The sequence below is a fragment of the Scardinius erythrophthalmus genome (genome assembly GCF_964197995.2).
Source record: "Scardinius erythrophthalmus genome assembly, chromosome: 2".
In the NCBI taxonomy this organism is placed as follows: domain Eukaryota; kingdom Metazoa; phylum Chordata; class Actinopteri; order Cypriniformes; family Leuciscidae; genus Scardinius; species Scardinius erythrophthalmus.
This window is the reverse complement of record NC_138222.1, coordinates 65,027,219-65,171,397: the sequence shown is the minus strand read 5'-3', so window position 1 is coordinate 65,171,397 and position 144,179 is coordinate 65,027,219. Positions and strand designations below refer to the sequence as shown.

General features: G+C 40.1%; 2 protein-coding genes across 2 annotated transcripts; one reads left to right on the top strand and one right to left on the bottom strand.

The window, feature by feature from the left end:
* The first annotated feature begins 51,159 nt into the window (after positions 1–51,159).
* LOC308686992 (uncharacterized protein) lies at positions 51,160–108,945 on the top strand. The gene is made up of 3 exons (XM_081359150.1): positions 51,160–51,444; positions 81,464–81,557; positions 104,995–108,945. The coding sequence occupies exons 2-3, from the start codon at positions 81,487–81,489 to the stop codon at positions 106,616–106,618; spliced, it is 1,695 nt and encodes a 564-aa protein (XP_081215276.1). The 5' UTR covers positions 51,160–51,444; positions 81,464–81,486; the 3' UTR covers positions 106,619–108,945.
* Positions 108,946–126,812: 17,867 nt separating this feature from the next.
* Positions 126,813–132,349, bottom strand: LOC308681580 (uncharacterized protein). The gene is made up of 3 exons (XM_081350607.1): positions 131,733–132,349; positions 128,319–128,741; positions 126,813–128,005 (listed from the first exon to the last, which is right to left on the bottom strand). The coding sequence occupies exons 2-3, from the start codon at positions 128,402–128,404 to the stop codon at positions 126,961–126,963; spliced, it is 1,131 nt and encodes a 376-aa protein (XP_081206733.1). The 5' UTR covers positions 128,405–128,741; positions 131,733–132,349; the 3' UTR covers positions 126,813–126,960.
* Between the last annotated feature and the right edge of the window lie 11,830 nt (positions 132,350–144,179).

The following is a 144,179-nucleotide window of genomic DNA, read 5'->3' as shown; positions in this document are numbered from 1 at the left end:
GGGTGTTCTGGGTGGTTGCTAGGCAGTTGCTAGGGTATTCTGAGTAGTTGCTATGATGTTGCTAGGGGGTTGCTAGGGTATTCTGGGTGGTTGCTAGGGCGTTGCTAGGCAGTTACAAGGGTATTCTAGGTGATTGCTATGGTGTTGCTAGGCGGTTGCTAGGGTATTCTTGGTGGTTGCTAGGGTGTTGCTAGGCAGTTGCTAGGGTATTCTGGGTGGTTGCTATGGTGTTGCTAGGCGGTTGCTAGGGTATTATTGGTGGTTGCTAGGGTGTTGCTAGGCAGTTGCTAGGGTATTCTGGGTGGTTGCTATGGTGTTGCTAGGCAGTTGCTAGGGTATTCTGGGTGATTGATATGGTGTTGCTAGGCGGTTGCTAGGGTATTCTGGGGGGTTGCTAGGCAGTTGCTAGGGTGTTCTGGGTGGTTGCTAGGGCGTTGCTAGGCAGTTGCTAGGGTATTCTGGGTGGTTGCTATGGTGTTGCTTGGTGGTTGCTAGGGTATTCTTGGTGGTTGCTATGGTGTTGCTAGGCGGTTGCTAGGGTATTCTGGGGGTTGCTAGGGTGTTGCTAGGCAGTTGCTAGGGTATTCTGGGTGGATGCTATGGTGTTCCTAGGCGGTTGTTAGGGTATTCTTGGTGGTTGCTAGGGCGTTGCTAGGCAGTTGCTAGGGTGTTCTGGGTGGATGCTATGGTGTTCCTAGGCGGTTGCTAGGGTATTCTGGGTGGTTGCTAGGGCGTTGCTAGGCGGTTGCTAGGGTATTCTGAGTGGTTGCTATGGTGTTGCTATTGTGTTCTAGGTGGTTGCTAGGGCGTTGCTAGGCAGTTGCTAGGGTGTTCTGGGTGGTTGCTAGGGTATTCTGGGTGGTTGCTATGGCGTTGCTAGGGTATTCTGGGTGGTTGCTAGGCGGTTGCTAGGGTATTCTTGGTGGTTGCTAGTGCGTTGCTAGGCAGTTACTAGGGTGTTCTGGGTGGTTGCTAGGGCGTTGCTAGGTGGTTACTAGGGTGTTCTGGGTGGTTGCTATGGTGTTGCTAGGCAGTTGCTATGGTATATTGGGTGGATGCTAGGGCGTTGCTAGGCAGTTGCTAGGGTGTTCTGGGTGGTTGCTAGGCAGTTGCTAGGTGTTCTGGGGGTTGCTAGACAGTTGCTAGGGTGTTCTGGGTAGTTGCTACGGTATTTTTGGTGGTTACTAGAGCGTTTCTAGACGTTGCTAGGGTTTTCAGGATGGTTGCTAAGGTATTTTTTTTAGTTGCTATGGTGTTACTAGGTGGTTGGTAGTTGTCAAAGATGGTTACTATGGAGTTTTTATAGAGTTATTAAAATCTTTAATAAAGAGTGCCTTCAGTACGGCACTCGGCCTGCGGCCTCGTGCCTATGGCCGAATAGGCACAAGCATGGAGCAATATCGCAAGGCCACGAGTGTAATATTGCGTTAAAAAATACAAAAAAATGTAAAAAAATTTTTTTTTTGGTTTAGGGTGGTTGCTAGGGAGCTCTTAGTGGTTGCTAGGGTGCTAAAACTGGTTGCTAGGGTGTGGCTATGAAGATTTTAGGCCATTACTTATTGGCTGCTTGATAATATAAATCCTCTGAGGGAGAGAGAGAGGGAGAGATGCAGGGGTGTCAGGCCCTTTGGAGTCTGTGTGTGTGAAAACGGCAGTTGGGATTCAAATATTTTTAGAACTCCCAATGTAAAGTCAATGGGGACTTTTTTGGCCGCTTTTTCGTCCGCTCTGCAAACATCGTACACCCGATCGCTTAGAAAAGTCATAGCACACCTCTCCTCAATGAGCCGGTCGATTTGACACTTTACTCAGGGGTCTGTGACAAACGGTGCGGGGCGCATTACGCGCCAAACTTTGTCCAGAATAATAATAATAATAATAATAATAATAAGAATAATAAGTATGAGCAATAACAATAGTGATGCTTTCAAAAAAGCACCACTAATAATAACTAGAATGTACATTTCCTGAAGAAAATGTGAAATGGTGCTTGCAGTGGCAAAATTCGGCACGGTTGCTAGGGTCTTGTACATGATTGCATACGAGCCAACAACCATGTCTGTACGATGTTGTGGAGCTGAAATATGGCTTCTATATGTTGCAATATGGTTGTTTGGTGGCTCTAAACGGTTGCTAGGGTGTGAATACACAGTTACCATGGTGATATTTACAGACTGTTTTCCAATCGAAACTAATGAGCCAACCCCCATCTCTATACAATATTGTGATGCAGAGATGTAGGCCTTTTAAAATGGTTGCTAGGGTACTCTGTTTGGTTGCTATGTAGTTGCTAGGCAGCTGCCAATGATGAAACTCCAAAGGCTTCTTGTCACTATGAATGATATAAACCAACTCCCATGCCTCTGTGACATACAGAATGGAAGATATCCCTATTTGGATATTGGTTGCTAGGGTACTGTATTTGGTTGCTAGGGAGTGGCTTGGCAGCTGCCAATCATGAAACGCCAAAGGCTGCTTGTCAGTATGAATGATATAATCCAACTCCCCTGCCTCTGTGACAAACAGAATGGAAGATATCCATCTTTGAATTTTGGTTGCTAGGATAATCTGTTCGGTTGCTAGGGAGTGGACTGGCAGATACCAATAACGAAACTACAAAGGCTGCTTGTCAGTATAAATGATATAAACCAACTCCCATGCCTGTATGACATTCAGAATGGAAGATATCCCTTTTTGGATTTTGGTTGCTAGGATACTCTGTTTGGTTGCTATGGAGTTGCTTGGCAGCTGTTAATGATGAAACTGCATCAGCTTCTTGTCAGTATGAATGATATAAACCAACCTCCATCTCTATATGATGTTCTGATGCAGAGATATAGGTCTTGCTAAACGGTTGCTAGGGTACTCTGTTTGGTTGCTAGGGAGTGGCTTGGCAGCTGCCAATGATGAAACTAAAAAGGCTTCTTGTCACTATGAATGATAGAAAACCAACTCCCATGCATCTGTGACATATAGAATGGAAGATATCCCTCTTTTTGTTGCTAGGGTACTCTGTTTGGTTGCTAGGGAGTAGCTTGGCAGCTGCCAACCATGAAACTCCAAAGGCTGCTTGTCAGTGTGAATGATATAAACCAACTCCCAGCTCTATATGATGTTCTGATACAGAGATATTCTTTTTGCTAAACGGTTGCTAGGGTACTCTGTTTGGTTGCTAGGGAGTGGCTTGGCAGCTGCCAGTGATGAAACTGCAAAGGCTTCTTGTCACTATGAATGATATAAACCAACTCCCATTTCTTTGTGACATTCAAAATGGAAGATAACCCTCTTTGGATTTTGGTTGCTAGGGTACTCTGTTTGGTTGCTATGGAGTGGCTTGGCAGATGCCAATAATGAAACTCCAAAGGCTGGTTGTCAGTATGAATGAAACAAACCAACTCCCATGCCTCTATGACATTCAGAATGGAAGATATCCCTCTTTGCATTTTGGTTGCTAGGGTACTCTGTTTGGTTGCTATGGAGTTGCTTGGCAGCTGCTAATGATGAAACTGTAAAGGCTTATTGTCAGTATGAATGATATAAACCAACTCCCATCTCTATACGATGTTCTGATGCGGAGATATAGGTGTTGCTAAACGGTTGCTAGGGTACTATGTTTGGTTGCTAGGGAGTGCCTTGGCAGCTGCCAATGATGAAACTGCAAAGGCTTTGTGTCACTATGAATGATATAAACCAACTCCCATTTCTCTGTGACATTCAGAATGACAGATATCCCTCTTTGGATTTTGGTTGCTAGGGTACTCTGTTTGGTTGCTATGGAGTGGCTTGGCAGCTGCCAATGACGAAACTGCAAAGGCTTCTTGTCACTATGAATGATATAAACCAACTCCCATTTCTCTGTGACATTCAGAATGGAAGATATCCCTCTTTGAATTTTGGTTGCTAGGGTACTCTGTTTGGTTGCTAGGGAGTGGCTTGGCAGCTGCCAATGATTAAACTCCAAAGGCTTCTTGTCACTATGAATGATACAAACCAAGTCCCATGCATCTGTGACATTCAGAATGGAAGATATCCCTTTTTGGATTTTGGTTGCTAAGCTGCTCGACAATGGTTGCTAGGGAGGGGCTAGGAAGTGTTGAGGTGATTCATGATTGGCTGTTTGCTGCCCCGAGTCAAATGAGACAACCCCCATGTTTCTATGACAATTCAGTCCGGAGATATCCCTTTGATCTCTTTCAATGGAAGTCTATGGGACTTGTTGCTAAGGTGCTCTAAATGGTTGCTAGGGCGTGGCTTGATAGCTTCACAATGATCCTGAGAGACTGATTGGTCGTCTGAGTAAAATGAGCCCGCCCCCTTGTCTCTCTGACACTGTGATCCAGAGCTACGTTCAATAAAAAATCCCTATGCAATTTACCATAGTAGGAAAAGCATGTGTGTTTCACGGGACATTCCTTCCCCATAGTAAGTCAATGGGGCAACTTTGGGACGCTCCTGCCCCCCAGGGGTGCAACTTTTACCCCATTGAGAGGTATGTTCTTACAGAGCCTGTCAGCCTCTTCAAATGTGGCAAATCACACGTTTCTGCGAAATCCTCGCTCAGAGCTACGTGTGGTCAAAGTTCGTCGCAATGTTAAGTCAATGGGACTTTTTTGGCCGCTTTTTCGCCCCTGGGGCGAACACCGCACCCCCGATCGCTTATAAAAGTCATAGCACACCTCTCCTTAATGAGCCGGTCGATTTGACACCTCACTCAGGGGTCTGAGACAAATGGTGCGGGGCGAGTTTCGCGCCAAACTTTGTCCAGAATAATAATAAGAAGAATAATAAGTATGCAAGAGAACACTAATGATGCCTTGCTTTCAGCAAGCACCATTAATAAGTATGAGCAATAACAATAGTGATGCCTTGCTTTCAGCAAGCACCACTAATAATAATAATAAGTTTAAATAGGATTTCAATATGTTGGCTCTCTCAAGCCAACTTAATAATAATAAGTTTAAATAGGATTTCAATATGTTGGCTCTCTCAAGCCAACTTAATAATAAGTTTAAATAGGATTTCAGTAAGTTGGCTTTCCCAAGCCAACTTAATAATAAGTTTAAATAGGATTTCAGTAAGTTGGCTTTCCCAAGCCAACTTAATTAATGTCCAGTAACTAGTAGAGGAGTAAAGAAACCAGAGTCAAAGATCAAATTCACTCACTGTATTGATTGATACATTTTCTCACAATGTCAACAAAAAGGTAAATGTCACAATAAAACAGCGTAGGCCTACGTAAAATAAACAAACAATAAAAACAATGTGGTTATATTCAAAATATACAATTATATTAAGAGAGAGCAACTATGTGGTGGAAATAAGTAAGTGTACTCAGTTTCAAGAAGTCCCAAGTATTCCAGAGGAAGTCCACTTAAAGGAAGAAGGGTGCAGAAATGTCGGTCCTCAGACGCGATGCCGTCTGGTCCTGATAGAGTTAATATGATGATGCTCAAAAGGGCCTGTAGTTTCGTGTGCTGTGATGTTCAGTGTGTGGTTTTGTGATGGGTTTGTGTGATTTGGTCAGCTGGACAAATGTAGATAAACATGTGTGGTTCTATAATAAAACAAACAAACTCAATTAGTTTCTGTTACAACTCTTACAATAAAAATGCTGCGTCATTATCACTTCACGTGATTGAACGTGAGAGACATCACAAACTTGTTAAACAGAATATCAAACAATGATTATTAGACAAAATAAATATAAGATAATCACTTACAGTCTGCAATGACGCACGTGCGAGTATTTACCACAGAAATCCAACAACCTCAGGAGCGATCACACAACATCAGCCGCCCATCACATATGAAATACCAAACTGCTCACCAGCTATATTATCGATCTATAACTTTTTGGCTTTCTGATGCACCTTAAAGGGATAGTTCACTTTGAAATTAATTTTTGATATGTTTTAGCTTACCTCAAAGGCATCCAAGATGTAGGTGTCTTTTTTTCCGCAGTAGTTTCAATTTTGATATTTTTAGGTCAAACTGTTCTTGTCTGTCAGTCATATAATGCAAGTCTATGGTCACTGTCTCAGAACACAAGCACAAAGTCCAAATTAAACAATTCCCCATCGGCCAAGTTAAACAATTCCCCATCGTAAGTACACATTGATGGCCTAAGACACGAAACGAGCGGTTTGTGTGAGAAAACGAACAGTGTTTATATAGTTTTTGTCCTCTTGTAAACACACACACCCAAATAATCAGAGGACGCGGGTGCTTCGGTCTGCGCAAGCGCCGGAAAGCGACGGAAAAGGTCAGAGGGCGCGGGCGCTTCGATCTGCGCAAGCGCCGGAAATTATCTCTCGCGCGTGTACGTCACTCATTGTTTACACAGAACAGAGATTGTAGGTAAGACGGCTAATCGAAATGGTTCTAATTTGCGCTTATCCAGGATGTTTAAACCGACGTAAAAGAAAACAATTACGTATGCTCGCGCGAACTCATCCGGGAGTGGTGACTTTTCACGAATTCCCAATTTATAAGCCTTCCCTCTTGAAGTTATGGTTGATCGCTCTTCGGCTGGATATCAACACACCCATAAACGTACTAAAGTTGAGGAGGGTCTGCAGCGATCATTTTTCCCCTGATGATTTTATAAACCATGGAGAGGATCGCATAGTACTGACATCATCAGCTGTGCCTATGGTGTTTTCTCATCCAACGGAGGTATGTGAACAACGTCTTAGTATGTGTCCTTTGTATTTGTAAAGCTGGCATTACATGAAATGAGCAATAAAATGTATTTCTGCACCATATATTTGGTAAGAATGGTTTTACATGAGAGAGTTATAAGATATGTTATAAGAAGAGAAGATATGTGTAGCCTATACTAAGCAGCTGCTAGTCAAACCAATGTGAAACTATGTGTACTACTCGGGGTGCAGTCAATGATACTACTACTACTACTACTAGCCTAATAATAATAATAGTAGTAGTAATAGACAGTGTGGATTCATGTTCGTGTAGCTATAGTGTAGAGATAATTTCCGGCGCTTGCGCAGATCGAAGCGCCCGCGCCCTCTGACCTTTTCCGGCGCTTACCGGCGCTTGCGCAGACCGAAGCACCCGCGTCCTCTGATCATTTGGGTGTGTGTGTTTACAAGAGGACAAAAACTATATAAATACTGTTCGTTTTCTCACACAAACCGCTCGTTTCGTGTCTTAGGCCATCAACGTGTACTTTACGATGGGGAATTGTTTAACTTGGCCGATGGGGAATTGTTTAATTTGGGCTTTGTGCTTGTGTTCTGAGACAGTGACCATAGACTTGCATTATATGACTGACAGACAAGAACGGTTTGACCTAAAAATATCAAAATTGAAACTACTGCGGAAAAAAAGACACCTACATCTTGGATGCCTTTGAGGTAAGCTAAAACATATCAAAAATGAATTTCAAAGTGAACTATCCCTTTAACTCGTCTCGTTTGCTCACAATAACAACTCGTCGCGCACCACATCTCTTCTTTCTTTCCTCTATTGCCGCGTGTGTGAGATCTCGCGTCATTCTCACAGAACTCGCGAGACTTCCGATTCAAACCCCGCCCACTCGTCAAACTCAACACTTGAATGGAACAATGTAAAACTATAATAACAACATAAATATAAAATGACCATGCCCTTTTGCACAGTTACCTATAAAGTTCCGTATTAATTACAAGGTATTGCTACTGACTTATAAAGCCCTAAACGGCTTAGCTCCAGTCTATTTAACGGATCTTCTATCACCCTATAATCTATCGCGCTCTTTAAGATCAATAAATTCGAGGCTTTTGGTCATACCTAGGATATCTAGATCCACCAAAGGAGGGAGAGCATTTTCACATTTGGCTCCGAAACACTGGAATAGCCTTCCTGATACTGTTCGTTGCTCAGACTCGCTCTCCCAGTTTAAAACTAGATTAAAGACGCATCTTTTCGGCCAGGCATTCATATAACATTTTAAATCTTACTGTTTAAACTACAATCTGGCCTCTAGTTCATAAATGCCAGAGGAGAACTGGCCCCCGACTGAGCCTGGGTTCTCCCAAGGTTTTTTTTTTTCTCCATTAGGTCACCTGATGGAGTTTTAGGACACCATTAGGTCACTTGATGGAGTTTTCGGTTCCTTGCCACTGTTGCCTTTGGCTTGCTCAGTTGGGGATATTTTAACTTTATCAATCAATAAATTTACACTAGAAACAAACCTTGTTGTGTTATATTGGTTTAATGCTGTGAAGCTGCTTTGATGCAATCTGTATTGTGAAAAGCGCTATATAAATATACTTGACTTGACGTGACTTGACAAAGTTTGGGAACCCCCAGCCGAACATGGATAGGCCTACCTCATGGAAGTCGACCACTCTGATCACAAAGAGAAATGCAAAGAATCTTCCTCCTTACAGAACACCCCAACTAAAGCCTCAGCCAAGAAACAAAAAGGTGAAGTGAATCCTGAAATTTCAAACTCTGCGCTTTTGGAAACTTTAGTTGCCAGATTTGACCTACAAGACGGGAAGCTGAACAGCATTGAGCAGAAGATTACTGAGAACAGTCTAATGATCGTAAACCTGACAAAAGCTATGGAATTCAACACGCCGGAAATAAAGGACTGTAAAACTAGAATCAACTTGTTCGACAAGCAACTCACCTCTTATCACTTCACAAGCAGATCTGATAAGCCGCACGCCGGAGCTTGAACGCTAAAAAAGAAGATGGAACCTCAGAGTTATCGGAATGAAAGAAAGAGCGGGTGAAGATATCCGAAAAGAAGTTGTCTCATTGTTAGCTGAAATTGCTCCACACCTGCAGCACAAACTTGAAGACATCGCGGATAAAGTCCACCGCGTTGGTCCCAAGACGAAGGACTGGCAAGTGATCATTCAATTCTGCATTCGAAAATACAGAGACGAGTTCTGGCACTCCACCAAAGTCCCGGATGTCTGTAAGTTCAGTGGAATAAAGTTCACCGAAGATTTATCCAAGGGAGATCGAGAAGCCCGCGCTGCACTATGGCCGAGGATCAGTGAGGCAAGAGCTGCTGGGAAGAAAGCATACTACCGTGGTCCCCATGGTTATGTCACAGGTCGGGGTGGAGCGCCAGCAGGCCGCCCACCCCTCCGCTTGCGTGCCGCCCCTGAGGAGCTGACCGTGGACATGAAGGAGACAGACACAGAATTCAAAAATAAAATGTTCTTTATTAAATAAATAAAAAGGTTTGTAAAAGTCTCTTCTTCGTGGATCTCAGACAGAGAGTGGGGGATACGTATATCTCACAGCACCAGCAGGTCCTTCTCATAGCATCAACAGGTTCTTCTCACTGGACTCAGAGAGATATATGAGCATAGAGATATTCTCAGCACTTCCAGACAGAGGGCCCTATCTTGCACCCAGCGCAATTGACTTTGTACACCGACGCATGTATCATTCCTATTTTGCACCCGCGCAAAGCGCGTTTTTCCCTCCACAGAAGCACGTCGCTAAACTAGGGAATGAACTTGCGCTTGTTTCAGATCGTTAAAATAGGGCCCAGAGAGAGGAATGAACATAATTCACAGCTTCCGCGTTCTCTTCTTCAGCGTTCTCTTCGCGCATCTCAGCACCTTCAGACAGGGAGAGGAATGAACATAACTCACAGCTTCCGCGTTCTCCTCTTCAGCGTTCTCTTCGTATATCTCAGCACCTTCAGACAGAGAGAGGAATGAACATAATTCACAGCTTCCGCGTTCTCTTCTTCAGCGTTCTCTTCGTGTATCTCAGCACCTTCAGACAGAGAGAGGAATAAACATAATTCACAGCTTCCGCGTTCTCTTCTTCAGCGTTCTCTTCGTGTATCTCAGCACCTTCAGACAGAGAGAGGAATGAACATAATTCACAGTTTCCGCATTCTCTTCTTCAGCGTTCTCTTCGCGTATCTCAGCAACTTCAGACAGAGAGAGGAATGAACATAATTCACAGCTTCCGCGTTCTCTTTTTCGGCGTTCTCTTCGCGTATCTCAGCACCAGGCTCAGGCAGAGAAGAGGTTAATGGTATTTCACCAATGCAGCTTCATGTACACTCACAGGGCTCAGGCAGAGAAGAGGTTACGTATCTCACCAGTGTAGCTGTACACTCACAGGGCTCAGGCAGAGAGGATGACAGGTATTGCACCAATGCAGCTGTACACTCACAGGGCTCAGGCAGAGAAGAGGTTAATGGACAGCTGTGACTGCGAGTGAACAGCAGAAACAATTCCCACACTCGCATATCCACCACACACTGAAAGGATTCACTCGTGCTCATTTTCACAATAAAACTGCAATTCAACAGACTCACGGTGCAACCAAGGCTTACACCCGCAATCCAGCCGAAGTCTTCTCTGTCTCTCTCTTCCTCTCTCTCTCTCGCTGCCTCCCTCCGCATCCGTGGCCGCAGCCGCTCACGTGCTGCGTGCCTCACATGTCCTCTCTCCTCCTGCCTCCGCACATCAGCAACACCACCAGAGAACGATTTCTCACGGGGGGAGACCCCCGCCAACTGTCTCTTCGCTTTTCTTTTATGCACTCCATTTGCTTACACGGCCTCAGCGTAAATCCCCCACACCTGATGCGTATCTGTCATTATCCGCCGTTGTTATGGTGACAGATACACAACCGGAACCGTCCTGGTGTTGCAATGGCGCCGTCCCGGGGGGAACACAACTTCAACGGGACTTAGTTCCGCCTCGACTTTGTCATCTTGTAACAGTTACATAGAGGGTAGCCGAATCGTTAAGGACGGTTGATTTCAATAACTTTACAATTCATCTTCCCTTGCGCGTGCAAGAAGTGTTAAATGGGATGGTTTGAATTTTGTTTCGCTGTTGAGCGAGATCTCGTTGCAGTGCTCTGTTTGAGAGAGACGTTCTGTGTTCTATAGAGCATGTTACATTACACATTTGACTGTTTATCTTTTCATATCTTTTTTTTTTTTTTCTTATATTTTATTCACTTATTGTCTTAATTCGTTAAATGTTTTCAGTGAAATCACATTTCTCTTGTATTTCTCTAAACGCAAGGGGTCTCCGTAACTATATCAAAAGAAAAGCTTTCTTTCTTTTTTGCAAAAACAAAAACTCACACTGTATATTTTTGCAAGAAACGCACTCCAACCCTGATGATGTGAAGTTCTGGACAAGTCAATGGGGGGACAAAATCATCTTCAGCCATGCCTCTACTCACTCTGCAGGAGTGGCAATACTATTCAACAACCTACCAGGCAAAATTGTGTAGGGAAAGACAGATTCAAATGGCCATTGGGCTTCAGTTGTTTTAAACATTAATGATGTTTTGTTTATTTTATTCAATGTATATGGTTACAATAGTGTCCCCTTAAACAACAAATTACTATCTGAAATTTCTGACTCTTTGTTTGAATTTAAACGCGTGTATCTTACTGATAATATTATTATAGGAGGAGATTTTAACATGGTTATGGATGAAGCGTTAGATCGCTTTCCGCCTAAATTTAACACCTCTCACCCAAATCCTCACATTCTTAATTTTTGTCTAAATAATAATGTAGTGGATGCTTGGAGGGATGGAAATCCAAATCTTAAGCAATTTTCCTGGTTCAAAGCTAATGGGACTTCCAAATCAAGAATTGATTATTGGTTAACCTCATCTAACCTATCTAACTTTATTAAAGATATCTCAATATCCACGGCACCTTTAACAGATCACTGTTGCATCTTTATATCCTTCTACTCGGGCAAAAGAGAATCACGTAACAAGGGTTACTGGAAATTCAACACTGATTTATTAAAACACAAAAACTTTTGCTCGCAAATTAAATATATAATTAATGATGTAGCATCGCTTAAAGACCTTACCTCATTTATAAGTAAATGGGAATATTTAAAACACAAGATTCGGAAATTTTCTATACAATTCAGTAAAAATTTAAGTAAGGCCAGAACACAATTTGAGTTAGAATTGACAATATAATTAAACAATTTATGTAATAAAAGTGAAATAGACAATGAAACCAAATTACAAATTCTATCCTTGCAATCCATCCATCCATCCATCCATCCATCCATCTTCTTCCGCTTATCCAGGGGGCCAGGTCGCGGGGGCAGCAGTCTAAGCAGAGATCCCCAGACTTCCCTCTCCCTAGACACTTCCTCCAGCTCTTCTGGGGGGACACCGAGGCGTTCCCAGGCCAGCCGGGAGACATAGTCTCTACAGCGTGTCCTAGGTCTTCCCCGGGGTCTCCTCCCAGTGGGACGCGCTCGGAACACCTTCCTGGGAAGGCGTCCAGGAGGCATCCGGATTAGATGCCCGGGCCACCTCAGCTGACCCCTCTCGATGTGGAGGAGCAGCGGCTCTACTCTGAGCTCCTCCCGAGTGACCGAGCTTCTCACCCTATCTCTAAGGGATCGCCCAGCCACCCTGCGGAGAAAGCTCATTTCGGCCGCTTGTATCCGGGATCTTGTCCTTTCAGTCATGACCCAAAGCTCATGACCATAGGTAAGAGTAGGAACGTAGATTGACCAGTAAATCGAGAGCTTCGCCTTGCAGCTCAGCTCTTTCTTTACCACGACAGACTGGTACATCGACCGCATTACTGCAGAAGCTGCACCGATCCGTCTGTCAATCTCCCGTTCCATCCTTCCCTCACTCGTGAACAAAACCCCAAGATACTTAAATTCCTCCACTTGAGGCAGGAACTCTCCACCAACCTGAAGTGGGCAAGCCACCCTTTTCCGACTGAGGACCATGGCCTCGGATTTGGAGGTGCTGATTCTCATCCCAGCCGCTTCACACTCGGCTGCAAACCGTCCCAGTGCATGCTGAAGGTCCTGGCTTGATGAGGCCAACACGACAACATCATCCGCAAAAAGCAGAGACGAAATCGTGTTGTCACCAAACCTGACACCCTCCGGCCCCTGGCTGCGCCTAGAAATTCTGTCCATAAAAATCATGAACAGAACCGGCGACAAAGGGCAGTCCTGCCAGAGTCCAACATGCACCGGGAACAAGTCTGACTTACTGCTGGCAATACGAACCAAGCTCCTGCTTTGGTCGTACAGGGATCGGACAGCCCTTAGTAAAGGACCCTGAACCCCATACTCCCGGAGCACCCTCCACAGGCCGCCGCGAGGGACACAGTCGAATGCCTTCTCCAAATCCACAAAGCACATGTGGACTGGTTGGGCAAACTCCCATGAACCCTCCAGCACCCTGTAGAGGTTATAGAGCTGGTCCAGTGTTCCACGGCCTGAAAAAAAAAAAAAAACACACTGTTCCTCCTGAATCCGAGGTTCTACTATCGGCCGTATTCTCCTCTCCAGTACCCTGGCATAGACTTTCCCAGGGAGGCTGAGAAGTGTGATCCCCCTGTAGTTGGAACACACCCTCCGGTCCCCCTTCTTAAAAAGAGGGACCACCACCCCGGTCTGCCATCCCAGAGGCACTGTCCCCGACCGCCACGCGATACTGCAGAGGCATGTCAGCCAAGACAGCCCCACAACATCCAGAGACTTGAGGTACTCAGGGCGGATCTCATCCACCCCTGCAGCCAGTTGCACCAACAGGGCTTTACTAAGCCTGGTCCTAACTGCTAAGTAGGTCTTAGTTAAGACCAGTCTTTAGAGTTGACCTAACGTCTGTTGCACCAACCAAACTTAAGCCTAGGCTTAACTACGCCTGGTCTTAGCGTTGCGCGTTCATGTGTTGTTGACCAGCAGCGCGCGTTGCTAGGTTACGCTGTAAACTAAGGGCGGTGAGCAGATCGCGGAAGGCGACAGCTCAGTGCCAGTGACACTCTGCGGATGGCCCGACATGCGGTGGATTTGTGGACATTAATCATATCTCCAACAGTGTTTTGAAACGCACCATTTGCATAAAAACGTAGCGCTATTAATAGCTGTAATGCTGGTGTCAATGCTGCGTTGTGGTCCGATACATACTGTAAGTCGGATGACAGCTCTTCAACAAGTTCATATATCCCTCCGACAGAATCAAAACCTCTCTATCAGCTCCTCATCATTGTAAAGGTCCAATGGATTGCTTCTGTCCCGAATAACTCTCTCCCGTCTAAAAGCCCGCTCATTGTAAAGTCTGTAACGTTATATAAGGCGCGCCATGTCTTTACTACTGTATTTACTTATGTGGTTACGAAGTGGTTACTATAGAAACATTATCGGATAACGGCTATTAACGCTATTATATGCCTAGATTTTGCATTTACGCCTGCTACTGACTAGGCGTAAGATTTACGCCCGGTCTTAGCGAGAAGAGGACTTAAGCCTGGATGGTGCAACGGTCGTAACTTTTAGGTCGGACTTAGAATGCTGAGTTAAGACCTACTTACCTTAAGACCAGGCGTACGCCCTGTTGGTGCAACTGGCCCCTGGTGCCTTGCCACCGAGGAGTTTCTTGACTACCTCGGTGACTTCAGCTTGGGTGATGGACGAGTCCACCTCTGAGCCCTCAGCCTCTGCTTCCTCAATGGAAGACGTGACAGCAGGATTGAGGAGATCCTCGAAGTATTCCTTCCACCGTCCAATGACATCCCCAGTTGAGGTCAAAAGCTTCCCACCTCTACTGTAAACAGCGTTGGTAGGGCACTGCTTCCCTCTCCTGAGGCGCCAGACAGTTTGCCAGAATCTCTTTGAGGCCAGCCGATAGTCCCTCTCCATGGCCTCACCGAACTCCTCCCAGGCCCAAGTTTTTGCCTCCACAACCACCCGGGCTGCAGTCCGCTTGGTCTGCCGGTACCTGTCAGCTGCCTCAGGAGTCCCACAAGCCAACCAGGCCCAATAGGACTCCTTCTTCAGCTTGACGGCATCCCTTACTTCCGGTGTCCACCACCGGGTTCGGGGATTGCCGCCTCGACAGGCACCGGAGACCTTACGGTCACAGCTCCGAGCGGCCGCTTCGACAATGGAGGTGGAGAACATGGTCCAGAACTCGGACTCAATATCTCCAGCCTCCCTCGGGATCCGGTCGAAGCTCTGCCGGAGGTGGGAGTTGAAGATCTCTCTGACAGGAGACTCGGCCAAACGTTCCCAGCAGACACTTACAGTACGCTTGGGTCTGCCGAGTCTGTCCAGCTTCCTCCCCCGCCATCGGATCCAACTCACCACCAGGTGGTGATCAGTTGACAGCTCCGCCCCTCTCTTCACCCGAGTGTCCAAGACATATGGCCGGAGGTCAGATGAAACGACCACAAAGTCGATCATCGACCTATGGCCTAGGGTGTCCTGGTGCCACGTGCACTGATGGACACCCTTATGCTTGAACATGGTGTTCGTTATGGACAAGCTGTAACTAGCACAGAAGTCCAATAACAGAACACCACTCGGGTTCAGATCTGGGGGGCCGTTCCTCCCAATCACGCCGCCCCAGGTGTCACTGTCGTTGCCCACGTGGGTGTTTAACCCTTTAAGACCGACGGGAGCGCCGGCGCTCCCGTTTGCGTGTGTCTGTTTAAGAGCCTATAGAAACTGAAACCAAATCGCTAGCTCAATAATTCTTTTTGCATACAAAACCAGAGATGTAACATGTTCAGATCAAGCCTCCAACATGCTCCTATTGCGTTGTTTTCATCCTCTAATGAGTCTGTACAAATTGCGTAATATGCGTTTACAAAAAAAAACACACAAAAATGCATTGCACGTCTTTGCACACATGTTCTGTAGATCTGCGATTGATAGTTACGTCTTCCGATGCTCATTGACGTATCACGTTCTGTGCACTATGACCCCAAAGGTTGTCACATGTTGTGACGTCACACGCTGCGTCATTTGACCATGCATTTGACTCCCATTTGCTGTACCGGTATGTTTCTTTCTTTTCGTTATTGTCTTTTTATCATTGCTTCATTTTATCATTTATTTCTCCTTTACACACTCACAAATACACTTTTACAAATGCAAGCACATTCACACACACACACACACGCGCGCGCGCACGTAACAGTCTAAACGAAAGTACACGGACGCGGATGTTTTGGCAATACTAATTGCGTCCGATGAAGATGAACTCTCCGTCTGCTCATCGGCTCCAGATTCCGTTTCAAGGACCAAGCCGACTTTCTTGAAGGAATAGATCCGTCCCAGGAAGAAAGCCAGGTGTGCAGCCAAAGAAAGAAATGACGTGCAGTGCATTTTTGTGTGTTTTTTTGTTTGTTTGTTTGTTTTTCTTTTGTTTTTGTAAACGCATATTACGCAATTTGTACAGACTCAAATGAGTGTATCTTAGAAACTAATTTATGTAAACAGTTCAAATAAATTCTGTATAGTTTTAAATTGTTTTATCAAGAAGAAAGCCAGGTAAGCAGCCAAAGAAAGAAATGATGTGCAATGCAGTTTTGTGTTTTTTGTTTGTTTGTTAGTTTTTCTTTTGTATTTGTAAACGCTTATTACGCAATTTGTACAGACCTATAAATGAGTGTATCTTAGAAACTAATTTATGTAAACAGTTCAAATCAATTCTGTATAGTTTAAAATCATTTTATGCACGTTTTTCACATTGACAAGTTTGAGGTTGGGATTTATCAAATTTCTGTATTGAATAAAATATGTAGAAAAAATATATATATATTTTTTTTCCTTTTGTTTATTGCACTTTTGAGATATTTATCTAGTCACTATTGATTTATTACAAATATAGCCTTCAAATTGGGAGAGTAAGGATTATTTTGATGTATGGCATATGAAAATGCTCAAAAGAATGACAGCACAGCATGTAAAAATACAAAGATATACTCTGGCAGAACTGTTCTATGGTAGGTCATAAAGGGTTAAGTCCCCCAGTAAATAGACGGAGTCCCCAGTCGGAGCACTTTCCAGCACCACTCCCAGAGACTCCAAGAAGGCCGGGTACGCTGCACTGCCGTTTGACCCGTAGGCACAAACGACAGTGAGAGACCTATCCCCGACCCGAAGGCGCAGGGAAGCGACCCTCTCGTTCACCGGGGTAAACTCCAACACATGGCAGCTGAGCTGGAGGGCTATAAGCAAACCCACATCAGCCCGCCGCCTCTCACCATAGGCAACTCCAGAGTGGTGAAGAGTCCATCCTCTCTCGAGGAGTGTGGTTTCAGAGTCCAAGCTGTGCGTAGAGGTGATCCCGGCTATCACTAGTCGGAACCTCTCAACCTCACGCACAATCTCAGGCTCCTTCCCCGCCAGTGAGGTGACGTTTCACGTTCCTAGAGCTAGTTTCCGCGTCCAGGGATCGGGCTGTCGAGGCCCCCGCCTTCGACTGCCGCCCGATTCTCTAAGCACCGGCCCCTTACGGTCCCTCCTGTTGGTGGTGAGCCCACGGGAAGGCGGCCCCAAGTCGCTCCTTCGGGCTGAGCCCGGCCGGACCCTGTGGGGGAGGCCCGGCCACCAGGCGCTCGCATACGAGCCCCAACCCCAGGCCTGGCTCCAGGGTGGGGCCCCAGCTGCGCCATACCGGGCGACGTGACGGTCCTTGGGTTTAATTTCTGAACCGCTCTTAGTCTGACCCATCGCCTAGGACCTGTTTGCCTTGGGAGACCTTACCAGGGGCATATAGCCCTGGACAACATAGCTCCTAGGGTCATTCGGGTACTCAAACCCCTCCACCACGTTAAGGTGGCAGTTCAAGGAGGGGTCCTTGCAATCCAAAATTGATAATTTGATTCAAAAAGCTAAAGGAACATATAAGATCTAGAGCAAGATGGATAGAGGAAGGGGAAAAAAGTAATAACTATTTTTGTAGACTTGAAAAAAGGCGACAAGAGAAAAACACCATAAATTCTTTTTATGTGAATGGAGTTGAAAATGCCTGTCCTAAAATGATTTCCTCTGAAATTTTTCAATTCTATAGTTCCTTATATAGCTCATCGTACTCGGATCAGACTGTAATACTCTCTTTGACAAAATACATACTAGCATACCGCAGCTAGACCAGGAATTTACAGACTTATGTGAGGCTGACATTACAATAGAGAAATTAGATAAAGCAATAGATAAATTATCTGCAGGGAAATCTCCAGGCCCTGACGGCCTCTCTTCAGATTTTTATAAATTCTTTAGGGAAGATTTGAGAGAACTATTGTTTCAAGCCTTTCTCGAGTGTATCCAAAATAATTCCCTATCTTCGACTATGAAACAGGGTTTAATTACTCTAATCCCCAAACCAGGTAAAGACCCACAACATATAGATAACCTTCGTCTTATCACTCTATTGAACTGTGATTATAAAATTCTAGCTCATATTTTTTTCCAATAGACTCAAGAAAAACATTAGTCAAATAATTAGTGAATCACAATCTGGTTTTATAAAAGGCAGATCAATACATAACAACATCAGATTAATTTTAGATATTTTGGATTATAGCGAATTGATTGAGGATGATGGATATATACTTTTTTAGATTTCAAAAAAGCATTTGATACGATTGAACATAATTTCATATTTAACTCCCTTGAAAAGTTTAGTTTTGGCAATAAATGTATTTATTTTATAAAAATGTTATATAAAGACATCAACAGTTCTATCTCACTATCATTTGGAACATCCCAAAGATTTAATATTTCACGGGGAATAAGTCCCATTTCCCCTTTCCTATTTATCTTGGCGGTAGAAATGCTTGCTATTTTGATAGATAAAAACAACGACTTTGACAAATTGAGTGTGTTTGGAAAACAAATTGGTATTAGTCAATTAGCCGATGATACAGTGATCTTTTTAAAGGACCAATATCAAATCGATAAAGCCATCCAATTTATTAATCTGTTCTCCAAAGCATCAGGCCTACACTTAAACTTAAATAAATGTGAGTTATTTGCAATTCATGGCAGGTGACGTTTTATGTAACATACCAATAAAAACATCTGTAAAATATTTGGGGATAATTATTACTAGAGATAGCAATCTAAGCGTTCAAGAAAATTTTGTTAAAAATCTTTCAAAAGCTAAAATTATTCTCAATAACTGGATACAAAGAGATATCTCAATCTTTGGAAGAGTTTTGTTAACCAAAATGGAACTGCTCTCTAGGTTTGTTTACCCAGCCTCCTATAGCTATCCCACCTCACTTGCTAAAAGAGTGTAACATTGCAATATTTAACTTTATTTGGAAAAATAAGCATCACTATATTAACAAACATGATTTAGTTCACAGTTATGAAGGAGGATTAAATGTTATTGACTTAGAAATAATGAATAGTGTTTTGAAAACTCAGTGGTTAAAATATTTTCTTTGTAATGCAAACGGCTTATGGTTTAATGTTTCTTCTTCAATATTTCAGAAAGTAGTTGGTTTGAATTTTTGATTAGATGTGATTTTGAGTTGAACAAATTACCTCTTAAATTATCTGCATTCCATCAACAAGTTCTCCTTTATTGGAAGTTAGCTTTTTCCCACAATTTTAGTCCACACAAAACATGTATTTGGAACAATCGCTTTATCTTACACCATAACAAATCTCTATTTTACGAAAATTGGATTCAATATAATATTTTTTCCCTGTTGGACATGATGGACAACTATGGTAATGTTTTAAATTACAATGATTTTTTTTTTAAACATGGATTTGTATGTCATCCTAAAGAGTTTTACACAATTGTAAATGCCATACCCAAAAACATGGTGTTACTAGTAAAGAGTATTCTTTCACACTATTCTGTGACATTCTCTCTCCCTTCTCCTTCTCTGGGTGGATTATTATGACCGCCGCTAGCGTAGCTAGCGAAAGCGGTCATATAGGGATTGTCAAAGTTTTTTTTTTTTTTTTTTTTCGTCACCTTACTGAATTTTTCGTCAACGATACCAGGGACACCGAAGCACCGGGGAACATGAAATTTGGTGGGCATGTAGCCCCACTAGACTTCTACGTAAAAATTTCGTTTGGTCCCCGGGGGCCACCCCCCCCCCCGCGCTGGGCCCCCCCAAACCCAAAAAAATGCAGTTTTTCCTAAATAACTACCTGAACCGTGGCACCGAGGATGAAGAAATTTTTATGGTATGTTCGTCTACTAGACTTTTACGGAAAAATTTCGTTTGGTCCCCGGGGGCCACTCCCCCCCCCGCGCTGGGGCCCCCGTAAATTTTTCGTCAACGATACCAGGGACACCGAAGCACCAGGGAACATGCAATTTGGTGGGCATGTAGCCCCACTAGACTTCTACGGAAAAATTTCGTTTGGTCCCCGGGGGCCACTCCCCCCCCGCGCTGGGCCCCCCCAAAACCAAAAAAATGCAGTTTTTCCTAAATAACTACCTGAACCGTGGCACCGAAGATGAAGAAATTTTTATGGTATGTTGGTCTACTAGACTTTTACGGAAAAATTTCATTTGGTCCCCGGGGGCCACTTCCCCCCCCCGCGCTGGGGCCCCCTTAAATTTTTCGTCAACGATACCAGGGACACCGAAGCACCGGGGAACATGAAATTTGGTGGGCATGTAGCCCCACTACACTTCTACGGAAAATTTCGTTTGGTCCCCGGGGGCCACTCCCCCCCCGCGCTGGGCCCCCCCAAACCCCAAAAAATGCATTTTTTCCTAAATAACTACCTGAACCGTGGCACCGAGGATGAAGAAATGTTTATGGTATGTTGGTCTACTAGACTTTTACGGAAAAATTTAATTTGGTCCCCGGGGGCCACTTCCCCCCCTGCGCTGGGGCCCCAGTAAATTTTTCGTCAACGATACCAGGGACACCGAAGCACCGGGGAACATGAAATTTGGTGGGCATGTAGCCCCACTAGACTTCTACGGAAAAATTTCGTTTGGTCCCCGGGGGCCACTCCCCCCCCCCCCCCCGCGCTGGGCCCCCCAAAACCCAAAAAAATGCAGTTTTTCCTAAATAACTACCTGAACCGTGGCACCGAGGATGAAGAAATTTTTATGGTATGTTGCTCTTAAGGGCCCACATCAACCTAGCCCATAATCACTCATTTGTGATTTGCGCCCCTCCCATAAAAAATTAAAATGCAATATTATTCTGCTTTAATCGCCCCTATCTTCAGTGGAGATGTTCAGAACTGCACCATATTTCATGTGTATGATTAACTTGACATCCTCTGGGGGTATCCTCTGCTAAGTTTTGTAGAATTTCACCCATGGGGGGGTATAAAATAAATTCATTTATGTGCACATTTAGTGACTGTACACTCATCGGCCTGTAGATGGTGCTGTTGAGCGAAGGGTTGCTGGTTTAGGATGATACTGTCACACACACACACACATGCAGGAATACAAACAAACGCAAGCATGCACACACACTGACATCCACACGCACAGACACACACCCATACACACACATACAAATCCACATGCACAGACACACACACACAAACACACACGCACACACATGTACGCACACATACATACACGCACAAACACACACAGACACACACATACACAAACACACACACATACACACACACACACACACACACACACACACACACACACACACACACACACACACACACACACACACACACAGACATGCACATACTATTACTTTTTTTAGGTATATACATAAACACGCATTACAGCCAAATTACTCCACGTCATTTATTTTTGTGGAAAGCCAGTGCAGGCCTGAGCGGCGGTCATATTTTGTACCGCGATGCGGTAAATCTAGTCTATTAGAGATCATAAATGCAACAACAAATTTATCAGAAGTGTTTTTATTGATAGAATTCATCCAAATAGAATTAAACGTTACTATATTTTCAAAGATTTTAGCCCGGAGGAGGTGAAGGAATTGAGAATGAATTATCTTACCTTTCTATGTCTTCCTAAAATGAAAGTACCGGTAGTTCATTTTAAAATTATAAATGACATATACCCATCTAAAGAATTCTTAAAATCTAAAATAATCGAAACAAATCGACTACTATGGACTTCGACCGAAAACAGGATGTAAATACAGGTATGAGCGCTGGCTGAATTAATATCATTTTTATTCATATCTTTCACATCTACTGCAGTCAGATTCACCGTGTTCACTCTGAAGGAATCACTCACATGACCTGTGCACTTGTAATGACACATCAAGGATGTTGTTAAGAGGCTAAAAGCAGGTTTAAAACTGGCCCCATTGAAGTCAATAGGGTGCAAATTTTAAAAAGAGGATAACACGGTGTAGGCAACACCGATTCTTGTCGTTGTTCTCTGTATTGACAGCACTCCAAATGTACAAAAAAATTAGCTCAATGTTAAAATTGACCGGAGATCTCCTCTAAGCAGGCTTCAGTATAACTTTGTTTGCTGAGATGCTCACTTTTTTCTGCTAATAAATCAATGTTTACCTCTGGTTCAGGGAGCAGCCATGGAGGAACACAGATTAAAGCTAATGCTGGACCATACATCAATTCTGTCAATCCATAATGATTCACTAAATTGTCAATATTCCAACCAAACCCACTGGACTTTTTAAAATATTCCCAACAATCACTAAGCACTGAAAGAGCTGGGTTGTTCCTTTTAACCTAATCCAATAAGTTAAATACAATTTCTCATACCTTTATGATAATATTATTAATTTATTAATTAATTTCCTTAGATTCTACTAATAGAGAACTTGTATGAGTTGTTTTAAAAGCACCAAGGCAATCCTCAAAGCCTTAAACTGCATTCTTTCAATTTTCTTGAGTGATGTCTTACATGCTGAGCTATACATTATACAACCAGTCAATCGCTGATCTTATCAATGCTTTATGTTAATCAGAGACTGCCCGTCAGCTCCCCAATTATGCCCAGTGACCGTTATCATGAGGTTTATTTACGGTGGCCGAGAGAGCTCAACGCGCTGCAAATGAAGAAAACACATGCAAACAGGAAGAAAACACATGCAAATAGAAAAAAACACATGCAAATAGAAAAAAACACATGCAAATAGAAAAAAACACCAGCGAATAAGAAAACATCTTCATCAGTTTTACAACTCACGTGCGTCCCAATACTCACAACACAACCAAATACGGAAACGCGCTGCAATTACAGAAACGCGCTGCAAAAGTTCACAACACAACCAAACAGAAACGCGCTGCAAATAGAACAGAACACAACGGAAATGTTTCCGGGGAACCCAATAAGTGACGGACGGACGGCTAGGACGTGCTTACAGCCATAGATATCATATAAAGGCTAGATGTCTCGTCCGCGCTGCTGGCCAATGGAGCTCGACATCCGCACACGGCGGCCATCTTACGACAGGATGCTCGCTCACTCATAACATGGTGCATGTACTTTTAAATAACCACTTGCTCAATTTTCAACCGATTTTCAAACGGTTTGGTTTGTTATAAACGTCAGAGATGTAGCTATTATACTGCATACATATGAATAATTATGTTCAAAATGTTTAAGCATTCAGAATTATAGGCACGTTAATAACGTTTGTAAGAAACCAAACCGTTTGTAAATCCGTCCAGATTTCAGCAAGTTACGAGCATTTTAGTTGGCGTATGTCACTCACCTTCCGTCCACAGCAGCAGGGAGCAGCAGCGCAGTCTCCTGACCTAAGATGGCCGCCAAGTGACGACACAGCTGACTCCGCCTTGAGCCATCTAGCCTTTCTATACATGTCTATGCTTACAGCTGTCTACTTTTATTATTATTATTTATTTTATATTTTTTTTGCAAAACATACAAAGATGACACGTTTATGACATACAACTTTGTATACAATATACAAAATGTATTTGCGATATGTTCAATGTCATAAGAATACTAAAAAGAACAATGAGCTGAAGACTAAAATAAATAAATAAAAAAGATAGAGAAAAAGAACGAGGAAAAGACATTAATCTATACATCAGTTACATTGAACACATTTTGTCATGTTATGTTAAAATAAGTTTCGTAAGAAATGTTAGAATGTAGCTATAGGTCCAAATATGAGACGGCAAGTTTTAAAGTTGAGACACTCACACAAAGATATAACACATATTTTTAAAAATTTGTTGTATAAAATGTATATTTATTTGCAACAGTTATGTTAACAGCATTAATACTATATTTCTGGTAAGAACAGCTATTCAGCTGATGGACACGCGCTGCGTTGTCATGGGAACATCCCAGGTGAAAATAATGAGGAAATTACGTTGTCTTTCGTTGCTCCCTTCATCAACATAATGGCACACAAGTGCCCCGCTCCCTCCAAAGTGCCCAATTCAAGGGCTCTGCCGTCTGCCCTTTTAAGAGAGTAGGGCATAGGTAAAGCCAGAGCCCGCGTCTCTCTGGTAAAGCTCGCGAGCCGTCCGTCCGTCACTTATTGGGTTCCCCGGAAACATTTCCGTTGTGTTCTGTTCGATTTGCAGCGCGTTTCTGTTTGGTTGTGTTGTGAACTTTTGCAGCGCGTTTCTGTAATTGCAGCGCGTTTCCGTATTTGGTTGTGTTGTGAGTATTGGGACACACGTGAGTTGTAAAACTGATGAAGATGTTTTCTTATTCGCTGGTGTTTTTTTCTATTTGCATGTGTTTTTTTCTGTTTGCATGCGTTTTTTTCTGTTTGCATGTGTTTTCTTCATTTGCAGCGCGTTGAGCTCTCTCGGCCACCGTATTTTTTACCTTTTACACTTTGTTTCATTATATTCAATGTGATATTTCCATGCAAGTTTGGCGTCCAACCATATTCCTAGGTACTTCAATTTTTCACTTCTTTCAAGTTGCTGATTTTAAAGCATAATTTTGCAAGTTTCAGGGACTTTCTTCCTAGTAAAATACACAACCTGTGACTTTGGAATAGAACATTTAAAACCCTTATCAACTCCCCACTGTTCAAGTATAATGTCGGCTCACAGCCTCCAGCCCAGTCACATGATTGACCTGACTGTGAATGCATTACCTCTAGTGGCCACCAGTGACCTCTTACACATAATAATAAGCGTTTTAAAATAGACACATGGTGAATATTTAAAGTAATACAGACATGAGATTAATAATTAAATAAAAACAAACTTGCTGTGTCATACATTAGAGTAAACCGTAAACAGTTTTTCTGCCTGTAAATCTGTCTGGGCTTCATGCGCATTAAGTTGTTTACAACTTTAAAATGTACCTCAGCTCATCAATATACATATATATTTATAACATAAATATAAACAACAAAGCATAAAGATGACATATAGGCTACAATACAACATCGTTCTAGACGTAACAATCTCCTATCATTAGCCTTACAATCTAAGGCTACTATATATTAGACAAGTCAAGTATATAATCGCTACAAGGATCAAATATAATGTAGGCCTACTTACTTTGCATTAAAAAACACAACACCAGTGAAATCACATTATGCGTGTGTAATTTACAATACATGGGAAAGTTCAGCTGTAAGACTGTGGGCTGGAGATGTTCGCCTGAACGCTGATTGGCTGCTGAGCGTCGATCAATTTCAGCAAAAGGTTTAATAAGAAGGTTTATAACGAATTACCTTTTTAACAAGGCCTCTTAAACTTGTAACACTCAGCCAAATAGCTAGGGTTACAAATATGTTAAAATGGGGTCAGACTTTACTGTGTGAGATCGTTTAGTGGTTAAAAAAATTATACATAAACAGAGATAAGATTAAATAAGAATGATGTATTTACAATGTTCACATGAGACTTTAAAACAACACAATTAGACCAGAAAAACTCAGTCCGTTAAAAAACATACAGTACAAATAACCATTCCCTAAAACAGTCCAAGAATCTTAGTGTGATGATAAGTCCCAATCTGAGTGTCCACCAGTGTATATACAATCCAAGAATAGTGTAATCCAAAAGTTTGAGTTGTTTACGGAAAGGTAAGTCCACAGGTTGTAAACTCCACAATCCAGGTAAATTGTGACTCTTCTTCTTCTTCTTCTTCTTCTTTCAATTTTATGGCGGTTGGCAACTAACTTTAATGGTGCATTACCGCCACCTGCTGGACTGGGGTATGGTACTAGAGTCTAACCTTTCCAATGATAAAAAAATTAAATATTTTATTAAATAAAATAAAAAAACATCTAAATTATTTTAATTAGTCCTGTATTCCTCAGGAATCTAAATATATATTTAAAACATATTTCACCTGAGCTTCTTTGCAGGATGTCTTCTAAGTTTAATCTGAACTGTTTTCTTTGCAATTGTGAACTTAATCTTTGTCTTTCTCCCTGATATTTAGGACATTGCAGTATAACAACATGCTCTACATACTCTGGACTATCACATACTGTAATTCACAATTGCCATCAGCATGATTCTTTAAAGTCTTATTTAATCTTGTGTGTCCATACCTCATTCTTGACAACACATCCTCCTCCTCCTCCTTGCTTCTGTTCATATTTCTGCCCTTTCCCACTTTATTCTGGATATTATAGAACTGTCTTCCAGTCTGCCCATTGTCCCATAATGTTTGCCAGTTACCCTTAGCTATGTTTTCAACCATACTATTCATTTCTGCTTTGCTATAATTAACCTCAATATCTACATTGGGATTTCCAGCTGCTTGCTTAGCGCATTTACCTGCCAACTCGTTTCCTACGACTCCTATAAGAGCTGGTACCCATATAAGAGTTATCTCGGTTCCTGATCGTAACAGGTTTTATGCGATTTGTTTTATTTAAATTACAATATCCTGTCTTGATTTTGACTGAAAGGTTTTGATGCCGATCAAAGCTGAGCTTGAATCTGAAGCAATTACTGCCTTTATTGGCCTATTGACTTCCACCCATAGCAGAGCCACACAGCGACCAACTCCCCTGTATAAACTGCCAAATCATCACTGATTCTTTTACCTACTTTAACTTTTAATTTTGGGATGACATATGCTACCCCCATTTTTTATCAATCTGTTTAGATGCATATGTATATATAATTAAATCTTCTCTGTACCTCTCCATTAAATATCTCTGCACCCTACACTTGTCCATGCTAATTTCTTACTTTTCTTCTAACAACCCCAAATCAATAGCCATTTCTTTATAATCCCATGGTGGAGCAGCTGGGAAAGGTACAGTAGTACTTACTTTCAGATCATTAAACCCCATTTCATTTACCTTGTCATTGATCACCCAAACAAAACTTCTGACTTGAGCATTTCCACGCTCTTGGCATTGCTTCAAAACTGATTGACTCATATGATTTCCATTATGATCCCTCAAGTTTGCCCAATACACAAGGGCCAGCTGATCTCTTCTAAGATGAAGAGGCATTTCTCCCATCTCCACCTGGATAGCTGTCACTGGTGTAGTTTTGACAGAACCACAGCACAATCTTAAAGCTTAACGCTTGATTTTGTATCACATCCAACTTACTCAACAACGTTTTGGCTGCAGACCCATATATTACGCTTCCATAATCTAATACTGACCTGATCAATCCTGTGTAAATTGTTCTTAGTGCAGATCTAGTTTAACTCCACATAGACACCTCATTACATTTATAGTTTTCTTGCATTTATCAATTATTTTTTGTATATGCACTGCCCATGTTAATCTTTGATCAAACCATATGCCCAGGCATTTAAAGGTGTCAACCCTTTCCAATTCATTAGCAGACAATTTTAATTATAATTCAATTATGACTGAAACATTAAGACATTGTTTTTTAATTAGATGCTGGTTTACAAATGTGAAAAACCAAGAAAAACACCTCTAATAAACACTTAATTTCAACAGTTATTCATTTATACAGAACATTCGATACAGAATAAAACTATGTTATGTAATTACTCAAACAAGCGAACTAGAACATGCAACAGTATCATTGTCATACAACAGTGATACAACATCATTGTGTTGTATTGTCATTGTGATACAACAGTATCAAGCTTTCACTAACAGACTAACAACACAAGGTTATGACAAATATAAAGCTTATATAAAGAAGAGCGAACTACAATATTTTCAAACCATGTTAAAGGGCAAATAAATGCTGACAGAACATTCAAACATGTGGACAGAATTAACTCTTTAACCCCTTGCCCGGCAGGGATCACTGGTGATCCCAAATCATAGTTGTTCAAAATGCATTACTCTTTTAAAACATCACACTCTTACTTGATCTGGACAAAATCAGCATCATAAGGAAGGTTTAAGACTCCAGCTTCGATATTTGACCACTGTTTATGATTAAACTGGTTTTCAGTGACATTAATTTCTTAATTTATGACAGGAGTGCAAAATAATTCATCTGTAACGTTCGTTATTTTGAATAGAATTAATCACTCACACAACATCTATTCTCGTCTTTTCCGGTTTATTTGTGCTCAAATACATATAATAAACAGAATCCGCCAGGGCAATTATTACAATGGTGCGCATATTTGGAGAAATATTGATTAATTATCATATGTTAGTAAAATATTTCGCCAATGCAGAATACAATTCCTATTCATTTCCACTGAATTATGCCATCTGAAGAGCTCACACAGCGCACGGAGCCTGTTCTGTGTCTCCTCTTCCTGGTTTGCGTCAGAGCTGACTTTTGAGAAATATGATTCGGCTGTCCAGCTGTCAATAATCTCACGTGGTTCAACGTGACCTCTTCTGCATGACGCGTCCTGTGTATACTTCCTGATTCTGCACATTCATGATAAACAAAGCGAACGTGACATTTCTTCACCGAAACAAGTTCTAATAAATGCACGATTTAAGTATGTGTGTTTTGTGTGTTATTTTCGTGCGATTTGGGGTATTTTTATATGAATAAAAAATAAAGGTAAGCATAGCCCATAGCTTCATATAAAATGCTAAAAATAACATATTTCAAAATCGTTTTCTGACTTGAAACCATTCTAAACCGCGACCGGAATATGATACAAACACTCGATGGTGTTTTAAAGTGAGCTTTAAATAAAAGTGTAATATTAATAAATTAAATTGTGTCATGTAGCTTGAGGCTAACTGTTGTGCTAATGCACCTGCTGCAGGAGCTGTCTATTCTATACAATCATTTTTAAAAAATAATTTGCAATTAAAAGTTCCAAGAATATTTTTTAGTTGCTTGTTTTCTATGAAGGCTTAAGTTAATAGGTGGATTATTCGTCTATGGGGGTTAGACATTATGTGTCAATGGCTAAGCATTATGCCAGAAGAAAGGCTATAATGGCTCCATTCAAACAAAAGAATATAAGGATAAAAGAATGATGAAGACCATCACAGGTGTGAAAGCTTGGTCGATTTAAATGAAAAGAACATGAGTGTGCCAGTTCTCCTCGCCAGACATTAGTCAGAGACAGTCAATAGGTGTTTAGAGGGCATTAAACTATTTGGTGAGAAACTTGTTTGCCTTCTCTGAGAATTCTCCAAATTCTCCCCTGACATGGTCTCACAATAGGCTTCATAAAATGCACAATTTTAGAGATATCATACTCAGAACTGAAATGAAGCATGACCACAGTTGTGGCTACACTTTAGTTGTGGTTATAAGTTGCTATCCTAAATTCACATAATATTTTTTATACATTTAATAAATATATTCTTAATATTTGTTGTTTTTGTTTTTATGTTTGAGCTTATATATCTCAATATTAATAACAGTCTGGTTAATTTTGAGTCTTGAACTGTAAACTCTCAAGGGTTGGCTTTCTAAATATATGTTGGTTATGTGTCTATTCAGAATGACTTATGAGCAGCAACCATTTTATTTTTGGTATGTCATGTATGCAGCCCTTGCCAAAATTGGGGGTAAGGGGTTAATATCAGATTGAAGTTTCTTCCTCTGTTACGGCGTACTGACTCTAGTCTTCAGCAGATGAAACTGAAATACACATAAATCATTGATTCAGTGAGACAGGGAGGGAGGGAGAGAGAGAGAGAGAGAGAGAGAGAGAGAGAGAGAGAGAGAGAGAGAGAGAGAGAGAGAGAGAGAGAGAGTGTGCGTGTGAGTGTCAGACATAAGTTTTACCTCTCGCTCTGTAACATTTGTAAAGCAGCACGACTGTCGCTAGCAGATACGGAGAAGCGGCCAGAAGAGAACTGAGGATTTTGAGGACAGAAATCTGAGCTGAACGTGACACTGGAAAACAGAAACACAAGAACATTATTGAGCAACATTACAGAGCTCTGAAGGGCTTTCAGAAAGTTTCTCGAGGAACCCAAAGTTTGTGAGTGAATATAAAAGCTTTGAAATATTTTTTCCTCCCATCTCATATTATTCCACCACCATTCCCTCTTACAGCTCTGTGTTGTTTGCAATAATTCAAAATTATAAGGATAATTTTTTGGCTTCAGTATCTCGTGGAAAAGAGGTTTTCCCCTAGCGTAAGATACCTTACGCAGTACTCATTCCCTCTTCTAGAGAGAACCGAGGTTACGTTAGTAACCGAGTACATTTCATGACAGAACTTTGTATTTGTCAATACCTGATTGTCTCCAGCAGAAATAAGAGACAGAGACTCATATATATGAATAGTGTGGCGTATCTCATCAGATGCTCATGAATAAAATAACCTCTGACTGAGATCCAGCTGTGGAGTGACTGTCCTCTCTCTGTTTTACAGTAGTAGAAACCCTCATGGGACTTTGAGACAGTAGTGATGCTCATCTCTCCTGTCGTCTGATCCTGGATCAGTGATCCGTCTTTATAGAAATCAGCGCTGAGGATCGGGGAGTTTGTAGATCGATGTAAACAGTGTAGAGTCAGAGTCTCTCCCTCAATCACAGGATCAACAGAAGCAGATGGGAGTTTTACTTACTCAAACATGTTCTGAGGGCAGAAAGGAAAATGATTGGTTTACAGCTTCAACCAATGAAACTGAAGCAAGGGCGGGGTTTAGACGTTTGAATTTGATGTGCGCTGCCGCTGCGGTCTGCGGAGGGATTCTTGAGGAATAGTCTGAATAAAAGACAGATGTTCGTGGGAGAACGCATTTATTGCAAGGTAAGTGAATTTACTCTTATATTTTGTTACAATTCAACATCCTCTAATGTTTATTAAGATAATAAGCGAACATTTAAAATGCACAGAACTAATATCATCGTCTAAATATCGTATTGTAGGCCTATGCATTTTGATTTGACCGTTTCATCAGTCGACCAAAACAAAGCTGCTTATGGGATAACTGGTGTAAAACATGCTTTTCCAATGGTACCTCACTGTCTGTTAAATTGATATGCGAGAAAAGAACTCGTTCAAATTTTCTGCGATATTTTCAATCTCCCGCCTTAGCGCTTCTCTCAGGGCAGGAGCTCGATTCAAATCGCTGTTATTTTTAGTGTATTATGCGCTGCTCTCAGGGCAGGAGTACTCAAAACAATGTTTATTCAATGTTGGCTTGCTGTCTGGGAACCGAAGACGGATTAACATTTTCATGGATTTGAATTAATAACTTAAATTCTGCTCTGTTACCTCATACAAAACCACTGCCAGAGAGGACTGCGACACATCGTCACGTGAACAACTTTTGGTACCGATTTTGACATTTTCTCATTAAATAAATTATTGTGATTATACTTGTCTGTCTGTTGTTTTTCTTTATAATTGTAGCCTACGTAGTTTTAAGAAATGGTTATGATTAGATTTAGGGGTAGGATTAGCAAACGTCCAGGGATAATGGTACGTGTAAGATTCACGTCTAAGGCTGTTAAACTGTGACATCTACACGTTTTCCAAAGGGGACCAACGTGATTATTTCACGTACATTTTGCTCCGTTTCGCTCTGACATTTAACGGCGTAGACATACACGCGGAAGATGGCGGTTAGTTTCGGCGTGAACATACATGCGGATAGCTCAAAATGCGTATAACACGCCACCTTTGACTTGAAAGTGGCGTGTATGTTTACGCAAAGTCATGATGTCATGTTGGAACTGGGCTAATATGGTCATACTTCCTGGTTCTGGTAAGAACTCGAGCTGCTGCGTTTTGGACCAGCTGTAGTTTGTTTATTAAGCGTGCAGGGCAACCACCCAGTACAGCATTACAATAATCTAGCCTTGAGGTCATGAACGCGTGAACTAATTGTTCTGCATTTTTCATTGAGAGCATATGACATAATTTAGATATATTTTTAAGATGGAAGAATGCGGTTTTACAGATACTAGACACGTGACTTTCAAATGAAAGATTGGTATCAAAGAGCACACCCAGGTTCCTAACCGACGACGAGGACTTGACAGAGCAGCCATCAAGTGTTAGACAGTATTCTAGGTTATTTTGTGAGGAAGTTTTTTGTCCAATTATTAGAATATCTGTTTTTTTCAGAATTAAGTAGTAGGAAATTGCTAGTCATCAATTTTTTTATATCTGCTATGCATTCCGATAATTTAGTGAATTGGTAAGTTTCAAGAAATATAGAGCTGAGTATCATCAGCATAACAGTGAAAACTAATTCCATGCTTCCTAATTATATCTCCTAAGGGTAGCATGTACAGAGTGAACAGCAGCGGTCCTAGTACTGAGCCTTGTGGTACGCCATACTGAACTTGTGATCGATGAGACATCTCTTCATTTACTGCTACAAACTGATAACGGTCAGATAAGTATGATTTAAACCATGCTAGTGCATTTCCACTAATGCCAACATAATGTTCTAATCTATTTAAAAGAACGTTGTGGTCAATGGTGTCAAATGCAGCACTAAGATCGAGTAACACTAATAGAGAGATACAACCACGATCGGATGATAAGAGCAAATCATCTGTGACTCTAATGAGAGCTGTCTCGGTACTATGGTACGGTCTAAATCCTGACTGAAAATCATTGCAGATATCATTTCTTTCTAAAAAGAAACATGGTTGTGAAGATACAGCCTTTTCTAGTATCTTTGACAGAAAAGGTAGATTGGAGATCGGCCTGTAATTGACTAATTCTGTAGGATCAAGTTGTGTTTTTTTAACAAGCGGTTTAATCATAGCAAGCTTAAAAGCGTTTGGTACGTATCCTAATGACAAAGATTAATTAATGATATTAAGAAGAGGATCTATGACCTCTGGAAGCATCTCTTTCATTAGCTTAGTCGGTATAGGGTCTAACATACATGTTGTCGGTTTAGATGATTTAACAAATTTAGAAAATTCTTCCTCTCCTATAGCAATGAATGAATCAAAATTTTAATCAGGGCAACTACAATGCACTGCCTGATGCAAAACTGTAGTAGACAGGGCTTAAAGTATTCCGGCACAGTGCCGGATCTCCGGCGTGCGGCCGTGAGGAAGAAAAAAAAAAAATTGGAACTTGCATGCGGTTTAATATTTTCGAGGCAATTGATTTCACCTACCAATCATATGAAAGGAACGCAGCTCTTACTAACGTTACAAGCCTATCAGAAGCAGAGCAGGGCGGGGCCTGGCAAGTGTGATTGAGATTTATACGTCACGTTAGCGTTGTCGGTGAAAGGAGCGCTAGTTCATGAAGCTTGGGGATGATGTCCTACCCATGGGCGTAATTTCCTATGGGGACACTTTCCAAAATCCCGTTGTCCCCCCCACCCCCACTCAAATTCGTTTGTTATGATGTTTAACCGCACGCCGTCATTGCCACGGAGAAGCAGGACCGAGCCTGTGTAAAATAGCTCACTGAATGTTCTAATGAGCAAGTAGCGGTTGCGGCACAGACAGCGATGAAACGCCAGAAAGTCAAGTCAAGTCAACTTTATTTATATAGCGCTTTTCACAATACAGATTGTATCAAAGCAGCTTCACAGGATTAAATAAAATAGTACATCAGTGTTTGTTTCTAGTTTAAAACATCCATGTTTGATAATGCTGATCAATAGTATTGTTGATTGATTAATTAAATTAAGTATCCCCAACTGAGCAAGCCAAAGGCAACAGTGGCAAGGAACCGAAAAACTCCATCAGGTGACCTAATGGAGAAAAAAAAAACCTTGGGAGAACCCAGGCTCAGTCGGGGGCCAGTTCTCCTCTGGCGTTTATGAGGTAAAGACCGGATTTTACTGTAAGATTAAAAATATTATATAAATGCCTGGCTGAAGAGATGTGTCTTTAATCTAGTTTTAAACTGGGAGAGCGAGTCTGAGCAACGAACAGTATCCGGAAGACTATTCCAGAGTTTTGGTGCTAAATGTGAAAATGCTCTCCCTCCTTTAGTTGATCTAGATATCCTAGGTATGACCAAAAGCCTCGAATTTAGTGATCTTAAAGAGCGTGATGGATTATAGGGCGATAGAAGATCCGTTAAATAGACTGGAGCTAAGCCGTTTAGGGCTTTATAAGTCAGTAGCAATACCTTGTAATTAATACGGAACTTTATAGGTAACCAATGCAGTGATGATAAAATTGGTGTTATATGGTCAAATTTTCTTGATCTAGTAAGAACTCTAGCGGCGGCATTTTGGACTAACTGTAGCTTGTTTATTGAGGATGCAGGACAACCAGCCAATAAAGCATTACAGTAATCTAATCTCGAGGTCATGAACGCATGAACTAACTTTTCTGCATCAGAAACAGAGAGCATATTACGTAGCTTAGCAATGTTTCTGAGGTGGAAAAAGGCTGTTTTTGTAACATATGAAATATGATTTTCAAAAGACAGGTTACAGTCTAATATAACACCCAGGTCTTTTACAGTAGAGGATAAAGTGACGGGACATCCTACTATGTTAAAGTTGTATTGTAAGAGGTTTTGTGGGCGGTTTTTTGAACCGATAAGTAGTACCTCTGTCTTGTCTGGATTTAATAAAAGAAAATTGCGCGTCATCCAATCTTTTATATCTTTAACACACTCTGTCAATTTGGATAATTTAGCGTTTTCATCCGGCCGTGATGAAATATATATTTGAGTGTCATCAGCATAACAATGGAAACTAATTCCATGTTTCCTTATAATATTTCCAAGTGGCAGCATATATATTGAGAATAATAGAGGGCCTAACACAGATCCTTGCGGCACTCCATAGTTTACTGGAGTTATGATCGATTTTTCTCCATTTAAATAGACAAAATGGTATCGGTCAGATAGGTATGATCTGAACCAGCTTAGTGCTTGTCCTTGAACACCGGTATAATTTTGTAGTCGATCTAAGAGTATTGTATGATCTATAGTATCGAACGCAGCACTAAGATCAAGTAAAACTAATATTGAGATACAGCCTTGGTCAGAAGCTAAGAGTAAATCATTTGTGATTTTAACGAGCGCAGTTTCAGTGCTATGGTGCGGCCTGAACCCAGACTGAAACTTTTCATAGATGTCATTTTCTTGTAAGAAAGAGCCTAGTTGGGCGGACACAACTTTTTCTAGTATTTTGGACATAAAAGGAAGATTTGAAATGGGTCTATAATTTGCTAGATTATTTGGGTCTAATTGTGGTTTCTTAATGAGAGGTTTTATAACTGCCTGTTTAAATGTTTTTGGAACATGACCTAAAGTTAAAGATGAGTTAATAATATCGAGGAGAGGCTCTTCCACTACAGGTAACACTTCTTTCAGTAGTTTAGTTGGTATGTGTGAGGGACCAAGAGGCAAGAACAAGGAACACAAGCTTTGCAAAAGAAAATGGGTCTTTATTTGAACCCAAGGAAAAAATAACTTTACAAACTCATAAATTTCTTACAACAAAAATAAACAAACAGAAAATGAGATCAAAACAATTAAACAAAATAAACAAACAAACAAACAAACAAACTAAAACTACTGACCTGCTCAAATGAACAAAGCAACAGTTTATAAAGGAAAGGATGGGCCCATTACAAATTAAGAGGGGAAACAATTAAACTTTACACTCAACATATAACCATAAGTAAATCAAAATCAAATCAAACAAAGGTATATAGTACATAAAGATAAGAAAAGCAAAATATAATCAAATATCATAAATATACAACTAAATAAATCAATTGATAAAGACATTAACGTTTCTTCCTCCCCCGGGCAATTCCAGCAAATGGTATGTCCGGGCGGAACCAATAACGCTTAAATTCTCTGTTCCTGCCCGGACTCCAATCCTTGTTACGCCAGGATGCGGCTGCAGCGGACCATGTCTGAAGTTCATCACGAACGGTAAACTTAAACTCAAAATAGAAACAAATATAAGTAACATACAACGTAACTAATTTGTGTGCACTTCAAATCAGTAACAATGTATATAAAATGTGCTGTAAATGTAAACATGTGAAAACCTAACAATAAAGAAATAATTAATATTGTTTGTTTTGTGTGATTTATTATGATCCATCATTATACTGAAACAAATGAATATAAATGACAAAATAAGTTTAAATAAAGAGTATTCTTAAATGTATATCCTCTGTGTAAATGTATGCATGTTGGCGTGTGTGCGTGTGTGTATCCACATTACCGCTCTTGTGCGGCCACCACTCAGGCCGTCACATTTCCCCCCCCTTCAGGAATCTCGCCAGTAGAGCGGGAGAGATAGTCAGCAGTAGCGTTGACTTTACCGGAAACGTGTTGTATCTTGAATCTGAAGGGCTGCATGGCGAGATACCATCTTGTAATCCTTCCATTAGAATCCTTCATTTTCTGCAACCACTGCAATGCTTTATGATCAGTCTCCAAGGTAAACTCACGGCCTAATAGATAGTATCGTAAGGAATCCAACGCCCACTTTATGGCTAAACACTCCTTTTCCACCGTTGAATAACGTACTTCTCTCGGAAACAATTTACGACTGATGTAAGCCACTGGCTGTCGGCTCTCTGGTGGTCCTTGCAATAGGACGGCTCCCACTCCCCTCTCAGAGGCATCAGTCTGTACAATGAAAGGACGACTAAAATCAGGATTGTGTAGCACAGCACTAGTTGTCAAAGCTCCCTGGATGTCCCGGAAGGCTTTCGATCTCTCCTCAGTCCACTGCAATTGGTTCGGGCAACGTGCCCCCACCATGTCAGTTAATGGAGCAGCCCTGCTGGAAAAGTTAGGGACAAAGCGATGATAAAATCCAGCCATACCCAGAAATGATCGCAGGTCCTTACGTGTTTGGGGTACCTCACACTTCTCCAAGGCTTGAACTTTCTTCACCTGCGGTCGCACAACACCCTGGCCAATAACATAACCCAAGTATTCAGTCTCTTGTTTAGCTATAGCACACTTGGTGGGGTTGACAGTTAGGCCGGCATTCTGAAGACGCTGTAAGACTTCTCTGAGATGCTGCACATGTTCCTCCCAGGTGTTACTGTAAACGACAATATCGTCAAGATATGCAGCAGCAAAAGTCAAACCACGTAATACTTGATCTATTAACCTCTGAAACGTCGCCACGGCCCCATGAAGGCCGAAAGGTAACACCTTAAAATGGAAAAGGCCCCTTGGTGTTCTAAATGCAGTCAAGGGCCGCGAGGAGGGAGTCAGTGGAATTTGCCAATAGCCTTTAGAAAGGTCCATCGTTGTGAGATATTTGGATTGGCCCAACCGATCAATTAGGTCACTTATGCGAGGAGTAGGGTAGGAATCAAACTGGGATACTGAATTCAGATATCGGAAATCAATGCAGAACCTTATACTCCCGTCCTTCTTTGGCACAAGGACTATGGGGTGACACCACTCACTGTTCGAAGGTTCAATAATGCCCAAGCGGAGCATAAGGTCCACCTCCTCCTGCAAGGTCACCTGAAATCTTTCAGGTATCCTATAGCTCTGGCGTTTCACGACAGCATCAGGTTTCAGTACTACACCATGTTCAATCAAGTTGGTAAACCCAGGATATTCAGAAAATACCTTTGAAGTGAAGAGAACTTGTACCTGTGACCGCTGGGAAGCTGTTAGATGATCTAACCCAATGTCTCCAGGAACTGGCTGCGGCAGATACTGCTCATCGGATTCTTCCTCTTTTATACAGCGAATCATCAGTGACTGTGACTTTTCAGGACGAGGAACCCACTCTTTCAACAGGTTAACGTGCAAAACCCGACTAGATCGATCTTGACCCGGCATACTGATTTCATAAGTCGTAGGACCCAGGCGTTTCTTGATCTCATAAGGACCCTGCCATTTCGCTAGCAGTTTACTCTCTCGACTAGGCAACAGGACAAGGACCTTTTTACCGACCTCCAGATCTCTTTCTCGAGCCAGGGGGTCATACCAGGTTTTCTGCTTTCCGCTGGCTTCCGCCAAGTGATTCTGAGCCAAACCGGTCATCTTCTGCAACCGTTCCCTCATCTGCAGAACATAGGAGACAACACTGGTGGGCTCTTTCTTTTCAGGACTCCCTTCCCACATCTCCTGGAGCAGAGCCAATGGGCCCCTGACATCACGACCATACAACAGCTCGAAAGGAGAAAAGCCTGTGGAAGCTTGAGGGACTTCCCGATAAGCGAATAGAAGGTAGGGCAACCATTGATCCCAGTCTTGACCGGTCTCACTGACAAACTTCCTTAACATCTGCTTCAAAGTCTGGTTAAATCGCTCAGTCAACCCATCCGTTTGGGGATGATAGGGAGTAGTACGCAGACTCTTAATTCCTAAGAGCTGGTAGACCTGCTTCAACAAGGTAGACATGAAATTAGTGCCCTGGTCGGTTAGAATTTCTGCTGGAAATCCGACCCTGGAAAATAACTGGACCAAGGAAGTAGCCACAGGTTTCGCCTTCACAGATCTTAACGGAAATACCTCTGGGTATCTGGTGGAGTAATCCGTTATTACCAGCATGAAACGGTTCCCTGAGCGACTCCTCTCCACTGGACCAACGACATCCATTCCAAGCCTCTCAAACGGAGTACCAATGATAGGAAGTGGTTGTAGTGGTGCTCTTGACGGACGTCTGAGGGAAACCTTCTGACACACAGGACAGCTTTTACAAAATTGGGCCACATCTACTTTTAAACCAGGCCAGAAAAAACACTTTTTAATTCTTGCAGTAGTCTTGTTTTTCCCCAGGTGGCCAGCCCAAGGAATCGAGTGACTTAGATGTAACACCATCTCTCGAACACACTGTGGAACCACAAGTTGTTTCTGGACCCCGATCTCTCGATAGAGTATTCCCTTCGTTATCACATATCTGGCTGTACTGTCATCTAGAGGCTTCTCTCTTACCTCTGCAGCTCTAGCAAAGCACTCTGTGAGAGTAGCATCTTCCTGCTGCATCTGAATGATGTTGGTGGGCACCTGGAAGTTCACAGGTAAGTCACAGTCCATATTTTCAGACACTGTATGAGCAGCATATTTTACCCTTTCTTGTCTTTTTTCTCTTCTAGTCTTTCTCCTCTTCGACACCCCGTTCTCAATCTCTGCATTGAAGAAAGGTAAAGTACTTAGTTGATGCTCAATCCCCTCCAGCTGGTTGGCCTTTGCTCTGGTCACCACCACGTTACACTGTCGAGCCGGATGCAACAACTCCAGCAGCACTGGTATATCTCGACCCAGAATCACCGGAAAAGACAAGTTATCAGCCACCCCCACCTTCACCAGGTAAGTCTGTTCTTCTATTTTGACATAAACATTGGCGGTAGGTAACAGTCTCTCGTCTCCATGTACACAGCAAATAGGTAATTTGTTGACTGTGCTGATCAAAGAGGGTGATATGAACTTTCTTCTTACCAGAGTCTGATCACTGCCGGTGTCAATCAAAGCAGCCAATTTCTCACCATTTATCTCCACGTTTGTAGTTCTCAAAGAGCTTGGGGATTTGGTTACATCCCTCCTTGGTACAAAACATAGCTGTGTAAGCTGAGCTGAGATCTTTGGACAATTTGGTTTAGTGTGCCCTTCTTGACCACACAGGTAACATATGGGAGGACGTTTAGGAGAAAAATTTAATTTGGCTGAAGTAGGTTTCCCCATATAGGGCTTACCAGACCCCTCCACCTTCCTTTGCTGAAAGTGAGGCATGTCAAGAGAACGGCGGTCATTGACAGATTTCCAAGCCCACGGCTTACTCTTCCCTCTGGCTGCAACAAACACATCCGCCAAAGACGCTGCTTCTGCTGCGGTTCTGGGATCTCTCTCTCGAATCCACACCTGGAGTTCAGGGGACAGCATTCTAAGATATTGCTCCAGAATGATGATCTCACTCACCTCCTCCACCTGTTTCCTCTTAGGCTGGACCCACTTTCCAAAGAGTTCTTTGAGCCGGTTATAAAGCTCTATGGGACTTTCCAACGGCTCTACTGACAAGGAACGGAACTTTTGCCGGTAAGTTTCAGCATTGACATCATATTTCTTTAGAATAGCATACTTCACTTTGTCATAGTCAGTAGACTCATTCACATCCATATTGACATAAGCTGCTCTTGCTTTACCCGTCAGCAAAGGGATTAAATGCCAAACCCAATCAGTTTTAGTCCACCTACAAGCAACAGCAATCCTTTCAAAAGTCACAAGGAAGTGTTCTACATCATCAGCATCACTCAGCTTCTCCAATCGAGGTATCTGAGATAATGGTGGGCCTATATTGTTCCCAACCTGATTAAAACTTTGCTGATGAACTGACGCCACGGAGTTTCCATCAGAATCTAAAGGATCCGCATTAGGCCTTTCCCGGGACTCCCGGTCAACCTCAGATAAGTGAAGATTCGGAGAGGTGCGTGCTTGGACTTCTATTTGCAAAAGCCCGAACTGGTGCTGGAGAGCCTTAAACCGTCGCTCCTGATCTGCCTGCTCCTGCTGTCTTACAGTCTCCCGGCCTTCCGTCCTGGCCATATGGGCTCGAAGCAGATTTGCCAACTCAGTCACCGAAACTTCTCTATCTCCCATTGCCTCGCCTCCTTCAGCTCCTTCAACCATGTCCATGTCCTCCTCACCCCTTTCTTCCTCTTGCTGCAAGGGAGGAGCCTTAGGACCACCTTTCTTTAAGGTACGACTCATATTAACAGGGGAAAAAAAAACACAGCCTCGAGGGGCAGAAAAAACAAAACACAGCTTTGTGTCCTTGACTGACTGAAATATCCCACCGCTGCCACCATATGTGAGGGACCAAGAGGCAAGAACAAGGAACACAAGCTTTGCAAAAGAAAATGGGTCTTTATTTGAACCCAAGGAAAAAATAACTTTACAAACTCATAAATTTCTTACAACAAAAATAAACAAACAGAAAATGAGATCAAAACAATTAAACAAAATAAACAAACAAACAAACAAACAAACTAAAACTACTGACCTGCTCAAATGAACAAAGCAACAGTTTATAAAGGAAAGGATGGGCCCATTACAAATTAAGAGGGGAAACAATTAAACTTTACACTCAACATATAACCATAAGTAAATCAAAATCAAATCAAACAAAGGTATATAGTACATAAAGATAAGAAAAGCAAAATATAATCAAATATCATAAATATACAACTAAATAAATCAATTGATAAAGACATTAACGTTTCTTCCTCCCCCGGGCAATTCCAGCAAATGGTATGTCCGGGCGGAACCAATAACGCTTAAATTCTCTGTTCCTGCCCGGACTCCAATCCTTGTTACGCCAGGATGCGGCTGCAGCGGACCATGTCTGAAGTTCATCACGAACGGTAAACTTAAACTCAAAATAGAAACAAATATAAGTAACATACAACGTAACTAATTTGTGTGCACTTCAAATCAGTAACAATGTATATAAAATGTGCTGTAAATGTAAACATGTGAAAACCTAACAATAAAGAAATAATTAATATTGTTTGTTTTGTGTGATTTATTATGATCCATCATTATACTGAAACAAATGAATATAAATGACAAAATAAGTTTAAATAAAGAGTATTCTTAAATGTATATCCTCTGTGTAAATGTATGCATGTTGGCGTGTGTGCGTGTGTGTATCCACATTACCGCTCTTGTGCGGCCACCACTCAGGCCGTCACAGTATGGGATCTAATAAACATGTTGTTGTTTTAGAGGAAGTGATAAGTTTATTTAACTCTATTTGTTCTATAGTTGTAAAGCTCTGTATTTGTTTTTGCGGGGTGATAATCGAGGCTGAATTATAAGGCGCGATTGAAGATTGAACGTTTACAATTGTGGTTCTGATGTTTTCTATTTTCTCAGTGAAAAATTTCATGAAATCATTACTACTAAACTGTAACGGAATATTTTGTTCAGGTGACGCTTGTTTATTTGTTAGTCTAGCCACGGTGTTAAATAAAAACCTAGGATTGTTTTGGTTATTTTCTATTAGTTTGCGGAGATGCTCAGCCCTGGCCGCTTTTAGGGCCTTTTTATAACGTGACGTACTGTCTTTCCAAGCGATTCTAAAAACCTCTAAATTAGTTTGTTTCCATTTACGCTCTAAATTACGAGTTTCTCTCTTTAGAACACGCGTAGTATTGTTGTACCATGGTACTTTAATTTTCTCTCTGACCTTTTTTAGTCTCATAGGTGCAACAATATTCAATTTCCCAGAGAGAATGGTGCTCATAGTGCTGGTTAGTTCCTCTAGTTCATCTGTTTGTTTGGGTTCAGGCAGCAGCTGAGACAGATCCGATAAGCAATTTGAAAAATTATCTATGGTGGATGGAAGGATTGTTCTGCCTAATCGATAACGCGGCGCAGCATGATATATTACAGGGGTACGTAATATGCAAGTTACCATGTAATGGTCAGTGACATCATCACTTTGTGGAATGATATCTATATCGGTTGGATCGGTTCCAAGTGATATAATTAAATCGAGTGTATGATTAAAACGATGAGTTGGTCCGGTAACGTTTTGCTTAGCCCCAAAGGAGTTTAATAAATCGATAAACGCAGCCCCTAACGCATCATTTTGATTATCTACGTGGATATTAAAGTCTCCAACAATTAATGCATTATCGACATTGACCAATAGATCTGAGAGAAAATCTGCAAATTCTTTTAGGAAATCAGCGTAAGGCCCTGGCGGTCTATATACGGTAGCCAAGGCTAAAGATAATAGGGATGTTTTTCTAGCGTCTAAGAGCGTAACATTTAGTACAAGTACTTCAAATGAAATAAACTTATAACCCGTTTTCTGAGTAACACTAAGAAAATCTCTATAGATAGTTGCAACACCGCAGACGCGACCAATCAGAAACAACAACAGGTGACTTTAATGTCATCATGGATGAAAAGAAAGAAAGGAGATGTGAGTTGGTTGATTCAGTAAATTAGCTCAGGTCAGGATAATCATATTTTCGGTCTACACCTGTTGATAACTGAGCTAACGTTAACATACACTGCTGCTTGGTAATTCAGACTTGGCTAAATATTTAATTTTAATATTTAATTAAATATTCTGTAGCTTACAAAAAAAAAAAAAACATTCTGTGTAGGCCTACCATGAAAACGAGTCCACTTTAAACCGCAGCATTTTCTGTCAGCAATGTATGACAAGTAGCCTAATGTTAGTGCTGTAAACGGAAACGTATGCGATTAATCTTTGTCCAGCTTTAACGTGTTAAAATATTTATCGCAGCGTCCATTCTTTCTGTCATCCTTTGGGTTATATGATCATGCTCTCCTTCACGCAAATGTTTTAAACTATCAATGCGCGAGAAGACAAAAGAGAACGCGCTGTCAGTGAATGTCCTCCTGAAACACACACACACACTCTTTCTCGCTTAAACGAACCATAACACACACATTTATGCCAAAATGTCAGTTTTGTCGAGTATCTTCACAAGAACAGTCAAGTGAGTTAAATGCAATCTTAAATGGAAGTAAAGAGTAGAGAATGAGATGCGTGAGATCCTGTCAGCAGCGGCGGGTATTAAAGTGACAGCAATTCTCTCTGTTAGTAAAGTTAACCAAAGAACAATGGGAACAGAGAAAATTACTAACTGCTCAACGCTTAAGGATTAATGTATTTTTCATTTATAATTTATGCAGTGCGGACTGTTTTATAAACGTATTCAATTTCTATATAATTCACATCGGTTAGACAGGTAAGGTACAGGTAAATATGACATTTATTATGGGTTTAAGTGAGGATTGTTTTAAGTTCACTTAAAAGTTGTTATATTTTTTTAAGCCTAATAAATGTTTCAAATTTTGGAAAAATAAATTTTCATCGAGACATAAGTAGCTATATCAGTGATACTGGTCTTCATTCATAAAAATATGCCATTAACATGCTTGAAAATAAATGGTGCCAATGAATCCCCCACCCACCCCCACACACACACCCCCACACACACACAAATTTCAGGTTCAGGATTTTTTTCCACTTTAACCCCTGAGTAGACGGTTGCATAGTTCTAATTTTCTCCCTGATATTATCAATCTTATAAGTGAAGAAGTTCATAAAATCATTATTGCTGTGCAGCATGGGAACGTCTGGGCTAGGAGTTTTATTTTTCGTTAGTTTTGCCACTGTTTCAAATAAATACCTAGTGTTGTGTTTGTTTTCTTCTAATAGGGTTGAAAAATAAGCAGATCTAGCAGCTTTTAATGCCTCTCTGTATAAGATCGAGCTCTCTTTCCATGCAATGCGAAATACCTCTAGTTTTGTTTTCTTCCAGTTGCGCTCCATTTTTCTGGCTGCTTTCTTAAGGGCCCGAGTGTGCTCGTTGTACCACGGCGTTGGACGATTTTCTTTAATCTTCTTTAAGCGCAACGGAGCAACTGTGTCTAAAGTGCTGGAAAAGAGAGAGTTAAACATTTCTGTTGTAATATCTAGATCTTCTAAGCTATCTGGGATGCTGAGATGATGAAACTGATCAGGAAGGTTATTAATAAAGCAATCTTTAGTGGCAGAAGTGATAGGTCTAACATATTTGTAACACAGAGTCGGCTTTGCAGTCTTAGCTAAATTAAATTTACACGAGACTAGATAATGATCTGAGATGTCATCGCTCTGCTGCAGAATTTCAACGGCATCCACATCTATTCCGTGTGATAATATTAAATCTAGAGTATGATTACAACAATGAGTAGGTCCTGACACGTGTTGTCTAACTCCAATAGAGTTAAGAATGTCCTTAAATGCCAATCCTAATGCATCTTTCTCATTATCTACATGTATATTAAAATCACCAACAATTAGGGCTTTATCTGCAGCCAATACCAACTCTCATAGAAAATCAGCAAATTCTTTGATAAAGTCTGTATGGTGCCCTGGTGGCCTGTATACAGTAGCCAGCACTAATCTCAAACGCGTTTTGTCTTTTACGCTAGATATTGTTATATTAAGCACCAATACTTCAAAATAATTATATTTGAAACTAGACTTAGTCATTATGAAAATATTACTATAAATTACAGCAACACCTCCTTTGCTTTTTAGACGAGGTTCATGTTTATAACTGTAATCTTGGTGGGTGGACTTATTTAAAGTAATGTAATCGTTTTGTTTTAGCCAGGTTTCTGTCAAACACAGCACATCTAGGTTATGGTCTGTAATCATATCATTAACAATAAGTGCTTTTGAAGTATGAGATCGAATATTCAGCAACCCAAGCTTTATATTTTTTTCATTTGTATTATATCTGTTTTTTAATTGTTGAACATCGATTAAATTTTTCCCCTTAGATGGGTTTGGAAATGTTTTATATTTCCTAATTCGGGGAACAGACACAGTCTCTAGGCTATATGATGATATCTAGGTGAAAGAGTATCTATGTGATGAGATTTATCTGACCTTGGTGACGGGAGGCCGCTAGCAGACGGTCGGTTAAGCCAGTCTGTCTGCCTCCTGACCTGAGCCCCAGATTGTCATGTTTGAGCTCTAAGACAATGTGCCATATTACTAGAGAGAAGAGCAGCACCATCCCAGGAGGGATGAATACCATCTCTTTTCAACAGGTCAGGTCTGCCCCAAAAACTTTTCCAATTGTCTATGAATTCTATATTATTTTGCGGACACCACTTAGACAACCAGCCATTTAGTGATTACAGTCTGCTAACTATCTCATCACTCCTGCGAACAGGAAGGGGGCCAGAGCAGATTACAGTGCCTGACATCGTACTTGCGAGTTCACACACCTCTTTAACATTAATTTTGGTGATCTCCGACTGGCGAAGTCGAACATCATTAGTGCCGACGTGAATAATAATCTTAGAAAATTTACATTTAGCATTAGCCAACACTTTTAAATTTGCTTTGATGTCAGGCGCTCTGGCTCCCGGCAAACACGTGACTGTGGTGGCTGGTGTCTCTATTTTCCATGTAATAGAATCGGCAATAACTAGGGCACATTCAGCACGATTCTCAGTGGGTGTTTCACTGAGTGGGGAGAATTTATTTGTTATGGTAATCGGAACGGAAGAGTGGTGTTTTGTCCCGCGACTATGCCGTCTCACCGTTACCCAAGCCTGCTGCACGGGCTCTACTACAGCCGGGACCGAACAGTGTACAGTGTGTTCTAAACTAGTCGCATCCAAAGCAGTATCTAAAGCCCTTGCACTCTTGCTATGTTTCTAGTTCTGAGATCTTCTCCGTCAGCCTGGCTATCTCCCTACATTTATCACATGTAAAAGCTATGCAGAAGGAGAGAGCTATAGTATGCATGTTACATGAGGTGCAAGTTTTAGTTTCTCCTCCCTTTCATCATGTCTTTTAGGTGATTCTGATAAAGAATTCATCAGTTTTGATCCTTTCATGTCTAAAAGTTATTAGTCTAATATATATGTTTTAATACATTGAATTAGGTCATTTCTGTATCTTCATGGGTATGCATGAACACAAAGAAAAGGTGTTGATCAATTTGATGCATGCATAAATACAAGCACTAAAAGGCACAAATAACATAAGACTGGCAGGTACTGAGGACTGCAAGGTGTTTTAAGCTTGCCACAGTTCCTCAGGCAACATAAAATGGTTTATGCTGACATGTTTATAAAAATAAAAAAGTACAGTGACACAATATACGCATAACCAAATATTCTTAAACACAAAACAAAATTGGGACGCTTAAATCATTGGTAATGATAGTCATGTTAAAGAAAATATCATGTTTGATGTCTTTACATTTACACTCAATCACATGTTTATTTAATTAACAAGTTGAACCAAGTAATTGTATGATAATACAGAACTAAATAAATCTAAACTAAACTTTACTGAACTAAAATTGATAGATATTCTGATTTGGCCTAACTATTAAAATTGGTAAGCTTAAATGCCAGTCCAAGTTGTACTTTTGTTCTTTGTGCCTTTTTAGTACCTGGATTTGTGCACCAATGAGCAGATCACATACACTTTTCAAACTGCATCAAACATTTTATCTGTTTATTTCTTTGTTAATGCTGAAACTGTAGAGACACAGATTTTTTTTTACTAGTCTGGTTTTGACTTGTGCTTCTGCCTTGAGTAAAATAAGCACATTTTCCATACCTTCTGGTTAAATTTGGATATGCCAATCCATTTAGCATTGCAAACAACAAAACAAAAAGAAAAGAAAAATAACTTAACTTAAATTCTACTTTCTGCTAACAAACAAATTATTTTATTCAAGATAAACTGCTACGGGCACGAGCACAGTCTTGTATGATACGCTGCACAGCATGCTCGACACGGCATGGTCAAAAAGTTTGTTTGACCTTCCATTGTGCTACCTGTAACTCATCATCACCACCTTCCATACACCCAAAATATGCATTTCTGTATATAAACAAAAACTCAAAACAATGGCTCCAACAGAAAAAAATTGTATGTTTAAGATTATATTTGTGGATTCTTGCATTCCTATGACGCTGTTCTCTTTTCCCTTCAGGCCCAGAAACATCGTCAGTTGAACTCACAGAGGCAGACATTATCAATAAATATTTCTCAGAGGGCCACACATATGAAGTGATCCTTGATTTTCTTTAAACAAAGCATAATATTTTCCTGAGTCTGAGCACCTTGAAGAGAAGGCTAAGGAATGCTGGCCTAACAAGGAGGACAGAGTATACTCCCATTGACACTGTGAATGCCGCTATTACACATGAACTGAGAGGCTCAGGTCAGCTTCTGGGTTACAGAGCTCTGTGGCAGACATTGCGACAGAAATATTTCCTGACAGTTAAAAGGGATGATGTAATGCATACAATTCGCAGACTGGATGCATCTGGAGTTCAACTTCGCCATAGACACAGGTTTGTCCGAAGAGGATACATTACAGCAGGACCAAACCAAGTGTGGCATGTTGATGGGTATGATAAGCTCAAACCATTTGGTGTTGCCATTAGTGGCTTCATTGATGGGTTTTCTAGGAAAGTGATGTGGCTCAGCAGTGGCAGCTCTAATAACGACCCAGGGATTATTGCTTACTATTACATGCTGTGTGTATCAGACTTTGGACTTCCAGCACGCCTTCGCACAGACTGTGGGACAGAAAATGGCACTATGGTAGCCATTCACTGTGCATTAAGAGCACAGCATACAGATGATTTTGCAGGAGCCCTCAGTCACATGTATGGCACCTCAACTGCAAATCAACGAATTGAATGTTGGTGGTCCTTTTTCAGGAAGCAAAGGAACAGGCCTTTTAAGATTAATCACAAAAACAAAAATGTAATGCTACTTATTAGTCATGTGGGTTTTTTTTTTGTGTGTGTGTGTTGTCATATGACAGAGGCTTTAAGCTGTGTCACAACATATATTATGTAAGAATAACACTAGACTAGCCTGGGTGCCAGCCCGAACCCCGCCCACAACATTTTTTGGTCGGGAAGTTCGGTCTGGACTCGATCCATTGAGGAGTAATTATGCTCGGCTCCTAGAAGGCTGAGGCAATCAAATTGCCAGGGCGGGCTTTAATCAGTGATGGACAGATGATCTGCGGTTACGTAATCATCCACGTCACCAAAGAGCGCTTGATTTGAATTAATTTACAACAAAGACGACTGCAGCAGGAGAATTGAGATTTCACGAGTTCACACTTACAAATAAGTCAGATAGAATAAATGCGTAGGCTATATGAGATGTCACGAGTTCACACAAATAAGTAAGATAGAATAAATGCGTATATGATGTGCTGTCCGAGGAGAGGGCTGTGGGCTCGGTAGCCATACTCCCCCCATACTCGTGTTCCTGGTTGCGAGAGAACAAGACGAGTGAGGATTCGGGTTGGTGGAGGGACCGAGGGATGCTGAAAAACTGTCAAGGAGTGTTAGGTAAGTTGACAGAGTGAATATGCTTCCTCATGCTGATATAGGGTAACGTTAGACATGGTATTGTTTGATGACAAGTTGATATTGGATTGATTATTTAAACATGCTCCTCCCAAACTTTGTTTATGAAACATCATGTGTAGATTCCGCCATCGCGTCTGTTATAGAAGATATCCACAGCGCATTCATTTTAAAAGAGGAACAGAGAGCCACGACATTTTGTTTGTTGAAAATATGAATGAAGAACATGCATCATTTACTCCGTTGCTCTGACTGGTTGTAGGTCTATCCAATTGAGTGCAGAGGTTTTTTTTCCTATTTCGGTTGAGACACGCCCCATAATCAAATCTCTATGGAGCGGTCTCAGACTCACATTCTGACTAGAATATGAGTATGACGAAGTCAGGCTAACACTATACTAAAATGTAATGCAAATCTTTTTCCTGATGCTATAAGGTTTTATTTACATTGATGCTTAAAATTATTTGTAAAAATAGGAATAGAGTTTAAAAGAGTTTGAAACATTTGTTTTAGAAATCATTTCCATATACCATTTATTCAGCACTGAAGTAAAACATTGTGTATACTGTCATTTCATTGTTAGGACCCAGTTCTGGATTGAGCTCTTCAGTGACCTGAGAGAGAGGCACCTTTTCAATGGCAGCCATGAGCATAAGTGCCTTCTACGGTATGTCTTCTTGGGCATCTTGCAGAAGGACTTTGATGAGTACAGAGAACCTTGGAATAACCACACCATCAGACCTGTTCGTCAGTCTCGTTGTCATTCTGGTAAACCGGAAGCAATGTATCACCTGCCTTACAGGTTCGTATTTAATCCATCCAATGTGTGACCATTTTCAGTACAAATCATATTGCATTTTCACGTTATTAAATGTAATCATTAATTATTGCAGAAATGTAATCATTCATTATTGAATCATACTATATGATTGCCTATAGCTGATGCAGAAGTGTATAGTAGAATGTCTAAGAAATTTATACTGGGACCCTTTCCACAATTCCCTCACTTGACGATTATCATATTATTTTAAATCAGAAAACAAGATCGATATTTACAAAAAAAAGATACAGATACTCTTAGACAAAAAAAAAAAAAAAAACACCATTCCACAACAAATACCAAATGTACAATGCACAAAGCAAAAAAGGTGGATTTTTCAGATTCAGTACCGCAAAGTGCATTTGTAGTAAAGGCAAATGTAATGAACATATTTGACAACAGAAGAGGACCTCTCAGTCAACCTTTGGCTGATTTGTCATCAAATAAAAAAACATTAAAAAATTGAGATGTTGGATTATATTTTATTACAGCTGGGGAACTGACTTGCATAATGAGCTTTTTTTTTTACCTTAGCCTGTGTAGTTTTTAATATTAAAATTTGTAATGAGTTGACTTGTAGTGTTTTGATTTCTGACTGGCCTTAGGTTTGATGCAGGGGATTGTGGATTCCCAGTGTCACAGGATGTCATTCAAGAGTTCGAGGACATTCTGCCACCGCAGCGCAGTCTTTGTGGTGATGGTAATCTCCAAATGCGTTTTGCAGACTTAGAGAGACAGAGTGGGCTGTCTCCACCAGTCAACTGGATAACTGCTGTTGAGAATTACATAACACTCAAAAATATGTCTGGACTTTAAGCATTAGTTTTTGATTCTGTGATATGATTATTTGTGTTATACATGCACATGATATCGATGCCATTACAGTTAAAGGAGCTGTATGTAAGAAATGTATTTCAATTAATCATAAAATGGCCCTGATATGTCACTAGACATTAAGAAATCATGTTCATTTCAAATACTTATATCACTGACAACAGTAGTACGGCCAGGATTTTGTCATTTAAATAGTGAAGTTGCAGCCCTCAACTGATGTTGATGTTGTCATTTTGTGTTTTGGCCTGAAACCCCACCCTCCACCTATCTACCAATCACAAAGTCAGTAGTGTTTTGGCATCCGGGTTGCCAGCTCTGCCCTAGTTACCACAGCTATAGCAGCCTACGTTGTAGGCTTGATCCTAGCTTGATCTGCTATTTGCAAAAGAACATTTATGCTTCTGGATTCTGGAGATCCTGTGAACAGCCTTCGCATACTTTAAAGCACAGTATTTGTTATATAATCCCTAGTTTACTCATCTAGACAGTATAGTGTAACTTATTAACTGCTGACTGGGTAGATAGACCCAGTTTTTTGTAACTTTGTTATTTTGTAACTTTGTTATTTCTAAATGAAGTACATCCAACAGTTTTATACATTTTAAACAACTTTATTTGTTCGCTGCATGTTTACACCAGTGTAACCCTAACCCTCCCCCTCTCCCTCCCCCGTTTTGGTTTGACTTGTTCTTCCTCTTTTGAAGCGGGACTCAAGGGTGGAGCATTGAACGTTTCCTGTTGTTCATTTTTATGAATTTTCAACGATTTAGACCTTGTTTGGCTTTTATTTATTTTACTAAAATGGTTTAAAACTAAATAGAATATGTTAGTTCCGTATGTTAACTATAATTTAGTTTCTATCGTCGCGCTTTTCAACTCGTGGACTTCAAGTGGATCGAGATTCGTCAGTTTCATTTTTCATTAGGACGCAAAATACAGAAAAGCTTCGATCAACACTGCAACCAGGTTAGTCTAGTGCATTTGTTACTAGCGTACAGTTTTCAATAACTTGTATTTGAGATTGAATTTTAAGAGAATTAAGTAATGACGCACCGAAAACCTGACCAAAACGAAACCGAAACCGAGGACACTTGATCTATTAGACTTTGCTTGGAATAGAAATAAGCGTGAGCTCGTGATTATGCTGTGACTATAGTCTACAGTAGCATATCTAACTTTTACTCAACATTTTGTAGAGAAACTTGACAATATATATATTTTTTGAGTGTGGCTGTTTTGTGTTTGCCTATGCTATATTTTCTAAAAACAGTCACACACGATGCAATTTCATGAAATTCAAACAATAAATTTGGTTTTGATGTGATTTAACGAGTCGAGTGCTTCAACTCTTTGGAATAGAAACATACTACTTATCATTAGAAAGCAGTTTGGAACTTGTTTGGTAATCTGTGTTAACATTACAATCTGCTAGTGGCCCAGGTAGCCTATTACAAGATGTGTGATTGGTCTGTTGAGACTAAAGTGTGTCTTTATATGGCCATGTGAAACTATGGGATTATTTTTGTGCCTTTAACATTGAATGCAACTTTTCAATAAACTAATGGAAATGGACACTGAATAAAATGTCTTATTGAACCCGGCAAATAGGCAAAATCCACTTCAGTCACAAGCGTTTCTTGTGAGAGTACATGTGACTGTAGTGTATATTTGCCAGAGTTACTTCCTGTGTTTTTACAACTGAAGATTGTGTTCGGATTAAAGGGTAAGTTAACCCAAAAATGAAAATTCTGTCAGTAATTACTCACCCTCATGTTGTTCCAACCGCGTAAGACCTTCGTTCATCTTCGGAACACAAATTAAGATATTTTTGATTAAATCTGAGCCTTGTCTCACTCCTCCATAGGCTGCTAGGTGGCCCAAAACTTGCTGGCCCAGAAAAGTTATTAAAGAGATCGTTAATATAGTCCAAGTGACTACAGTGGCTCAATCTTAAGTTTATCAAGCGACGAGAATACTTTTTGTGCGCAAAAACAAACAAAAATAACGACTTTATTCCACTATTCGTTTCCTTCTCTCTGGGCCTCGTAGTGTTTTTGCGCTGCGCGTCTGTGTTATACGCAGGCTTGGGAGGGTTACTTTAAAAATGTATTCCGTTACAGTTACGAATTACTTCATAAAAAAAGTATTTAGTAACGTAATCCAAGTACTATAATATGAAAGTAATGTAACTGATTACTTTTGGATTACTTCAAGGTCACATATATAAATAAAGTCAAGCAAGAAGAAATTATATAAAAAAAAAAAACCTTTTATTTATTAAGAATTTGGTCCAGTGTACAATATTTGCAAAATATACACACAGGCCTGAATGTAATAATATTAAATATAATATAATAATCTGAATATATATACCTTAATATAATAATAATAATTATAATAATAATAAAAATGTAAGGGCTATACAGACATCTAGTGGCTAATGTATGGTATTACAGATTATTTTGTTTTATTTTTAACTAATTTTTAACTAAAAAATAAAAACACAACATTTAAAATGTTTACACAATCTACATATTAGTTTATTTTAAAATAGCCCTGCATGTTGACTAAACCCGTGATCTTTCTAAATTTGCCTGACTGAACTTGGGGCGTTGCGTTGGCAGTGGGAGTTCCCCCTTACCTAGACAGCGAACATCCCGTTATGAGAGAAAAAGATTAAGAAAGGACATTTTGGGTAAAAAAGCTACTCTCCTAATTTCTGCAAAATAGCAGCGGAATTTCCATGAATTAAAAGCGATTTTACCCGCAGGCAGCATCGTTTCTGCTAGCAGCAGTGATTCAATCTGCGTCTGAGGAGATTGTAGCTGTTATTTGCGCATTCACCAGCGCGTGGCACACGTGAGTCATTACTGGCAACAGAACCAGGAACTACTGTATTCAAGCAGCGCTTAATATAGTGTTATTATGCCAAAATACTTATTTATTTAGTTTTAAATGAAACCATTGTAATCCTGAAAGTATTCCCCCTTTTTTCAAAATGTAACTATAATCTGATTACTATGTTTTCTGACGTAACTGTAACGGATTACAGTTACTGGATTTTTGTATCCTGATTACATAACGCCGTTACATGTATTCCGTTACTCCCCAACCCTGGTTACACGTCATCACGCATCACACACATGACCAGCGTCGGCCAATAGTGAGCCTACGTGGTGACGTGCAACACAGATGCGCTGCGCAAATACACTATGTAAACTAACTCGAGGCCCAGAGAGAAGGAAATAAACCCACAGCATTTTAGGTCGGGGAGTTCGGTATGGACTTGATTTATTTTTTTTTTTTATTAAATCTTTATTAAGATACAAACAGTAAGACACACAAATAAAGTCATTAATACATAACAAAAAATAGTTGACAAGAGCAGAGCCAGGGGGTGTTTCAAATAAATACATTAAGATAGACCATAACTGAATGGTTTTAGCAGCCTTCTTATTTATTAAGTCAAGTCAAGTCATCTTCATTTATAGGGCCCTATTTTAACGATCTGAAACGCAATTGTCAAAGCGCAAAGCGCAAGTAACTTTGTGGGCGGGTCTTGGCTCTGTTGCTATTTTCCAGGCGGGATAAATGACTCTTGCGCCAGGCGCAAATCTAAAATGGGTTGGTCTGAAGTCGCTTCATTATTCATAGGTGTGGTTTGGGCGTAACGTGAAATTAAACCAATTAAACCTGCAAAATAGCAAGAAGGAACGTTTGCGCCTGAACACGCCTCCTTTTTTGCGCTGAACCGCCCTGGGAGCGCAAGTTCATTCCCTAGTTTAGCGACGTGCTTCTGTGGAGGGGAAAACGCGCTTTGCGCGGGTGCAAAATAGGAATGATACATGGAGGCGGTGTACAAAGTCAATTGAGCTGGGTGCAAGATAGGGCCCATATAGCGCTTTTAACAATGTAGATTGTTTCAAAGCAGCTTTACAGAGATACGCGTATAATTTAAGGTAACAGAGATGAGAGTTCTGATTGATTTGCTTCCGTCGCAACGATCATTTGTTATTAAATTAGGGGCCGCTAAGACGACACCATTCTCTATACACAGACTTTAAAGGGGTCGTGACATGAGAAACCAAATTTGCCTTGATCTTTTGGTATATAAGAGGTCTTTTTACCCTTAAAACGTCCTGCAAGTTTCATAGCTTAAGACGTCCTCCCCATTCTAAACGAATCATTTATTTAATCAAGCTCTAAATACAGCTCGTTCTGGATCCATGGTATGAAGTGACGTCACGGTACGAAGTGACGTAGCAGTCGTTTGCATATGACTGCCTCCAGCGTAAGACAACTACGCTTCAAGCGCAAGATAACTACGTCTCATTTCATCATCGCATGTGTCACACGCTTCACATGTGTTCAGTCGACGTGCAGCGAGTGGGTCTGTTTACAAGAGATGTCATGCAGATGTGCTGTTCCTGGCTGTGGACAAACAACATGTTTGAATAATATACGCTGCTGAAAGATCTAGACGTCAGGGGAAGATGGATGCAGTTTATTTTTTGCAGACGTCCCAGTCACGGCACGGCAGTGTTAATTTAAGCGTGTTCTTCACATTTCAAGAAAGAGTGACTGTTGGGAACAATCGCAGTATGATACTGGCTTTGCCAGAAAACTTTTGTATAAGATAAGGTCGTGTGGACTATTCTGGGCTCAACAACGACACGCAAACTGTAAGTAATGTGGGCTATTTAAAACTTATAGCCTACATTTTAAAACTTTTAAAGTGTAAGTTGCAGGTTAAATTTTTTACGAAGTAATGCAATGTGTTTATTAAACATAAAGATAAGAACCGTCCACCATTGTTTTTTATACCAAAAATGCTGATATAATACGAAAAGTTGGCACTTTTAACAGTGGTTTTAACCGCTCCCGCTCTCTTCCACTAGATGGGGCGTGACGTCATAAGAGGAACTCACTAGTAGAGTTACCGTACGCTAGCAGCTATAGATGCCTTACATAACTTCAGAAAAGTTGGTTGTATGTTTTATTTGATAAAAAAAATTATGGATAAAATAACTCCATTGTAAACATACTTGTGTGTGCTGACTTCAAGGGGACCGTGATCCTGCCTGAAATGAGAATAAGCTATTCGCAAAACAAACGGGTTCAGGCACGTCAGATCAGCCGGTCGGGGGTCCAGCTGTTCCACTAAACTCCAAAACGCGTTCACCTCACGGCAGCACACACTCTCCACTGCTGATAGCCCACACAAACACAGTGATGGGGACATCGATCTCTCTTTTTCTTTTCTGACAATAAACATCGCTAATTAAATCGTGAGAAATTGATAACGCGTGGATTGAGGAAGGGTATTAGGCCTACATGACGTTTGAGGCGTCGATGAGACTAGCGATTGATGCCTGTGCAGTGTGTGCATCTCTAACGTTACAGCTCTGATTTGGACTGACTTAATGTAAGTAAATAATGTCTTCAGTTCAGTCGTTGTCCCTCCTTGCTATTCTACATGACGGCAATATTTTGAAAAGACTTGCTTGTTCCCTTATTATCCGGGTTAAGTTTGCATCAGGCTAGACTAGCTCTAACGTAGCTAACGTTACTCGCCGACACCTGGCCAACCCTCCACTAATTCTCCTCACACCAAGCATTAATAACTCTTTGAGTGCCATGGCTCCCCTCTCTCACGCCTGATCGGTTAAAAATTGTAGGGCTGTGGTCCATAAAGAATTTGATGGTTTCCCACATCCTCAGTCGTTCTCCAAATAGCCACAATACAGTAAGAATCTAGCAGAGTATGGGCTGCGAGTTCCTCTTATGACGTCATCACCCAGTAACTGAAAAAACACGCTACCTTTGAAGAAACCCCAATAAATGTTATTTTAAAGGTGCAATGTGTGATATTTCTGAGGATCTATTGACAGAAATGCAATATAAGATCCATAACTATGTTTTCAGTGGTGTATAAAGACCTTACTTAATGAACCGTTATGTTTTTATTACCTTAGAATGAGTCATTTATATGTACATAACCGCGGCCACCCCCTTCTATGAAGGGCGACATATCGTGACGTCATGTTTCTACCGTAGCCGACAGCGAACAGACAGCGCTACAGAGCGCGTTTCATCACTAACTTGAATGAGAAGCAGCAGAAAAAGACGCGGCTTCCTACGTCGGCCACCGTAGCCTCTCATTCGAGTTTGAAATTTCAAGGAAAGGCCGCGAATTATTGACCGGTTGCAATTCGCAAATCTCACCACTAGATGCCGCTAAAAATCACACACTGCACCTTTAAAGCATTTTAAGACAGAAATAATTAAATATATACATATAGAGCACTTTAATTTACACATTAATTGGCTGTTGTGGTTAACCTGCAACTTACACTTTAAAAAACGTTAATTGCAGTTTAATTCATTATGAATAATCACCGTGTTTTTACTTAGTTTAGACTACTTATTGTTTTCATGACCGTCGTGTTCATGCCCTGTAGGCTATTAAAAGATGTTGGCTGTCAAACTGAATAGTTTCACACTTTCTATGTGGACGGGCTGATGCATTCTTAGTTGTGTTGATGGTTCGTTTCCTCTGATTCCGACTCAAACATCATTGCAATCGCCTCGCATGCATCACCCGTTACTATGGTAACGGCAAACACAGCTCTGCAAAATCTGCACGTTTTGAAAAGGGGGCGTTAACAGTTTATCCAATCATAACAGTGGGTGTTAACACTGAACTCTTAAAGGGGAAACACCCCCAAAACAGACTGTTTGAAAAGGTCATAAATCACTCAATTTTAAACGTTTTTTGTCCAAAAAACTATAGTAATACTATAATTGCACCTAAGGGAACATAATAAAAGAAAAGAAAAAAACAATGTCATGACCCCTTTAAACGCGAACCTGTGAGAAACGCTGATGGTGTTCACATGCGCATTTAGAATGGGTTCTCAGGGCTCCAGACTGCGAGTCCATTTTTCCTGCCGGTGCGACCAAATATTTATTTAGGTCGCTCTGGTGCGACCACAACGTTGCCGAGCAGCAAATCCAAACAAAATGAAAGCGGAACGAAAATGCGCTACTCCTTTATGCTCCACGGACCGTTTATTAGTTCGGATCAATAATAGACAGCGCAGCCCATAGATATAATATATAAACGCGTTTATATATGATATCTATGGCGCAGCCTATGAGCGCAGCAGCCCGAACTTGCCAGTTGCGGGCCGATCTCGATCACGCGACACTGTTACTAGGAGATCCAGTGAAGAAATCCATTGAATTCGGATTTAATGTAGTAACTGTGCCGCTGCCCTCAGATGTTAGTCTGGTGCCTGTGAACTTAAAATAAAACTGCACATTGTAATATCTGTACATTAATGCCTCGTTTCCACTGAGCAGTACGGTACGGTACGGGACAGTATGGTACGGTTCGGGTCTGTTAACCATGATCTGGCTAGCGTTTCCACTGCCAACAGTACCCTTACTTGATAGGCGTGGTGTTTCGATCGACGTCATTTTCGCGCGAAGAAGAACATAGTAAACTACAATGGATGACATGCAGCAGATCTTGTTCTTGCTCCTCGACATGTTTGTCACAAGAAGACATTAGGCTTTTCTCAATATCAAGTAGCCTACGCAAAGTTTGTACTTGCCATGTGCGAGTTTCAGTTTTATCAATAATAGCCTATATAAAAGTTTAAGTAAAAGGTACAAGAAGCTATACAATAAGAAATAAAGCAAACAATTCAGTCAAATATCCAAATGCAGCGCTCTAGTCTAACATTACAACAGCTAACAGTTAAGTTAAATACAAATAGCCTATAACGTTAATATGAAACTAAACTTAGCCCTCAGCCAAAACGATTGACAGGGAACTCATTATATATTCACGAGAGCAAAGATCGCCCGTTAGGTCTACACCATAGACTGTAAAAAGGGTCTACACAAGACGAATTATGTTTAACCACTACCGTCGGAGTCAGCGACGAACAGCCGAGGAAAGGCTCATCCAGCCGGGAAACATGAGCGCCGAGCCCCGCTGAACGCATGGATCTCACAACCGGGGGGAATTTTTTTTTTTATAAATAAACCACAGATTTGAGCTTTAAACAACTACATTCTCGCCTGAAAAACTCTTAAAATTACATTTCGTGATACAGTAACAGTAGTATTATATTAAACTTTATATTAAAAAATGGCGCTTCTTATGTTGTCATTCCCCTTGTAGCACGCGCAAGTGACTATTCTCTGTCAACCAATCAACGTCCTGCAGTGAGTCTAGCTCCACCTTTTAGTACCGTTCCACTGTGCTAGGTACCCCAATGGAAGGGTACCTAAAAAGTGGTACGGTACGGTTCGGCATTTTGGTACCATTCACAACTTTTGATAGTGTTAACGCAAAATAAATGCGTACCGTTCTGTACCGTACCGTACTGCTCAGTGGAAACGAGGCATAAGTCTATTTATTATTAAATAATTTGTCAGTAGTTATTTTGGGGGAAATTTGAATAATTGCATTGCAAGTTGATTTAAGGTGTGCCCCTAAATTTTCTGCTTGCGCTCCTAAAATTTTCAGTCAGGGGCTACAGCGCTCCTAGTAAAAAAAGTTAGTCTGGAGCCCTGTTCTATAGTTATGTGCGTTTGAATATATGTGCGCAGGTTTGGAATTCCCTACAAGCCAAGCCTAAACAAAGTACTTGTCTTATACATTTTGATAAATAATTTTATTTTATTTTATTTTGTCACTTCGGGGTAGAAACGCTAAACGAATTTTCCCGACAACACCTTATCTGTAGAGTGGTAACGGGATCCTCCATAAGGAGAGACTAGTTAGCACTTCAGCACTGCGTTGTCATCGAATCATAGATGGATTTGATGTATTGTTCCGTCTCCTTACCAAAAGCAATACAAGAAGGTTTAGAATTACTAAATTTTGCTTTGTGAATATGATATTTCCCTAAAATGATCAAAAGATTAATTAGGTATATTTCTTTCTGTTTCTTACTCTTGATATCATGGAAACGTACTCAGCTACTAACGTAACCACGGTTCTCTCTAGAAGAGGGAACGAGTACTGCGTCAACTGACACTGTAGGAAAGATTCATCATTTTCTCGAGATATTGAAGACAAAAATTATCCTTAATTTTGAAATAATGTAACACGTTGCGGCAGCATGCAGACATAGGCGAGACAGCTCGCGCGCCTATTGGCTGCCCTGCGGCAACTGCAGCAGCCTATCGAGAGAGGCCTCTCGTGACGACAGATCCAATTATCCAACTGCGTCATATCCCGCCGAAACAGGCATGGCTTAAGCCTATAAATATGCTCGAAAGGCTGATATAGACTGGTTTTTCATCGCCAAAGTGAACCAGAGCGTGCTGCAGGCACGGCACAGATACGCAGTACTCGTTCCCTCTTCTAGAGAGAACAGAGGTTACGTTAGTAACTCTCATACTGTGTCGACTGACGCTGTGGGAACACAGTGCAGAACACTGTGCATGCTGAGATCCAACACCAAAGTCCCAAGGGCAGGTGCCCAGGGCTCATATAGTGCATGACCACCAGAGACTCACAGAGAGTCTGGGAAGAGGGGCTAGAACAGCATCATTCCCTTATAAGAAGTAGTGTCCTATAAGGAGCTACTATAACAATAGTTTATCATACAGTCAGGGTGAAAACTCGTCCTGGACTGACGAACATTACGGGTCTTACAAACTGCCCATAGAGACATATAGTCAGTCAGCGAGCGAGCAAAGCTCGAGCAGTTTACAGTATTCTGGGCCGATAGCATCGGGGCAGACAATACTATTTGTGTTTGTTTGAGACCGAGAGCAGCCTAGCCTGCAGGGCGGGAACCTCTAGGTTATAAAACCTTATAAATGTAGACGGGGAGGCCCAGCCTGCCGCCATACAGATATCTTGCAAGGAGATCCCACTAGACCTAGCCCACAACAAGGCCATGCTCTGACACCTAACAGGCACTGCAGGCCCTTAGAAGTGTAAGTCAGCGCAATGGCATTAACTATCCATATAGATAGACTCCGTTTCCATATAGAAGAGACTAGAGTTCTCAACGGGTCGGTTCGGCCCGACAAACCCGACGGGACCCGCGGGTTCGGGCCGGGTTCGGGTCAAAAATATAATCAAATGACTCGGGTCGGGTCGGGCCTCGGGCTTAATCTTTTCGTCTCAGTAAAAAAAAAAAACATTTATTAATCATCGCTGCTGTTCACCGTAAAGAAAGTCTGGCTGCTGCGTCTAACGTGCATCATGGAGAGGGACGGGGGCAGACCTGACACCGCTGCGTGCACGCCTTTAGCCTGGAGAAGAAGATGGAGTTGGTGAGAAGTAAACTTGCCGCAGGTGAATTCACCGTCGCTACTACAGCCTATTTATATATTTAAAGTTTATTGTTTCAGTTGTTTGTATTGTTAAAAGGCGTGAACATTAAAGGTTGATTTGAATTCCCATCTGCTGGTCATGATAATACGTGTATGAGAGAAAAAAAAATCCGACGCGGCATCGGGCCGCGGGCCGGGTTCGGACAGATAATTCATGTTTGTCTGTCAGGTTACATCGGGTCCGGGCTTTGAAAGCCACGGGCCGGGTCGGGTCGGGTTGTAATTTTCAGGCCCGTTGAGAACTCTAGAAGAGACTATATGGACTATACGGGGGGAAAAGCATAGAGCAGGCAACGGGGCCAGACGTGGGCCAGCGAATCCCTGCTCTTGGAGAAAAACTCCGGACAATGAGCGTTTTCTTGAGACGCAAACAGGTCTACCTTCGCTCTGCCGAATGTCTTCCACAGCAGTTGGACTGTCTGCGGGTGTAGAGACCATTCTCCTGCCGGAACATTGTTCCTGGACAGTCTGTCTGGTCCTATATTCAGGTGACCTGGTACATGCGCTGCTTGTAGCGAGCGCAGATTGTGCTGGGCCCAGACCAGAAGGCGTTCCATCAGCCTGTAAAGGTTTCGGGACCTGATACCGCCCTGGTGATTCTTATGAATTCTCTGAAAACTTTCTGAGCGGGACTATAGACCCGCAGCGGAAGGATTTCCTCATGGGCTGAATATTCAGTCTGCGCTGTGGCGATAGTTGTGCTGTCATAGACAGCGAGTCCAGTTCTGTGCCCAGAAAAGATATTTCCTGACTGGGAGGCAGTGAACTCTTCGCCCAATTGACTTTGAGACCCAGATTCTCGAGATGTTCGAGTAATATGGCCATGTGTTCTACGAGCTCTGAGTGTGATTAAGCTAGAATAAGCCAATCGTCCAAATAATTCAGAACTCGCATGCCCCGAAGTTTCAGGGGTGCCAGCGCCGCGTCCATGCACATTGTAAATGTATGAGGTGCTAGGGACAGGCCGAACAGGAGGACTGTATATTGATATGCCTGGCCCTCGAAAGCGAATCTCAAAAATCGCCTGTGACGTGACGCTATTTGTATTTGGAAATACGTATCCTTCAGATCTATTGACATAAACCAGTCCCCTTTTTATATTTTTTATAAGTCCCCTTGATTTTCCTGGTTGTGAGCATTCTGAACCGGCGTTTTGAAAGCACTTTGTTCAGCTGTCTTAGATCTAGAATGGGTCTGAGACCCCCGTCTTTTTTCGGTACCAGAAAATATCTGCTGTATAGACCTCCTTCGCTCAGAGCTTCAGATAAAGGCTCTACGGCCCCTGTGCTCAACAGTTTCGCTATTTCGGCACAAAGTAGATGTGCTACTTCCTTTTCTACCGTAGATTCGATTCGCGCCGCATAACGGCAGGGACGTCGAGCGATCTGTAGCGAATAGCCTCTCTTTATAATGTTCAGCACCCATTCTGAAAACCCGGGAAGCTTTGCACATGCACTTGCATGAATAGCTAGGGGTTGAATGAGATCTGGGCTCTGGCTGCGACATGGTAGCGACCGGAGAGCTTCGGTATGCTGTAACATGGACGCTGTGCTCGCAGCGTTCGAGGCGGGGGGCGCGCTGATCACAGCGGGCAGCCTGCGTGCGCTCAAAACTCTTAGCTGAGAAAGAGTGAGCGGGGCGAGCCCCGTGGGGATTGTCATGTCTGTGAGTGAATGTGGGCGCGGGACAGCGGGCACATTTACTGCACTGAAAACACCGTCGGCTTAAGCTGATCTCAAAATGTTGTTCGGCCAACACTAGGGCAAGAGCTTCTTTCTTAATGGTGGAATATACCTGTTGATGTCAATTAAATTTCTTAGAAAAGTAACTTACAGGATGTTGAACCTGGTTCGAATTCTCCTGCAAGAGAAGAGCGCCCGCACCACAAGCACTCGCATCAATTGCAAGACTAAAAGACTTTTCAAAATTCAGAGTTGTCAAAACAGGGGCACATTCCAGCAAAGCCTTACAATTTTGGAAAGCCTGCTGACAGGACCCAGACCACTGAAAAGATAACTTCGGACTCAATAAATTGGTAAGAGGTGAGACTACACTGGCAAAATTTTTGCAAAAACTCTGATAATATCCCACCATGCCGAGAAATCGTCACAATTCACGACAAGTGGTGGGAGCTGGAAAGTTACAAATGGCTTCTACCTTAGTCGCAATGGGTTTTACACAAACATTTCCCACTAACTTACCCAAATAGGTAACGGTTGCCATCGCAAATTCAGACTTAGCGAGATTAACTGTAAGATTTGACTGAAAAAGTTCCTTAATCTGGTTAAGATGCTCAGACCAGGAGGAACTATACAGCACGACATCATCAAGATATGCCTCACATCCTGAGATTCCATACAGTATACGGTTTACGAGTCGCTGGAAAGTCGCGGGTGCATTACGAACTCCGAAAGGCATTACCGTATACTGCATGAAAGTATCAGGCGTAACGTAGGCAGATAATTCCTTCGCACGACTAGTCAAAGGCACCTGCCAATACCCCTTTAAGAGGTCGAATTTACTGATGTAACGGGCAGAGCCAACATGATCGACGCAGTCATTAACTCGAGGTAAAGGGAAACAGTCCAGACATGTCATACTTCATCCCAGACTAAAAAAAATGTCATGCTTCTATACAAAATCTTCGAGCTAGAGCGCATTGAATCAGTGCGAACAAAAGCGGAGCTAGTGTGCGAGTGAGCCATTTTATCAGAGCAATGTTGTCAACGTCAGTGAGTATTTGCATTAGATTATTATTATTATTATTATTATTATAATTATAATTATTATTATTATTATTATTATTATTATTATTATTATTATTATTATTATTATTATTTAATGGCATCAATAAAGCTGATGAAGTGTTGGGTCTTCTTTTTGCGGACTCTGATGATGACAGTGATTCTAAAAGTGAAAGTAGCCCTACACCAAGCACAAACGGTGAAACCTTTGCCCAATGTCAGTGGTGGGAACAATGTTTCCCAGGGTCTTTAGAGTGTTTATCGTGAAGTTAGCAGGCGTGTTAGTGTTGTGGTGAACGAGGCGGGAGATTTGTACAGATTTTTACCGCGCTAGCCAGCTTTGTCTTCTGACAGTGTGCCTCTCCGCAATCGCGGTGACAGTATTGGGGTGGAGGCTTTGTCTAATGCAACTGGGTATGTTAGATGAGGTCGAAGTATTCATAGGACAGTTAGGGGGTAACGTGGAGACAGGGTGGGGAGTCGCAATGACAATGACAGTAGTCTGAGCTGTGCACACTCGGAGCGCGCGCGCGCGAGGCAGATCTGGCCGCGGCCGCGCTGCTCGTGTGTGACACGGGGAAGAGGGGCTATTATGAATAGTCTATCGCAAGCTGATGGGAATGCCGGCTTTGTGTGTCATATGAATAATATATATGTGCCCCATACATGGAATCAGAGTGCTACTGTATGTAGTAAATGGAAAATCTCTACAGCAAAAGGCCAACCGCTACATGTATTCGGTTTGTTTCTACCATTTATTAGTAATGATTTACACAGTTTGTTTACTACTTACTATTTACCTGAGCATTCAGTATTGTGCAATATAGCATACAGAAGGTGAGGGGCATTTTGGGGGGAAAGAAGTGCTGCATTTTATCATTTAAACGTGACATTGTAATCCCTACATAAACTTTTGGTTATCCTTAATATTTCTCTAATTTACAGAAAGTCTCTATCTTATTTATCACTTTTAAGATATAGCCTTTTGAGACTTCCAGTAATGACAGCGGACTGATCAATCGCGTTTTCAACTCTCCCGTTCCACGTTCCTGCTGTTCTTTATCTACCTTCACCCATCTTTCTCAAAAGTCATTATTTAGTTGCTTTATTGCTTCTTTATCATGCCCAAGCCGTCAAAACAGAACAAGCCGGACCATTCCCGAGGTTTTACGGAAGAATGTACTGATTCGAGCGAGGCTAGTGCTAGCAGTAGCCATGCGGTTAGCAATGAGAGCTCGTTACCTGATTTATCACATGGGGCTTTGTTGAAACACATTGCCGAAGTCGTTGCAGAAGAAGGTCGACACACGCAAAAGATGCTGAATGACTCTTTTGTTAAGCTGGAGTCGGGGCTGGACGTGAAAGTTGATTGCATCATAAAACGCATCGATGGGGTTGCTGCAGCCACCGACTCGCCAGGCTGAAACAGAAACTCGTATCTCCGTCCTGGAAGATGACATTGCTCCACTTAAAGGGAAATTGGCCGCACTCGAGAAGCTTAACTCGGCACTTACGTAGAAGGTTACGGATCTAGAGGGGCGTTCCAGACGGGACAACATCAGAATCCTTAACCTCAAGGAGTCCGTCGAGGGAAGTGACCCCCATACTTTTCTTTGAAACTTTCATTCCAAAACTTCTTGAGTTGTCAGTCCCGAATATCACAATTGACCGCGCACACCGAGGGCTCGGTACTCCTTCGGATGGTCGGCCTCGCCCTGTTATTATCAAGATTCATCGCTCTAGAGACGTCGCTACAATTCTGACCGCTGCTAGATGCATGGGCCAGCTTCAATACGAGGATCAACCTCTCCGTATCGCTCCTGACATTTTGCCAACAGTTCGTGCCGCGAGGAGAGCCTTCAATCCGATCTGAGCTGAGCTTATTAAGAAAGGCATCCGTCGGTCATGACTAAGCTTGTTAACTGTGACCAGACAGGCTTTATTAGGACTAGATTAGCATCTGATAGTGTTATGAGGTTACTCCATATAATACATGGGTCATCTTCGTTGACTCCTACTACCACGGTCCTTTCCTTAGATGCTATGAAAGCCTTTGATCGTCTGGAATGGCCATATTTGTGGTCTGTGTTGAAGCTCATGGCTCTGGGGTTCTCCTACATTCATATGATCAAGGTGCTGTATGCAAACTCCACAGCCATGGTTTTGACAGGTAAGACTTTTTCTTCACTGTTAAACATAGCCAGAGGTTCTCGACAGGGATGCTCTCTAAGCCTGCTTCTTTTTGCACTTTCGCTAGAGCCACTGGCCCAGACAATACGCATAGATAAAGGTATCACCCCAATCACAATGTGTGGGACCAACCATTATATTTCTTTGTATGCAGATGACATCCTTCTTTTTTTAGGCAATCCACTGCAATCCATTCCTAACATTTTAACTATTTTTGGCAGTTTTGGCAAGATTTCCGGATATAGAATAAATTGGACAAAGTCGGCAATTCTTCCACTAAATGACGCAATGAGAAACTTGGCACTACCCTCGGGTATACCAGTGGTCAAACAATTTAAGTGTTTGGGCATTATGATTGGTACTTCTGATTGTTAATTGGTAAGTGCCCAATAAAGATTGGCCAGTGTCGACAGTGGTTCGACAAAGGAATTCACTCCTTGGGTGACTTAATAGGTGATAAAGGCCTTCACTCCTTTGAAGAACTTTCCATTCAATTTAACCTTCAGAGCTCTACCTTTTTTTTTTTACTTACAGTTGAGGGCAGCCATGAAAACTTATGGGGTTCCTTGGTTGGCTCCTCTTAAAGATCACCCTTTACTTAAAGTGTTACGTGAGACTCGGGGAACAAGAGGGTTGGTTTCTAAATTATATAATTTGTTTCTGGAAAAAATGCAGCCTCCTCTGACAATAGACTCTTCATGGCGGGCAGACCTTTCCCCCAGTTTTAATTGGGACAGTGTTTGGGTGATGGTAATGCATGCCTCAAGAAATCCGGATCATCAACAAATCCATTTTAATTTTATTCATAGGACTTATATGACTCCACGAAAACTCTATAGTATGAAGCTTAAACCTGATCCTAATTGCACGCTGTGCCATACAGGGGAAATTGGTACTTTTTTCACATGATTTGGGAATGCCCTGGGGTTGCTTACTTTTGGAATATGGTTGAAGAAAGTTTATCCACTTTATTGAATGTTTCGGCCCCTTTGTCCCCATATGTTTTTATTTTAGATGATCTTTCTGATATCCAACTTAACAAAACTCAGAAACAAGTGTTTTTAGCTGGTTTGACAGCCGCTAAGAAAATAGTAGCAACGAGATGGAAACATCCACATTCTCTTAATAAGCAGTATTGGGTTCTGACATTTATAGATGTGGTGTATCTCGAATTGTCCACTGCACGCATTCATGGCGCAAGAGAGGACACCATTAGACTCTGGGCCCAAACATTGGAAAAACTCAAGGGTTTACTGAGTTGAATTAATACCCCCCCTTCCTCTCTGGTTTTATGGTCATTTTATTTTATTTTTATTGTTCTTGTTCATCTGGTTAATTTACTTTTTCCTTATTATTAATCATATATTTCAACTGTCGTAGATGTCTTTCAGCTCTATTCTCCTGTTTTTTTTTTTGTTTTTGTTTTTTTTTATGGATATTTTCTAACAATTCTAATATTCTGTAGTCCATCCATCCATCTTCTACCGCTTATCCGGGGCCGGGTCGCGGGGGCAGCAGTCTAAGCAGGGATGCCCAGACTTCCCTCTCCCTAGACACTTCCTCCAGCTCTTCCGGGGGGACACCGAGGCGTTCCCAGGCCAGCCGGGAGACATAGTCTCTCCAGCGTGTCCTAGGTCTTCCCCGGGGTCTCCTCCCGGTGGGACATGCCCTGAACACCTTCCCGGGAAGGCGTCCGGGAGGCATCCGGAAAAGATGCCCGAGCCACCTCAACTGACCCCTCTCGATGTGGAGGAGCAGCGGCTCTACTCTGAGCTCCTCCCGAGTGACCGAGCTTCTCACCCTATCTCTAAGGGATCGCCCAGCCACCCTGCGGAGAAAGCTCATTTCGGCCGCTTGTATCCGGGATCTTGTCCTTTCGGTCATGACCCACAGCTCATGACCATAGGTGAGAGTAGGAACGTAGATTGACTGGTAAATCGAGAGCTTCGCCTTGCGGCTCAGCTCCTTCTTCACCACGACAGACCGGTACAGGGACCGCATTACTGCAGAAGCTGCACCGATCCGCCTATCAATCTCCCGTTCCATCCTTCCCTCACTCGTGAACAAGACCCCAAGATACTTGAACTCCTCCACTTGAGGCAGGAGCTCTCCACCAATCTGAAGCGGGCAAACCACCCTTTTCCGACTGAGAACCATGGCCTCGGATTTGGAGGTGCTGATTTTCATCCCAGCCGCTTCACACTCGGCTGCAAACCGTCCCAGTGCATGCTGGAGGTCCTGGTTTGATGAGGCCAACACGACAACATCATCCGCAAAGAGCAGAGATGAAATCGTGTGGTCCCCAAACCTGACCCCCTCCGGCCCCTGGCTGCGCCTAGAAATTCTGTCCATAAAAATTATGAACAGAACCGGCGACAAAGGGCAGCCCTGCCGGAGTCCAACACGTACCGGGAACAAGTCTGACTTATTGCTGGCAATACGAACCAAGCTCCTGCTCCGGTCGTACAAGGACCGGATAACCCTTAGCAAAGGGCCCCGGACCCCATACTCCCGGAGCACCCTCCACAGGCCGCCGCGAGGGACACAGTCGAATGCCTTCTCCAAATCCACAAAGCACATGTGGATTGGTTGGGCAAACTCCCATGAGCCCTCCAGCACCCTGTAGAGGGTATAGAGCTGGTCCAGTGTTCCACGACCGGGACGAAAACCACACTGTTCCTCCTGAATCCGAGGTTCTACTATCGGCCGGATTCTCCTCTCCAGTACCCTGGCATAGACTTTCCCAGGGAGGCTGAGAAGTGTGATCCCCCTATAGTTGGAGCACACCCTCCGATCCCCCTTCTTGAAAAGAGGGACCACCACCCCGGTCTGCCAGTCCAAAGGTACTGTCCCCGACCGCCACGCGATGTTGCAGAGACGTGTCAGCCAAGACAGCCCCACAACATCCAGAGACTTGAGGTACTCAGGGCGGATCTCATCCACCCCCGGTGCCTTGCCACCGAGGAGTTTCTTGACTACCTCGGTGACTTCAGCTTGTGTAATGGACGAGTCCGCCTCCGAGCCCTCAGCCTCTGCTTCCTCAATGGAAGACGTGACGGCGGGATTGAGGAGATCCTCGAAGTATTCCTTCCACCGTCCGGTGATATCCCCAGTCGAGGTCAACAGCTGCCCACCTCCACTGTAAACAGCGTTGGTAGGGCACTGCTTCCCCCTCCTGAGGCGCCGGACGGTTTGCCAGAATCTCTTCGAGGCCGACCGATAGTCCTTCTCCATGGCCTCACCGAACTCCTCCCAGGCCCGAGTTTTTGCCTCCACAACCACCCGTGCTGCAGTCCGCTTGGCCCGTCGGTACCCATCAGCTGCCTCAGGAGTCCCACAAGCCAGCCAGGCCCGATAGGACTCCTTCTTCAGCTTGACGGCATCCCTTACTTCCGGTGTCCACCACCGGGTTCGGGGATTGCCGCCTCGACAGGCACCGGAGACCTTACGGCCACAGCTCCGAGTGGCCGCGTTGACAATGGAGGTGGAGAACATGGTCCACTCGGACTCAATATCTCCAGACTCCCTCGGGATCTGGTCGAAGCTCTGCCGGAGGTGGGAGTTGAAGATCTCTCTGACAGGAGATTCGGCCAAACGTTCCCAACAGACCCTCACAGTACGTTTGGGTCTGCCGAGTCTGTCCAGCTTCCTCCCCCACCATCGGATCCAACTCACCACCAGGTGGTGATCAGTTGACAGCTCCGCCCCTCTCTTCACCCGAGTGTCCAAGACATACGGCCGGAGGTCGGATGAAACGACCACAAAGTCGATCATCGACCTCCGGCCTAGGGTGTCCTGGTGCCATGTACACTGATGGACACCCTTATGCTTGAACATGGTGTTCGTTATGGACAAACTGTAACTAGCACAGAAGTCCAATAACAGAACACCACTCGGGTTCAGATCAGGGGGGCCGTTCCTCCCAATCACGCCCCTCCAGGTGTCACTGTCGCGGCCCACGTGGGCGTTGAAGTCCCCCAGTAGAACGACGGAGTCCCCAGTCGGAGCACTTTCCAGCACCCCTCCCAGAGACTCCAAGAAGGCCGGGTACTCTGCACTGCCGTTCGGCCCGTAAGCACAAACGACAGTGAGAGACCTATCCCCGACCCGAAGGCGTAGGGAAACGACCCTCTCGTTCACCGGGGTGAACTCCAACACATGGCGGCTGAGCTGGGGGGCTATAAGCAAACCCACACCAGCCCGCCGCCTCTCACCATGGGCAACTCCAGAGTGGTGAAGAGTCCATCCTCTCTCGAGGAGTGTGGTTTCAGAGTCCAAGCCGTGCGTAGAGGTGATCCCAACTATCTCTAGTCGGAATCTCTGAACCTCACGCACAACCTCAGGCTCCTTCCCCTCCAGAGAGGTGACATTCCATGTCCCTAGAGCTAGATGTCGCGTCCAGGGATCGGGTTGTCTAGGCCCCCGCCTTCGACTGCCGCCCGATCCACTTAGCACCGGCCCCTTACGGTCCCTCCTGCAGGTGGTGGGTCCACGGGAGGGTGGCCCCATGTCGCTCCTTCGGGCTGAGCCCGGCCGGACCCCATGGGGGGAGGCCCGACCACCAGGCGCTCGCATACGAGCCACAACCCCGGGCCTGGCTCCAGGGTGGGGCCCCGGCTGCGCCATACCGGGCGACGTCACGGTCCTCATTTTTTTTGGCATCATAAGGGTTTTTGAACCGCTCTTAGTCTGACCCGTCGCCTAGGACCTGTTTGCCTTGGGAGACCCTACCAGGGGCATATAGCAGACAACATAGCTCCTAGGTTCATTCGGGTACTCAAACCCCTCCACCACGGTAAGGTGGCAGTTCAAGGAGGGGGTATTCTGTTATATATATATATATATATATATATATATATATATATATATATATATATATATATATATATATATATATATTTGTGTATATTTTGAAGTATATTCTGTATGTTTGTTTATTATTTATTATATAATTTTTTTCTGTATCTTTGTTATCCCACTGATATAGTGCCCTATATATATATATATATATATATATATATATATATATATATATTTTTTTTTTTTTCTTATTAATTTATTCATTTTTATTTATTATTATCTGTATCTTTTTTCATACTGGGGTAATTGCTGATTGTTTGTCTTCGATATGTCATGTTTAATCGATGTTAAAACAATAAAAATTTGATAAAAAAAAAAGATAGCCTTTTGAAATTAAGATGTCAAAATCGAACGGTTTAGGAAAAAACCTCTGGCACCTAAAGGGTTAAGTTTTCGATAATCTGTGCAGAATCGATATGAGCCATCAGGTTTATTTACTAAAACACAAGGAGAACTCCATGAACTGAAACTAGATTCAGCCAGATTATGAGCAAGCAGATAGTTCACCTCTTGTTTCAGCAGATCCCTTTTAAAAGGATTGACTCGATAGGCGTTCTGTTTAACTGGACATGAGGTTCCTAAGTCGATATCATGTTCTATGACAGAAGTGCAACAAGGAAGGTCAAGGAAAAGAGAGGGAAATTACATCAACTCAGTGACATCACTCCTCTCTTTCAGTAGCAAGTATACTACACCACCTGTCAAAATGATTGATGGGTTTGACCTTTGACAGGTTGAACTTCCGGTATAGGGGGCGGGACTTCCGATATAAGGCTATGATATCTTGTGTGTGTGTATATATATATATATATATATATATATATATATATATATATATATATATATATATATAAATCATGATAGTGTTACATGGTTGTTGGGTAGCCGACCTGTAAACGGTAAAAACGTAACATTTAAAAAAGAGACGTGATTAGATAATTAAAAATCTTTACAGTATTCATAAGAACAAATCTTTATAATGGCGATGTGTGAAATATATATATTCTCCTCACTTTCACCGTGCTCTGGAATGCAAAGAAGGGGATAATGTCAGAGGGCGCGCGCACAAACACACGTTTTAACTAACACGTTTAAATAAACAGCGTGCCCCTGTTTTTAAGAGGCATTATGACCGGTGTGAAAAGAGGGCCCTGATTTCTAAACATGTTTGTGAACCCATTTCATGCATTGCGTTGTTTCATAAGCTGTATGTTTTTTTTTCATCAACTCTATAAACATTTAACTGATTGCAATTTTTTGTGACAAGCTACAGATGTGTTATGAGGATGAATTGCATAACATGCTAATATTATTTATTGCAGAACATATTTATATCTTTTTGCAAATATGTGTTAAATTGCATTTCTGTTGTAATCTTCGTTTGATTTTGTTTGTTTTACACTGCAGATCGATCAAACGGATGTTTGTGTGGGCTGTTAATTGTAAGACTTGCTTTGTGAAGTCTTCATGTTATTTATGAGAGGCAGTATTGCCATTTCTTTTACACAACGAACTACAGTTTCACACACTTTCACGTGTTTCTTCCATCTGCCAACGGTGTCGCCATTTCTCATTTCACCCGTTTTTGTGCGTACGCCTGGGTCAGAGCTTGCGTGAAGGACTGCACATTTTCCCGTCAAGTTTGCTTTTTATAAATACCAATTATTGCGTAGAAGTTTATAAATGAGGCCCCCCAGGTCTCTTTGCTCAGGACATTTAGACACATCAGATCCTAGCTCACCTGTATTAACAGTATAAAAGAAAGTGTCAGGCAGTGGAACTTCATCTTGATTTTCAGATAATGGTTTAGCCATTGATCGAGTAACTGCACAAGCTGGAAACAAATCAGGAAATTCTCTATAATTTTCAACATCAGATTTCCTAGGTATACATGCTCTTATGGGCGGAGCTGCCACACCACTCCGTCCCCAAACATTCCCACCAGCTAAATCATTTCCCAGAATAAATGTAATCCCAGGGACTGGAAGTGAAGAACGAACACCAACTACTACATCACCAGATACAATGGCAGAGGAAAGATGGATTCGATGCAAAGGCACTTCAACAAACCCCATCTCAAAACCTCGCACTAACACATGAGTTCCAGTAGCAGTTTCAGAAGTTAAAGGCAAAATTCCTTCTAAAAGAAACGACTGCGCAGCTCCCATATCTCGAAGAAGACGTACTGACACCGTTCCGTTTGAACCAGGCAATGACACATTTCCCTCAGTGATAAAGGGTAAATCAACGGAGGAAGTTATACACTGATCAACAGATTTATCACTAGAACTAGATAAATGACGATCTTTCTCATCACGAGTGTCAATAGTGAATGGTGAGGTAGAAACTAAAGCAACAGGTTTCGACAGTTTTTCTTTCTTCTTAAGAATAAGATCATATAAGTCAGATATTTTATGACCAGGTTTTTTGCAATAAAAGCAAACCATGTCTCGTGAGAGTGCAGGTTTATTAGAATATTCAGCAACTGTCGCCTTAATATTCCTACTCATCACAGGAGACTTTGTCTTGGGTTGAAAGCAAAACTTAGACTTACTCATATCGTTGGTTTTAAGACCGACTGAACTGATCTGAATGACCGACGATGGGTTAACACAAATTCATCAGCCATGATAGCCGCTTCAGAAAGTGTATTCACCTTGTGTTCAGTGAGATGCGTAGCTACAGCATGAGGAACACAATGTTTAAACTCCTCTAAGAGAAGCCTAATAGTAATTTCACTTAAATGACAATTAATAGGTAATTTTCATTCCCATTTAAGTGAAATTATTGAACTTAAATATATGAGCTTGATAAAAATGATAATTTTAGAAGAAAATTTTTAGAAGAAAATTTCAGATGGCACTTAGAGGCTTTTGCATCTGAACTCTTCATATATATATATATATATATATATATATATATATATATATATATATATATATATATATATATATATATATAATGTACTTTATTATTTCTTTCAATTCAAACACATTTAACACAATTAGCCATTTTGACATATTTGATCTTTTTTTCAACATTGATCCAATATTATTTAGCATTGTATTTTCAACCTCAACCAAAATGATGATTCTGATGGAATTTCAACATTTAATCAATGTCACCTTGCTATCTGGGAAACGATCAAATATGTCAAAATGGCTATCTTGGAGATTCACTTAAACATTTTATTCACTTAAATACAGTTTGTCTTAAATGGGCGTTAATAGTTGGGAGAAAATATGATGCGTAATAATGATTAGATCTGCATTTGGTCTTAAAGGGGCAGCAGTCTAATAAACCTGCTGACGATCGCTCCATTAATGTGAATCAAACAACAAAAGGCATAGAGAAAATCAGTCGCAGCTCTTGAATGAATAATTTAGGCTTTTATAACTTTAATCTATGATAAACTATGCAGTGTTATTTTAAATCTGACTTTATTAGATGTCTTTTTAGCCCATATTACTCCTGAACAGTAATGCCGACATTACTGAAATTAAAGCACTGGGTATATAATTTGTATATTTGTTTAATTGTATACTTTTTTTTTGTTTGACCATGTGTTTGTACTTTGTTTTTGGTGTCCTATGTCTTCTGAATATAAAACACAAAAGCCTGCACCCTTCTGCATAACATGCATGTTTTATTTGTTTTGTTAAAGCATTGCTTTTTCTTTTGCTATAAATATTTATTTTACATTTCAAAATATAAAGCAATATTAAATGTGTTCATAATAGTTTTTCCCCTTTTTTTTTATATAACAAAAAGAACCGATGAGAATACCGTTAAAGTACCGGATCGATAAGGAGTAGTAATACCGTTAAAACCTTAACGATACCCATCCCTATTGGCAGCAACGAATTAAAAGTTATGGCCAATTTAACTGTGATTTAGGCCTAGTCCACACGGACACGGGTATTTTTATAACCGGAGTTTTCCCTCCTGCGTTTTAAAAAAAAATCCCGTCCACACATGCTCAGTTTAAAAGAAATCTCCGCCTACATGAAAACGCAAAAAACACGCTATCACGCGCTGTCAAGAGCATGCCACACCAGCAGGCGGCGATCGTAAAGCCACGTTGGCCAATCAGAAGCCTGAATCAGAAGCAAAAACCCCGGTTTTACTGTCTACACGACAACACTGCAACCGGCGTTTCTGAAAATCCTCACCCTGGCAGGGGTTTTCAAAAATGTTCGGTTTCAGTGACCTGATACTGCGTTTCCGCGTGGACGAACGGCCGAACCGCGTAAAAAAAGTCACGGTTATAAAAATACCCGTGTCCGTGTGGACAAGGCCTTAAATTCAGTATATATACTTCTGCCATGTTGCCACCCCTCAAAAAATCCTGCCCCCCTCTCGCCACCCCATAAATATTTTTCTAGATCCGCCACTGAGTAGACACAAACGATTCACTGGGAGTAATTAACTCAGTGCCTACCTCTATAACTCCTCTATCAACAAGTGACTGCTTCAAAGTAGTCACGATAGTTTCCTTCAGCCTCTTTTCTTGAGAAGTAAGATCGACACTGAAGCGTTCGGCAATTTGCACCAACTGCTCCTTTGTAACTCTCAAGCTTCTGATGTACACGCAAAGAAATCTTCGATCACCAAAGACATTTTATTCATATCCTGTAGGCATACGCACAATAACACAAACGAAACTACTAGCTAACACACGTGAGGCGATGTTTACCCGAAATACAACTCCCATAAGCCACTGCTTCAAAAAGGAACTATGTCACCGTATTACGCAACCTATGCTCATTCACAAAAACTTCCCACAAGTCAAAACACAGTGTAAGTGCGAAAATAAACCGCACTATACACACAAACACAACGATTTACCTTTATTTGTTTTTGTAGAATGGATTTTCCATTTACAATATGAGAAAACTCCAGCTCCTAACTCAGAAAACACTAACTAAAAATCCTACCTGGGGGCTGTTCCATAAAACAAGATTAGAGTATAAGCCAGGCTTATTTCTGTTAGTCAGACTTATTGTCGGTGGATTCTGTTTCATAAAGCAAACTTAAAATAGTTCAAACTCAGTTACCCCGGCAACTTATGCTGGGAAACTAGCCTGGTCCAGGGCAGGCTAACTGTCAGGCTAAGCCTCAGCTGTTACACAGATCATCTAACACTGACCAACAAGAACACAATGATATTACCACTGACACTCTCTCATACCATTATTGGACTTTAATCACTATTAGTCCAAAAATAATCACACAGTATACAGAAAAATTTACTTAAATAAGGCTACAATGATAAATTAGACAATATAGACCTATATATATATATAGATAGATAGGCCTATAGGCTATATACTACAGGTTTTCTTTTTTTACTGGCTGAATGTTTTGTGCCCAAGATTTAATTAGATTGTTTTAAAGATTTATGAATACATTTCTCTCTGGTTTTGTTTGGCAGCTGTAGTACATGTTTATGATTAGAAGAACATTAGAACACAATCTGAAAAAAGCTTTGTAAAGCAGAAGTTAAAATCACAAAATTAAAAATAAATAATTACAAAAGCAGAGTATAAATTTTAACTGGTAAGATGAATCTGAGCTTAGTAATTGATAGCCTACATTTGATTTACCCCATTACAATAGTCCCTTTACAGTTATTGCTATCATAAAAATATACACACAGGTTTAAAATAAGGCACATCTAATGTCCTAACAAATATTTTAGTATATATGAAGAGTTCAGATGCAAAAGCCTCTAAGTGCCATCTGAAATTTTCTTCAAGAATGATCATTTTTATCAAGCTCATATATTTAAGTTCAGTAATTTCACTTAAATGACAATTAATAGGTAATTTTCATTCCCATTTAAGTGAAATTATTTAACTTAAATATATGAGCTTGATAAAAATGATAATTTTAGAAGAAAATTTCAGATGGCACTTAGAGGCTTTTGCATCTGAACTCTTCATATATATATATATATATATAAAATGTACTTTATTATGTCTTTCAATTCAAACACATTTAACACAATTATACAAATGGACAGTTCCTTTAAAGACATCATATTTTCCCCCAATAAATATTCCTTATTTTTCCTTCTACTTTTTTTCTTTTGTGATAATACCCACCAACACATAGCCTAAAAACACACATGATTAGAAGAACAATAACCAAAAAGTACATAGACACTTTTACATATGATTTAAGGGGGGAAAGACAAAAAACAATAAATAAATAGTAATAAAAATTTAACATGAACATATTTATATCAAACTCTTATAATGACACATAATTCCTAATAGTTATTCAAGTAATATTATTTGAATATCAAATATTCAATATTAAATAAGTAAATAAATAAAATAACAAATAACTTGAAATAAAAGGGAGGGTTATATAAAAATGTAGTTAATGTAGGCTAATATATATTCCTTTATTTTATGGAATATTCTTTGATTTTAGAGTTGCACATATCTTTTCAAAATGTATACATTTGCTCTTAATTTAATGTTATCCTCTCCATAATGTACTTTAGAAACTAAATCTACTCATTTAAAACTGGGGATTCTTGCTTTCTCCCAAAAAAATATTGCATTAAAAGCTGTAATTCTCAGCATTCTAAATAAGTATAACGTACATCATCTTTATTAAGTAGCATAGGTCCTATAGGCTACCCAAAACTATATTTTGTATCTCTATATATTTAGTTTCTTAAAAAAAAATCTTCCCTGAATTATAGGCTACTTCACTGAAGTACTTCTGTTCGCTAGAAGTTCAGTGCAACTTATCCAACATCCTAAAGATAAATTATTATAATTAGAAGATATTTCTAGTTTTAGAAAATATCGCATATTAATTTTCCAAGCAAAATGTCAATTTTAGTCAGTATTATTGCGCCCCTATTTGGCGCGCATGCGCGCAGCAGCGCTCGTTCAATATGAATATCAGCAGCAAAATGGATATATTTGCATGACTTTCTAACATTTACAGATGGAGAATATAACTGTAAAATGTCAGTTTTGCACTGAAGGGAAAAAACATGTCACAAACGCATAAAACAGCACAAAATATTCGCTGTTTGATGGTGGATCGATTTGATCCACGATCGACCTCTAGGGCTGCTTAAGAAACGCGTGCACACGCAATTATCTAGACTTGATAAACCTGGATCAAATTAGTGAGATTGCGTGAGCTTCAATTACCTTTTATGGAACCACTTTAGCCCCAACTCATTTGTTAGGCTCATTCAAGTCCGGTTTTGGAGTTTAATCCCCGCTTTTCTAAGCGTCTTTTATGGAACAACCCCCTGGTCTTCAGAGATGTACCGGGCTCGGGGCGGAATTAAACGCTAAGATCCGCGACAATCAATCAATCTGAAAGTCCGGAAGCGTACCCCCTACAGAAAGTTAATCTCCACCCAGGATAACCTCCAAAAACAAGAAAGGCAAAATAAAACAAAACAACAAACAGTGCTCCGTCGAAAGGATTGTAGGCTATTCACAATCCAGCTCTCATTTATAAAGGTAACCATTCCCAAAAACATACACACATACAACCCATACTTACCGTTTCCTACCCCCCATAGGATCCTGGACGAGACACACAATTTATGTTACGGGCAGCTCGTCTCGACTGTACATAAAGTATACAAGTACACTGAGATAATGACTTGCAAGATTTTATTAGTCTTCAAAATTAAAGGGGAGAAATAATAATCCATATGGGGAGGAGAAAAGGTTGGTATGGCTATGGGCTGTAAACAAATAAAGGTTCGCAAAACAAGTGACTTCTCCAGAGGCTGTCGATCCCCTGGACGAAGTGAAGAGGAGTGTTTGAATCCAATGTTTTATCCTCTCCGTAATTAAGTAGTGAACAGGTAACAGGGGTGTGCGATCTCCCACGCTCTCCTGGAAGAACACCGCCACCAGCAGGCGAGCAAGTAGAACGCAGGGTCTGTGTATTCTTAAATTATTTTTAAAACACCGGCAAATATCGTGTACACTTCTTTTTCTACTTCTTCTAGCGTGCGTGCAGTTCAGTTCTCTTTTTTTTTATACAAAATCTGAATACAACAAAATGGCACAAAAACAGTTATTATACAAAGAAAACACAGGCGTGGAAGGCTCAACACAAATAAAGAAAAGGAAAAAAAAATAGATTAGAAAAAATTAAATAAAACAGATTATACAATTTTATTGCACTTCGATTTTCCATTTTTGAAAGGGCATCTGAGAAGTATTTTAATTCAATTCTGAATATAATAAACAAAGGAGGGGATTTAAAAATCTACAGTAACTTACTGTCAACTGTGTGCACAATACTCAGATTCTCTATTTCATACTCAGATTCTCTATTTCTCTAACCCATCTGCAAGAAATAGTGGGTCATTTAAAGCCGTCGGGCTCCTCTATGGATGCCATCCCTCCTTTTCTGTTGAAAAAAGTTATTGATGCTGTGGGGCCTTATTTGTTAAACATTATAAATCGATGTCTGGTACCAGACCCATGGTACCTCCAAACCTCCATGGTACCAGAAGCATTGAAACATGCTATAGTTCGGCCGCTGTTAAAGAAACCCAACCTAGACTTAAATGTTATAGACAATTTTAGACCAGTTTCAAATTTGCCTTTTATTTCTAAGATTTTAGAGAAGATAGTTCTGAAACAATTGCAGAGTTTCCTGGATGAAAATAAGGTATTTGAGCTTTTTCAATCAGGTTTTAAAAAATTCCACTCAACAGAGACTGCACTTTTGAAAGTCCTAAACGATGTTTTAATAGCTGCCGACACTGGGGTTTCTACTGTACTATTACTACTAGATCTGAGTGCGGCCTTTGATACGGTGGATCATTCTATTCTTCTTGCTCGTCTGGAGCACTGGGTGGGTATCAAAGGTCCTGCCTTAGAATGGTTTAGGTCTTATTTGTCAAATAGGAAGTTTAGCGTTAACATTGGGGAATATTCGTCAAAGGCTGCTTTTCTATCTTGTGGTGTTCCGCAGGGATCCATTTTAGCTCCAATTCTTTTTTCGCTATACATGCTTCCATTAGGGTCTATTTTCAGGAAACATGGGTTGTCGTTCCACCGCTATGCGGACGACACTCAAGTTTATTTACCCCTAAAATCAAATTGTGATGGACTGGAAAAAATTAGGGCCTGTATATCTGATGTGAAAGCTTGGTTATCTCTAAATTTTCTTAATTTTAATGAAAATAAAACCGAAATTATAGTATTTGGCTCATCAAATACTCTTTCTCAAATAACCCTAGGTAATGTAACACTGTGTCTGCAAAGACTTGGGTAAAGAACTTGGGTGTTGTGTTTGATGATGGTTTGAAATTTGATAAGCAGATAAGCTCAGTGGTCAAATCCTGCTTTTGCCAGCTCCGTCTTTTAGCCAGAGTAAAAACAATTGTATCTTTTAATAATTTTGAAAGACTAATTCATGCATTTCTGACTTTGAGGCTTGACTATTGCAACTCATTGTATTATGGGATCAGCCAATCAGCTTTATCCCGGTTGCAGATGGTACAAAATGCGGCGGCGAGACTTCTAACAGGTACTAGAAAACGGGACCATATTACTCCAGTATTACGTCATTTGCACTGGTTGCCTGTACGATACCGTGTGGATTTTAAAATTCTTCTTTTGGTTTTTAAATCTTTAAATGGTTTGGCCCCTACTTATCTTTCGGATCTACTGATAGAACATTGTCCAGTTATGTCTCTCCGGTCCTCAAACCAGAGATTATTGTGTATACTGAAATCAAAGCTGATAAGTAGGGGTGATCGTGCATTTTCAGTGGCGGCTCCAAGACTGTGGAATGCGTTACCTTTTAGTATTAGATTTGCTCCATCCTTGGCTGTTTTTAAATCTAGGCTAAAAACCTATCTTTTTGATTTAGCATATGGCTAAGGATGAAATGTATTGTTTTTGTATTGTTTTTATATTTGTCTTTTGTATTGATGTAAAGCACACTGGTCAACTGGTGTTGTGTTTAGTAGTGCTATAGAAATAAAATTGACATTGACATTGACAATACACAATACAAAATAATACTGTAAAAAACACAAAAATCTACAGTAACATACTGTACACAGGTTATACAGCAAAAAACTGTTGAGAAACAGTATAATACTGTGAAAACAACAAATCATTTACAGTGAAGTTTTCCCTTTGGAGGGAGATTTACGACCCTTTGTGTTCTAGTAGGGCATTTGAATATTTAATTTTATTGGGTGTTTAAGAAAAGAATCTTCAAGATTCTTATAATACTAATGAGTTACAAAGTTAGCAAAATGTAATGTAAATTAACAAATGTAACAAAATGCTGCATTCTCCTTCTCAGCAAGAATTAAGTGAGAGTCACAACTCTCTGGAGATTCCTTTTGGGGTCGTAAAAAGGTCTTATCACTCTTAATGTGTCCTGTAACAGGACACCGGGTTCTGCCAGTGTGTTAGCTTCATTTGGTATGTTAGTTTTTGGGGGAAGTTTCATAGACCTTTGTTGGGTGAGTGAGTTTGCTGGATTATTCATTAAATATAATTTTAATAATTTGTGTGTGTCTGATTGGTCCAGATGCTACACCCAGCAGTCATCCATCATTTGTGTTCATACTGTTAGGCTGCGATTGTTCTGATTCTTACTAGTACTGTTCTGAGTATTATTCTGATTCTTACTTAATAGATTCTTACAAGTCTTTGCAATATTCTGTTTTCTAGATATGTTTTCTCTGATGTGAATGTCAACAACTGTTTACATATTAGCCACAAGCTGTATCATTTGAAAAAAATGACAGAACTAAAGATGAATGCTTGATAGTTTGTTCAAATCATATTTTACAGATTGTACAGATTCATATTCTACAATGTTGAACAATAACAGAGAGAAGAGCAGCTCAGAGTCTGACCAGACAGAAGAGAAACATGCAGTCAACAGGTTAGTGTCATATTACACATTATTTATGAGAAACCGTAACAATTTTTATTTTTTAACAAATACTTTTTATTTCATTTGGAGAGGAAAAGTAATGCATATTCTGGTGTTTTTCCATCGTTTACATGGAATCATTTGAAATGTTATACTTATATATATATATATTTAATTTCTGGAAGCCGGGCTAAATAAGCAAGCACTGTTGCTAGACCCACAGTCACTACGCAGATAATTCATAAACTTTGAAAGAATACAAGAACGAACATTTTTGATAATCACACTCATATAATATATAAATTAACATAACAGATCATTCATTAATAACTTGATTGTCAACCATATAAGTAAATCACTCATCAAATCACTCAAAAGGATATAGATATACTGAAGAGACAAGGAATTCCAGATTTTCCATTTCAACAACGATATGCTTAAACGCTGAAGTTTTTTCTTTGAGTTTTCCGCGTACAGACGACACTACTGTCTGGCTCGTTTCCACTGAGCGGTACGGTACGGTACGGAACGGTACGCATTTATTTGCGTTTCCACTATCAAAAGTTGTGAATGGTACCAAAATGCCGAACCATACCGTACCACTTTTTAGGTACCCTTCCGTTGTGGTACCTAGCACAGTGGAACGGTACTAAAAGGTGGAGCTAGACTCACTGCAGGACGTTGATTGGTTGACAGAGAATCGTCACTTGCGCGTGCTACACAGGGGGGCAGGGATTTGTATTATTTTGAAGGTACCCCCGGGCGTCACCATTGGCTAGCGGAACCCCACCTGCAGTTAGCATCCCATTGACTCCCATTCATTTTGGCGTCACTTTGACAGCGAATAACTTCACATCTGAGGCGTTTAAAGACTCCATTTGTCCATTATTTATTTCTAAAGAAACACGAAAATGTATAAAAGGCTCCATTACCTTGTAGCTTACGTTATGGCCCTGTAGAAGCAGTTTTTGTAAAAGTAGGCTAACGATTGCGTCACAGCCACGCGACTCTCTGTCGCACAGTAGAGAAATAACCGAATGGACAGGAGGAGAAGCTCGCGGGCAATCGGGTGGACGTCGAGGCAAAATGACAAAGTAATTAATCAGAACACCTACAAAAAGTTTCTCCTGCTCCAAGATCATGGACAGCTCCTACTCACACTCTCCGTCTCTGCGAGTTTCGGAAGGTAATGATTCAGATTGATCTTGGCACAGCTACTAGAAGACTGACGGTTTGCTCACGTCACATCTACGTCATCAAGCTCAGTTTGAGTCTGCGCAGTACGCTGGACCCCCCGGAAGTAAAAGTTTCTAATTGGCTTCACTTTGTCTCCGTTGAATCCAATGGGGGCGCTGTGTCCATTTCTTTTACTGTCTATGGTGCTACAAGGGGAATGACAACATAAGAAGCGCCATTTTTTAATATACAGTTTAATATAATACTACTGTTACTGTATCACGAAATGTAATTTTAAGAGTTTTTCAGACGAGAATGTAGTTGTTTAAAGCTCAAATCTGTGGTTTATTTTTAAAGATGATTTTTTTCCCCGGCTGTGAGATCCATGCGGGCAGCGGGCGCTCGGTGCTCATGTTTCCCGGCTGGATGAGCCTTTCCTCGTCTAAGTTAGTTCTTCTGACGTTCGCCGCTGACGGTAGTGGTTAAACATGAGATATAATTCGTCTTGTGTAGACCTAACGGGCGATCTTTGGTCTTGTGAATATATAATTCGTTCCCTGTCAATCGTTTTGGCTGAGGTCTAAGTTTAGTTTCATATTATAGGCTATTTGTATTTAACTTTACTGTTGTAATGTTAGACTAGAGCGCTGCATTTGGATATTTGACTGAATTGTTTGCTTAATGTCTTATTGTATAGCTTCTTGTACCTTTTACTTAAACTTTTATATTGGCTATTATTGATAAAACTGAAATTTTACACAAAGAAATATGGTTTCTTGTCATTTTTTTATTACAAGATTATCACTGATGTTTATTGCAACATTTGTACAAATGCATATATTGCCTGAAATATGTTTAATTTTATTTTTTTTTTAAACGAAAAGAGGTAACGTTAGGGTTGTGTTTTAAATTTCGTTTTGTTATAACGAATAACGTGCAGTGAATAATCAATATGTGTTGCGCATGAACCACATTTGTGTCCCTATAATGTTTAATTTATTTAAATGAAAACGAAAAGAGGCAGAGTGGTGTTTATAACATATTTCGTTTTATTGTTGCTTAAAATGTACATACAGAGCAACAGAGATAACCGGAGTAGCAGAGCGAGCTGAGTGACGCTTTTAAGAACGAGCTGTACCACTTGCATGTAGGAGTCGCACATGGCAAGTACAAACTTTGCGTAGGCTACTTGATATTGAGAAAAGCCTAATGTCTTCTTGTGACAAACATGTCGAGGAGCAAGAACAAGATCTGCTGCATGTCATCCATTGTAGTTTACTATGTTCTTCTTCGCGCGAAAATGACGTCGATCGAAACACCACGCCTATCAAGTAAGGGTACTGTTGGCAGTGGAAACGCTAGCCAGATCATGGTTAACAGACCCGTATCGTACTGTCCCATACCGTACCGTACTGCTCAGTGGAAATGAGCCAAAAATTATCCCCATTCACACGGATCCGCTAAAACGATTAATTCAATTCAATTCAATTCAATTTCATTTGTATAGCGCTTTTCACAATACACATTGTTTCAAAGCTGCTTTACAGAAAGTGCATTTCATAAATGTACATAGAAAAATAAAGTTAGTTAATCATGTATTAATTTAATTTAGGGAATAACATCGCTGGCGTTGAGTCGTCTCTTCACAGGCGTCAAGTCGTCTCATCACAGGTGTTGGGGCATCTGAAGTCTCCATGAGAGGCCGGATACAAACTGGAGCTGACGAACTAGCGTCCCGAGATAACAACAGAAAAGCAGATGGGAAATAATTAGCATAGCTGCTGTTCATAATATTAATGCTTTTGATCCGATTTAACTGTAGTATAAAAGGTAATCATTATGTGAATGCTTAGCTAAAGAGATGCGTCTTTAATCTAGTTTTAAACTGGGACAGCGAGTCTGAACCTCGAACAATATCAGGAAGACTATTCCAGAGTTGTGGAGCTAAATGTGAAAATGCTCTCCCTCCTTTAGTAGACTTAGATATCCTAGGTATGACCAGAAGCCTCGAATTTAGTGATCTTAAAGAGCGCAATGGATTGTAGGGCGATAGAAGATCCGTTAAATACACTAGAGATAAACCATTTAGGGCTTTATAGGTCAGTAGCAATACCTTGTAATTGATACGGAACTTAATAGGTAACCAATGTAGTGATGATAAAATTGGTGTTATATGATCATATTTTCTTGACCTAGTAAGAACTCTAGCGGCTGCATTTTGGACTAACTGTAGCTTGTTTATTGAGGATGCAGGACAACCAGCTAATAAAGCATTACAGTAATCTAGTCTCGAGGTCATGAATGCATGAACTAACTTTTCTGCATCAGAAACAGATAGCATATTACGTAGCTTAGCAATGTTTCTAAGGTGGAAAAATGCTGTTCTTGTAACAAATGAAATATGATTTTCGAAAGACAAGTTGCGGTCTAATATAACACCCAGATCTTTTACTGTAGTGGATAAAGTAACAGGACATCCTTCTACGTTAAAGTTGTATTGCAAGAGGTTTTGTGGGCATTTTTTTGGACCAATAAGTAATACCTCCATTTTATCTGAATTTAATAGCAGAAAATTACACGTCATCCAGTATTTAATATCTTTAACACACGCTGTCAGTTTAGATAATTTAGCGTTTTCATCTGGTCGTGATGAAATATATAATTGAGTGTCATCAGCATAACAGTGGAAATTAATTCCATGTTTTCTTATAATATTACCAAGTGGCAGCATATATATTGAGAATAGCAGAGGGCCTAACACAGATCCCTGCAGCACTCCATAGTCTACTGACGTTATCTTTGATTTTTCCCCATTTAAACAGACAAAATGGTAGCGGTCTGATAAGTACGATCTAAACCAGTTTAATGCCTGTCCCTGAACACCAGTGTAATTTTGTAGTCGGTCTAAGAGTATTTTATGATCTATAGTGTCGAACGCAGCACTAAGATAGAGTAAAACTAGTATTGAGATACAGTCTTGGTCAGAAGCTAGAAGTAAATCATTTGTGATTTTAATGAGCGCAGTTTCTGTGCTGTGATGCGGCCTAAATCCAGACTGAAATTTTTCATAGATGTTATTTTCTTGCAAGAAAGAGCACAATTGAGCGGACACAACTTTTTCTAGTATTTTAGACATAAATGGAAGATTTGAAATGGGTCTGTAATTTGCTAGGTTATTACCGGTATGATCTAATTGTGGTTTCTTAATGAGAGGTTTTATGACTGCGAACTTGAATATTCTTGGAACATGACCTAAAGATAAAGATGAGTTAATAATATTGAGAAGAGGCTCTTCCACTATAGGTAACACCCCTTTCAGTAATTTAGTGGGTATTGGATCTAATAAACGTTGTTGGTTTAGATGCAATGATAAGTTTATTTAGCTCTTCCTGTCCTATAGTTGCAAAGCGCTGTAATTGTTCTTGAGGGGTGATAATTGAGGTTGAATCATAAGACATCATTAAAGATTGTACATTTACAATTGTGTTTCTGATGTTTTCTATTTTCTCAGTGAAGAAATTCATAAAATCATTACTACTAAACTGTAACGGAATATTTTGCTCAGGCGATGCTTGTTTATTTGGTAGTCTAGCCACGGTGTTAAATAAGAACCTTGGATTATTTTGGTTATTTTCTATTAGTTTGCGGAGATGCTCAGCCCTGGCTGCTTTTAGGGACTTTTTATAACGTGACCTACTGTCTTTCCACGCAATTTTAAAGACCTCTAAATTAGTTTGTTTCCATTTACGCTCTAAATTACGAGTCTCTTGATAACATGTGTAGCACTGTTGTACCATGGTGCTTTAGTTTTCTCTCTAACCTTTTTTAATCTAATTGGTGCAACAATTTCTAATGTACTAGAGAAAATGGTGCTCATAGCTTACTTCCTGCTTTGCTACTGTTCGGATGCTTTTGCCTACTGCTCCGCACTTTGCTCTATCGCTTTCTTTATTATTACATTTTATCACCTAATTTTAACTTCAGTGAATCAGCACAGTGCTCAGAACGCTTGGATTACTATAAAAAAATAAATAAAAAAAAGCAGAATTATTTTCATTCCTTCAGAATTCACTGAAGCTTACATTCCGAGGAAGAGAAAACTGAACTGCTTACATTCCGACGGAAGAGAAAACATTCACAAGGATAAGAGAAAATGCGTCCTTTTGATTCTACTTGCTGTACTAACTGCCAAAAACTTTTACAAAGGATTACAGTTCTTGAAACAAAGCTAATGGTAGGATCAAACCAGACGGAACCCACAACAGAGTTTCATCATGGACAAATACAGCGCACAGCCGGTGAGTGTCATGAATTTAATGCTCCTCAACAGAACAGACCTAGTGCAGAGAAACAAACCTACAAACCGTTGGTACAAAGAGGGGGCAAAACCCAAAAATAGAGACATTAGACTCTCTCGGGCAAAAATAGTTTCATCTACACCATACACAGCTACAAGGATTACAAACACTGGTCGTCTTCCACAACCTATTCATCTTAAGAACAGATTTGAAGTATTATTGAATGAGGAATGCTCAAATTTGTTAAATGTGGATGAACACAGACAGCCAGGGGCTCACTCTGATACTAACAGGCGCTCAAGGTCAAGCAGACAGCGGCACTCAGCTCAGAGCGCAGCCGAGGTCAAAACATTGATAGTTGGGGACTCTACGATCAGAGATATCAGCTCGAAAGATACAACTACATGCTGCCTTCCACAAGCAACAACCTCTGACGTAAACAGAGAAATTCAAAACATTTTGATGAAACATAAGACTGCTAATCGACTCATCATTCATGTGGGGAAGAATGATATCCATAAAGAGCAGTCAGAACAGCTTAAGAAGGATTTCAATGAACTTTTTGAAACACTCAAAAGACTGAAAGTACAAACATTCATCAGTGGACCACTTCCAGCTAGAGGAAGTAACAGGTTCTCACGGTTGCTTGGGCTTAATTCATGGCTGCAAAAAACCTGTAATATAAAAGGAGTGAATTTCATAGACAACTTCAATCTTTTCTGGAATCAGAGGCCACTGTTTCAACAAAATGGCCATCTTCCAAACAAACTGGGTTCAAGAGTGCTAAAGGACAATATCCTTTTCTCCCTTCATCATCCTTCTGCCAATCCAATCAACCAGAATGGCACACACTCACCTGGACACAGTTTGAATGACCACAGGACTTCACTTCAGGACTTGAATGGACATGCAGCTGAGACATCTCACAAAGACAATGATAACACCGTGCAGCCAAAACAACTTCTGCTCACGGACACAACTTCAGCTGAGCCCTGCCTACAGAGCTCACCAGAGTCAGACTGTGACATATTAGAAATGTCACAAGATTCAGCTCCCAAGGACAGCATATTACAGCCTCGAATAACAACAGATTCAGCACCCAAGAATGACCAGGGAAGCCAGGACAGCATATTACAGCCTCCAATAACAACAGATTCAGCACCCAAGAATGACCAGGGAAGCCAGGACAGTACATTACAGCCACCAGTAACAACAGATTCAGCACCCAAACACGACCAGGAAAGCCAAGACAGCATATTACAGCCTCCGTTAACACCACAGCCACTCTCACCGCTATCACTATCTCCTACATCCCCATTGATGTGTTTCTCAGAGAAAATGGAAAAACTAGTGTATGCTGGAACCCAATTCGCTGGAAGCCCCCAGATATCAACCAGAAAAACATCACTACCACCAAAGTCTATGGGCGCAGCTCGCCCTCTCCCCCCTCCCCCTCTTCCTCCTCCTCGAGCATTAAGGCCCCTTCCACAACGCCAGGGCCCACAACTTCCACCGTCTGCTCGAGGTGTTACAAAATCAACCGATACCAGCTCCAAGTGATTTGTGCCGGGTCCCCGCTGTGATAACAGTAACTTTCTCAAATGTTTACAGAACAAGCGGGAACCCAGTGTTCCTGTATCATCTGTTCATTCACATGTTAGAAAGTCTAAGGCCTTTAAAAGCCGTACAGCAAACCCATCTAATCTGGTGCCTATCACACGACAAACTAAGATTGTGGACACAAAAAGCAAGACTGTTAAGTTAGCACTTTTAAACATCCGCTCACTTAAAAATAAATCACTTCTAGTCAATGACTTTATAAGCACATACAACCTGGACTTTATATTTCTAAATGAAACTTGGCTAGAAGACAGCTGCAGTGCAACAATCCTCAATGAAACATCTCCCCCGAACTTTACCTTTATGAGTGTCTCCAGAGCTGGAAGGAGAGGTGGGGGTGTAGCTGCTCTTTTTAAAGATGTCTATCAATGTAAGCAAATATCATTTGGTAATTACCCGTCTTTCGAATATCTGGGTATTGTGTTAAAAGGTGCTCCACGGATTTTACTTATCACTATTTACAGGCCTCCAAAATACTCTTCAGCCTTTGCTGAAGACTTTACAGAACTGTTATCAATAATTTCCTCAGAGTTTGACAGTTTCACTATTGCTGGAGATTTTAACATTCACATAGATAATGCAGAAAATAATATGGCAAAATAAATCAATACTGTTTTAAAAACTTTTGATCTGATTCAACATGTACATGGGCCCACACACAATCGTGGACACACTCTAGATTTACTTATCAGTAAGGGTCTAAACATTTCATTGAATGATATTAAGGATGTCGCACTCTCTGATCATTACTGTATTTTCTTTGATTTATTGATCTCTCCTGCCATTGAAGTTAGATCTGTGTCTGTCAAGAAGAGATGCCTAAATGAGAACACTAGTGTACTATTTATGAAGGCTATATCCCTAAGACCGAGCATATCTACTGACTTGGTTGATTCTCTCCTTGATTCTTTTAACTCGAAGGTTAAAAATGTAATCGATGATATTGCTCCTGTGAAAGTCAGGAAGAATGGTAAACAAAAAGCACCTTGGAGAAACTCAACAGCAGTGCAAATTATGAAAAGACAATGCAGAAAATCAGAGCGCATGTGGCGAAAGACAAAACTTGTAATCCACTATAACATCTATAGAGACACCATTCGTGCTTTCAATATGGAACTAGGCAAAGCTAGACAGACTTTCTTCTCCAATATCATAAACAGAAACCTAAATAATACTCGAAATCTCTTCGCTACTGTCGACAGACTAACAAATCCCCCAAGCCAGATTCCCAGTGAAATGCTCTCCGACAGCAAGTGCAGTGAGTTTGCTACCTTTTTCTCTGAGAAAATCAATAATATTAGAAAGGTGATCAGCACATCCTTGAGTTGCGCTGGGGTCAGTCAGATCAGACCACCTGAGAAAGTAGTTACTATGTCTGATTTTGAAGAAATTGATGGCAAAATTCTGAAAGAAACCGTTCAGCACCTTAAAACATCAACCTGCGCCCTTGACACACTTCCCACATCTTTTTTTAAAAGTGTGTTAGACTGTTTAGAAGCAGATCTCCTAGAAGTGGTAAATGCCTCACTTTTCTATGGAAGTTTTCCAAACTCCCTTAAAACTGCTGTTGTCAAACCCCTCCTGAAAAAGAGCAATCTGGATAAGACTATATTAAGCAACTATAGACCGATCTCAAATCTTCCTTTCACAGGCAAAATCATTGAAAAAGTTGTCTTCAACCAGCTGAACAAATTCTTAAACTCAAATGGATACTTTGACAATTTTCAATCTGGTTTCCGACCGCACCACAGCACAGAGATGGCGCTCATTAAGATAATAAACGATATTCGCTTAAATACGGATTCAGGCAAATTATCAGTGCTGGTGCTACTCGACCTCAGTGCTGCATTTGACACTGTCGATCACAAAATACTTCTAGACAGGCTGGAAAACTGGGTGGGGTTTTCTGGGACAGTTCTAAAATGGGTCAGGTCATACTTAGATGGGAGAGGTTATTATGTGAGTATAGGTGACCATAAGTCTGAGTGGACGCCCATGACATGCGGAGTCCCTTAAGGCTCAATTCTTGCGCCACTCCTGTTCAACCTGTATATGCTCCCAATGAGCCAAATAATGAGAAAGAACCAAATCTCTTACCACAGCTATGCAGACGACACGCAGCTCTACTTAGCCCTATCGCCTAACGATTACAGCCCAATTGACTCTATGCTTCAATGCATTGATGAAGTCAACAGCTGGATGTGCCAAAACTTTCTGCAGTTAAACAAAGACAAAACTGAAATCATTGTGTTTGGAAACAAAGATGAAGTTCTCAAGGTGAACGCATACCTTCACTCTAAAGGTCAAACAACGAAAAATCAGGTCAAGAATCTTGGTGTGTCTTTAGAGTCAGACCTTAGTTTTAATAGTCATGTCAAAGCAATAACTAAATCAGCATACTATCATCTGAAAAATATTGCAAGAATTAGATGCTTTGTTTCCAGTCAAGACTTAGAAAAACTAGTGCATGCTTTCATCACCAGCAGGGTGGATTATTGTAATGGACTCCTCACTGGCCTTCCCAAAAAGACCATAAGACATTTGCAGCTCATACAGAACGCTGCCGCCAGGATTCTTAGCAGAACCAGAAAATATGATCATATCACACCAGTACTCAGGTCATTACACTGGCTGCCAGTTACTTATAGGATTGATTTTAAAATATTATTACTAGTTTATAAATCATTTAATGGCCTAGGACCTCAATACATTGCAGATATGCTCACGGAATATAAACCCAACAGATTACTCAGATCATTAGGATCACATCAGCTAGAAGTACCAAGAGTTCACTCTAAGCAAGGAGAGTCTGCTTTTAGCTATTATGCCAGCCGCAGCTGGAACCAGCTTCCAGAGGAGATCAGATGTGCTCCTACATTAGTCACATTCAAATCCAGACTCAAAACACTTCTGTTTAACTTTGCATTTAATGAATGAGCACTGTGTCACTGTTTGTCCGACTGTTTATACTGTATCTTATTTTAGTCTTTATTCTAAACTGTTTTAATTATTTTTAGTTCTTTCTCGTTTCTTTATTTTAAACTGTTCTTTATTCTAAACTGTTTTAATTATTTTTAGTTCTTTCTCGTTTCTTTATTTTAAACTGTTTTGTATATTCTTATTTCTTCTGATTATTTTTAATAGTATGTAAAGCACTTTGAATTACCATTGTGTATGAAATGTGCTATATAAATAAACTTGCCTTGCCTTGCCTTGCCTTGCCTTGCCTAGTGCTAGCTCATTTCCTCTAGTTCATCTTATGATAGCGTATGATAATTTGGGTAAATGTTTAAATGGGTAAATGTTGATAATTTGGGTAAATGCTTTTATAATAAATTATCTATCTATCTATCTATCTATCTATCTATCTATCTATCTATCTATCTATCTATCTATCTATCTATCTATCTATCTATCTATCTATCTATCTATCTATCTATCTATCTATCTATCGTAATAATGTATGATTTGCAAAAATGAAAACTGCTGCTTCTGTGTAGATTAGAGAATCAAAGTGTATGCGCGTTGTGCATTGATTATGCTACATTGATTATGGCCAAGCATGCGCCCTTAAAATAGCACATGAATAACATGCGCAACGCGCCACTGACTTTAAACAATTTTTTCCTGGTTAGTGGCGCAATTGTTTTCTAAACCTGAAAAATAGTATGAAGGAACTTTTTGCGCCTGAACACGCCTCCTTTCTTGCGCTGAACCACCCAGGGAGCGCAAGATCATTTCCTAGTTTAGCAACGTGCTTCTGTGGAGGGAAAAGCGTGCTTTGCGCGGGTGCCAAATAGGAATGATACATGCGTCGGTGTACAAAGTCAATTGCGCTGGGTGCAAGATAGGGCCCCTAGGGCCCCTGATCTTGGTTTCTTCCGACGAAACTTCCTGTTTCGAATGCGCGTGCGTCGCGTCTGAACGCGTTGTTGTCTTTGGAGCTCCATCGATTGATTTATAATTCTTGATTTCTCTTTAAACTCACTTACAACAATCATTTTCTACTTTTCCTCACCTCATAGTTACAACGCGGACTGTTGAGCAGACGCGTCTCAAGCCTAGTGATCCAATGCTGGATACTCTTATAGGTTACGTCCGTGGATCACGGCTGAACGCGTCTTCTCTGCATTCATTTACAAACAAACATTTTTTTTCGCCTATCGTATGTCTACTCTACACCCGTACCACTAAAAAGACGGATTATATCCAAGACTTAAGCCATAAATTAGTATTAATATTGATAGCATCACTGGTAGCGTCGTTGCTAACTTAACGTACTGTACATCTGTTAAAATGGCGAATATATCAGATGTAAGTATTCTACCTTTTGGTGCAGGTGAAGACACATTTGAGCTGCACGCGGTGCAGTCTGAGCTGGAAGCTGTTGAGAAACAGATCCACGACCTTTTAGTGAGACAAGCCGAGTTGATAGACCGGCGTTTGGCTCTTGAAACATCACGCGCCGATGCACACAAATCAGAGTTTAACGTTACTAACCCGCTGACTCCGACCTCGTCTACTCCGTGCGTTTCTCAACATCGGTCCCGAGCGTTGAGGTCGCGATCAGCCATGGTCTCGTTCACTCCGGCTCCAACACGCCACCACGAAGCCTGGATGGTTCCGCAGCGGAAGACGCGAGTCAGGTCTAGACCAAGAAAACTCTCTCCGACCCTCCCGGTTTTCGAGATATCCACACAAAACCGCTTCTCCCCTCTTCGCGAAACAGAACGCGATGCTGTGATCATCGGCGATTCCATCGTTCGACACGTACACGCTACGTTAAATAAAAGTAAGGTGCATAGTCACTGATTTCCTGGTGCTCGTGTTTCTGGAATCGCCGCTCGCGTTCCCGAGATTCTGAACGAGCGCGTCGGAACTGTGGTCTTGCACGCGGGGGTGAACGACATCAGGCTGCGCCAGACGGAAGTTCTGAAAAAAGACTTCAGGAATTTGATCGATACAGTACGCAGCACATCGCCTGATATAACGATCATTGTGTCAGGACCGCTTCCCATGTACTGACTAGGTCATGAAAAGTTTAGTAGATTATTCGCGCTAAATGATTGGTTAATGTCATGGTGCAATGAGCAGAAACTGCTCTTTGTAAATAATTGGAATCTGTTTTAGGAGCATCCTAGGCTTTACCGTGCTGATGGCTTACACCCAAGCAGATCTCCAAAATGTTAAATACCTTTTGACTAGTAACCAATAAAAGTCCAAATCATAGTCTCTGCTGCACCAATTTAACTGATATAAATAGTGTTGAACATTGCATAGTATCTGTGTCTATTCCTCGTTTAGTGAGATCAAATAATAAATCTACTGCAGGATCTAGAAAAAATCTAATTGTTATTAAACCAGAAAATGTTGCTATTAGTAATCAAAAACAATTTATAAAGCTAGGTCTTCTAAACATTAGATCACTCACACCTAAAGGCTGATTTATACTTCTGCGTCGGACCTACGCCGGAGCCTCTACGCTGTAGGCAACGCGTTGGTTTTCATTTATACTTCTGCGTCGTTGTCCGTGTTGACGCGCGCAGAGGGAGCATGTGAAACCCGAGTGAGCGGTCCAAGCAGACCAATCTCAGCGCTTGCGTCCGCGTAGAGTTGACGCGTTGTTACATTTTTGGAGAGGTGCACGTCAGGGTACGCCGGAGGGTACGCGCGCTACACACAGCCTACGGCGTATGCTACGGCGTAAGTTCGACGCAGAAGTATAAATTGGGCTTAAGGCAGTTATTGTAAATTAAATAGTCACAGATAATAGCTTCGATGTACTTTGCAACAACATGTTGATGTCCCCATCAACATGTACACGTACACGTACTTTGCCTTACTGAAACCTGGCTTAAACGGTCTAAATGAGTCTACTCCATCAGGATACTCCTATAAGCACGAACCCCGTCTGATTGGTCATGGCGGCGGTGTTGCAACAATCTATAGAGATATTTTCAATGTTACTCAGAAAACGGGCTATAAGTTTATTTCGTTTGAAGTACTTGTACTAAATGTTACGCTCTTAGATGTTAGAAAAACATCCCTATTATCTCTAGCCTTGGCTACCGTATATAGACCGCCTGGGCCTTACGCTGATTTCCTAAAAGAGTTTGCAGATTTTCTCTCAGACCTATTAGTTAATTTCGATAAAGCATTAATTGTTGGAGACTTTAATATCCACGTAGATAATTCAAATGATGCGCTAGGGGCTGCGTTTACAGATTTATTAAACTCCTTTGGGGTCAAGCAAAACGTTACCGGACCAACTCATCGTCTTAATCATACACTCGATTTAATTATATCATATGGAACCGATCCAACCGATATAGATATCATTCCACAAAGTGATGATGTCACTGACCATTATATGGTAACTTGCATATTACGTACCCCTGTAATATATCATGCTGCGCCGCGTTATCGATTAGGCAGAACAATCCTTCCATCCACCATAGATCATTTTTCAAATTGCTTATCTGATCTGTCTCAGCTGCTCAGTGAACCCAAACAAACAGATGAACTTGAGGAATTAACTAGCACTATGAGCACCATTCTCTCTGGAACATTGGATATTGTTGCACCCATTAGACTAAAAAAGGTCAGAGAGAAAAGTAAAGCACCATGGTACAACAATACTACGCATGTTCTAAAAAGAGAAACCCGTAATTTAGAGCGTAAATGGAAAAAAACTAACTTAGAGGTCTTTAGAATCGCATGGAAAGACAGTATGTCACGTTATAAAAAGGCCCTAAAAGAGGCCAGGGCTGAGCATCTCCGCAAACTAATAGAAAACAACCATAACAATCCTAGGTTCTTATTTAACACCGTGGCTAGACTAACAAATAAACATATGTCTCCTGAACAAAATATTCTGTTACAGTTTAGTAGTAATGATTTCATTCAAGTTCTTCACTGAGAAAATAGAAAACATCAGAACCACAATTGTAAACGTTCAATCCTCAATCGCGCCTTATAATTCAGCCTCGATTATCACCCCGCAAGAACAATTACAGTGCTTTACAACTGTAGAACAGATAGAGTTAAATAAACTTATCACTTCATCTAAAACAACAACATGTTTACTAGATCCTATACCAACTAAACTATTGAAAGAAGTGTTACCTGTAGTGGAAGAGCCTCTCCTCAATATTATTAACTCGTCTTTATCTTTAGGTTATGTTCCAAGAACATTTAAACTGGCAGTTATAAAACCTCTCATTAAGAAACCACAATTAGATCCACATAATCTAGAAAATTATAGACCCATTTCAAATCTACCTTTTATGTCTAAAATACAAGAAAAAGTTGTGTCCGCTCAACTGGGCTCTTTCTTGCAAGAAAATGACACCTATGAAAAGTTTCAGTCTGGGTTCAGGCCGCATCATAGCACTGAAACTGCGCTCGTTAAAATCACAAATGATTTACTTTTAGCTTCTGACCAAGACTGTATCTCAATACTAGTTTTACTTGATCTTAGTGCTGCGTTCGATACTATAGATCATACAATACTCTTAGATCGACTACAAAATTATACTGGTGTTCAAGGACAAGCATTAAGCTGGTTTAGATCGTATTTATCTGACCGCTACCATTCTGTTTATTTAAATGGAGAAAAATCGATCATAACTCCAGTAAACTATGGAGTGCCGCAGGGATCTGTGTTAGGCCCTCTATTATTCTCAATATATATGCTGCCACTTGGAAATATTATAAGGAAACATGGAATTAGTTTCCATTGTTATGCTGATGACACTCAAATCTATATTTCATCACGGCCAGATGAAAACGCTAAATTATCCAAATTGACAGAGTGTGTTAAAGATATAAAAGATTGGATGACGCGCAATTTTCTTTTATTAAATCCAGACAAGACAGAGGTAATACTTATCGGTTCAAAAAAACACCCACAAAACCTCTCACAATACAACTTTAACATAGTAGGATGTCCTGTTACTTCATCTTCTACAGTAAAAGACCTGGGTGTTATACTAGATTGCAACCTGTCTTTTGAAAATCATATTTCATATGTTACAAAAACAGCCTTTTTCCACCTTAGAAACATTGCTAAGCTACGTAATATGCTATCAGTTTCTGATGCAGAAAAGTTAGTTCATGCATTCATGACCTCGAGACTAGATTACTGTAATGCTTTATTAGCTGGTTGTCCTGCATCCTCAATAAACAAGCTACAGTTAGTCCAAAATGCCGCCGCTAGAGTTCTTACTAGATCAAGAAAATATGATCATATAACACCAATTTTATCATCACTACATTGGTTACCTATAAAGTCCCGTATTAATTACAAGGTATTGCTACTGACTTATAAAGCCCTAAACGGCTTAGCTCCAGTCTATTTAACCGATCTTCTATCGCCTTATAATCCATCGCGCTCTTTAAGATCACTAAATTCGAGGCTTTTGGTCATACCTAGGATATCCAGATCCACCAAAGGAGGGAGAGCAATTTCACATTTAGCTTCAAAACTCTGGAATAGTCTTCCGGATACTGTTCGTTGCTCAGACTCGCTCTCCCAGTTTAAAACTAGATTAAAGACGCATCTCTTCAGCCAGGCATTCATATAATACTTTTAATATTACAGTTAAATCCGGTCTCTAGTTCATAAACGCCAGAGGAGAACCGGCCCCCGACTGAGCCTGGGTTCTCCCAAGGTTTTCCATTATGTCACCTGATGGAGTTTTTCGGTTCCTTGCCACTGTTGCCTTTGGCTTGCTCAGTTGGGGATATTTGGGGATATTTATTTTAACTAATCAATCAACGATACTATTGATCAGCATTACCAAACATGGACGTTCCACTAGAAATAAACATTGATGTATTGTTTTAATTTATTACTGTGAAGCTGCTTTGATACAACCTATGTTGTGAAAAGCGCTATATAAATAAACTTGACTTGACTTGACTTGACTTGACCTAGTGTATGATTAAGACGATGAGTGGGACCAGTGACGTTTTGCTTGACCCCAAAGGAGTTTAGTAGATCTGTAAACGCAGCCCCTAACGCATCATTTGTTAGTTTAAAATATTATGTCTGGATACGGTACTTTATTCGGATGGTTTACAGTTATCATCATGTAGATAATGCTAACCTACTGTTGCCTTTTCATGAGAGATCTGTAACGTCTGTATTTATCTTATTACAATTACATCAAGCTCTGCGATCTTGAAATGCGGATATCGCGCGCGCCATATAACCAACAGGAAAACGGTTATCCAAATAACAAAGAAGTGTACAACACTCGTGTTACAGTGCGTGTATTCACACACATAAACTGCATAGCTGCATAGCTAATGTTACAGCCACATTCTACGTGTAACAATCTAGGTAACCATAAACAGTAAAGCAACACACTTATATATCATTAGTTGACTTACTTGTCCGAGGTGTGTAGCTGAGCCAAAGAGAGTGATCCAGACTTTAGTTTCAGACGTTCAGCAAGCCCAGCTCTGTATTGACCCTTCGGTGTTCATTTGTACATCCAATTATTGAGCAATTGTTATGCTTCGCTCGCTCAAAAGCCATGATATCTCTCGTGGACAAACTAAAATCGTGCGCGCGCGTTCCTACTTCCTAACGCATTTTCTCATGGGCGGAAAATATTCTCTGGGTGGGCAAAGCAGAGACAGGGGAGGTAACATTTCCTCCTTATGACGTCATAAGGAGGAGATTCAAGATCAGCGCGTATGAGCCTCCATTTTCCAAAGGCAGAGAAAGATAGAAAAAGCTCGATTTACACCAATTGAAATTTCTAGAAACTTGGGGACCATATACAGGCTAGGGGAACTCATATTAATGTTAAAAAACCTCAGAAAGTGAAAATTTCATGTCATGGGACCTTTAAGAATATCTCTATAGATTGTTGCAACACCGCTGCCACGACCAATCAGACGGGGCTCATGCTTATAACAGTATCCTGATGGAGTAGACTCATTTAGACCGAAATAATCATTTGGTTTAAGCCAGGTTTCAGTAAGGCAAAGTACATCGAAACTATTGTCTGTGACTATTTCATTTACAATAACCGCCTTAGGTGTGAGTGATCTAATGTTTAGAAGACCTAGTTTTAGAAATTGTTTTTGTTCACTAATATTGAGATTTTCTGGTTTAATCACAATTAGATTTTTCCTAGATCCTACAGTAGATTTAATGTTTGACCTCACTAAACAAGGAATAGACACAGTTTCTATATAATGTTCTACATTGGTACTTATATCAATTAAGTTAGGACAGCAAAGACTGTGATTTGGACTTTGACTTACTAGTCATATGGTGTGTAACGCCTTGGAGATGTTGTCCGACAGAAGAGCCGCTCCGATTCTACTTGGGTGCAGGCCATCAGCACGTAAGAGCCTAGGTCGCTCCCAGAACAGATTCCAATTATTTACAAAGAGCAGTCTCTGTTCATTACACCATGACATTAACCATTAATTTAGAGCAAATAATCTACTGAACCTTTCATGTTCTAGTCGGTACGTGGGAAGCGGTCCAGACACGATGATCGTTGCCCAGGCTGCGCATGGTCTCGATCAGGGTCCTGTAGTCCTTCTTTAGAACCTCCGTCTGCCGCAGCCTGATGTCGTTCGTTCCCGCGTGCAGCACGACAGCTCCGATGCGCTCGTCACCGTTCAGGATCTCGGGAACCTGTGCAGCGACATCGAGAACACGAGCACCAGGAAAGCAGTAAGTGCGCCCCTTATCTTTACCTGAGGTAGCGTGGACATGCCGGACGATGGAAGTGCCGATGACCACAGCGTCGCGTTCCGTCTCGCGTAGAGGGGAGAAGCGGTTCCGGGTGGAGATCTCGAAGACCGGGAGGGGCGGAGAGGTCCTTGCTCTGGTCCTGGCTCGCGTCTTCCACTGTGGAATCACCCAGGGTCCATGGTGCTGTGTCGGTGCAGGAGTGAACGAAACCAGGGATGATCGCGTCCTGGGTGCCCGGGTCCTGTGCAGAGAAACACACGGAGTAGACGAGGTCAGAGTCAAAAGGTTACTAACCACTGACTTGTGAGCATCGGCAAGTGATGTTTCAAGCGCTGATTGCCGCTCTCTCAGCTCGGCTCGTCTCGTCTCTGTAGTAGGTCGCTGATCTGCTTGTCCAACGACTCCAACTGCACAGAATGCAGCTTGAACGTGTCCTCACCTGCACTCAAAGGTAACGTTAGACACACATCCGATATATTCACCAGATGTGCTACAATGGCGAATTGTAGATTTCAGTGGTAACTTACGAGTGTAAATAAGTTACCACGCGTGCAATGCTAGCGGGCTACGGCTAGTAGCGGAAGTTCGGATATAAGTAGCGATATCAAAGCAATCCGATTGTTTTTTATAGAGAATCGTATCGGAGATATGTTCACACGCTGTAAATAATAGAAAATATTCGGTTGTAAGCGAGTGTTAAGAAGAAAATCAAGGATTATGAATCAATTAGACGGAGCTCCAAACACAAACAACGCGCTCACAACCTGCGCACACGCATCACCTTCGATTAAAAACACTGTATTCATGCTTCCAGGCCATTAGATATCAATGAAACACTATAGATTGAACACGTAAACGGCCCTTCAATATCTTCTTTTATCATCAGTTGTGTAAGACTTGATTTTCCTGCTAAGCTGAGATAAAAACTCATCCTGCAATAAAGCAATAAAATGTACCCTGGACAGAAGATCGTAAAGAAAGAGCATAGGACATTGTCTTGCTCAAACTTATCTCCTTGTTTGTTTATACATCCCCCCTCTCCGTACTCCCTTCCTTTCCCACTGATTCAAGTCACTAAAAGTTCACTGAGAATGTCTATATATCACATATGATGTATCTTGTGAATCTATTGTTTTTCCTTTTCATGTTTGGTGTCATTTTAAATGTCTCAGTGCGATTGGTAAAATGGTCTTAATTTCATTGCAGTCATTGGTATTATGAAAAAGATAGAAAACTTAGGAGAATCCTGTTCTCCTCTTTGGGTGATGTCTCTTCAAAATATCTGATCGAATGATCATACCAATGACTGCAATGAAATTAAGACCATTTACCAATCGCACTGAGACATTTAAAATAATGTCTCCTCTCCTCGAAACCATGTGTTACCCTCTGGGGTATATGATTAGACCCAAAACAACTCTAACTCTTTTGTTCTGGTCATATAAGGGTAAGTAGCAGAGCAGTCTTTGGGAACCTGTAACCAGGAAAACCCCCATGCAGTGTGTGTCAGTGTTTTCCCGTCAGAACACACTCACACACCACTGTGTGTCTTTGTCAGGAATGCATTTCTTACTGTGCGAGTAACTTTCTGGGCGGGTCTTGGGCGCTGTTGCTATTTTCCCGGCGGGATAAATGACTCTTGCACCAGGCGCAAATCTAAAATGGGTTGGTCTGAAGTAGCTTCATTATTCATAGGTGTGGTTTGGGCATAACGTGAAATAAACCAATCAGAGCATCATCTCACATTCCCTTTAAGAGCAGGCGCGCTTGTTCTAAAGCGGATTCCTATTATAACGGCGGATTTGCCAGGCGCACGCCAGGAGCGGTTCACAGCCGAGGAGAGCGACGTTCTCGTCACGGCCGTAAAAGACAGAGAAGTGACGTTGGGGATGGAGAAACACACCCAGATTAACTTCGGTTAAACAGGCTATCTATCTATCTATCTATCTATCTATCTATCTATCTATCTATCTATCTATCTATCTATCTATCTATCTATCTATCTATCTATCTATCTATCTATCTATCTATCTATCTATCGTAATAATGTATGATTTGCAAAAATGAAAACTGCTGCTTCTGTGTAGATGAGAGAATCAAAGGGTATGCGTGTTGTGCACACGCTACATTGATTATGGCCAAGCATGCGCCCTTAAAATAGCATATGAATAACATGCGCAACGCGCCACTGACTTTAAACTAGTTTTTTTCTGCCCAGTGGCGCAATTGTTTTATGGAACAGCAAAATAGCACCAGGGATTGTTTGCGCCAGAACACGCCTTTTTTTTGCGCTGAACCGCCCAGGGAGCGCAAGTTCATTCCCTAGTTTAGCGACGTGCTTCTGTGGAGGGAAAAGCGCGCTTTGTACGGGTGCAAAATAGGAATGATACATGCGTCGTGTACAAAGTCAATTGTGCTGGGTGCAAGATAGGGCCCGATGTCTCAAAGTGACACCGGGTCCTTAATGAACGAATAATTGAAACTATGGGATACTGTTACGTCCCAAGGGACGTATTCATTTATTTATCTATCTGTGTTACGTCCAAGAATGTATTCATTCATTTATTTGTTATTATGATCATCATCTTCTGTGATTTCTACTTTGCTTCTGACAGTGTGGGCATGGTTGTGTCCTGTGTGATTGTTTGCTTGCTGTCTCTCTTTCTCTCTCTACTCATTCTCAGGCCTAATTATCAGAACCTGTACCTCGTTTGTGAGTGTGCCTGAGACGGAGAGTATAAGGCCACGTCCACACGAAGCCAGAGCTTTCCCTATCCGATATTTTTTTTCCCCCGTTCAAAAAAAAAATTCCGTAACCACGGCGTCGTCTCAAGAAATATCTGCGTACACACGAAACCACTGAAACCGACTCAAAACGATGTAGTGTACATGCCAGACCAGTATGTGGCGCTGTAATTCTGCCACAGACATACACTAAAAACGGAGAAGAAGACTTAAAGAATGCGCATAAACCTTGCGCGCTGTATACAACAATATATTAGGCACAGTAGCTTCTTTTTTTCTTTTCTTTTTTATCAAGAACTTTGTTGAACAATATGAAAAACCATAAATGGCCTGGTGCAAAATATGAGTCACGATATTCGATAGTTAGCGGACGCGTAAAGCTTGCCACAAAGAACCAGCAAAAGTAGCCTAATCATTATGAATGTGTCAAATATAGCAAGGAGACATTTTAATTGTTTATTAATAAACTATTTTTTTCTGTGTCAGTCTCGGCTAAAGATGTTGACGATGCAGACTCGCCACCTTTGCAGTATTGTGAACGTGCATAGAGAGAAATGCACATTTCATACGGATTACATAAGAGAGTTGTCTGTTTCTTTTCGTTTTGAATGGTTTTGTTTAAAAGTGGACATTTCAAGCTTTCTATAGATACATTTCTGAGTTTCGGTTCATTTATGAGACAAGCTCAGTTCACGAGCAATTCAAGTTAGCCTATATCGCGCCAGTGCCTCCATGTCCTGATTAAATTGTCTGCTATATTGGCAATTGGTTGATGAAACACTGATTAAAATTAAGATACAATTTATACAAAACGAAATTCACTTTAAAGAAAGGTTTTATACAAAACAAAACTTAATGTGGTCAAAATTAGCCTATGTCTCCCGATATATTGCGCATCTTATGATTACATGCTGTTCACTTTTCATATAATCAACATAGATCAAATATAAAAAAAAAACATATTATTCACACATAAATATGAAACTAAATACATGTTCTTTAATGGCTACAACACGTATGCCTACAGTACAGAGAAATTTAATGTCAGAGTGGAATTTGAGCGAACGCCGTTTTACCGGTGATCATGAGAGGCAGGGTGCACCGTTTTTTGAATAATAATCAAATAATTCCCAGCGATCGTCGAATATTATTTTTTCTTGAAACGCCCATCCCTACAAAATGTCTTAATCAGACAACAGACAAGCATCATAGCATAAGAAAGAAAATATAAATAGGCCTATATTTAAAAATTAAAAAAATGAAATAAAAATACATTCAAGTAGGCCTAAATAATAAATAAAGAAATTAAAGAGGCTCAGTAGCTTCTGCAGCACGAACACAAGCATGTAGTCGGCAATTGTTGCTGTGACTTAGCGGTGTCTGACTAGTTGACACTTGGTGTGATGACATCATCGTTTCACAAAATGTACGGATTGGCCGTACACACGAAAACGCAAAGGCGGCGTTTTCAGATTTATCCACCTTGGGACCCGGTTTCAAAAAATAGCGGTTTCAGTCTCCGAAAACGCCGGATCCGTGTGGACGAAACGCCAATACGATAAAAAATTTATACGTATACAGTGAAACGCGTCTCCGTGTGGACGGGCCCTAAGGGTGCAGTCCAGTGTTGCAGAGGAAGACACATTTCTCCCCTGCTCCAGATTGAACGCTGTTGTTACGTTTGACTCTGATATTGAAACTGTAATTGTGGGTTGGCGGTGGCTAACTGAGTTCAGCGGTGTTTAGAGATCTTGTTCTCACTACAAAATTAAGCAGAAGGTATTTTGTTTTTGGTAATCTGGTTAGTTCTTTTGTGAGGGAAGCTGTAGGGGGTGAGTGCCTTTTTTTTCTTTAATACTGTTTTTGTCCCTGTTTTTGATATAGCGAGGGAGTTGAGGGAAGTTTGTTGTTTGTTTATTTTTGTTTAATCTTAGGTTATTTAGGATTCCTCCTAAATTTAGGAAGTGGGCTGTTTTTGTTTGTTATTTTGGGCATTGCTCTCCCCTGATCCATTGCTCCCCAGCTACCTGTGTTTTGTCCTTTTACTTTGGTATTGTTTTGTAAATAAAATACTTTCTTTGATTATATATCATCTGGTGTGGTCTTCACTCTGGGACAGAGGAATTGAAGTGTGTTCTCACCTTTTCTCCTTTTTTTTTTTGTTAATTTTACATTTTCTTTCCTTTGTTACTTCTCCTTCTGACCCCTAGACGGTTAGGGAACGTAACAGATACCCAGAATAATAAATTCTGGAAGAACCTAAATTAATTCATAATCAATATTTATGATTATTTTCTAATAAGAAAGACGATCTAAATGTGATTACCATTTGAAATTGGAGTCAGATTAAGCGTAGAGCTAAAGTAATATTGAAACTAAATTCTGGGACCATATGTACTCTGAGCAGAGTTAATTTACTCTGGGTATTTTGCTGTGTTACCTCCCTATGAGATATTAATGTCGGTCATTTAACATTTTATTGTAAACAGTTGGCAAATATTGCCTCGCCATATTCAGCTGCTTACATCTTACATCGCATTCTTAAAGGTTAAAAAGTGATGTGCTGGATTTCCTGCTCAGCTCCTGAGAACTCTAAACCCGCCTCCTTCGATTTGATTGGCTATCTCAAACATTTTGACATTGACAAGCTGACAGCTGTTAAAATGCTGCCCTGAACTTTACCACATTAAATAGATGAGAAAAGATTAGGAAATTTCATTTTTTTCAGGATCATTCATTCTTTATATAGTAAAAGGTCAGCCCACAAAACTCCCGGTGCTCCAGATGGCCAGGGAACAACCATCATCCCACAGGCACTGAACGCTAACAAAATGCTGATCGAAATCATAACATGTTGATGCTAACTAAAGTCTCTCTATTGTAGATCACTTCATGACGGCACCAAAATAAATCCAGGTCCTCCAGCACTTTATCGCCTGAACACTGAAAGAAAATGTATTGATGGGAATCAAAACAAGATCAGACGATGGACATATGGATTAAAAGACGAAAAAAAGAAGAACAAAGTCATACTTCTGGTGGGAGAAACCGGAGCTGGGAAAACCACCATGATCAACACCATGATCAACTACTTACTGGGAGTGAAGTTTGAGGATGAAGAGTTGTATCAAATCACAGAAGAAGAAAAACATTTCCAGACGTCTGAGATCACTGTTTATGAGGCGTTTGTTGAAGAAAACCCAACATCTCTGACCATCATTGACACTCCAGGATACGGAAACACTGAAGGATTCGAGAAAGACAGAGAGATTGCTGAGTATCTGACCAGATTATTTTCAGATAAAGATGATGGGATTCGTTATATTGATGCTGTGTGTTTTGTGATGAAGGCGTCTCAGAATCGTCTCTCTGGAAAAGAGCATTACATATTTCACTCAGTTCTGTCTCTGTTTGGTAGAGATATAGAGAACAACATAGTGTTTCTACTCACACAGTCAAATGGAGGACCTCCTAAAGATGCTCTCAATGCCATTAACACAGCAGGAATACCCTGCAGAAGAGATGAAGACAATGAACCTGTTCACTTCTTATTCAACAACCGACAGAAAGACAAAAGAGACGAGCAGTATGAGCAAAAGTTGAGATCAGCCTGGGAAATGGGAGACGAAAGCATGAATCGGTTCTTCACACTCCTGGAAGAAAAGAACAGGAAAAGTGTTGAGATGACATTAGATGTTCTGATAGAGCGAAGACGACTTGAAGCCTGTGTCTCTAATCTGATAGAGCGAATCTCTGAGAAGGAGTCAAAAACTGAAGAACTGACTCAGATTCAGGAAGCCCTCAGACAGAATAAAGAGAAGATCGAGAAATGTGAAAACTTTCAGTTTACAGTCAAGAAAGTTTTCAGAGAAAAAGTCCCCATTGTAAATGAATGGTGGTGGAACAGCTACGCAACCTCCTGCTCCGTCTGTGAGGAAAACTGTCATGAGTGGAACTGCTGGTGGGTGAATGATCCCTCATGGTGTTCAGTCATGAGTTACAGCCACTGCACTGTGTGTACTGGAAAGTGTCATCACAGCAAACATGTCAAAGAGGACAAAAAATATGTGCTGAAGGAAAAAGATGTCACAATGACATTTGATGAGCTCAAACAGGAGTGTGAACGCAACAGTGAAAAGCCTAAAGCCAGCTTTGACAAAAATCAATTTGATAATAAAAAAGAGGAACATGAAACTATCATGAAAGAGTCTGAGAATATAACAGGAATAGAAGAAAAACTGAAGAGTGATCTGGAGAAGATTAAAAAAGGAAAGTCCAACCAGCTGCATGAAGCTTATATGACCATCATGATTCTGTCCAAGATCGCATTAAAATCAGACAGTGCTTTCACTCTTCAACATCTGGATTTCCTGATTCCCAGACTGAAGGAGGAGGGAAAAGATGAATGGACGAAGAAGCTGGAGGATCTGAAGAAAGCTGGAGAAGAGCAGAAAAACAAGGGGGCTTTACGTCATGTGGTGAAGTCTGATGACTTAATTGATCTATAAGAATAAATGCAACAAATCTGATGAAAGATGAAGATGTGGCAGATGCTGATCTTTCAGGGATCAAAACAATTTTCTTATTTAAAGGAGTTTAATAAGATCTATTATGAAATTAATGAAAATATTTGGTCAAAATTTATTATTTTTTAAACCAATTTCTGACAAAAGATTCAAATGAATGTATTTCTCTTTTTCATTATTATATATTTGTCTGTATCTTAATCATTTAGGTGGTACTTTTTGGAAGGTTTAAAAACACCATCATTCTGATTGAATAGACCATTTGACTTTTCAGATTGAGATAAACTCACACTCATCTATGGTGCTGTACTATGTTTGCCATATGCTCCACAGATTTGCTACAGTATATTTACGCTTATTACAGTAAAATTATACTTATTCTCTTTTCTGTTTTCCTCCTGCTCTATCTTCTCTTCTCCAGTTCACTCTTGTCTCTCTGCATTACAGTACTGTTTTGTATCTCTTGTTTGATCAATGTTGATGTTCTGTATGTTAAATAAATGAATGTCCAGCATGAATGATGTGAATGATATTGGTTCTTCTTGATATACATTTTTAATAATATTGTTTATAGTTACAAACTGTGCTTACCATGTGACCAATTAAAATATATAGATTCATACTCCTCCCTTGATTCCTACCTTTAAATCATGAATGAAATTACACATTTCAAAGTAGAATATACACTATACAGCAGAGGTGTGCAGTCCATATAAGCTGCAAATGCTCTGCATATCCAAGCTATTTTAGAGAATGAGTTTGTGGACTCGCTAATTGATACAATAAATTCTGCTATAAATTCTGTTGTCTTTTGAAGTGTAGCACAAAGCTTATACAATAAAATGGTAATATATGTCATATATAATACTGTATATATAACAGTCCGTAAATTTGACAACATTTATTCAAATATATACCGTTTATTGTGACGTATATTACGTTACAAATATTACGTTTGTGACGTAATGCAGCTACGTTGTTTCTGTTGTTGTTGGTTCTGCCGTTTCCTTCTCCTCTTTTAGGATTGGTCCTGGACTTCATGTGAAGCTATTGGTGGTTGGACCAGAGAAGAGGCCTGGACTATAAATTCACCGGAATTCCTCTGGAGGGAGCTCTCTGCCTCTTTGACTGCACTTGTGTTTTACTGTGTGTTAGCTGGTGAAAATGAAGCACAATGTATTGTGATTCCTGTGCTCTTCTTGGTGTTAACAGAGTGCTCTAGCCACATTTTGATATAATGTGATCTGTTCCTAAAAACATCAATGCCCTGATGATCCCATCTGTAAGTTTGTAAGTTTTTTTGTAGACACAAATCTTTTTCTTTTGAAATTGTCCAGACAACAAGAAAATGTAAGTTTAAATGTCCTCAACTAAGCTGAAAGTTGAATTAACTACTATAACTAGATGTTTCAACTAGAAAACGCATGTTAATACAACATACACCATTTACTTAATAAAATCCTCTTAACAATTTGCAAGAGTAAATTCTAAGTACATTTTACTGCTCTAACATCAAGAACAACTCACTTGTCATTATCAGATAAAATCTACTTACTCTAGAAAGCAACATTCATAAAGTAATATGTAATTATACACATATAAAGGTGCATATATTTAAATGTTTATTTAAGAATTTGTAGTTTTCATTGAATTTTAATACTACCATGTAAAAAAAAATGGTTTCAGTATAGATTTTCGCGGGCTTTACTCAGTGTAACTATCGCGAGATGTAAGCAGGACTAAAGCAGGTGGAAGCTCAGCTCAATCAGTCACAGCAGGTGTCAAGTGTTCTACGCTGCACAGGTCCAACACTTGAAAGGGGTTCCTTACTTCGGAAATGAACACTGGGTTCCACTCACAAGAATGAGACTTAAGTTGCTTTCTCAATTTATTGTAGAATTCCAGTAGGTGAAAAACCTTTAAAACCACACACACAACAAACAGTGTAAATTTTTATACCTCAAACCTTGAGTAAAGAGCAATGCACATGAATTAAACCACCAAAAAATGTATGTAGTGGCTATTTGTCCATAAACTTAAACAAAACTAATAATATCAAACTTCCCAAATGGCCACTGAGGCTACGTCATGGGTTAGGCTTTACGCAGGTTTAGAGGTACCAAAGTAAACTAATGTCCATAACAAAAATGAGTTTGAGGAGGTTTATTTACACATATAAGCTAACTCACAGACATTTTCTGCTGCCTCTCTTACGCTGGTAAAAAACCATGTGCCCTCGCCGCCCGAGGTCCCTGCCTTGACCTACTTATGTAAATTAACATAGCACCATGTGACCAATAAACAACAATATAAGTAAACAAAAAAAAATAAGCATAAATACAAAATAAAACAAATGAACTTTAACAAGAAAAGAAGGGAAATAAATTAGGCTATAACTTAACTTAAGCCTAAAATAAACAAAGTGAAAAATAGCTCCAACACTGTACATAGATTATACAGGTCTAGTTTCTTAAATTACACATATTCAAAATAAGGCAAGTAGAATGGCAAGCTTTTAACCTCCGGATTTGTATTTTCACTAGATGGAAATTTAACCATTTTTACCATAATACATATTATAGATAATGAATTGGATTACACATTTGAACAGTACATTTTAGACTGAATTTTGCTTTAGCTTTTTATACATCAATTTTAAAATAGTCTATTATGAAATAATTATGTTAAAGGGATAGTTCACCCAAAATTGATAATTCTGTCAGTAATAACTCAACCTCATGTTGTTCCAACCTCGTAAGACCTTCGTTCATCTTCTGAACACAAATTAGGATATTTTTGATGAAATCTGAGAGCTGTCTCACTCTTCCATAGGCTTTCAGAGGGAATGATTCTTGCTGGCCCAGAAAAGTTATTAAAGAGATCGTTAATATAGTCCAAGTGACTACAGTGGCTCAATCTTAAGTTTATCAAGCGACGAGAATACTTTTTGTGCGCAAAAAAACACAAAAATAACGACTTTATTCCACTATTTATTTCCTTCTCTCTGGGCCTCGAGTGAGTTTACGTAGTAAAACAGCGCAGCGCATCTGTGTTGCACAGACGCGCTGCGCTGTTTTACTAAGTAAACTCACTCGAGGCATTTTTTACCCTCACACATTGCATCCGATTTGAGAGATATGATTGTATCCAATGCAATGTCTCCATGGACAGATTATACATGGAGAGCTTAGACAGGAGGACACGGTGGTTTACCGTGTCGAATGCTTTCCGCAAGTCCAGAAACACGGCACCCACCGCGCCCCCTCTGTCCAAGTTGGCCTTTATGTTTTCTATCAGCTAGCTACGGTGACCAGGAGGGGACATGTTCGGTTCACTTATTTTTGTTGTGGCCACAACATATAAACTCGTGGGAACGTGATATTAAGTCGTGGGAACGTCATAATATTTCGTGGGAACGTCATAAGTCGTGGCCACGAGATCATTTTGTTGAGGTAACATCATTATGTCGTGTCCTCAAGATCATATGTTGAGGGAACGATATATTTTTCTCGTGGCCACGAGATCATTTTGTTGAGGTAACATCATTATGTCGTGTCCTCAAGATCATATGTTGAGGGAACGATATATTTTTCTCGTGGCCACGAGATCATTTTGTTGAGGTAACGACATCATTATGTCGTGGACACGTGTTGAGGGAGCCACAGCGGCCAATACTGTAACCGTACCATAGACTGGGCTACAGCAGAGATGGAGATGACAGAAGAAATAACATTTTACTTTAAATTAGGAATGTCATATAAAGATATAGTGCGGTCTTTGGCATTAAAGCCGCCTTTCCACTGCAAACGACAAACGACAGCCGTCGGACCGGAAGTCATTCATTTCCAATGGAGAGTCGTACGGGAGCTGCGGGGAGTTCCGATCATATGCGTATGCGGAAATTTCGGATCCGATTTGAGCTTTGGATGCGTTGAAATATCTGAACTTCTGCGGCTAGACCGTATGCGACCGGTCGACCGGATGTGATGTATTATAATCAAAACTATGAGCGGGAAGCTAGAATTACCAATATTTTAATACTTTTATGTAAACGCTATAGTATTCCTGCAAAATGACGGTTATTAATAATTATGGCTGAAAAAATATTTGTATAATTATTAAATCAATATTTATATTGATTAGCTCTATAAAATCGACTGTTTTTTTATATTAGATGTATTGAGGGTCATTCGTTTTGTGTGGATATATTCATGCATGCATTACATTCATTAAAATCATTCATTTTACCATTGTGAATAGCCGAGGGTAACGGTTGCTTCACGACCAATTTCAAAGTTCCGTGCGACTGACACCAGGGGGCGAAATGCGACAATCAAATGCGAATGTCGTGCGCATTGGAAAGGCGGCTTAAGACATGGGTAGGCTACGTTATAAAGATAAGCGCATTCTTAAGCTGTGTCCCAATGTGAAGGTTGCATCCTTCGAAGGACTGAAGACTTCAAGGATGCAGCCTATTCGTCCTCCGAAGGACGCACCATGTTAGCCTGGCTCCGCCCTCCTACGTACTTCCGCTCAATTTCATTTTCCTTCGCGTCATAATCTGAAGACCACGCCCACCCGGGGGGAAAACAGTCCAACGGTCTCCATTGACTTTGCATTGCGAGAGGCTGCCTCCTTGTCATTTCTTGCTTCTAACAAAAGACAGAATAATGCCTAAAAGCTGCTGTGTGACAAGGTGTATAGCAAACAAGCTTAAAAACCTAGAAACAAGTTTTCATAAGCTGTCGACCCCAAAAAACGAGCGTTTGAGGACATAAAAGTGGATACAGGCTGGAACGAATGGGTAAATTGTGCGATCCTGACACTCAGTATGCACTAAAAATACACCACGTGTGCAGTAAGTTAAACATTTGATCACTGGTGATTCAAATATCCAAATGTCAGTTTTATATATTATATTTCTGTAAGATAAACTATCCTGTGTTGCCGATTACGGTCTCCTCCAGCGGGCGTACGTTAGTTCTCATAGTAATGAGACACGTGACGCTCTGTCTCAACAGCCTGTATCCACTTTTATGTCCTCAAACGCTCGTTTTTTGGGGTCGACAGCTCATGAAAACTTATTTCTGGGTTTCTTAGCTTGTTTGCTGTACACCTTGTCACACAGCAACTTTTAGGCATTTTTCTGTCTTTTGTTAGAAGCAAGAAATGACAAGGAGGCAGCCTCTCGCAATGCAAAGTCAATGGAGACCGTTGAAATGTTTTCCCCCTGAGTGTGGGCGTGGCCTAAATGCGCTCTGTCTCTATATTCTTAGATTTCCAGAAACCAATTTTTTTGGAGGACCAATCAGCGAACAGAGGGAGTGGCTGAGAACGATGACGTTGATGTAGTGCGTCACTCAGTTTGAGTTGGAGTAATGGCAGCGGAGAAAGATGTGAGAAAAGCTATTCGGTCCGTTGTTGCAAAACTGCCGAATATAGCCTACAGAAGTTAAAGCCGGAGCAAGAACAATGTTTGCTAAGTTTTGTTGGTGGCCATGATGTTGTGGCCCTCCTCCCCACGGGGTTCGGGAAAAGTTTGATTTTCCAGCTCACTCAGTCAGCACTAGAAGTGCCAGAATTCCATACTAGAACTGCCACAAGCGGTCATTTTGATCGCTATTCAAAACTCTATCTTTAATCCCCAATTGAGAGATTAATGCATTTATTGTATTAGGATGTCTTTTAAAAACAAAACAACACCAAACTGTACATTTAAACAAGTTTATAATTTATAAATAAATAATATTCGTAGATGCCCTGAACAAAATGACGGAGATGTTTTCATGTTTCCACTGTTCGATCGCGCCCGCCATCACACACACCATATTCCAGCATTGCAGCCTGTTCATTATAGCCATAATAAAATATAATAATAAAATAGTCAACCTAACATATAAAAATTCCACTGCTCTGTTTCTCAGTACTAGTAGGCTACAATTCGTACCATTTTATGCGTGTGAAGAGGATGATTTTTTTCCGTCGATATTGGAACGTGAGTGAAGTTCAAAGCCTATATGATAAAGAATAGTTTAGCATCCAAATACATCGCAAATGTTGAAACATTTTGATTCTAATTAGAGAGTTACGTGAGCCCAACGCCGCTTACTTTCACTTTCGCGTATAAAGTATTTCAATTTGGCTTTAGTTATTTTTTCATTCTTGTTCTGTTCTGAATATCATTATATTTAAATGATTTGTTGTTGAATATGTTTAGTGTATTTTTTACCACATTTTATTGTTGCGTATATTGGTATAATAATACCGCGAAATTCAGTGCGGTCAATATGACCGTTTATGGCCGAAATAGGTAAATATGTTCATTTGTTTTTTTTGTTTTTTTTGCCTTATGTGTAATTTACATAGGTAATTTATATGAAAAACATTTTAAATGAAAATACAGACACTTTTAGGAAAAGTCAGGTACCAGCAGGATTGTATTTATTTTTTCAACAAAGTTATTGCAGATATAAAATTCAAAACGGTCAAAATGACCGCCATGGCAGTTCTAGTGGTGAATGAGTTAGCTAAGGCGAACGATAGGGATGCAAAGCCGATAGGTGTTGTCGTCTCCCCTCTTGTTGCACGAATGGAGGACCAAGTGAAGGAGGCAGAAAAGTTGTTTCCGTATCGCGCAGTAGCTTGGTGATCACTGTACAGCATTTTAAGGATGTTTCAGGTCATACTTTCGGCTTAGCCGAAGATTCAAATGTTCATTTATATCTTACCTTGATGCGATTTTGTAGGCTAGTGTATTCTTTTTATTATGCACATAAATGGACCATGGTAAATATATTTACACATATTTTTAACCCCATTTGAATATAAAATCCAGTTGAATATAAAAAATCCAGTGCGAATGTTACTCCCGCTCGTCCTCGGCAGCTGTCAGTCACTGTTGCTAGGCGACAAGGAACTACATACTTCGTTAATACTCGAAGTAATTGTCCCACACGGGACAGCAACACTACAAAACTGTTATTTTACAATATGATGCATTGTTTTACATTAAACTACACAAAAGTATATGAAAATATTGAAAATATTCTGAAGTAAAATGCAACATGCAGTAATAGAAATGCAGAATTCCTTTACTTTTACTCTTGATGCCTTAAGTTACATTAGAGTATGCAAGATAATGAAAAAAAAAATTGCTTAACTAAGGTTTAAAATATATGACTAGTAGTTTTTCGCCAATTTGGTATTAGTGGTTATTAAAAGTACTTTAGTGTAATAAAGTATCTCAATATTTATTCCATGAGTCAGCCCTGCAAACCTGTTGGTAGTGTCATGGATTTTTTTCCTAAACCTAACTACCTGGGTCTCGTCTCCTGGCGACGTCCCCACTCGTGTAGCTGATATCTGAGTCTCGTCTCCTGGCGACGTCCTCACTTGGATATCTTACCTAATCTAACTTTTCGGCTCTATTTATTGGTTCCCGTCCTCGACGTCCCCACTCTATAGATCACCAGCTTTTCTGACTCGATTTCCCTAAACTAGTTTTCTTAACTAAACTAGCTTCCTACCTAAACTAGCTTCCTGCGCAGGAATAAATTGACAAACAGACCTGCAATTGTCCTTTAAATGCTTTAATCACGGCCAGGAGATCTTCCCGAGCAGTTCTCAGGGAATCTCTCCCAAGAAGCAAAGGCCGGAGGATCTCAGACAAATTCCATTGAGAATCCCACCGAAAAACACATATACCACAGTTTTTATAGCAAAGAGGTATGACTTAAATTTCATACTGCATTACATAATTTCCCCACTATTTGATTGGTTCTTCATATGCAAACCCCTCTGTTACTAGGTAAAGAAAACTCTGATCTGGTGATTACTTATCACAAGGTTTTAAGGATGACTTAATTCGTTAATCATAAGATTCTAACAGACTGTCTAGTTTCACTTCCCATAACTATGTTATTTTTACCCATAGACACATATTCAGAGTCACAAGTTTTTCCCCAAAGAGTTTTGACACATTAAAAGCATATGAATGTTGTTCCTGCAAGAAAAACAAATGTTAGTTGATTAATTTAAGTTGATTAATTAAAATCCACCACAATTCCCCTCTCTGGCCGTACTAATACACGGCCAAATATTAAAACTAAATTATTCTATTAAATTTTTCATACTTGCATGATTTACCTGCAATCCAATTTATCTTTACCATTATAAGTCAGTGACTTTAATACCACCTGATATCTCTTATCAAACCATGTTCCATCTTTTACTTTATAATACCTGTCAAATATTCCTTCAATCAGCATCCTAAGTTGTAATAAAATTACCACCTGTTTCCAATGTTACCACATACACATACCATCTTCCACATACCCATACCATCTTCTCCATCTCCTTCCCTACATTCTATCAAGCGATTTAATTCTATCTTTAGTAAAACACTAAACATACCATAGTACATTGCCTTTAGAACTTTGAGTCAAGTTTCATTATCTTTTGCTAAATTTCAAATCACATTTATCTATTAGGCCTTTAATAGGGTACTGCTGATTAACCATTTTCTTAACCTTATTTTGTTAGCTTTTAATTCAAGCAGGCGATTGTTTTACTTAGTAAGATCTATTTAAGGATCTGTGTAATAAAATCTAACCAAAAAAGTTATAAAATCTTTCAGTTTTATCCTTAACACAAATATTAATAATTGTATTATTTTGTTTCAAACAATGTCATTACTTTAGAATTAACCCAAGCTCTTGTCATGAGAATAGCTTTAGCAGCTGATGTGCCATTTAATCATTAATTATTTATCCTAAAATCATATTTTTTCTAGAATTAACTGATTGATATAACATGTCCTGCCTCTATTTGTTGGCAATGCGGAATAGTTCATAATGGATCCATTGATCCAGATCATTAAATCTGTAACTTCATTCTGAATTAAGAAAGCTTTTTAGAATTTTGCTTTATGAGCAAATATTCTATTTCACTGAAATGTCTAAACTGTTTAGATTAATTTTAGTTCTAAATTGAACATTTCAATTATGTTGAATTCAAATTCAAAAGTGTTACATTGTTCTTGGTCTAGGTTTTAACTTTGTGCTCATATTTTTCTAATATGTTGAAGACCTTTCTCAACAAAACAAATCCATATTTCATTTCTGGAAGCCGGGCTAAATAAGCAAGCACTGTAACTGTATTCCTAGATAGACTAGACCCGCAGTCACCTCTCAGATATCAAATACAGACAATACATGAAAGGAACATTTCAATAATCACACTGGTAACTTCTCTAACTAATAATAATTCAGAAATTAAATATGTTTCCCAAAATAAATCTCCTTTTGAAAGGTTTTCTTTCGCTATTTTAACAAATGGAAACACCTAAAAAAATATTTAATGTAGTCATTAATTAATCGCTATAGAAGTTTAACCAATTATCTATTCGGACCTAGTCCGGCAAAGTAACTTATCCTCTCTTATTAGAGAACAACTATTACATTTTTTTAGCATCTATGATATCTGAATTAGGGTTCCAAAACCCCCAAGTTTCTTCAAAAATAGTCCCTAGATTATTTATTATTTTTACAGTAATGTACCTAGTTAGAGTCCCTATACTCTACAGAAATAAGAGATTTTCCTCTTTCCAATTTACATATACATGAAATATTTTCAAATTCATCAGTAATTGTTCAAATCATGAGATCTAAATCATACAGTCCTACAGTATAGTTTGATTGAACAAAATACAACATCAATAAACATCACACAATTAATTATCATGCTAAACTTAAACCATTAGTTGGTCCACATCTTCCTCCAGATGTGTTGATCATCTCGTTGCCCCATGGACGGTCCGTCTTCACCTTGATAACTCTTTGCGAATTGTCGCAAGGTCTATCCCCCGTTGGTAGAAAGGAGGTCAGTTACTAGCACTGCCTGTTTTCCTCTACTTGACGCTTGTCGTTGGTATCGGCGTTGGCGTTGGTGTGTGTGGTTGCTGAGGGCTGGTTGGTGTAGTTTAAGTCGAGATGCTTGGACGGAGGTGTCACCGCACCCCAGATGGGACCTTGTTTGTGGAGTGAACCATTTCCTGGCTGCTTTCACCTGTGAATGGAGACCTTAAGTATTTTTGTTAGTGACAACATGTATCATGTCGCCAGACTCATCTGCTTATCCGGCCGGTCATCCTTTTTTGATGAGACCTGTAAAATTTCATGTTAAACAGTAACAAAACAATATTTTTATACATTTGGAACAGAATCAGTTCTGTTCGATGAGATCCATCATGACATCCTGCAAAAAGTCAAAAGTTAAATATGGGGTGGACAGGGCAAGCTTGCTTGCTCTCTGCCTTCCCAAAGTTATACGCTGCACAGGTGTGGCATTGTTTATTTCTGCCATAACAATAAACCCAGACCAGGATAGTTAGTCAAAATTATCCATGGTTGTTATTTTGTTGGGTATATTTTAACCTGTGGGCATATTTTATAAATTTAGATACAGCTGTTTTGATTGACATCATTTATTTGTCTTTGAACACCATATTTCACACACTCACTTTCACACACCCCTCTCACACACCCCTCTCTGGCCAGAGATTCATACATTCTTGTCTGCCAAAGCAGTTTATGAACTGAATGGGGAACATATATTTATTAGGAGTGGAATACCACCAAATCTGAACGTAACAAAGTTCGCCGACGGAAACTACTGAACGTAGACACACTGTGGCATTCCCCTTGCAACAGTGTCTGAACGTTAGGATATCAATTCTCAAATCCAATCAAATCAACTCAAATGTCCGATGCAGTCGCCATGTGATTGAGTTTAAACAGTGGATGTAAACCTAACTTTTCAAAAATCAAATAGATTAAACACTTTTAATAATAATCGTATAGACCTATAATTGCAGTTAAGAGAATCCATTTAAATTTCTCAAATGCAATTTGTCATTCTTTGCACAATTTAAATTTTCCAACTTTTTATTGTTGCTCATAAGCTATTTAAAAGAAGATTTGGAAATCTTCACACAATCTTTTATCCATGGACAAAAAGAAAATAACATTTATAACATTTATATCTCGTACCCATGATGATGACAGCATGTGATTTCAAAAGTTTTAGAATTAGAAACATTGTTTCTATTAAATCTAGACAATTACCTTTAAATGAAATGGAGTGACCAATATTTTTACTTTTCTAGTCATAATTTCTCTTTAGACGCCTTGTGGCCTATATTGTATTTTTTATTTTCCATAGAATTCTGCATAGTCAATAACCGATTAAGGCTTTTACATAACTCTTACTGCCATATCCAGCCATATGAGTGTTAACTTCCGCTATTGAACTTCCTGCAGAAGGGCTGTTACTGACTGGTATCTATTGAAAGCAGATTCAAAGAGTTAGTTTAAACAGAGAAGAATATGAAGAATTATGAAGAATTGCTGAAACCAGTGGATTAATCAAAAACAATCAAGTTAAATAATAACTAAATTTGAAACGCTCTCTGTAGTGATCATTGAAAATGCAGCACCTAGCCCACACGGCTGATTGTCTTTCTGTGTGGATTGTCATTCAGTTGAACTTCAGGCTGATACATTGGATCGTCAGGCTGGGTGGCACTCTCCTCGGGCTGGCTTTTGCATCTCCTGCCACAAAATGTCATAATGCATGGCAAAATTGTCTTTAGGAAAAGTCTCAAGTGAACTGTCACCTTTGCAGGCTGAATCAGTCTCCCCATGCTGACCCCTCTCAGAAGTCTCAACTTCCTCTTTCAGGAGGGCGGCTGCAGGCCCCACTTCCTCTTTTATTTTTCTGCAGTCATCCCACTTTTCAAGGCAGCTGTCTGAAATTCTTGAACACTGAGAACCGCAAAAATCAAATTAAACAGCTTAATTTCCAAAAGTCTCTTCTGGTTTACAACACAGCAATTCTTCAATTTATTAAAAAGCTTAGTCCTTCATTGCGGAAAAAAGCAAGCACTTCTTCTTTGCAAAGACGCAGAGAAAAGCAGGAAAACTCCTCTAATTATAATACAGTGTATAATGTAAACAAAAAGAATTCTTTCTTTTCTCCTTTTTACAAGAAACCAAAATAAAATTACTCTAAGATGTCTGTTCTGTGCCTGTTCAAATCACAATTTCTATTTAAAGTTGGTCACCCAATCTCATTCTCATACTATGCACAAAAATTATCTTAGTTAAACATAAACCATTGACTCTTAGAATCTCTTAGATCAAAACCATTTTTTTCACACTGTCTCCCAGGGATAACGGGATACAAATTCTAGACGCCTTCATATAGAATGTATATTATTTAGACACGTTCAGTTAATATCTTACTATTTTTTAATCACTTTAAGAGCAAAAGCAGTGAATTGCTTAAATTCTATTGCTCAGTTCTATATATCTCATCTACTTTAATAAATCAAAGTCTAACTCATAAAAGTTTCTTCATTACTCAAAATGTCCTATGTTCCGTCCTTGTTACAACCCTTTGTGTAAATTGACAGACAGTTTAACTCCTCCTCTAGTCACCACACTGGACGAAGGTGAATCGTTTACTTCTTTAATGATGACCAAAAGTAGGGTAAAACTGAAAACAAATATATACATAAATGAGTACTAAATCTTCACATTGAGTCTGTTCACATGTTTTAAACAATACTCGTACAAATAACTTGTTATTTTACACAATGAAATGGTTATTAAAAGGTATTTAGTCATAACTTTGCTCAGACTATTCTGTTTATATCACAGCCGGTGTTACGGATCAACTGGGGATCATGTTAACTAGGGACGCGCGCGTGCACGCAGATAGTTTTACCTGGATTTCCAGCAGATGTTGAACGGTGACAGATTGATGTTGAACGGTGACAGATTGATGTTGAACGGTGACAGATTCGTCACAGCGAATCTTTCACTGTGCAGATTTAAAAGCTTTCCACGTTATTGGTAAATGTTTGTATCATATTAGGACACTGTTGTTTACTCTGTCGCTGCTCCGCTGAATGTTTCAGACGCATTTAAGGGAAGTTATAATGTGTTTTAATTTCACGACACAGACCACGCCCACATTATTTTGTTACTCGTTTCAATGAAATTGAATATCTGATGACAACTAGTAGATGAAATAAATTATGCTATAGACATTGTGTCTTTGCAGTGCATGTATATTCGCAGATTATTGTTATGATGCCGATTTGTGGCTTATTTAAATTGAGCAGCAATAGCCTACTGCTGTGGTAAAAGGGATGTCAAGCATTTATTTATTATTTATTTTAATGTTACTGAGGAATGAGTTAAAACAGTAGGCTACACTCCATAAATGTTCCTAAAGAGTGTTGAAATTGAGAAGCCATAGTTTATGGATCCAGTGAATTACCCACAGCATTTATTCAGGGGAATGTTCAACAAACATATTCATTAGCTAACAGGTATGAAAGTAACAATAAAAAAAGGAAGAAAAAAAAAAGAAAACAAATAGGCAAATGTGCATGCATGCAGGACAGCTGTATTTGCCAACAGTGGAAGATCTGACCACACAGTCCCACCTTCCACATTCTGAACATTCAATCTAAAGAAGGGAGAACAAACTATAGACTAAGTTACATGTTAATGAAGAACATTTACTTGTTTTGCAATGTATGTATACATTTTTCTTACCCATTGGCCAGTTTGGCCTTCATACCTATGCTGCTCTCCATCTAATGTAATCATGTTATATTAGTAAATAAATGTCACAGTTGTATTATCTTTTTAAGAACAATTTAACACACCATCACCCTTCATTGTGAAATTTTCACATCTCCTCTTTATATAATCACGATCTTCTTGAGCAGCGATTGGGATATTGGTTATCCTGCAAAGTTTGTGATTTGTCTAACTTTAATTGCATCCATTTGCTGTGGCAGTATATGGCCTAACAACAATGACACTTCATTTATAAACCTTTTAATCTGTTCCTAATGGTTAGCAGACAACAATAATGAAAGCACATGATGTGATGATTCATAACAAGTAAAGAGAATATGTTAATGAGATTCATGGTACCAGTCAAATGAAGAGAACTGGCATAATTTAAATGTATACATAAAAAGATTGTGTCATATTTCTTTTGTTAAAGAGGTCAGCAAAAAAGTAAACAATAAAGCATTTCCTATTGTTTTAGAGAGGGTCATGCTATGCATGTAAGGTGACAAATGATTAAGAGGTTGGTGACAGTAGGCCTATGAGAATATTAGCCATAGAGAATATCAGTATATATTTGTAATAATTCATTATCACTATATCATATATTTTGCTTATTTCAATAATACAAATTGTGGTTGCCTTTAAGGTGGACTTTAATCACTAAAGACAAAGTGTTTTCTACATGTCCAATACAAGACATTAGATACACAACATACAAGTTCATGCTCCTACTGAGCGTAATGTACATTTACACATTTGGCAGACACTTTTATCCAAAGTGACTTACATGGCATTTCAAAGTACACATTTACATTTATCAGTTCTTGCTTTCCCTGGGAATCGAACCCATGACCTTAGCGTTGTAAGCACCAATGCTCTACTGTTTGAGCTACAGGAAAACATGACACAATTTTTAATTTAATTACTATATATTTGCTACTATATAGAATTGTTCTGAAAGAAGAGTCAAAATTCGTTTTTATTTTTTTATTTTATAAATCTGTTGAAAATGTTACAAGTTCATGAGATAATTAACTTAATGACCCTACGTGTATAAGCATAGCTACTTTATGTCCAGGGAAAATGATAGAGGCGTCAGAGCTGGTTGTACAGAAAAGAGATCTTAATATAATCAGCAGAGTAAAATAAGCTGATAAGTGTTTTTATATAAAATAATAGATCCATTATAAAATTAGGCTATAGTATATGCAGATCAATATGCAACTTGAAAAAAATGTAAATGACTTTGCAATTTATGTTTCTTTTAGGTAGCCTAGCTACTTTAATTTATCTACTGTCTGTTGTTATTTGTGATTAGAACTCATGACAACACAGAAAATATGATACACTAATGTTGAGAAGAAGATTCTTACACGTCTTCTGAAGTGCACTGACAAGTCTGTTCATCCAATGAAATCGAATGCCCCATGTTAACATAGGCGTGGTTTCTGAGCTTGACACTTAAGTATGTTAAACTTATTTGAAATTGCGTCAAATACGCAGGAATATACACTTCAAAAACAAATCGCTTTATTATGCATACCAGTGTGTATACAACTGGTGAAACATACGTTTTTAATCATGATCCGTGAAAAATGGCTGCGACGAATCTGTAGCCGTCTAACATCTGCTGGAAATCCAGGTAAAACTATCTGCGTGCACGCGCGTTCCCCAGTTAACATGATCCCCAGTTGATCCGTAACACCGGCATAAGTGAACATCCGGAAAATTATTCAACAATTTTAATAACATTACATCTCATCTTATATGAAAATATTCCTCTGCATAGATAGATGACGTTAAAGAACATTTACATACCGACGATGCTCATTTATAGCTTGAACATGAGCAGAAGGACTTAGATACACGAACAGAAGATGCAGCTGTCTGAAGACAAAACTGAGCGCTTACTGATGACATCATTAAAGGAAGCCGCAGAACAAAAGTGACTGTGATTTCTTTAGTATACCACAAGGGGGAGACAACAAGTAACAATACAGAACATCCTAATTATCACAGAATGCATATTCCTATTATTATGACTTATAATTTTAACAATTTCTTCATTTTAAATTATCTATTGATCTTATTTCAACATTTCTCTTTTTATCTTTCTTTATTTTTCTTATTAACCTTTCTTTAATTCAATCAAAATCAAAGTCTTTTCAAACAAAATTTCAAACAAAAAGCAAGTTTCATTACTACAGCATCTCAGGGTATTTTCCCCTCCTGAATCTGGTTTCCAGCATGACAAGTTGCTATTTGCAGAACAAACAGCCAATTTCATCAACAGCTTTCTAGGCGCACTCTCAAAAACAACAAATAAAATACTCAACATATACTAATTTGGTTGAATTTAACCATAATCGTTCATTGCCCTTAATAGACAAGGTAAAAAACATATCTTTTTTAATCACTTAAACCTTTAAGATGTGATTACCAGTTTTCTTCAAAATTTTACTTAACAGAATTAGCCAATTTTTAATTAAACATTTTAATTAATTTAGAAGCATTTTAAAGGAAAAATGTCAAGTCTGTCGTCCTACCTTAATACTTTAGGTCCTTTTAGCCCGACTGGAATGGTCCCTCTGTCGAACAGGGTTCTGCAGTCTGCAGAATGAAGACAACGTGGTTCCTCGCTCCCATCCATCCGACAGAGGGAGATTCCGAGGACTCCTGGATGGCCCGCCAAACTGTCATGGATTTTTTTCCTAAACCTAACTACCTGGGTCTCGTCTCCTGGCGACGTCCCCACTCGGGTAGCTGATATCTGAGTCTCGTCTCCTGGCGACGTCCTCACTTGGATATCTTACCTAATCTAACTTTTCGGCTCTATTTATTGGTTCCCGTCTCCGACGTCCCCACTCTATAGATCACCGGACTACCTGGCTCTATTTATTGGTTCCCGTCCTCGACGTCCCCACTCTATAGATCACCAGCTTTTCTGACTCGATTTCCCTAAACTAGTTTTCTTAACTAAACTAGCTTCCTACCTAAACTAGCTTCCTGCGCAGGAATAAATTGACAAACAGACCTGCAATTGTCCTTTAAATGCTTTAATCACGGCCAGGAGATCTTCCCGAGCAGTTCTCAGGGAATCTCTCCCAAGAAGCAAAGGCCGGAGGATCTCAGACAAATTCCATTGAGAATCCCACCGAAAAACACATATACCACAGTTTTTATAGCAAAGAGGTATGACTTAAATTTCATACTGCATTACATAATTTCCCCACTATTTGATTGGTTCTTCATATGCAAACCCCTCTGTTACTAGGTAAAGAAAACTCTGATCTGGTGATTACTTATCACAAGGTTTTAAGGATGACTTAATTCGTTAATCATAAGATTCTAACAGACTGTCTAGTTTCACTTCCCATAACTATGTTATTTTTACCCATAGACACATATTCAGAGTCACAAGTTTTTCCCCAAAGAGTTTTGACACATTAAAAGCATATGAATGTTGTTCCTGCAAGAAAAACAAATGTTAGTTGATTAATTTAAGTTGATTAATTAAAATCCACCACAGTAGACAACTTAGTGGATAGTGAAAATATGCAGTCAAACACTCTGGAGACCATCCCAGATGACCAGCAGGAGGCCTTACCAGGGTCTCTATTGTGGAGCCCATCCCGGTCCAGCAGCACACCAGGGTCTCCCACTCAGTTGAATAAAAGTCTAAATCATTTTTCTCATTTTATGTACTGTAAATTTAAATGTTTATGTTGAATTTGATGTTTAACGTATGTTGTAAATAGTTGGGGGGGGGGGGGGGGGAAAGGTATAGAAGTATTTGTTTCATGTAGAAATTATGACTATCATTACAAAAATAAAGAATGTCCAGAGCAATGAATTATCTTTTATTTACACATTTAAAGTTGCATAAAAATAAATGTACATATTTTTTCCTTTTAAAAAATATAGGTGAAAAAAAGTTAAACAAGAATATATATATATATATATATATATATATATATATATATATATATATATATATATATATATATATACTGTATATATATATATATATATATATATATATTTTTTTTTTTTCTAAATTATTCTTTCAAGAAGAGAAAACAGCCTGTCCATCCTCTCCCTACTCTCCAGTGCTCTCCTCGCCTCTGCAGTCCCATGTCTTCTTTAATCAAGTCCAAAAACTCATCCTCTCTGTCTCGCCTTCTTCGTGGTGCTGATGCTGCTGCCCCTGGCTCCTCCTCTTCTTGGTCACACACTGCTGAACTCGGCCCTGGTGTGTCCTCAGGGATTGAGGCCATGAGCACAGCGGGGTTGGTGCAATGCCTCTGTCCCAACACCTCATCCATGAGGACAAACCAGGGCCAAGTGTCAGCAGTGGGTTTCCCACTCACACCCTCTCCTGTCCCAGGACACATGCAATCTAAGGGTGTACTCACACTAGCCAGTTTGAACCGTGCCCGAGTGCGTTTGACCACTAAAGCGCGGTTCGTTTGACTAGTGTGAGTGCTCCGAACCGCGCCCGGGCGCGGCTCGATTAGCCGGCCCTGGCCCGCTTGGAAGAGGTGGGCCAGAGCACGGTTCAGTTGGACTCGGGCGCGGTTCGCATGCAGTGTGAGCGCTAACCGTGCTGGAGCACGGAACAGGACGCGTGACGTCACGGTTTTGCGACGCTCCAAAGCCAACATGGCGGGGAAAGGGTCGCTTTGGTCTACGGGAGAGGTGCAATGCTTGTTGGAAATTTGGGCAGATGAGAGCATACAAGAACAGCTGGACAAAACGCATAAAAACTCAGATATATTTAGAAAAATCCGTGACTATCTTCTTCGTCATGGATATCAAAGAACTACTGAGCAGTGTAGAGACAAGGTAAAAAAACTGCGGGCACAGTATTTAAAGGTACGGGATGCACTCCGTAAATCGGGCAGCTCTGCAGAAGAAAAGGACAAATTTCAATGGTATGACGCTGTCGACAGTATAATTGGCAGCAAACCTTCTAGCCAACCGAATGTGCTGGAGTCCCATCCACGAAGATCGCTGGATTCTACGTCATCTGATACGGAGAACACAGGACTGGAGAGATCACAGAGCTGTGAGTAACGTTAACATACATACCAGTTCCATTTGATAGCTATTCTGTTAAATCAGTATGTGCATGTCCCTAAAGTAAATTACGCAAGGTTTTACTACAAATCTAACCAAGAAACGGTTACTGTATTAAAATCTTGGTTTCCTGTTAAAACTGGGTTTTACTACAAAAAGAAAAAAATTAGTTTACATAAGGGATGTTTGTTTAATGTTATTATTAAAATGATTAACTTTTGTGTTTATTTTGCTTTTATTTCTGTAGTTACATCGGTCAATTCAGACTCAACAATCGCTTCAAACACTGGTGATGAGACACAGGACACATCAGATAACACTGAGACAATACCTTCAGAACAAGGCAAAAAGAGAAAGAGAAAGGTAGAAGTGAGTGACATGATGACTGCCTTTCTAGATATGCAGAAAAAACAGCATGAAGAATTCATGCAAGGGGAGCACTTGCGTTACCAGCAAGAAAAAGAAATGCTTGATAACGGGATGAAGGCTCAAGTACAGATGGAGGAGCATCGACTGCAACAGCAGAGGGAGGAACGCCAAGAAACAAACATGATGTTCCTGCAAACCATGAACAGACTGTTTGATGCCATGATTCCCTCACACTCTCATCACCAGCCCTCTCCTCACCATCCCTCTCCTCATGTTCCTCCTCCTACACCTCCTCCTGCTGCTACTCCTCCTCCTACTCTTCCTCCTCATCTGCAGTATCCCTACCATGCTGAGACATGATCATCCTACTCTGAGCTTGATAACTCTACACATGTTTATCGCAACCTGTAAAGGCACAGTTGTTCACGTCCATGTTTTTACGTTGTTATTGTATTTGGACATTGCCTTTCATTATCAGGGTTATTTAAGTTTTATCTTGTTTTTTTTTTTTTATTAAGAACATGTTTGTAATTGGTAAATATGACCAACAGTTGTTTAATTTCCTGTAGCATATATTTACTATGCACTTTAACCTAACACTATGCACTACCTCAAACCTCTACACTTTATAATTCTACCTCGAGCCTCTACAATATACACCACACACTTCCATAAATTATACACCACACACACTAGGTAGCCTATAGTTCTCTCAAACCTTTCCATATACACTCAGTGGACTTCACACAAACTTTGTGAATTTCATGTTTATATACCTTCTATGCTGTATTGAATAATGACACTCAGGTATGTCTGCAAATTGAAGTACGGTATACTGCAAGCAAATTGTCATTTTTGAGAAAACTTCTTTCCCAGTAGTGCCTTGATACATAGCACTTTGTATTTGATTTATTTTCTTATTTTGTTTCACCACTGCACACGGTCGTGTTCTGTGAAGTACTGTTTTGTTTTTGTTTTTCCTGTGAGAAGTGCTCCTGATTTTATGATTAAAACTTTTTTCGGCATCATCTTATGTTTTATGTGTGTTATTCGCAAATAACTCCTGCACTGTTCTTGAAATGAACAATATGACTTTATTGACAACAGCACAAAAATAAGTCATAGTAAACCAATAAGTACAATAAATATACATGCACTGAATGTAGTAGCGGCATGACACATAAGTATGTAATGAAAACCATCCTCCTGAAATATACACTATCTCTACAAATTTGAGAAATATGAACACAATGCATCTCTGGTGGCATTTGAACTAGTAGCTGTATTACGAGGATTCCATTCACTGTTCACATTTTCCTCTTCTGTGGCAATCTCCTCACATTCCTCACCATTTACTTGACAAAAATTGTGCAGAACGCAACATGCGCTGATTATAGTGTTTATGTTGTCTATGCGGCAATCACACCTCTTCATTAAGCATCTCCACCTTCCTTTCAGGAGGCCAAATGCCCTTTCCACAGTCATGCGTGCCTTGCTGAGGCGGTTGTTGAAGGTGGCCTGTGCAGGGGTTGTTTGTTGATTTTCTGGATATGGTTTCATCAACCATGGCAGTAATGGATATGCAGCATCCCCCAAAATCACCACTGGCACATCTACTCCCTCAAACCTCTCTGTTATCCGAGGGAACAGTGTATTACTCTGACCCCTCTCAAACAAGGATGAATTGGCAAAAACTCTTGCATCATGAACCTTGCCCGGCCATCCCACATTAATGTCCCAGAACATAAGTCGATAGTCAACCACACCTTGCAAAATAACAGAGTAGAAACCTTTCCGGTTGTAGTAGTCTGCAGAGCTAACAGGTGGAGCCAAAATTCCAATGTGAGTGCCATCAATAGCTCCTCCACATTGTGGGAAGCCCCACCTGTCTCTGAATCCCTGAATTATGCTTTCAAATTCCTGTTCAGAGGGTGTTCTGATGAAAAGGGAAAGCAAATTTTTCACAATTGCAGAGGCTACATGGTTGGTAATGCTAACAGCAGTTGACTGACCAATCCCAAATAAATGGGAGATGGTTCTGAACTCAACATTTGTGGCCAGTCTCCATATGCATATTGCAACACGTTGGTCCACGGGCACTGGTTTTCTGAATGAAGTGGTCTGTCTTTGAAGGTGCTGCTGCAGGCTGTTGCACAACTGCAAGAATGATGTCCTTCTCATTCTGAAATTAGCCTTCCACTCACAGTCTGTCCAGCTGCTGAGAACATGCTGCCACCACACACCAGATCTCTGCCGAATCCATATGGTCCTGCAGCAGAATGGAGAAATATTGTTAACTGTATATAGTTTATGCATACAAAATTACCTTACAGCACTTTGAAGTGTAATTAAATAAACAACAAACTACTACTCCAGTGCATACATAACAGTTATGTGTCCCGTTTAATACAGGTGTCTTAATACAAGAATGAAGCTAATATTAACCAGCAAATGATACATGATTATTAGCTTTAGAACGCTACTGTCATAATTACAAAAAAAAAACATTACACACATTGTATATCAAATTTCACAATACACTTTAATTGTATTCAATGACATTTCAGTATATTAATTCTTACCTTGTCGATGTACGGGAACTGTAGTCCGTAATCAAAGCTGCAAAGTCCTTGCTGCACTTCAGCTGGTACCTTGCAAACCTCCTCATACGAGCAGCACGATGACGAGAAAAATTTCGTGCAACAAAGGCGATAGATCGGTTTAACAAAAGGCTGTGAGAGGGCTGTGGACCACCGTGGACCAAACACACAAAAGTATCCACAAAGAAAACAGGGCGATGGACTCCATTGTGTTCATTGCATAGACTGTTCAGTGAGAGCGCCGCTCTTCCTGTTTATCCCGAAACCGTCGCACCATAATGACGTAAGCGTGCTCCGGCACGAATGCTGAAACCCTATGTGAGTGCAGGCCAGTGGGGGAGTGGGGAGGGGGGACAATCGTACTCGGGCCCGGTTCATGGCAACCGTGCCTAGTGTGAGTACACCCTAAGGCAGAGCAAATTAACCATGGCTTGTTAACAACAACAGCAGAATACAACAGCACAATACATTTCAGAAAATATGTGTGTATTAATTTTCTTACATATAAATTTATATAAAAATGGGTCTGGGGAATGTAACTCCCATACACACATACATATATATATTAATATTTTGTGCCTGTATGGGAGTTACACACACACACACACACACACACACACACACACACACACACATATATATATATTACTATTTTGTGCCTGTATGGGAGTTACATTCCCCAGACCCATTTTTCACTGAACTGTTCTATAAAAGCAGAAAAGGGTACTTAACAATCCGTGTATCATTCGTTCAATCGTTTTTTGATTTAATATTGAAAGTAGAAAAATGAGAAAACAGTTCCTTTTTCGATTTTTCATTTTTTCCAAAAAAACGAAAAACAAGAATTCAGCTTGATTTTTCGTTTTTCGTTCTGAGGTAGCAAAATTAATAAACAGCTGGAAAATTCGATTTCTACACGTGGGCGGGAATGAAACGCCCCTTTCCTCTGATTTGTCAGCCGAAGATCAAACTGTCCCGTCATCAGCTCTTCCTCAGTTCTGCACTGCAGAATAAGAGTCCTCCGTTGTGTGGATTCTTAACGCGTTTATTGCAACTACATTTAATCTTTTTTTTTCATCAAACAACCAGACTAACGAATGGTTCGACACAACCCGTACTGGGAAATAAACTAGACAGGGCTTTCTTCTGTGTAGATATAAATTCACTTAACTTTATGCTTTGCATCAGCTCGTTATGCAGGGTAAATGACGGCTGTTAGCCTAACATGGTCGCCCTCGATCGCCCAGTAATTTTTTTTTAAATAATAAATGTAGATATAGATAATCAATATAATTAGTTGTAAATTAAATATTTTAACACTTATAGAAAAAGAAAAGAATAATGCATTGACTATAGCCTAAGCCTAGCTATACCCAGCTAACATAAACGCATGAACTGTCATTCAGACTGACTATCTAACAACCGGAGAACAGAGAACAACAGAGATATTAAAATACATAGGCTACTCTTCTGAGTTTTATAATGTAGGCCTTATTGTGTTTTATTAAAATGTATTCATTTATATCTCAAAGATGTGCGCTTGTGCGCAGTGCACTGGGTCATGTTGAGAGGGAAACAAACGCATTTTATAGCCTATTCAGAAAAATAAATAAAAAATAAATAAAATTCAACATTAACATTATAAACACTATTAATAACATATAGGCTATTTCTATGCGTATTTTACTTCCCCTTACCATTACTTCCCCTTTGACATTTGCCTATGTCAAATCCTTAAATGAATGGTATTCAGAAAACAACAAGAATAAAAAAATAAGTAGCCACGTATAATAAAAATATAACCTAATAGCTAATAATAATAGCCTATTGTGTCCTTTATTATAAACAACATTTAGCCTATTTTAAACGCCAAGCCTAAACAAATTTAGGCTATTTGAATCGAAACTGAAACTGTACCGACGGTTTCGCGCATCTCGGTCCCAAGTTTCCATATTTGCAATGCAAAATTTGGATGCTTACTAGTAATGTAAAGAAGGCTTTAAACTTCAGTCGAGTCCCAATATAGGCCTACAGGTATAGGCTAAATCATCTTCACAGCATGGGAAATGAGTTTGGAATAACTGCTGTGCGGCACAGCCTTTATATTGTACAACAGACGAATTAAATTAAGCAGAATAATTTTTTATATATTTGGTTGACTGTGTTTTATTTTAATAATGAACAGGCTGCGATGTCAAGTTAGCAATGCCAGAAGTGAACTGATAATAGCCTCTGTTGTGAGAGCGAGCGATGCGTCGGCGCCATCACTTGGATTTGTTGCTCGCAGGGGAAATAACTTCGTTATTAGTTACTCTGTCATTCGAAACAGTAAAAATTTATATTTTTATTTGTGTACGTTCAAAATGACTACAAAAAGTCATGCCTTTGAAAAATAAAGAAAACAACATGATTTCTACTTTAGTGCGTCTCAGTCTCCTTGAACATCTTTCTGGCGCACACCAAAAATGAACCAAAATAGAGTGAATAGCCTTCGGACGCGCCTACTTTTCAAAGTCAACATTTAGATTATTTGAAGTAAAATGCATTATATAGTCACTTAGGAATAAAACTCAGCGTGGTTCATGATAAAAAAAAAATAAATAAAAAAACTTTACAGTTCGGAAAATATGAAAATAGCAAACCCCTGGCACTTGAGAACTCTGGTCTACAAAGAAGAAAGCCCCGTTTCCCCAGTACGGGTTGTGTCGAGCCATTCATTAGTCTCGTTGATGGAAAACATGAAAAAGTTGCAATAAACGCCTCCACACAACGGAGGACTCTTATTCTGCAGTGCAGAACTGAGGAAGAGCTGATGACGGGACAGTTTGATCTTCGGCTGACAAATCAGAGGAAAGGGGCGTTTCATTCCCGCCCACGTGTAGAAATCGAATTTTCCAGCTGTTTATTAATTTTGCTACCTCAGAACGAAAAACGAAAAATCAAGCTGAATTCTTGTTTTTCGTTTTTTTGGAAAAAATGAAAAATCGAAAAAGGAACTGTTTTCTCATTTTTTTACTTTCAATATTAAATCAAAAAACGATTGAACGAATGATACACGGATTCTTAACACAGGGGTGCAATCTTAAGTGCATTGTTAACACTGCAAAATATGACACATCAATACCAATTTAGACCAACATTAAAAACCAAATTTGGGGGTTGGTTGTTTTAGGCTTTATAGGGTGAGTGATATTTCTTATAATACACAAGTGAGATAGATAGTGCAAATATTACAAATAGGTCGTTAAACTAATAACTTTATTACCACAAGTTTTGCCTAAAACTACCTGACAAATGAAGCCATGCAATGATGACGAAGGAGTTAAGATGAAGTTTATTATAAACTTTAACTGTGGTTTCGCTAGCTATTTCAGTAAATGAAAACATAATACTTACATTTAAATGTGAATTTGCTGTCCACCACCGATCTCTAGTCCTGTCGTCAACGGCGCGCAATGACTTATGGGGTAGGATAGGCCGCTAAGTGTCCATTTATGTATCCTTCCTTTCACGGGGAAACGAAGGGCGCATTTGGCGTCGCTTTTGAATCAGGGCAGCCTTCGTCGCGGCGCGATGACCCAACCGTCCTTCGAATACGGCCTTCCAAGGATGCAGCCTTTGAATTGGGACGTCCTTCGTCGCGCCGCTGTCACGTTTTGTCTCGCCGCAGTGACGCAATCGGCCTTCAAATACGGCCATCCGGCCTTCAAATACGACCTTCGAAGGACGCAGCCTTCACTTTGGGACACAGCTTTAGACTTTTTTTGTCGCACGCATATTTAGGGACCGTCTCAAAATTACATGCGACATTGGCATTTAAACGTTTCTAACTAGTTGCAATAAACGCCTCCACACAACGGAGGACTCTTATTCTGCAGTGCAGAACTGAGGAAGAGCTGATGACGGGACAGTTTGATCTTCGGCTGACAAATCAGAGGAAAGGGGCGTTTCATTCCCGCCCACGTGTAGAAATCGAATTTTCCAGCTGTTTATTAATTTTGCTACCTCAGAACGAAAAACGAAAAATCAAGCTGAATTCTTGTTTTTCGTTTTTTTGGAAAAAATGAAAAATCGAAAAAGGAACTGTTTTCTCATTTTTTTACTTTCAATATTAAATCAAAAAACGATTGAACGAATGATACACGGATTCTTAACACAGGGGTGCAATCTTAAGTGCATTGTTAACACTGCAAAATATGACACATCAATACCAATTTAGACCAACATTAAAAACCAAATTTGGGGGTTGGTTGTTTTAGGCTTTATAGGGTGAGTGATATTTCTTATAATACACAAGTGAGATAGATAGTGCAAATATTACAAATAGGTCGTTAAACTAATAACTTTATTACCACAAGTTTTGCCTAAAACTACCTGACAAATGAAGCCATGCAATGATGACGAAGGAGTTAAGATGAAGTTTATTATAAACTTTAACTGTGGTTTCGCTAGCTATTTCAGTAAATGAAAACATAATACTTACATTTAAATGTGAATTTGCTGTCCACCACCGATCTCTAGTCCTGTCGTCAACGGCGCGCAATGACTTATGGGGTAGGATAGGCCGCTAAGTGTCCATTTATGTATCCTTCCTTTCACGGGGAAACGAAGGGCGCATTTGGCGTCGCTTTTGAATCAGGGCAGCCTTCGTCGCGGCGCGATGACCCAACCGTCCTTCGAATACGGCCTTCCAAGGATGCAGCCTTTGAATTGGGACGTCCTTCGTCGCGCCGCTGTCACGTTTTGTCTCGCCGCAGTGACGCAATCGGCCTTCAAATACGGCCATCCGGCCTTCAAATACGACCTTCGAAGGACGCAGCCTTCACTTTGGGACACAGCTTTAGACTTTTTTTGTCGCACGCATATTTAGGGACCGTCTCAAAATTACATGCGACATTGGCATTTAAACGTTTCTAACTTCAACAGCATTTGAAGACAATGACTTACAGTCATAAAACCAATTGTACATTGTTCACCCAGGTCTCATGTATGATGCACACCTTTTAGATTTTTGATATTTATGACAATAAACTGCTAAATCATATGCAAATATTGTAGGCCTATTTCACATACTTTATGGGATCATACACAAAATATGACAATATTTAAAGCTCAATAGCATTTGAAGACAGTGACTTACAGTCATAAAACCAACTGTACATTGTTCATATAGGTCTCATGTATGATGCACACCTTTAATATTTTTGATATGTATGACAGTAAACTGCTAAATCATATGCAAATAATGCTATGTATTTCACTACTGTGTGGGATCATACACAGAATATGACCACATTTAAAGCTCAATAGCATTTGAAGACAATGACTTACAGTCATAAAACCAACTGTACATTGTTCATCTAGGTGTCAGGTATGTGGCAGTAGTGAAATAGGCCTACAATATTTGCATATGATTTAGCAGTTTATTGTCATAAATATCACAAATCTAAAAGGTGTGCATCATACATGAGACCTGGGTGAACAGTGTACAGTTGGTTTTATGACTAAGTCATTGTCTTCAAATGCTATTGAAGTTAGAAATGTTTATGCCAATGTCGCATGTAATTTTGAGACGGTCCCTAAATATGCGTGCGACAAAGTCTAAGAATGCGCTTCATGTGTCTTTCACTTATAACGTACCCATGTCTTAATGCCAAAGACCGCACTATATCTTTATATGACATTCCTAATTTAAAGTAAAATGTTATTTCTTCTGTCATCTCCATCTCTGCTGTAGCCCAGTCTATGGTACGGTTACAGTATTGGCCGCTGTGGCTCCCTCAACACGTGTCCACGACATAATGATGTCGTTACCTCAACAAAATGATCTCGTGGCCACGAGAAAAATATATCGTTCCCTCAACATATGATCTCGAGGCCACGACTTTGCATCGCGTGGCCACGACATAATGATGTCGTTACCTCAACAAAATGATCTCGTGGCCACGACTTAATATGACGTTCCCACGAGATATTATGACGTTCCCACGACTTAATATCACGTTCCCACGAGTTTATATGTTGTGGCCACCATAGATATCATATAAAGGCTAGATGGCTTAAGGCGGAGTCACTTTCGGCATCACCGGCGGCCATCTTAGGACAGGGCTCTGTGAATTAAGGTGAGTGAGCAGCACGCACACAAATCCTCTTATCTCGCTGAAATCTGGACGGATTTACAAACGGTTTGGTTTCTTACAAACGTTATTAACGTGGCTATAATTCTGAATGCTTAAACATTTTGAACATAATTATTCATATGTATGCAGTATAATAGCTACATCTCTGACGTTTATAACAAACCAAACCGTTTGAAAATCGGTAGAAAATTGAGCAAGTTATGGTTATTTAAAAGTACATGCACCATGTTATGAGTGAGCGAGCACCCTGTCGTAAGATGGCCGCCGTGTGCGGATGTCGAGCTCCATTGGCCAGCAGCGCGGACGAGCCATCTAGCCTTTATATGATATCTATGGTGGCCACGACAAAAATAAGTGAACCGAACATGTCCCCTCCCGGTCACCGTAGATAGCAGCAGGCTGCGTCGGTGGAATGGTTGCGTCTAAAACCGAACTGCATGGGGAGCAGCTTTCTCAAGAATTTTAGATGCTACACAGGCAATATACTAATAGACCTGTAGTTGCTTATTTCATTTTTGCTTCCAGATTTAAAATTTGGAGTTATAACTGCTTTTTTTAAGACACTGGGGAAGATTCTCTCATCAATAGATTTATTCACAATATATGTAATAGCTGGTATTAAAATCTCCCTATGTTTTTTTAATGAAAGAAAGAGCTATCAAGTCCCTAGAAATCTTTCACTTTTGAGTTAGATAAGGATTGCATTATTTTATCTGTTTTAGTATAATCAATGTGTTTAAAACATAGAACCTCATCATAAATGGAGGGCTGAGGTGATGAACAAGGATGAGGCAATCCAGAGGCGTGTTGGATAATTTCATTCACTGAATCAATAAAATAATTATTAAAATAGTTTGAAACTGTTAGACCATCCTTGTGGTTTTCGTCATCTATTTTCAGCTCTATTATTCCACTCTTAAGCCGCGTTTCCACCGCAGGAACTTTACCCAGGAACTAGGAACTTTGGGCTGGTACTCAGTGTGTTTACACTGCAACCAGGGTCTAAATGAAGTTCCGGGTAAATATTTCCCCCTCAGAAAGTCCCTGCTCGCAAGGTAGTACTTTTTCAAAGTTCAGGAACTTTCAGGGGCGGGACTTGTGCGCTGAACATGCTGATTGGTTGTGTTCATGCCGCATGATTGAATGACTCCACACAGCATTTTATTTTAACAGGCATTTTTAGAATTAGAATCTATTGCGGTTCGTGGCTTCATGCAGTAGGCTAATGATGTTTCATGCCGTAAAATAGTTTTTTTTTTTTTGGTCATGCAGTATAAGAATTGTCTGTCTGCAAATATGGAATTTAATTTTAAAAAAGATCGCTGGACCGACGACAAGGTTAATTCAGGCTTTAAGCGTATTTGCGGAAGAGAACATTTTCTGCGCGTTCGTCCCAGCCATCTCACGGTCAATGTCCACAATAGCTGATAACATTTGTCTGATTTTATATCTAACGTTAGCATTACGAACTTTCTGAACACGCCTTAGTATCAGTGCTAGTCTCCTTTCTGCCGTTTTGTTATTTACCTCGTTAGTAAACCAATACATCATAAACAACTGCAGCACAGTTTGAATCTCCTCCATACATACTTATTATAAATGTGGCGCTCAACAATGCTTACTGTACGTCTTTTACACCGTCACAGACAGGCAGGAGCAGTCGCGCGCAGTTTACCCGGGGTGCTTCTCAATATCCCTCCTCGTCTCCTCGCTCCTCCGTTCTCCATCCTATGACCCGGAAACCGATCGAGCTCAGCCATCTTGAAGGACATCTCAATTCTCTAAATGCACTGCGAGGAGTCGAGGATCGAGGAGTGATGAGGCTTACTGAGGAGTCATAAGCGAGAAGAGTTTTGGAGACATGGGGTGCTTCTCAATTCTTATTTGTGCATCCTCGTTTCCTCTCCTCGCTTCCTTTCCTCGCGTCTCAGCTCCGCCCCCTGTAGGATGCGAGGGAAGGCTGCAAGGAAAAGACGCGAGGACGGAGGAATCGAATGAAAGATTTTTTTATACATTGGAATCCTTGATCACTCAAGCGTCACTTCATCGCGTCATCAGCAGCGCTCAAAGGATCTGCCCTTATGTTGTTGAAATTTGTTTATTTAAGAAATTCATAATAAATAATAATAAAGAAAGATACCCTGTTGAAATATGTGAGGTGTGTGGTTTATATAAACTGCAAAAGTAAAGTATAAATCAAAATGATTGTGACCGATGTGAAGGGGGAGGAGAATTTATACATGCGTCACGTTTTAGTCGATAAAACTCTTCCGCATAGGATGCACCTGTGTATCCTCGCTCATGACTCCTCAGGAAGCCTCCTCACTCCTCTATCCTCGACTCCTAGCGGTGCAATTAGAGAATTGAGATGTCCTTCAAGATGGCTGAGCTCGATCGGTTTCCGGGTCATAGGATGGAGGACGGAGGAGAGAGGAGACGAGGATGGATATTGAGAAGCACCCATGGGGTGCTTCTCATTTCTTATTTGTGCATCCTCGTCTCCTTTCGCTTCCTTTCCTCGCGTCTCAGCTCCGCCCCCTGTAGGATGCGAGGGAAAGCTGCAAGGAAAAGACGCGAGGACGGAGGAATCGAATGTAACTTTTTTTTTATTGGAATCCTTGATCACTCGAGCGTTACTTCATCGCGTCATCAGCAGCGCTCAAAGGATCTGCCCTTATGTTGTTGAAGTTGGTTTATTTAAGAAATTCATAATAAATAATAATAAAGCAAGATACCCTGTTGAAATATGTGAGATGTGTGGTTTATATAAACTGCAAAGGTAAAGTATAAATCAAAATGATTGTGACCGATGTAAAGGGGGAGGAGAATTTAGACGTGCGTCACGTTTAAAGCTCCAGTATGTGACTTTGGTATTTGACCACAAGAGGGCGCAGTTTCCAACAATAACAAAGGCGAAGCTTGATGACGCTATGAAGGAGGTGACGATCGGAGATGTCGTTTTTAATGCGTTTACACCAATGCTGCGTTCCAGTCCACTTTTAGACACGCACTTGCGAACTTCCCTAAGCACTTCCCCTCGGGGGAATCCCTGCCGCCATTTTGAAGTGCGTTCCACTTCGTGAAGTGGACGAGGGAAGTTTATATGGACAGACCCTCGTTCCCTCGATTTTGACCGAGGGAGCGAGTCTGCTTCAAATGTACACTTCAGGCACCTATATGTCCCACAATGCAACACGATTGTGACGTCACCGCATATCTCGTCTAATCACCACCACACAGACAACTCTATGATATATTAATTATATTTTTTTTTAAATTTAAAACAACCCAAACACACCTATAAACATTTGGATGCTGCATTAAACAAATTCTTAAAGGGAAAAAAATGTAAATAATAAATCAACTCCACAGCTGATTCCAAGTGATCAAGTGCTTAGGACGTTCCAGTTCAGCCCATTGCAGTTTCCGCCAGTAGTGGGCACTCGCAATGACGTACATCCGAGTGAACGAGACGAAGGGAAGTTAGCAAGTGAAGGGCATGACAATTTTGGACTGGAACGCAGCCCAAGCCCCCAATGTTTCTGAAAACATTGAAGCTTCCCCGGGCGCCGCCATTGGCTAGCAGACCATCACCTGCTGTTAGCATCCCATTGACTCCCATTCATTTTGGCGTCACTTTGACAGCGAATAACTTTACATCTGAGGCGTTTAAAGACTCCATTTGTCCATTATTTATTTCTAAAGAAACACGAAAATGTATAAAAGGCTCCATTACCTTGTATCTTACGTTATGGCCCCGTATATGCAGTTTTTGTAAAAATAGGCTAACGATTGCGTCATACCCACGCGACTCTCTGTCGCACAGTAAATAATTACCGTATGGACAGGAGGAGAAGCTCGCACCGCTCGCGCGCAATAGGGGGGACGTGGAGGCAAAGTAACAAAGTAATTAATCAAAATACTTAGAAAAAGTTACTCCTGCTCCTAGCTCATGGACAGCGTCTACTCACACTCTCCGTCTCTGCAAGATTCGGAAGGGAATGATTGAGATTTCGCTTGGCACAGCTGCTAGAAGACAGACGGGTTGCTCACGTCACATCTACAGCCTTGTTTATACTCGACGCAGCCGCAAGATCGCGAGGCGCGCGCGGCAAAAATGACGTCATTGCGGAGTGGGCGGTCTCGCGCGTTGGGTTCGCAAGACCCAATTTCGCCTGGCGGTGTGCACGGCACTTTTTGTAACAACGCGCGCGGCGCCGCATCCGAAGATGAACGACTTCGAGCCGAATCTGGCCGAGCTCGAACTTCTCACCACACGGGCACCCAGTTTGCACATCTAAATGAGTTCCTTACATTTAAAAAATGAGCATACAATAGCATAATAAGTATTTTTAATGAACATAAAGGTCCATGTTTAATAAAAATGTTCACAAAACTTAATGAAATGTTTAGTGAAATTAGAAAATATGTAAGAGATTGTTAATTTAGTTATATTGTTTACACATTCTCATTTCCATATATTTGTTTTTATTGTCACGAGTAATAATCTCAGGGTTTACTGGGTTTTACACAATTCTTTTTGTAGTGTGGTATTGGTGGTGGTGTACTAAAATAAACTGTCACGTGTGTATAGCTTTCTTCTTCTCACCGCTGACTCCTGATGGTTTAGAGGACAATTACCCAATAGTCGCCCCCTGTCGTTTCAAAGAATAGTACAACGGCGAGCGCGTCAAGTATAAACGCCTCGTCCGTCTGGAAAGGTGCGCGCGCGATCTGCGGTGACTCGCGCTCTTGCGGCTGCGTCGAGTATAAACAAGGCTTTAGTCGTCAAGCTCAGTTTGAGTCTGCGCAGTACGCTCGACCATCAGGAAGTTAGTGCTTCTAATTGACTTCACTTGTCTCTGTTAAATCCAATGGGGTCGCTGTGTCCAGTTTATATACTGTCTATGGTTTACACACCATCTAGCGATGTATCTAAATGGAATAAATGAATCATGATCACGGATGAGGTCATTTAATTGTTTTTGTATTACCTGCATGTCTGATTGTATTATTTTATGTCATCATAATTATTGAACTGCAAGGACCGTGAAATGTTATGCTATATTATTACAGGCATGTGGTGTAATTCATATCTATTAAAAGTACACACTTAAATGTTTATAAAGGTATATGGCTCATAAATGTATGACAAGTATTCGCTGAGTTTTGTTTCAGTTTATAGACGTGCTCAAGGAAAAAAAGTTCACCGCGACGGAGAAGCAGAACGCACACCCTGTTTATTTTCTTTATTTTAAAAAAGCACAATGTTTTGATTTGATTGTAAGTGGACACATACAAAAATAGAAATATCACAGATTCTTTTTTATATTTCTTTTTTCTGTATGACCATAAATGACGGAGTAATTTAAGTTTATCAATGTGGAGAAAATCCAGCAAAACGCGCCCGCGCATTTGCCGACTTCAGAGGATTAAAATAATTTTTACTGTAACTATTATGTTACTGGTACAATAAAAAATAATTGATTTGCTTACCTGTCTATCAATACACTCGCGAGAGCAGAGTCTCTGTCTGTCAAGTCCAAGATTGTCGCGCAGCTCTCCATCTCGAAAACGCCGATTTTTATCTGGTTTTATTCCTCCGTTTGTCACACAGTCTGCGTGTATCCGAATATGGACGCTTTCGCTTTGTTGCCACTTCAATACTCGCCAAAGAGTAATCGTAATCCATAACAGCTATAACCATACAGTATGGATAACGCTATAACCACCACTTCCGCATTTGACCATGTGATATTCCGGTGTGGTGGAACATCAAATCAGAGAATGTAGACGGGCTCTGATCACATGGTCCACACCGGAAAAAAAGAATAGAGCGGACATTGCGTCACTAAGAGGCGACATTTCTTTTCCGGGACGGCCAGTTATTTAAAATCTGAATTTCTCTGAAATAAAAAATCTTTGGAGACTTTTGAGATATTGTAAGTACACAACTGGAGGAAATATATCACACTGTGCAAGTTATTTTCGGATATTTTATTACAAAATTGTTACATATTAGAGCTTTAAGTCCTTCAAACTCTTCCGCATAGGATGCACCTGTGTATCCTCGCTCATGACTCCTCAGGAAGCCTCCTAACTCCTCGATCCTCGACTCCTCGCGGTGCAATTAGAGAATTGAGATGTCCTTCAAGATGGCTGAGCTCGATCGGTTTCCGGGTCATAGGATGGAGGACGGAGGAGAGAGGAGACGAGGAGGGATATTGAGTAGCACCCATGGAGAGTTTTGTGGAAGAGTTTTATCGACTTAAACGTGACGCACGTATAAGGGCAATTCTTAGACTACGGGCACTTTCATGTCCTTTGGTCATATTTTATAAAAAACATTTAATTTTGAAAAATTAACACTTTCATAGTTAAATTTACAATGAAAGTATTTTAGGAACTTTTTACCGGTAGTCTACGATGATTTTTTTCACCTTTTTAAACATCATTATACATGCAAATATTGCTGTTTTGTGCTTGTCCCACACCCAGACTTTTGATCTTCAATAATGAAAAAGAAGTGTAAAAAAAGTATTTATCTTTTTTTTTTATTATGACTGAATAAAGTTTCAGTAAAAGAATCAAAACATAATTGAGGTAGGCTATTTAAGGTCAGACAACTATTAATGTGATTTTATATACAAAATGTAGTTGTCCCACAGTATTGCCGTCATTTCCACCACAACGCTGTAATGTCCCTTTAAAAAAGTTTTTTTGAAAGATTGTTTGGGTAGTTTCTATGGAGATGAACAATGACATCACAGCACATGTCTGACATGGAGGAGATTTTAAATTTCTTCAGCAACTTGGAGAAGAAAACTCAAGGTAAATGTTTCTTAAAATGAAAATATTTTTATTGTATGTCATTTCCAAACATGGCGTAACAATAAATGAGTTTGTAAATAAATTGATTTTTTAACACAAATAGATGTATTTTGCATGCATGCAATGCTAACTACCAATTCATAGCTAATATGTAATACTAGCTTGGATTTTTTTACAAAATACTGTAGGATTATCATTTCCACCACATTACCTTCTTGGGTGGAAATGACAAAGGTGAGGTGGAAATGACATTTATGCTTACAAGGTGGAATTCTTAGATTGAGTGGCTACATATGAATATTTTATTTATTGAAATGTACAACACTAAAGTATTTATTCAAATATATATTGGTTTAAATGCCTTTTCATCTATTTTTAAGATGCTGCGGAGGTCAGCTGGATAAAGGTCTCACTATTTGTGGTTAAAGTTGTTTACAGTAAGACTGTAACTGTTCATCTGGTTATGGAACCAAACAGACTAATGACTAATGATTTGTTAAATGGGTTTCAAATAAATGTTTTCTGTTTTTCTACATGGACGTCCATTCATTGTCATTTCCACAACACCCAGTCATTTCCACCACCTCATAACTTTTTAAAAAATATGTACAAAATTCTAATCACTCATTAAAAATTTCTGCATAGTTTATGGGATAATGTTCCACTTAATGTAATAACACAAGTAGTTATTTTTCTGAAATGTATCTAACCAATGCAATATTATATTTCAGGTTGTGGTGGATGTAAGCTTTGTGTTTGGGCCTCATGACAATTAATTTACTTAATCCTCAAATCTATGGTAATTGCAATATAGGTTTACATTGGTAAAACTATGTGTGGAAGTGGTTTTACACTGTTAAGAAATTATGTATATCATAATAATTTTAAATAATAATCAAATATTTGCATGTGATGGAAATGACATTTGTTCAGTGCGGATCGGAAAATATGTCAAAAAACACCAATTTGTCTTATAATGTAAGTGCGTTCTCTTATGGATCATTAAACTAGACTAGTTATATTTAACTGTTAGACTGTGACAATTTTGATTTTAACACTTTTTTTTACCTCAAGTTCACAAGGCCAAAAGTGCCCGAGAACCACCCATAAATTATCCTCCCCCTTCACATCAGTCACAATCATTTTAATTTATACTTTACCTTTGCAGTTTATATAAACCACACATCTCACATCATATCTAGCTTTATTATTATTTATTATGAATTTCTTAAATAAACAAACTTCAACAACATAAGGGCAGATCCTCTGAGCGCTGCTGATGACGCGATGAAGTGACGCTCGCGTGATCAAGTATTCCAATGCATAAAAAAAAGTTACATTCGATTCCTCCATCCTCATTTTCTTTCCTTACAGTCTTCCCTCGCATCCTACAGGGGGTGGAGCTGAGACGCGAGGAAAGGAGGCGAGGAAAGGAAACGAGGATGCACAAATAAGAAATGAGAAGCACCCCCGGTACTTTAGACCGTGGTGTAAATGCAGAAAGCAACCGGTCTGGGGCAAAAAAAAGTTCCTGGGACAAATTGTTCCGGGTAATTTCGGTGGAAACGCGGCTTTAGTTTGCATCTTTCCAGTTAATTTGTCTATAGTTTGCCAAAGTTGTTTAGAATTGCCCTAGCTTGTTTAATTATATTCAGGAAAAAAAAAAACATTGCTTTTGCTTGTCTTAGCTGTTGAGTGACTTTATTTCGAAGTCCCTTATAGATCAGGCAATCAGTTGTGAGTCCCGTTTTATGGGACTTTTTTAATGCTGAATCTGAAAGAAATGACTGACTGGGGAAAAATAGGTCACAGGACTAAACCAAAAACATAATGAAGGGGGTATACAGAACATACATGTTACAGTAATATGCAACATTACAATGCGATATGTAAAATGGTAATGCATTTCTGTATTTAAATTTAAATTTTACATTACATTTGTTTCGTGCAAAATGAAAATTCAATTATATATATTGCATTTGCCATTTCATACACTAGTTTTAATATGCAAATTCAATACATATTTTAACACTTTATAAGGTGCAAAATGAAAATATATTACAGAAATGATTAGATATGTTTATGTTCAAGCAAAAACTGTAGCAAAATTATCATTTAAATGTTATTTTTCTTAATTGCATTTACACTCAGTTAAAATTAATGTAGCAAAATTCAATGTGCTGATTGAAAATGCATTCCGAGCCGATCACGTTTTTGCAAGCCAATTTAAAAGCAAACCCCAACCCAAAACCAATTCTAAAGATTTCAATGGTTATTTCAATAATTTTGCTGATTGCCTTCGTGATGCTGAACAAATGACAACCCAAAACCTAAACCACAATATAGTGTGGATAAGATATTGTCAATTGATTCATTCATGATATTTCTGAACTCTAAACTGAATCCATTAAGTTTGAACTTTCCTTGACATGTTAATGAGTGATTGAGCTGACCAATGAAATCGTCCACGAGGCACGGTTTATGGATCCAACAGATATCCAATATTGTGCAGATATTACATATTATATAAAGCTTGTTTACCACACGTGTGTTCTAATTCAGGTCAGGTTATACCTGCCACCGGTAACCATGTAACCCGGTGCCACCTGCCTCATGCAGAGAAGGTAAACTCTGTCAAAAAACCTCTGCTACCTTGCGGCTACATCTCTTCTGGGAAAAGGCTTGAGGAGTAAACCTTGAGGAAAAATCTGGAAATGGAGTCCCATAGGCAGCGCGTAGTTGCAAACAATCTCGCTCTGGCAACTCTTGCGACGGCACTGGTCCCAAACTGTATCGGCTCTGCCGCTCCGCTGGATCAATCAGCGCCATGGAGAAGGGGGGACTTGCTACTTGGGCAACGGCTGGTCTTCCA

Excerpts from the sequence above, each read along its gene's own strand:
- LOC308686992 (XM_081359150.1), top strand. The coding sequence starts at position 81,487 with ATGTTGAACAATAACAGAGAGAAGAGCAGCTCAGAGTCTGACCAGACA. Across the intron at positions 81,558-104,994 it reads GAGAAACATGCAGTCAACAG|ATCACTTCATGACGGCACCA; the intron begins GTTAGTGTCATA and ends TCTCTATTGTAG.
- LOC308681580 (XM_081350607.1), bottom strand. The coding sequence starts at position 128,404 with ATGAGGAGGTTTGCAAGGTACCAGCTGAAGTGCAGCAAGGACTTTGCA. Across the intron at positions 128,006-128,318 it reads AGTTCCCGTACATCGACAAG|GACCATATGGATTCGGCAGA; the intron begins GTAAGAATTAAT and ends ATTCTGCTGCAG.